Raw genomic sequence first — 131,561 nt, 5'->3', positions numbered from 1 at the left:
GGCTGGTTCCTTCTCTTGTGCAGGGATACACCTGATTAATTTCCTTGGAGACATGAAAAGTTGAAAGGTACTTCTTAGAGTAGTCTGAGACACAAATTAGGATGTGGACATGGAAAATAGTATAAAGGAATTCTCAGTAGGCTGCTAGGCAGTCTCAAGATGCAGATGTCTCTTAGATGAGGAACAGTCCCACAAGGCAACTACCAGGAGCCACAGCACTTAAGCCACATGATATTAGATAAGAGACTTAAGGGAGGCATTTTTTACAGGCAGAAAGGAAAAAACATAATAAAATTCAGTTTTTCCACTCAAGTACATCTAAGGCTGCACATCATTTGTATGCCCTGGGAATTAGTTTCACTTATTTAGAACTCCATACTGGCCAATTACATGACAAAGCCCTTATAAACCCTGTCAAACTGTTTGAGATGCAAGTAAACAGAAAGGCACAGAGGGCCCTAAGATAGACATTGCCAAAATTAAAAAAAATAAATAAATAGGAAAAAAAAAATAAAGCACACACTCTTACTAAAATAAAATACCTGTGTGATGAGAGGAGGTGATGATGGTGAGTAGAGAGGTGTCAGAGCACCTCCTGCTAAATTGTTTATTCTATGTCTAACTGTTAGCGGGTTTTTTTATGTCTTTAATTAATTGTAATCCTGTCCCAGCACAATGACTCTAGAATAACTGACTAAAGAAACATGCCAATAAAGTGTTAATAGACATGAAAAATTAAATCTCATAGCTAGCTTCATTACTCTTGCCTTTGTACAAGGTAAGGACTTGCACTTTGAACTCTGAGAATGACACAAAATAATGTTTTTGAAGTGCTGCAAAAGGAAGTAACTTAATTATGTATTCAGAAAGCAGTGCTCCTGACAATGTGAGGGAAAAAAACAACACATAAAACCAATAAATTAAGAAAAAAAAATAAAGTAAATTGTGAAAGAGAATGGCCCATGTGAATAGTGTAATTTTCCCAACATTTCAGTTTTCCTTATGGCTTATATCAATTCACAGAGTGCAGTTCCATAATTCATGCAATGCACATATGTGCTCACTGTTATTTAGCTTCTACAATTCAATTTCAATTAATAAAATATCTTAAGACCATCCACTATGCCTCCTCAATACAGGATTAATTTCTTCAATACTTTTGCTGATGTCATGTCCAGTCCATTTTGAAATTACATTCTCAGTTGCCTTACAAACCTCCTGTTACAGAGGATTTCCTGGTCTTTCCTATCATCTATGCCTTATTTTCGTATTAATGTTAGTCTTACCTTCAGTAACAGTTCAGAGTAATTAATTTAATCAACTACTTTCACCAACACACAGGCAGTATCTTCTGTTTGAATTGTGTGCATAAATAATCACACAAGAATTTATGATCCTTAGCTTGGGGTTTTATTGGTTGTATTATCTTCTAAGCCATGTTTCATTTCAGGAGCCCAACGCCTTTCTTCCATCTCTCCACCAATGTTACTGTGATAGAAGACAGGTCAATGTTTGAAGCCATTCTTTGTCATAATTCCCGATTATTGTCATCAGTAAGTATTTGCACTGTTGTAGAATGTCGTATGATAAAGTTAATTCTCTATTTCTTATGTTCTGGAAAGTCAATAAAGAACATTTCAGAGCCCAAGTCATGTCTTTGTTGCTTCCTTCATCTTCCACTTTAATCTGATTTCTTTCCTCCTTACTTTTACCTGTAATTGACAAGTAAGGTAAAGGTATTCCAGAGTGGATGACTGGGTTATTTCGGATATATGACAGAGTAATAGAATTACAGAATTATTTGTGTTAGCAGGGATGTCTTGAGTTCCATTTTGGCCGAGTCCTTCCTGAAAGAAGGGCTGAATTCAAAATCAGATTAGGCTGCTCAGAATCACATCCAGCTGAGTTTGAAAGATGGACATTCTGTAATCTCTATTGGCAGCTGGTTCTTGTGTTCAACCACTGGCCGACATATGGAGAATATTTTTCCTTATATATATAACCAGAATTTCCCTCATTGCAAATTTTGAGAACTACCCTTGTCCCTTTGTCTACCTCCTCTCTAATGATCCCACTAGGAAGCTGCAGAGAGCAATTAGGTCCCCTTATTTTCCAGAAACCTGCTCCCTGAGCATAGGAGCTAAAGCATTTATAAGAAGCAGCTGCAAGATGTACAGTTCACACCTTCTCTTCTGAGCTTGGCAGGAGCTGCTGCAACTCACAGGGGAAAGGAGTGACAGAAACATGATAAGTATCATCTTGCCCTCTCTAAGGGGCATTGTCTCCCATCTCTACTGAAAGGTTTAACTTCTAATCTGAAACAGAAAAATGCAGTCTTAATAATACATCACTTATAAATAGTTTCTGATGTAGAATGACAGGGTCTAACTGTTCATTGGTGTAACCCAAAACATACCAAAAACATTAATAGGGTGATGAGCACAGCTGTGTCACCCCTTTGTCTCAAAACCTACTAAAGCACAGCAGCAGCAACCTTACGTCAATAAAAATGCCTTATCGTAGTGCTTCGGAAAGTTCTGTTCTTTACCACTACATTTAACCTTTTGCATTCTTGAACATTTAATGCTGACTGTAGCTTGTGAGCTCTTTCTTCTCCCTGTTGCAAACCTTAATTCTGGACTCTCACAATTTCTGTGCCACCCCTTTGCTTTTTTAAAAAATAACACATTTCTGCTGCTCTTCTACCTTCTTTGCATTTTTTTATTTTGCTGTGTTTTCATTACCCCAAGTGAAACAGTTTGGGCTGAGTGGCAGTGATGCCATATTATTAAAAATCTATCAAACATATTTCTCCATAAAGATTCTTTTGGGTAATTTTTCTTAACAATGAGGTTTTAACATTTTGCTTGACATTGTATCTTGTAAAATTAATTAAAGTTGTAATTATTCTTCTGTAAAAAATTGAATTAAATGGCAAGTGAAAAAACAAAAAAAAAGAAAATTTAGAAAATACCCATTGCTTCTTGCCTATATTCTGTCCTCATTCCTATCGGAGTCAGTCACTTATCACTTCCTACCTTTTCACCAATAATAAGCATTTACCTAAAAAAGATGTTGCTGCACATTAAGAAGGAAGAACATAAAACCCCTCAGATGCCACACTGAGGGGTCTTATACTAAAGAAGACTCTTCAAATAAAAGCAGACAGAGACAAGAAACACAAAACGTATTTTCTTTCCAGATGCAGAAATCTTAAGTATTTCGTAGACATTGCTCCCTCTAATGGGAAGTTGGTGTTAAAGCTGCAGGTAGAGCCTGCCTAATATAATCCATAAATATTTGTGGGTATAGTTCACACCCCTTTGTGGAGGATTTCTGGTTACACTTGGGAAAGAAGTTACCAGAAATTACACAGTGAATGAGAAGATAAATGCCACAGCAGGGGAAAAGAGCTTAGACAAAGCAGCATTGACTGGGCAATGGTAAAGAGAAGAGAAATGTCACAAGTTGCACAAACAGGAGAGATGACTACAAACAGCACCTACAGGTAATGTGAACCTTGTGAAGAGGACACAGAAGATATGGAAGTCCACAGAAGTGACTGCACAGGTTAAAGCTAAGCTGCTGAGAGAGCCAAGAGAGAGAAGATGAATGAAAGAATTGCAACATGCTCAGGCACAATAATGCATCTACTTCTCTTTATATTCTTTTTCAAGTTGCAGATCAGTTGGGAGCCTGACGTATGCGCATGAAGCCCTTGGTTTTTCTTGGACTTCAGGAAAGAACATTAACTGAAGGGATTTTGTTTTGCTTATTCCTCTATATTCTGTTTTTGCTGTGAAAGCTCTTAATGCATCATTGGATCTCACCTCTGATTCATCCTTTCCAACCTGACCTCAGAGGAATCAGGGACTGAGACCCAGCTCAGGAACTATAACTGTGGTCTGAAACTAACAAGAGTTACCACAATTACCATCTGCTTCCCGCAAAACTGGAAAAACAGAACTTCAGTTTTCTTCCATATTGCCTTGGCTGTCTTCCCTTCAACTTCATACATCTTTTTCAGGTTTTGTTGCAGAACCTGACAAGACAAGGTTTGCACTTGGGAACATATTGGCTTCAACACTGGTATTCCATCACTTAAGAAAAGGGTTAAGAAATTAAACCAGTATTGTAATTCACGGAGAAGGCATGTTCCAAAGTCCACTGAAGTAGTGGAATGAATCCCACCAGCGTCACCAAGCACTGGCTTAAAGCCTTAGTAAATACAGTATTTATAAAGGAATCATTGTACACAGTGGGTGCAAAAAAAGATGTCTCAATATTCAGAAACCACAGCTGAGGAAGGAGTAGAGGCAAAGATCAAGGCAATGATTGTTAGAGGTGAGGACTGAACAAACATGGATATTAGACTGAAGTGAGGTAGGGAAGGGAAGTTGAAATACATAAAAGTTAGACTGAAGTTGGTCCAATGTCCCCTAATGCTAGAAGAAGGCAAGCATATTGTCATACTCTGATGTGCCTCTGCAAACTTCTTTAACTGATATTTCCTACTTTTCCTGACAGCAGATGGGCTATAAACAATGTTAAGTTAACACTTTCACATAATCTGACCAAGAGGATTTCCAGTCTTTTCAGTTATTCACAGGTATAGACACATCTAAGCACAATGGGGCCACAGCCCTTCTCTTGTGCAGAGAAACTGCCCATGGAGATATAAGACAGAAGTACTGCAAGTTCTGGGATGTAACACCCTGCACATCTGAGGGCTCCTAGACTCAGTTTAATAGATGTCTCTGTACCTTGTGAAAGCATCTTAGTGCACTGTATCTTCCCATGAGGGGCCAGAGGGTGCTGCTCTCCATCACCTTAAATGAAGCCTGGTCAAGTGGATTGGAACAGAAGTTCAGGATTCAGTCTAATCAAAAGCAGCATTTTAATTTGTTTTGTGCTTAAATTAATGTGCATAAAATGGGTCTGCATGACAGCTTGTCAAGCTAGCTCACCTTTTGTAAATCAGATCTATGATCTTGTTGCAGCCGGAGGTCCTCCCAGTGAAGTCCACCACATGACCTTCAAACATCAATGGACACACTTCAAATGTCATAACTTTATGGTCCAGGTTCATAATTATTGGCAGTGTTCATCACTCATAGAAGAAACACTTCCTCTTTGGCTGCTTCTCTGTGCTAGATGCTTGGTGTAAGATACACAATGAAGACTTCATTTGTTTGCTCGATAATGTGGCTTTTTTACATAGTATGTCAATGGGAACAGCTCTGCATTTGTAGGCACGTAGACATGTTGGATTTCAGCTGAAGTAGAAGCAGCTACCAACTGGTCTCTCATTTCTCTCTTGTGCTGCCAAACCCGGGTAGAGAGGGTGCTCCAGTGCTTGTGGCTGCATTTCCAGCATTGCAGAAGAGCAGCCATGCAGAACAGGAGAAGCAGTACGAGATCTGGCAACACTGCTCTGATGTTGATCGGTGGAGAGTGTGCTCCCTCGGGTGACTTTGTACTTGCCCGAATTTTTAATAGATATTTGCGCTTTTCATCACCTTGTTTTCAGAAGGAAACTATCAGCAGGCTGCAATATACTGAGAGGTTCCAGCAGGGAGCAGCATTTATTCATTTGTGAAGGAGAAGAAGCTCCAGCCTGAAAGGATCAGACAACAGAAGCTGAAAACACAGACTGAGAAATCCCTTGCTTAAGAAAAAAATGTTTTCAGATGTGTGGACAGCCAGCAGTATGAATGGTGTGGGAGGGAGAGCAAGTTAAACAATTGCCATTAAGCCTTCTTATTCTATGCATCGGTGTGATGCCTCTGCAGGCTTGGTATTTGGGGCTAGAGAAGTTGGGTGCTCAGAGGCAGTGCCAAGCAGATGAGCTGGATCAAAAAATTCCCATTGAGGGAGACATTTTCATCCAAAAGTTCACAGTGTTTTACCTGGTCCAGAATTAGTATTTCAGGTACTGGCAATCCAGATTAAACTCCTGTTAATGTTGTATGCATAATAATACCACAACCCTAAAAATATAGCATATTTTTCTCTTACAAGACTTAAAGGGTTCTTCAGCTATCTAGGCTACTGTCTCTTTTGAAGGCATCCCATTCAAAAAAACACCTTTCTAAAGAACTGTCTCTTACCATTAAATTGTAACCATTTCAGCTATACAGTCTCAAAATGTCACATCTTTGAAATCAGCCTTCCACAGGGGCAGAAGTAGTCAGGCTGTGACTGTTCAACAGAGAGTATTTTAGTACTTGGAAACAATAGTAAAAATTCCTCTTTACTATATAAGCAACTTTCTATTAAAGCAATTTTACAAAACCCATACACCTCATAGTTAGCATTTACACTGCTTCCTACCTATGGTTGGGCCAGTCAACCCGCCTGGCTCTGCACAGCAGCCCCTGGTGCTGCCCACTGGGAAGTGGCTGCATCCCAGAGATGGAATCTCAGGGTGGGTGAATCAGTCCGTGCAGAGTTAGGTAATTACTACAGTCTATGTGGACATGATCCAATTGGCCTTAAATCCTCAGGCTAGCTCACAAAAGCAGTGAAGATAAAACCCCATGTGCTTGTGGGATCTCCTACAGGATCCTGGAACTCCTCAGTGTGTGCTTCACAGATAAAGCCTGTGTCACTGACACCTCAGGCCTTTGATCACCAAATTAAGAAGAGGAAACTAAGTTTCATCCCACCTCCAAATGGAATGTTATATAACCTTCTGGTACCTTGGCCTTCCCTGAAGTCAGAAATGTGCATACTCACAAATCAGATTAAACTGACTTGCAGACACATTTTCACCATAATTTTTCTCATCATTTTGGGGCTGAAAGTTTGTTTTAGTGAGATTGTTATGATAATTTAATTGTCTTAAATATGTATTCCCACATCTTCATTTGCCCAGGCTTATTTTCTTTAAGTATAAACTTACTTTTTGTAAACAGAAAGTAAGTTTGCGTATCTTGGATCCATAAAGCTTGATTCTGAGATAATAGCAACATTCCTGTAATATTTTTTACTCCTCAAATTACTATATTCTTTTAAAAGTAACTCCAGATTAATGTAGTTTTGTTTCCTGGCATCTCTTACGTGTTCTTAAATATTTAAAACTGCATACATGTTCTCTGTATGAGCAGCCCAAAGCCAGTACCAACAGTGTGTTCTCACTAGTTTGAAAACTGGCAGACTTAGTATTAAATTCCTTTTAAAATTTCAGCTCAAGGAACAGATCTGTTGGTGCAGACAACACAAAGAATCAGCCAACATGACTCAAATGGCAGTAACTCTGCAACACTGGTATTCATGCAGTGACTGATGCACCTTGGTAAATCTCTCTCTTAATCTGCAAGTGGAAACCAAGTGCACAAACTTGAATTAACTAAGAGGCTTGTGAACAATAAAGCTAGCATGTGGCTTGGAAGTCAGTAGGTGCAAGGGGCACAAACATGACAAATCAGGGAATAAGCATTCTGAGTGGATGGAGATTTTGCAGATTTCTTGGGAACAGCATAGGAGCAGCAGAAGGATCTAGTATTACATGCCCAAGCACTTACATTGCCTCCAGCACATTATAGCTTGAGAACTTTCTCAGGAAAAATCACAGTCTTCGTATCTTCAGCCATTTTTTTCTTCAATAATGGATCCAGCTTCTCCTTGAACTGATGAGAACCACTTTCATATAGTCTTCTGTGGTGAAGAGTCCCACAACACCCCCACATCCAGAGCAATAGGCTGCATCGTCTAAACCCATCACACACCAGCATCATTTGATACCCTCAATTATTGCACCAGGAAAGGTGATTAAATGTATCCACCTAGTCCGATCCACCCCACTTTATAGCTCTCCACCATCTGCCTTGGCGGTCTCCTTGCTGTGCTGAAGACATGTATCTCTTTCTTCACAGGAGTGACTCCCTGCAGTTTCCAGCCACTAAAGAGAAAGATGGCCAAGGACTCTGACTTGACTGAGAGATACCAAAGCCATCAGGGCTACCACCATCAGCAGTGCTTAAGGATCTGCCCCCTGTGCAACACAGAGTCAAGACAACAGCTCTCGAGGAGCCTTCAAGCCCCACTGCCCAAGCTGCATGAAACCCCATGTTTCTTTGTCTGCAGGATATGCTGCAGTGTGGTGTGGTAATAGCTGAACTCAATTTAAATGAACCACAGCACAGCCACAGCAGCATGGAGCTCAGCAGAGGGTAATTTGTTCTGCCTCTTAGCAGGGATCCTTAAAGAGTCATGACAGGTCCAAGTAATCTGTCAGAGAGCAGCCTGGTGAGCCAGCAGTCTCTGGATGCTAATCCCTTACAAACAATAGACTCATTATATGCAAATTAACAGGAGAAGTGGTGATTGGCCACTACATCTACTGAGAAAAGTGCTTCATTTAAAAGGAACTTTAACTACCCAGAAATCTGTAAGTTTAAAACATTGAGTGACCACAGTCTGCATCTTTGTTTAAAAACAACCTGATTTCCTCAGGCAGCCTGTGCACAGATGCTGTGGATGCTGCCGACACGGCAAGCTGGACACAGTGCTCAGTGGCTGGAACACACGGGGGAAATAACAATAACAAATTGATGCAGACACTGAACTGCTTAAACAGCCCTGGTTTTAATTAATTTAAATTCCCAGCTCCTTTATACATTTACTTGTTAAATGTCGGAAAATCTATCTGAATCCAGGGAGGGAGTTGTGTATTTGTGGAGCAGATAGCTGGGCAGTTTTTACATGTTACTCCCGTCTTAGAGAGGAGTCAAAGCTGAACGTGAGGAGCTTGGCAGCAGCTGGACACTGTGTGACAAACTCGAGTGGGTTCTCACCTTGGTTCAAAGTTAAACAACAGCTCTGTAGTCAACTGCTTACTTCTTTTCTCCAGTTGATATTTGATTGTGGGAAGGTTATGAGTTTTCCAATGCCAGTGTGCAAAGCTGATCTTAATTAAAATATTCCATTGAAACAGTTTCATAAGATAGGAATACAAGACTGACGCCAGTCTGTCACAATTCACTAGACCACTTGAAATCTTGAATCAGCCTGGCAGGTCAGGAGCTGCTGTTGCTGTACTGCAGCCAAATGGAGTCCCAGACTGAGGGCTTGGCTTCTAGATGGGTGTTTTTTTCTGTTTTGATTTGGTTCTTTGTTTGTTTGGGTTTGTTGTTTTTCTTTTTTTAAAAGCACACCATGTCAAATATGTTTATGGTGCTTTTAGGTAGATAAGAAGCCTGTAGGGTCTTTATGACCCTGTTTTGCTCATGGTATCAACATGCCGGCTAAGTAAATATTAACTTCCATAGATGCAGCAACAGACACAGCATTTTTAAAAATTAGGCTTATAGGGATAGATCTAGTTATTCACATATACACAACTAATTCTGAAAATCTCAGCCAGAGTTCTACAGCCAGAGTCCCCAACTCACCTCTTCCCTTTATAGCTCAAAATCCCATTCTCAGTTTCAGCTTCAGTTCATTGAGACAATCAATCTGACACATTGGAGCCCACTGAAGCACAGATTATTTCCTGTGCCAGTTGCTGTATAAAGCCCAGGGAGATGAAGCCCGTGTGATGCTGTGGCTGTCACAGTTGCAGTGTGCTTCAGGAGTGATAGGGATCAGTTACTCCTCATTTTAGTCCTCTGTCCCACATCAGATGTTTTCATAATCAGTACCTTTTTATAAAATTTAAACACACCAAAAATTTCACGTTCCTCTTCCATGTGAAACATCTACATAATTGGCAGGCTCAAGGCATCTGCAGTAGATGTATGCATTGGTAAATGTGGGGTTCACCTGTGTTCCTGTTGTGTTCCTGGTTTTGAGGGTTGTTTTTCATAAGGAAGTACTCAGCACACAGGACCTCCAGCACCAGCATCAGTGATGATCATACCATGCAGCACACAGAACAGGATTTTCCTAATTAAGGCTAATACTAAACAGCTATTTCAGCTGTACACATAGGATAGGGGAATGTGACTCAGCCTACATAAAAAAATACTCTGCACTTACATTGTGTTCTCCTTCCAAGGATTTTAATGTGCTTTCCAAAAGAACTCATTTAGCCTCACAGTATCCCTGGGTGCTTATTGAAAGAACAATTTCTCCACACTTCCTGATGGAAACATTGGCAAAGGGGTTGTAGGCCCAATTTTCAGATGTTTTCAATGCAGAAATATGTGTGCACAGTGCAAGCATATTGCTGAAAACAATTCTTAATTTCACTAACTACAGGTGCAGATGATCAGCCAAACATATGAACGGTCACTGAATCCACATCCAGCTGTTGTTTAGCCAAAATAGTAATTTAAAAATGTATGTATATTTGCAACCCCTAAACTCCTGAACTTCAGGCTTTAAGGTCATGGAGGACATCTGTGGGTTTATTTGGTACAGCCTTGCATACAGCTTTGATGATCCTGCTGTTTACTGCCAAAATACCCTTCTTTTTTGACAAAAGCCATGCATTTTCTTGAATCTACTGAACCAAACCTTTAACAGGGACCTTTGGTGATGCTGCTATCAGTGAGTGCAGTGAGGATCTTTGTGATGAGTGGGAAGCATGCACATTGAGAAGTCCCAGACTCTGGTGGAACCACCTCAAATTCGGAGTAAAGTACGAGCTGGAAAGAGATACTTTTATTTTGCAGTTTTGCAGATGAAAATATTTTCCCATAATGCAAAGAGTTCTCCTTTTTTTTTTTTTTCTTTTTTTTTCTTTTTCTTTTTGCCCTGCTAGTTTTTATGCTATTCTGAATAATTTCCCATTTAAAATTCTTTTTCTTCTTTCCACAGGCCACCATCCCCAGAAGTATCATATCCATCCTTCTTCTGACTGAATTTTTGAATGGTTGTTTTGGAGTCTGGTTTTATCTCCCTAGAGTCTCATATCTAGGGATCAGCAAACTGGCTCATATAACTTACAAACTGACCTGAACCATAATTCAGAACTTAGGAAGTGTTTTGAGATTAAAAAAAAACAACTGTGTAATTTTCACATTCATACACCTCTCTGCTTCCACCTCCTAGAATCAGCTGGAATGCCAAATGATGCCAGGTTGTCTGCTGCCTCAGAAGTCTAGGTTCAGTTTTGAAAGCCTCATGGGTTTACAAAGCGTCTGAGTTCTTGAGTCGCTGTATCTACACCAAATTGCCAATTGTTAGTGAGTGTCATGGAAGGGCTTTTTTTCCCTCTGTCTTTCATTCAGTTGTGCAATAACATCTAATTCTTTTTGTGTTTGGGACCGTGTTGGAGGGGGGAGGGGAGGTGGGCGGAGTGGAGCAGAACAGTTAGAAGAAAAATCTAAATAAATGAATGAATAGAACAACTCTGTTCTTGACATCCAAATCCACTCCCACCCAATAACCCACAAACCTCCCAATATTCTTGCAGTGTTCACTGTATCTTTTATGCCAGATGAGAAATTTTGTGTGTGTGTTTTTTTTTTTTTCTCTGTCCCCCTATTTCAAGTATGTAAATGTATGAAGTCAACTACATATTTTACTGAGATAGCACCTATAAGTAATTCTGATCTGAAGTCTTTCTATACCTGTTTTCTGCCTTCACCCTCACATTAGGTGATCCAAGGATCCAAGCTGTTGTGTCTCTACACTTCTGAGGAAACATGGAGGCTCCACAGGATCAACAGCTGGGTTTTGCCACACTGCTGTTTGTTTTGCCTGATTTACCTGGCATCTAATCTACATTGCTCACTTCTTTACAGTAAGACAGTGTAAACACACAGGCTCCTTCTCTAAAGTGAAGAGATTTCATGAAGAATCTGCAGAGTAGCTTTGTGAGGCTTATTTGCTCAGAAAATGCAAGTTGGCTTTTCATTTCTAATAGTTGCTTCAGTTAGAAGACACCACTGGAATTCTCTCCTTACACTATGTGTAAGTCCTTTTCATGATACAGGGTATTGTTTGTTAAACAAAGGACATTTGCAGATACAGTTTCATAAAAACAAACAAACAAACAAACAAAACAAAACAAAAAACCTCAATATTGTAAGTTCCTGGCATAGAACTTATTTCTGCTTTCACTGAAAGGGACAGGAGTTCTGCCATTGATTTTAAGGGAAGAGGTCTCGAGTGGTCAGCTACCACAGCAATTCTAATGTCTGGGTTTTTTTAAAAACAAAGTGCATCTGTTTCTATGTCAGATGCTGTACACCAAGTTACTAAGTCTTATTTGGAATATATAGCTGGGTGGATGTGATATTGTTGAAATAACAGATGTTCCAGTAGTTGAACTAGGCATCCAAAGTGATAAAATCAAATCTCACTTGGCAACTGGAACTCATTTCAAACATGGTATTCTGATAAAACTTTGCACTGCTGCCTGTTTTTCTCCTGCCCTGGCTTTACAATCATATTGAAAAAAAAGAAATAAAAAATCCAGTGTCTACAAATTACTCTTTAAGATATCCCTCCTGCTTTAACTATTCCTCTGACTTAACACACATGCTGTTGTACCCATCAGCTTGATTAAAGTGCGTTCCTTTTCATACCATTTGCCCCTTGAGTAGCTGCACAGAAAAGACACTTAGCAACACTTTGAAATTTACAGACACAGGTCAAAACTATCAGGCATGACCTTGCCAGCAGATATATGACTATACTAAAAGACTGCTCACCTAAAAGGAAGTACTGACACTGGCAACTTTTTTTCAAGGTTTGCAGGTCCAGAATCAGGACCTAGTGAATATTTATTTGATGTGGCAATTTTAACATTTTAGCTTCATCATTTATAAGTGAAGCATATTTTTAATACATTAAAATACACTGTTGCATTTTGGCTTTGATATCTGAGAAAAAAAGAGTGAAGTTCACAGATTTAATAGAACAGTGGTAAGACTGAAGTATTTTTCAGGGGAACTCACCTGCAGATATTCCTACATTTCATCAGTGTTAATTCAATTAGTCTCAAACTAATTCAAATAGAGCACTACGATCCACAATGGTGGAACTTCTGGGATCTTCCTTTGAAAGCATTTTTATCTCCATGAAAATGGAATGCCAAAAGCAAACTGAAATTTTCCTGCAGCGATTTACAGTCTGATCCAATTCCCACTGAAGCTAACAGAGCCGTTTCAATTAACCTTCCAGTAAGAGCGATTTATTATGACAGTGTCTCACTCTTCATTGACCTCTGTTCAATTTATCTTCAGCAATAATTTTCCCACTCCCCATCTCCATGTTAAACTACTACTGAACCAGTTTCCCTCTCTGCACATATGTTTATCTGTTTCATGATTTCTTCTCCTTCAGACCACTTCGTATTGGCCTTTACTGGATCCCATTGATTGATTTCAGTTCATTTTGCCACTGTAATTCTGAAGTTGATTGGATTTTTTGTCCTCCCAGATCTTCTTCACCCTCAAGTTGAAGTCTGTTATTGTGAACAAGGCTAAGATGCTGGCAGGTGAAGTAGAAAAATATATGCAGTCTGGGGTTACTGGAACACTGGGAGCATTTTTTCTTGCATCTTTGCTTTATGGATGGCAGGAATAATATAAGAACTCAGAGCCTCTTAGTCACTGACATCTTGGACAGTTTATTCCTTCAGAAAAGCAACCACTACTGCCAAACTTTTTTATTACTGGTGAGTATCACTGAGAGAATTGCAGGAGGTGCAGGATGTAGGGGAAGAATAGGCTCTCTGTTACTTGACTGACAAATGGTGTCATTCTATTTGCAATTAACTAAGAACTACAAAAGAAAATACATTGGCATGATGATTTAGTAATCACTTAAACACTATTGAATTTGTTGTCACAAATGACACTCAGCATTAACTCAGCTATAAATTGAAGGAGTTTTAGTGGCTAGAAGCCTATTATGACCAGTATTAACAAAGAATTTTAGATTCTCAACATCCTGGGAAAATTATAGATAGACTTAGAGTTGCCCCTAAATCTGTTTCAATATAGTTTCATAGATATCACTATCAGTGTAATGATCTGCTGTGCACAAGTGCTGTGCTTACTTTGAAAACACTGTAAGTTCACACACATAATTAAGGTGTTCCAGCTGAAGACATTTATAGAGGCCACAATGACAGGTCTAACAGTGCTGCTGGTCTCTGTGCAGTGGTGTAAGAAAAGCTCTCAGGAGTCAAACAAAAGATCTGGTGGCCAAACTCCGTCAGCAGTCAGTAACAGAGGCCAAGAGAAGAGTCCAAGGGCAGGTCAGGCATATAGCAATGATTCCCTAGCCTTCTTTTCCAGCCTACAGCAGTCTGTAACTCAGCAACCTCCTTTCCAGAGAAGGATCTATGCATTCAATAGCCCTTGAGGGATTTCTTTCTTTTCCCTTCCCCTAAATTTGGCTACTCAAGTTAGAAGCTACGTAAACATTTTGACATCTACCATTGACCATACAACTCTGTGTTCCACAGCTTCACTAGCAAGGGATGAAAAAATCTCATCTTCTCTTTAATTGAAACTATCACTCAGTCATTTAATTTGATGTTCTCTACTTCTAATGTAGAGAGACAGTGATCAGCCATTTCCTACTTACATTATCTGTTGTTTTATAGACGTATGTCCTATCTAGCCTCATTTATCTCTTTTTCAAGCTGAAGAGTCCTAGGCCATTTATTCCTGATGTTAAAGTTCTTCCTCACATATGATCATCTTTTCTGTCCTCCTCTAAAATTTTATTTTTACTATTATCACATGCCCTTGAGATGGGGCATCTGAAATGCACTAATTCCTCTGTAGACACACCATGCACTTCCACTGCAGAATTTTTTTTTTTTCTTATTCTTCATTTCCTGATATTTTATTTGTTTTTGACAGCACTCAGGCCATGAGTCTCTTGCTTTTAGCTGGAGCCTCGCTATTTTTACATACATCTAGACTGAAAGATGATGCATTTTAAATACTGTTATTAATTTTGACTAGCTGGCATGAAAATAACAGGGAGAATACTGTTTCAGTTCCTACTGATAGCTTGAGTTTGCCCTCTGACTTTCCTGTTGTCTCCAAGTCAAGTCTCTGACCAAATTGCCCTTCATTCATTCTCATTATGAGAATGGTAGCCAAGAGTTTGCGACTCCAAATAAAGAATGTGTGCTTCTCACCATGCATCTTCCACTGAGCTTAAACATTTTTGTTTTCTCACTTCAAAAGCTCACAATAGCTGATGGACCTTTTTAAAATAAAGCATTTTAAACTGACAGGTGAAATGATGTATTAGAGGCACAAAAATGAAAGAACATGCAGTTGACATACTTAATAAACTCATAATTTTGTGCTTCATGATGTAAATTATGTTTTACATCCTCATTATTTTAGCTAGGAAGAACATGAAAAAACCCACCAAAACTCTACAATAGACTATGTTAATCTACTCAGTCTTTGAATAAATTATTCAAACTATTTCAAGGCAGGATTAAATTACAGCGACGTAAGCATTTTAATGTATTCTTGCACACTTTGGTTTCAGCCAAACCATACTCATCTCCCAGATCAAGAACAAATACAAATGTTATGGATCAAAGAGCATGAACATAATGGCCTCTGAATAAGATGTGTTACAATATGAAAACAACATCTGACCACAACTGTGGATTTTGAATGATGCTCAGGTGAGCCTCAGTACAGTTCAAACCTGGGCATCATCTGTAGGTTAAAGACAACACAGCCTAATTGCCTCACTGTGTTTCTCAGCAGCCTGAGCATAAGAAGGAACTGAGGGAACAAAGTGTTGATGCGCAGCAGTGAAGCTTTGAAGCTGACAATTAATTTTACAATAGTAGCATCTGGTCCTCTGGGTGAGGGAAGAATGCAGTGATTCTCTTTCTGCCCGACTCACAGAGAAATGCTGCTTTGGGTTCAAAATAACTGCTGGCAGGCAGAAAGGTGTTTAACCAGCAGCTTTTCTTGATTCCCTCTGTAAGGGGAATTCATGTATTCGGGCTAAAACATTCCTAAGCCTTTGGGATCTTTACACCACTAGCTGAAAATGGAAGCATATCTCACTAAGAAAACTGAACTTAAAAACATTTAAGCCTGAATACAAAGGCTACAGGACATTCAGGGGTAGCACAGGCCCACCTCATATAGAATATCTCACCTTTGTCACCCACAAAGGACTTTGCCAGAGTTCTGAATTTAAAAGCTGTTCACTTCAATTTAAAATTAATACAAATATTCACATCTTCTTTCAAATATTGAAGCATTATAAATAGCATTGGTGAAGAGATGACATGAAAGTAGAACAACCATTTTAAAAAGATAGTTAAAATTAAATATTTTATTCAAAGCCAAAGTCACACTACCACAGCTACCATTTTCTTGTCTGATACCAGGCAGCTAGGAGCAGCTATCAGTCTTGATGGTGGCTATCTGCACTGGTCAACCAAATGACCATTTCAATAAGCTGGAAGCAAAAGCCAACATCTCTCCAGTTCTGCCTGCTCTCTTCTGGCTTAGATCTGGCATTGGTTCTCTGTTTCTCTATTACAAGAATTACAAGAGTGAAATAGAGTGGAAAACATCAGATCACCAAGGTCATGTGATTAATGAGGCTATTAGAGCAATTAGATGAGCAGCTACAGAGTTTTATCTGTTTTGCTTGGTAAAATAAAATTTTAAGTAGCTCATCTATCTCACTATACCTGATTATTCCAGAGGTCTAATGTGCAGAAAACATTTAGAAGAGTAAGAGTATGAAAATTGCTCATATGGGTATCAGATTACTTGCAAACACATTTTAGCTAGCCTATAGAGGAGAAGACTGCAAAACCCTGCAGAAAGGGTAAGCTCTACTGAATGATTAGTTTAGTTTAAGCCAACTCTCCAGGCATATACTGTAACCAAGGAAAAGAGCCAGGCCCCTACAAGAAGACATCATTCCCTCATAAAATGAGGCTCTAAAATAGGTGAGAAGAATTGCTCTCAACAGATTTCTCTCCATCCCTGTTGCCAGTGGAGCAACCACAGATGATAGCTGAAATTATCCCACTCCCAGCAACTGAGCAATGGTGCTTAGCATTTAATCTTGATTCATGTCAAGTGGTTCACACTGGAAGACATAATTGTAATAATATCCAATGAGCTCTGCAGTGACTACACCAACTCTGGAAAGGCTTCGTATCACACAGCTCTAGGAATGCTTTGCTTACAGCTCTTGCAAAGCTCTTGCAGCCAGGAAAGCCAAGCTCACATGGGCTATATTAGCAAAAGCATGGCCATCAGGCTGAAGGAAGTGCCTATTCTCTTTGGTTTGAGAGGAGAAGCTCATCTCAAGTGCTGTGTCCCACCCTGGAATCCTCTGTTCAAGGCACACAAAAAAACTGGAGTAAGAGCAGCAAAGGGCTGTGAAGGTGATCAAGGGGCTAGAGCAAGGCGGGATGTAAAAGAAGAGGCTGAGGGAACTGGAACATGTCTTAGAAAGGCTGTTTACAATTACCTAAAGAAAGGATATAGAGAAGTTGAGCCAAATTCTTCTCAGTGGTGCACAGTGGAAGAATGAGACACAAGGGACATAAATAACAGCAAGGGAAATATAAAATAGTTATAAAGGAAAAAAAAATCTTCCTAATGAGAATGGTCAGACACTGGAACAGGCTGTCTAGAGAGACTGAGGACTATCCATCCTTGGAGGTATTCAAAATTCAGCTGAACCAGGCTCTGAGCAACCTGACCTAAGTTGGCTCTGCTTTTAGAATGTTATGCTAGATGATCTCCAGACATCCCATCTAATCTAAATCTCTATATTAAAAAAAAAAAAAAAAGGTAATTTTTATGTTTTTTAAAGAATGGTGTGGAATGTGATACCGAAAAGATTGGGTGATAGACAAATCCATTATAGTGATTCAGGTTTGGTTGTGTGTGTAAGATCGATCTCACCTAACTTTAGCTGTCCAAAATGTCATTGTGAAGTCTCATAATGGAGACTACACTTCCCTCTGTAATTAAAAGACAGACAGTCAGACAGACCTTGAGAATGGGAATTGTCTGAGCTATTTCAAACCCTCAACTTTCAATGCAGAGATTCTCCCTGGATGTCAGTTTTCCTACCAAGATATCTTACTATACAATATTACTATACAATAACTATAACTATAGTTATTGAGGATAAAAGCCATTCTTGTGTCAAACAACAGAAATATAAATATATTCAAAGAAATACAGACATCAGTTACAAGAGTTATTAGAAGTAATTTTAAGAAATAGGAGCATCAAATTAATAAACACAAAGGGACACAAATATTCTAGGTCCTACAGTGGACTTTCAGCACAATCAAAGAGCAAGATTCAAACTGTTAAAAGATACATTCTCTTCCCACAGTGCATAACACAGGGAAATTCACTGCCAACAGGCACTATCAAGCCAAAGAGGAAAAAGAAATTAAATACTAACAACATATTTTCTGAGATTATATGTTCCTAAAATAATCCCAAACAAAATTGCTTTGGCAACGCTGAAGTTAAGATAAAACCAGCGATGAACAAAATACATATTAATATAATAAACTATCCAAAATTACTTTACCATCCAGCAGCACAAAATAATCAGTTTAAGATAATATGTTTTGGCTGATAAATTAAAATAGAAGAGAACCCAGACTAGGCACAGGAACATACACTCAGCCTCAATAGCCATATCAAATAAAGAGCAGGCTGGCAGTTACATTAAATTAGAAATAAAAAGCAAAAAATCAGCCATCACAGTACAAGTGACTTACTGATATGAGAATTCCTTGCATATTATCCCATGGATGGTCGGCTCTCTGACGTATCTGGTACTGACCAGTCTGCTGCTAAAGCTAAATGCTAAATTAAATAGACTGACATTTACAGGTGTGATATAGTATAACAATAGTTATGTTTCTGTGTCTAAATTAATTTTTAAAAATAACTCAGTAGTTTAATATCTTTCTCTTCACTAAAAATGTCTTTCAGTCATATCCTGGTGGTCTTTAAAAGACACATTGATGTGGTGCTTAGGGACATGGTTTAGTGGTGGACTTGGCAGCGCTAGGTTAATGGTTGGACTTGACGATCTTAACAGTCTTTTCCAGTCAAACTGGACCTATGATTCTACTGCTTTCCAATTAAAGAAAATAATATATTTTTCATATATATATATCGTATTTTGTAAATTGTATAGACAGTTCAAATCAGCTGGGCAAATGTAATAATCTAATCCTTTCACAACACAGAATTCAACATCAATTCTTGCATCTAGTCAAGTGTTGTCCTTGAAAAGGGCTGATCAACATGGACCTACTCTAGTTTGTCAGATTTTTCAGCTGTCATCAAGGGCCACAGGCAGCTCATACTTCACTGCCCAGTGCCTTCTTTTAAAAGATGTGAGGGTTCCTCTTCCATCAAAAGCACATACCTGGCCTGCTAAACAGTGGGGGAATACTGACTTTTTCAGTGACACAGCAGATGAAAGTCCTCCATAAGGTGAGACATGTGAGCAGCCTTCAGCTGTACAGCACACACATCCTCCGCCTGGCTGGAAATATTCTTAGCACAGTGGAGGACACCTGGATTTTGTTTATGGGAGCAGTACCAGCCCTGTCACAAAAGGAAAAGTGGCTCATTTAAATACTTCAAAGCTGGAAATAATTTCGTTTAAATTTGTAGAAACTCTTTCTAGGCTTAAAATTCTCACAATTAATATGAACTTACTACCTGCTTGCACTCTGCTCACTTCAGCTTCCTGCCACTGGATCTGTTCAAGGTCTTCGTTTGCTGCCAGTTTCTACCAACAGGATTATTTTTTAAAAAATCACTTGACTACCCCTGAACTTTCTTTCTTAGTAAGTGAAATATATGCACCACTTTTAGTGATGCAATTGTATTTTTTTTTTTAGCCCAGTGTCTACTTTTCAATTCTTCAAATAATTTCCAGTTTTTCAATGCACTTTCTGAAGTGTGCATGCTGACGCATTACACAGTCTCTGTACTGGTGTGATGGGTTCACCCTGGCTGGACAAGAGGTGCCCACCCAAGCCACTCTGGCACTTGCCTCCTCAGCTGGACAGGGGAGAGAAAATACAATGAAAAGCTCTTGGGACAAGATAAGGACAGGGAGAGATCACCCACAAATTACCATCACGCTCAAAACAGACAACTCAGGGAAACTGATTTTTTTTCTGAAAGTCATGGGAAATAAAACCAAATCTTAAAATCCCACATGATCAGGGCCCTTCATATGTGAACAAAACCAGGTGCAACACAGAGTCCTGCATCAATTATTTCTGCTTGATTTCTATTTTCTTCCAGGCTTTCCTAGGCATTTGGTGTGAAGTTCAGTGTCTCTCAGTGGTGTGTCATACTGCTTTGGAGACTTTCGCTGTAAGAAATTATTTCAAAGTTAGAAAAATCAAACTACATAAAGTTTCAATAGTAAAAACCTGCTGGATAAATCAAGTTTAAGGGAGTGGAAGAAAAATTTACTCTTCACCTTTTCCTATAAACTCTGTAACAAACCCTTCCTGGATATAAGACTCCTCCTTCCAATTTTTTTATGTAATCATAGTGGCAGCCTTCTTATTCATTATAGTCTGGAAGATCCTTTGTAACTCATACTTTCTAGTCAGTTAGGTCCTTCTGTTTTGTCACAAAATTTGAAGAGGCAGCAATGAGTAAGAAATAAACAATGGCCAAAATAATACCAGATCTGACAGGATATTTATTTTAATAAAAAAGGTACTAAATCAAATGTGGTGTCTGCTACACATCAGAGAAGATATGACACTTGTTTATAAAGAACTCAAATAGTCCCTAATTCTAACAGTTGCTGCCATTCACACAAAAGTTTGACTGTGATGTCTTTGGATCCTTTTAAATACATGAATGTTCATGGGGTTTTCTTAAGTCTGTCATGCATGTCACAGTAATTTTGCAAAGCCAAATTGGCAGACTGGAATACTTCTGAATATATTGTATCTGGCAAATCATTCACAAATCCATTAACTAATTTTTCTCTACCTCAGCCAACAGGTATGTAAAAAAATTGTATTTTATAACATATTTTGATTAATAAAGCATGCTTATTCTGTGGAATCCTAGATTACCCCAGAAAAGATTAATTTTTATTCCGTTATTTAATGTCCTACACCAATGCAGGTGCTCGGATGCTGCTGATCCCAACTATAGAAAATGCTGTACAAGAGTATTCTCCACACTCATCATATTTGTCAACTTTTAACCATTTCAAGTAGTATTTTTTTCCTGAGGTTTTGATAGCAGAGTCAATCTTGAACAGATGGGATTATTGTTATCGTTTGTATCCAGTGTTACTCAGAAAACTCGCAGGTGTCTAAGCTAAGTCTGACTTAGGATTCTCCACACATGCAGGTTTATTTGCCTATAGGGTAAAAGTCTCATGGTCTTTGTATCACTGCAGAAGAGTTTATAATTAGATATAATTGCAGTTTCAGAGAACAACAACACAAAATCAGTCAGTAAGACACTGAATATATGAAATGTATTGAAATGTACAAATGTATTGAAACTATTGTTCTGCAATTCCATGCTAGTGCAACATGAGCATAATTTTTCACTGAACCATGTGTAATAGAATTCCTTATGAGAATTATATTCTTAATGTGGAAAAGTGAGAAACTGTCACCAGGGAATTAATATATTTCTCCTGGAAAAGGTCAGCATGTCAAATTATGTGCAGGTAGATCCATTAGTAAAAACATATCCAACCCAAGGTATCTGGGAATACTTTGTGGTCTCTCCTATGACTGACTCTCATGTCTGTGAATGCAAGTGTTCCAAGCTGCAGATGCCACAGCACACTTTCCTACCTGGGATAGGGAAGAACCTTGAGCAGGCAGGTCTGGGTCCATGAGTCCAAAAGGTAAAAGAAGAGATCCAAAAGGCAATAAAATTATGTTTCTAGCAAGTAGAGGGAAACAAACAAATAAACAAACAAACAAAGAAATATCTTTCCGTGACTAGTTGAGAAATTACAAAAAACTGATAGGGCTGGGACAAGGTAGCATCTGTGGGTAGAGAGAACACCCTGGCTAGACCACAAGATCTATCTGGACAAAATGGAGAGGCTTCACCAGATCTGAAACAGAAGAGCAAAATTCAAATTCTGTATTGGCTGACAACCTGACAGGACAAGCAGACTTATGTCCACTAATAGTAAGACTTCAAAAACAAAGCACATGCACATAGACATATTTCTGGCAAGCAAACAAAGAGACCAGCCTTTCAACAGCAGTATCTAGTGGAGGCTGAACCATTTGGGAATATGGTTTTGAATCATTTGTTTACACAAGACAAGATTCTGATCTCATTAGGCTGGTGAAAATCCAAAGTAATTCCAAAACCTTTTAGACTGGGGTTCAAAAACCTTAGCATCAGGGGAAAAAAAAAAAAAGAAAAAAGAAAAAAAGAAAAGAGATCTCCTTTTTCAATAATATTGATGTAAGAATTCTCTTTGATCTTTGTGGGCCTATGCTTCAAACATTGCTTCCTAGGAAACTTTTAAATTTTTTCTGTTGTTTAAAGCACCATCTTAATTCTTCACTTTTGCTATTTCACTATTCAAAGTTATTTGAAGTTTTTTATTTTCTGGCTCCACCCTTGTAAATAGATTTATAACAAAGTTTGCTGTATATGAAGATCAAAGCATTCATCCTTAATCTAACATAATTATCAGACATGAAAAACAATGAAGAAAACACAAATATAAACGTTTCGTAAAAAGTGAGGTGGGTGGGAGAGATGGAGACCAGTTTTGCAGTTTGAAGTAGAACACAGACTGGCAGCTGCCTTTTAGGGAACACCAGTTACATAAAGCACATGCTGTTTTGGAACCTCTGAAGACGTCAGAAACAGTTGCCCAGACTGCCCTCTACCACCCTGAGCCACACCAGCCACCTCCTTCTGTTCCTGCTCTAAATCCCTGAGCTTGTAAACTTTGTGTCTGGAAGTTATTGCATCGACCTCACTGAAATTTTCCATGCATCTGTGGGTGCTCTACAAGGTGTACCTGCAAGGTTGGACTCAACCCCATTTGCTTCAAGCTCCTTGCCTGTGTAAGACATACAAAATGCAGGGTACACCCACAGGAGTCAGGGATCAGAGTGTCTGCAGCCAGACCGTGTGCCCTGAGGCAAGGCGAGGGGGTCCCCAGCCCTGACCAGGCAGCACTGGCCAGCAGCAAGCCCAGCTGCTCCAGCACACTGCACTCCTCCCCAGTTTATCTGCCCAGCCCCAGAAGTGGAGGCCAGCCCATAGGCACCGAGTCCTCTCTGCAGGCAGGAGTCCCGCTTGCATCTCTGACGAGCTACTTGAAAATGAGAAAGCCGTCTCTACAAACTCGTCCTCAATTTCTAATGAATGATTGATTGTTTTTAAACTAGTGCACTTTATATTTTGGGAAAGAATTTATGATTTACCAAAAAATTTCCTGCTGAAATAAAGCCAAATGGAGACTTGTTTGGGCCAAATTGCTCAACATTCATGAACAAGAACATGTTTTTCTTTTTCTTCTTCTCTTGCTTTATGCATGTTTCTGGACTCATTTCATCAGCTGTCAGTAGTTAAATACCATTTCAGAAAAGGGTTTATTATTGTAATTTCCTCCATTATTCTGTTTGCTTCTGCTCTGGTCTCTTAAAAAAAAATCAGTCAGCTAAAGCACTAATAAAATATATTCCCCTGTTGTTCGTTGTGAAGGGCCCAAGCCTTCAAGGTGCTGTATTTCCTGAGCTAGTTTGCACCTTGGAGACCGTGACATTAAATGAATGCTTTTTTGTGCATGCTGCATTACTGCTTTTTGGGAGATGTCACTGACTTTGGTTCACAGTCAGCTCATGTCCCCAAGTCACACTCAATGGCAAGGCCCTCCATGATGACCAGGAAAAGAAGCCTAGGAGAAATAAAATGGTAAGAAAGAGCCCTTTTCATCACATCAACAAAGAAAGCCAGAACAGATATGGTAAGCGATGAAAGCAACTCAGTTTAAATATATAGCTAGATAATGGATTAGCTTAGGCAAATGTAGGTGCTCATCTAACAGTGTGTGTCTTTTGAAATGTGAAATTAACTGTACATTACAATATTTGGGAATTTCTTTTTTTTTAAAGCTATATTCTTTATAGGAGAGAAAAGCAGTTATTTTCCATTAAAGGCTGAGCAGAGCAGAACCTGGCGTCTAGCAGATAGGATGTGCTGAGCACGTAGGGCCTGCTCTGACACCACAGAGGTCAGTGGAAGGCTCTCATTGGACCTTGTGGAGTTTTGGCTGAGGAACCTGGTCATAAATGACAGTGGAACATGACAACATGTGGCCAGATGAAGCAGTCCTGGTGCTCCCTTGCCGCTCACCGCGAGGCAAGACTGGAACACAATATGAGACAAAGGCACAGAATGAGGCAGCCAAAAAATCATGAGCCTCAGATGTTTAGAGTGTGACATCTGCTCCTGGCTCAGGCAATTCTTGTGTTGAATTCAGTTGCCTTTTCTCCAAGACACCCAACAGCAGATAACCTCAGTTTATCGGTTCCCATTTCCAATACAGTTTATCTTAAATACATGCAGAGATTATTTGGCGCACAATGGAAATACAACTGTAAAAATCAAAACTAAGCAAAATATATTTACAGCTTTGTAGTTTCCCTGTGAATCATTAATAGTTAGGCCAATGTTTCCAGTATCAGGCAATCAAAATCTTGAAACAAGCCTTGAAAATGACCATCTGGCTTAAAGAACCCAGAATTTTTAAAAATAATAAAACCTGGAGGCATTCTTACCTCTACAGTCATTAGAACTGGAAATTTACATCTCTTAAAACACAGCTGAGAGTCTCCCTTGTTCACTTGATGCCAGAGGATAGGGCTTTGAAGGACCAAACAACAATTCTGAGTCCCGCAATAAATTCCCAAGACTGGTTTGTGTTTTCACTATTCCACATGGGCAGGTTAAGCAGGTATCAAACTTAGATTCTCATATTAGAAACAGGTTGCACTGAAAGAGCTCAGTGTTTTGGTAATTCAGCATATGAGTTTCACATACATAACTTTGCTGTCATCCAGAGACGGGATAATGAAATGTCTGTTGAAACTATCAGAAATCTGTCAGTGTGTCTTGGGGCTTTGCATCATTTATACCTTCTGCTTCAATTCAATAGCAAAAAATAAATAATAAAAAAATTGTGCTTTACAGCAGAATTTACAGAACATTCGGAAATCAACACCTATCTCTACTCTGCAATGCAGCCCTCCCTTATTTCCTTTGTAGATGACAAATGCACCGAGGCAGGCAAAGCTGTCTATGCCCTTGTGTTTGCACAGTGTCCAGCACGGAGGAGATATGATGGGGCTGTGTTTGGTCCACTGCTTTTAATTTGCTCTCACCTCTGTACTTCAAGGCTTCAGCAGGCAATAAAAGCAAAAGTGCCAAAATACTGCAAGAATGCATGTTCTCACTTTATTTCTAGCCTACCTGGAAGCAGAGGTACCATGGACTTTGTGAACTTATATAAGACTTCCAACAGCACTGAGCCACCCAGATTAGATAAGCTGCAGATAAACATCCGAACGCTGTGAAGTTTATCTACATGAAATCAAACCTTTTGAAGTTCATTTATCCCTTTCTCTAACTACTATTATCTGTTGCTTTGAGATCCTGCATCCAAGCCTATCACAGTTATGTAAGCTCCCCATGATGCTCATGAACAGTCCCTCTATCATTTGTAAAAATGCAGTCTCTTTGTAAATGCATTTATGACTTCTGCACTTGATACATACAGTATTATATTGGCTTTTTTTTCAGAAATATACATTCATTTTATCATCTGATACTTAAAATAACTACTGCAAATAAATAAAGAAAAAATGTGTGTAGCACAGAAAAAAAAAACCAACCCAAACATACAAAAGCTTTAGCTATGCCAAGATTGCTTAATTCTGATTAGCAATGACCATTAGGCAATCATTTATGGATTTACTTTGAGTGTTCATAGATACTAATGGGTTTTAGAATTCCTTGGGAATCCTCAAAGGTCAAAGGAAGAAAATGAACTATGAAGTGATAAAAAATGTATTAGGTGACTAATGGACAGGTTGTATATAGAGCGGTTCCAGCAAAAAACACTGAATTTTACTGCTCAGATTTAAGCAAAAGTAAATCTTGGAAACAGTGGCCCTTCCCCACTGAAGTAACTAATGAAGGGAAAATTAAACTGCTTCATGGGGAGGTGCTATGCAGTGTGCTTTCCCTGTCACTAATACCCACGATATGGCAAGGTCACTGATATTAAGTTAAAACGTATTAGATTTTTCTTTAGAGAAATAGCTTCTTGCTCCATACTTAGGTTCAAGTTTTTAGCCATACATTTACACATTTTGCATTTTTGCACTGTTGCATTCTGTGCAACTCAAGACTCAAAGTTCTTCCCAGTTTACTGGATGTATCTTTATACCACTTCGATTAACATGTTGGATGCCGCAGGAGGAAAGGGAGTAGGAAAAGCTGGAAGGAGTTTGCATGCCTCACTGTAGGCATGATCTCCAGATCTAAACCCAGGCTTGTGCATCTGCCCCAGCCCCAACCCTGCCTTGCGCACCATGGGGCAGCCTCTCACCTCCGTGGCAAACACAGCTCCCAAGGCCCTCCGATGCGACTGAAACTATTGAGGGCACACGAGTCCAAGTGTTCAACCAACACAAAATCATTTTGCATGGTCAGACATGTTAAAAAATTTCTATCAGGGTGAATTTGTCTCAGCAGGCCTCAGGCCAGATCAGATACCACGTGCTGGGACAGCTGGGAGCTGGTGCCAGCTCCAGCCCCGCTTTGTCTTCCCATGACTGGCGGAAAGCCAGGATCCGGCACACAGCCTGCCTAAACACTACAGCCTGGCTCTGGCTAATTTGACAGAAATGCAGGCCTGGTCCACAGCAGATTTATACGGGTGGGTGAGTCAGCCATGCACAGATATGTTATTAATGACTGTGCGTGCGGAGCTAACATCCAGCTTGCGAGTGGCCCACAGAGTTTGCTCAGCTCTCCTCCTGGCTGAAGTCACCTCAACCATGAAGTATTCTTCCCGGTACCATCACTCAAAGAGTGATGACAAATCCAAAGGGTGTTTTTGGAGGCAATTTTAGTGTGTTTTTGCATAGGGAATAGCAGTTTCACTGTGCAGGGAAACAGATTTGGATTCTTGCTAGAAATACTTGTATTCAGAGCAGAAGAAAGCAATCAGAAGTAAATACAACCTGCAATGTGATATATGCCTGTTACCCACATGAATACTGAGGATTGATACCACACTACATACCTTAAAAGTTATGTTATTAAAATGAAGTAATTCCACTCCAGTTTTTCAAGAACTGATTCAATCAGGTGGATAAATACTGGCCTAAGTTTTAACTTGTCAGCAAAGTTATTAATCTAAATAAGATTGTCCACATATTAGGACAATTAATATTTTTCTGTTTATAATTCTCTGCAAAAACTTTGCTTTGTTTGGTCTGAGTAGTTTTTAAATTTAAAGTACATACACGTATACATATACATGTACATAGACGGAAAGCAAGGGGAAGTGAGAAGGGGAAGGGGAAAAGGAGAGGGGAAGGGGAAAGGAAACGGAAAGAAGAAGGGAAAGAGGAAGGGGTGACAGGAGAGGGGAGAGGAGGGGAAAAGAAAGGAGATAGGAGCTGTTGCCATCAACTTTTCCAAATGAGCTATGCTGATTTCAGAGGCTGAATGCATAGGAGCAGAGGAAGTGTGCAGTGCTACAAGTTTCCCCCTTCCCCCTGCTTGTTCTCTCTAGCCCAGTAGTTAATAACATGCATATGGATCATGAGAGACCCAAGATCCTGTCCTCCGGCTGCCTGATTCAGCACAGGAGGTTGATGCAAGGTTTCCTACTCTCCACGTGGGTGTCCTACCTGCTAGACTAGGATGGACACAGAGGAGGAGCTCCTCTTCTCAACCTTTTCCACTCTAAACTGCTTACACATTGCTTGAATGATCCCTGTGGTAGATACGGACTGTGGAGAAGGGAGCTGAGACAGTCAACATACTGAACAACTACAAAAATGCTGAATTATGTATGCAAAGGACAATATCTTCATTAGAAGGAGTAAGACAACCAGCCCATGAAATCTTATGGTGCACTATCATTCTAGTCCTAGAAAACAGAGGAAAGACTTTAGCTAAGTACTGTAAATATTGAGCCATACATGGGAAGAATATTACCTCTCTCTAGCTTTATGAATGCAGTCTTTTGAGTTTATTGGGTGTGCCTAAGAATTACTTGAAAGTATCTACTTAGTGAGTAAAATTAACCGTTTCAATACTGTGAAAAAAAATGGATTAATATTGAGTTATTTGATTTTTTTTTATTTGATTTTTTTTTTTTTACAATTACAATTTATATAAGGAAGGAGGAAAAGGAAGGAAAAACTGGCAGAGTTGAGTGGATCCAACAGATCAAAGCAACTGCAGATTTACCATGGATAATATTATAGGTATAAATACTTCTTTTGCAGGAGAAAGATCATGCTGAGGAGCCAGTTGTTAGGCTTTAGCATATGCAAGGTAGAGGAAATCTTTGACCTATTATTTGAAAAAAATAGGTGTTTATTTTCTTTAATTTCAGTCAATAGCAATTAATAAAGTATGACTGAAAATAGCCCACAGAGTCAGTGTACTACTGGGTGCTCGTATATGGAGGGAGAATGGAGTGTAACTGATCAATGGTCATCTCCATCAAGATGTTTTTAGCTGGGAATTTTCCCTTCCAAAACGTCGTGTCTGAAGCTAGTAAAAGTTGAAAGGAGAATGGATATCTTCAAGGATAATCTCTAAGGTGTGTGTACTGTTTTCACAGCTATTAGATCAAAGCCCTTTACTGAACTATTTTATTATCAGACTTATAAATCAGCCTCAGTTCATTTTACAAACATTAGTACTGCCATCAATTACATGCATTTAAGACTAATGGTTTTACAGGAATGTTAATAGTACAACATTATTTCCTGAAAACCAGTGCTGAAGGCTAATAAAAGCCTATTAATTGCTATATGTAGCATGCAGAATTATTTGTTAAAAATTATTTTTAAACAATCAGTGAATTGGCATATAAGTACATTACGAACCAGTTAAACTTCATAGATATCAAATTCAGTAAAAGCAAAACCATCTATAATCTATCCTTGTCCAGCTTTCACAGAATCACAGAAACACAGAATTGTGAGAGTTGGAAGGGACCTCCAGAGATCATCTAGTCTTACCCCTGGCTAAAGCAGAATCCCCTAGAGCACATTACTCAGGACTGCATCCAGGTGGGTTTTGAGTATCTCTAGAGAAGGGGACTCCACAACCTCCTTGGGCAGCCTGTCCCAGTGCTCTGGCACACTAACTGTGAAAAAGTTTTTTTCCTCATTTTCAGCTGGAGCTTCCTGTGATGCAGATTGCCCATTGCCCCTTGTCCTGTTGCTGAGTACTACTGAAAAAAAGCCTGACTTCATCCTCCTTACACTTGCCCTTTAGGTATTTATAGACATTAATAAGGTCTCCCCTCAGCCTTCTCCTCTCCAGTCGAAAGCGTCTCAGCTCTCTCAGCCTTTTGTCATAAGAGAGATGCTCCAGTCCCCCAATCAACTTTGTTTCCCTCCACTGGACTCTCTCCAGTAGTTCCCTGTCTCTCTTGAATTGAGGAGCCCAGAATTGAACACAGTATTCCAGATGTGGCCTCACCAGGGCGGAGTAGAGGGGGAGGATGACCTCCCTCTACCTACTGGCCACACTCTTCCTAATGCATCCCAAGATTCCATTGGCCTTCTTGGCCACAAGGGCACATTGTTGGCTCATTGTTAACTGATTCTCCACCAGGACTCCAAGATCCTTCTCCTCAGAGCTGCTTTCCAGCAGGCCAGCCCCGAACCTATGCTGATGCATGGCGTTTTTCTGCCGTAGGTGCAGTACCTTACATTTGCTCTTGTAAATCTCATTAAGTTCCTCTCTGCCCAGTTCTCCCTCCTGTCCAGGCATAGGCATAGTCTGAATAGACCTCTGACTATGCCTTCTTAGGCATGGGCTGAGTAGACCACAGTCATTGCTGCTGCTGCCCTTTAAAGCCCCTACAGTCTTGTTACAGCACTCCCAGACAGTGCAACTGTCCCTGCAGGGTGGTAGTCGGGGCAAAAACTGTCCCCAGGTGAAAGGGGAGAAGTGTTTGCTTTCAGTCTGTCAGTGCAGGTAGCAGTGCTGAGATCTGATCAAAACACAAATAGCACAAGCAGATGCTTGAGGAATGAGGGGTTCACAGGAGATACTTTCCTGTGTTGGCTGTGGCTCATCTCATACCTCAGAAAATATGAAGCACCTCATGTATATAGACAGATACCTCCCATATCACTACCCAGCCTCCTGCTGATGCAGTAGAACTCCTCTCCAGATGCACAGATTTAGCTCCAGGAGCACATCATACAAATTTCTAAACAAGATGTTCTTCCATGTGCGTTGCAACCAACTGCCTATCCTATCCAGACCTGCCCTTAGCCCATAAGTGCTGCAGTTCTGTTTCTGATATATGGAATAATAAACCAACTAAGACTCAAGATGTGAATGTTAGATGAGTTCGTCTTATCTCCTTTCTCTTTCTAACTGTGTTGTGAACCTAAAATCTCTGTTCATTATTTTAAGAGGCTATTTAAACACAAGAGGAGGAAGGGAAGACAGATCCTTTGAAGTATGTGGAACTGTAACAATTTCCACCAGCTGAAGAGACAGTCCCAGGAAAGCTGTCAGGCAGTCTTTAATGAACTACTATATGGAGTGCAAAGCAAACTCCAGATCTCAAAGACTGAGCAGTATTCAGCTTCCTTTTTGCCAGATATTTATGATTACCTCACAGGTTTGCAAAGTCAGAATTGAAAATTTCCAAGAAAAATCATAATTACCTTTTATAACCCACTCCTGGGATACAGCCTCTAGCCTCATCATGCAATGTATATACACTGCTTAAATCACAGCTTAGTAAACCATTCTGCCTAAAGGAATTTCAGTAAGTTATAGGTACCATTTTACAGCTGAACCTTTATGTCAATCCTTCTTTCCAGAGTGGTTCAACATTGCAGTGACCTTCAGATCCCCTTTCAGATTGCATCTGTTACCCTCAGTGAGTATAACAGCTATAAAGAAGCACCTGATCATAAAATCCACTTGGAATGCTTTCTTAAACCTCCACCAATTATCCATTAAAAATTTTGCTTTTTACAGGCTTATTCTTCTAATGAAAACCAAATAATAGTATATTTTTTACAAACTTTTTCTAGTTGTCTGGAGAAAAGTCTTGACAACTTGAAATAATCGTTGATTGATGTGACTAAATAAAATCATATGGATAATTAGAGGCATTAACTGTTGCTGTATAAGCAAGGATCTGATGTAAATGAAAAGACATGGATGACCTGACAATCACCTCCTTAGATCAGTCACCAATCAGCCTTGGAATAAAAATACAAGTTATATGATATTGATAGTATAGAAAAAATTGATTTACTTCAGAGAAGACTGAGATGCATCAGCATTAGGACTTCAGTGGGCAGCCTTTTAATTTGCAAGGAGCTCTTACACTGTAAGGGAAAACACACCACAAGTAGCTGCAGCAGAGTTTCCAGTGAGTCACTCTGCAAAAGCTTAGGGTAACCAGGAGCTTCAAGGCTTTGGCAGGCTTAAACCAGCCCAAGGCAGGAAGCTGGACCGTGAGGACAAAACAGCAGCTTAGGGGGGAGATTTTAATGCAGCCTTCCTTTAAAATAGATAAAATATGGGCATTTCTTTTACTGTCATTTTCACATGCTTCTGTCTCCTCAAAATAAAGCAAGAGCTAATCACTCTGCTCTGAAGAGCAGCCCTTTAACATCCCTTGATTCTGCAGTTACCACCATTTCCTTCAAGGGAGCACGAGCAGCTCTGTTTGCAGTCACCATCTGGAGCTTTTTTCCTATTTTGTTGTAAACAGCTTTAAGTGCAGCATCTGCCCTTGCTGCCCCCAACACCAGGCTTGCAGCTGTCTGTAATGACCCGTCTCTGACCTTACCCTCTTGACACATCATCTTCAACTTATCTGAAACTCTCACACAGCTCACCATGACCCTTTTCTCATAATGTTGTCCTCTTCTACACATCACTTTGGTATAAATTCTAACACCATGCAGAGAGAAAACCTCCATGGCAACTTCCTTTCCTGCTGCCTGCTCCCAGGTGAGGGAGCACTGTAGAGCATGATCTCCTGTCTAACGTTAAGTCTTCACTCCTTGTTCATACCTCACCTGTGGAGCTTCTTCTCAAAGTTTGCCTCTGAGTATCTTCAAACAGGCAAGAAAAGAACTCATTACTAACTAAATGTATGAGGAGTGACAAGATAAATCACACAGCCCTTGGCTGCAACCTTTTCCCTGGTCCTTTCACACAATTAGCTGTTACTTAATGCATTACTGAATCCGTTAGGTTATCTACTAATAATTTAATCTGTGTCATGGAATTTCATGTCATGTTTTATAAAGGAGATCACAGTGTGAGAATGACATCATTTTGTAGTATGTACAGGCCTTTACACTTCACCCTTTGCAGTTAACAAAAGGGCAACCATCATGTAAATCATCTCTATTATTGCAGGCATAATGTCACACTCACATTTCATGGCATACGAAGATCCTGCAGATTGGGAAAACCTGAGAATCACTTAGGGCTACTAGTTTCAGAAAAGAAGAAACAAGAAAAGACAACCTGAGAAGTTCAAAGTAATCTTAAAGAGAGTAGCACCACACAAAGACGACAAATTCTGCGTCGATCCCAGGCTAAACACCCAAGACCAAAGCTGAAATTCAGCTACTACATGTCCCATGAGACACTGACATGTTATAAGTGCTCCAGTTTTCACACAGCTAAAGGTTTCCTGAGGGGTGGCTGTACAGTCCTGCTGGGGTGCAGGGAGGCCCGTTGCACATCCCAGAGTGCACCAGGACCTGCAGACCGGGACAGACCATGCCTGTAGCCTGCCTGCCAGCCTCACCCTGTTTATTTCATTGTCTTGTTCCACCACTAAGAGAAAGCGCTCCCTCTGTCAGAATGTAGGACAGCAGAGCTCAACTCCTCACTTTAAACATTAACTGGAACCAGTGAAAGAAACAGTCATCTTTTGAAAGAAGGGAATGGCCACACACTGCTTTCCAAATGGCTTGCTGGCACTGAGTTTCAGAGAAGAGTTGATGGTCCAATGCAGGAGACAGATTAGTCTTCGTACTGGAGGTCGAAGCAAGTGATCTGGGACATTTCCTTGACCTGAGTTTATTTCGCTCACAGGGAGAGGGGTCTGCTCAAGGCAACGTTGTCAGCTTCATAGATGCCTGTCCTCATCCCATGCTTTGGAGGAGAACCTAGGGATTTGATTTGGAGATATTATTATGATTTGGAGATACTGTTATAGTCCTGTGGCTGTGGAGTCTTTAGGCGAGATTAGAGCAAAAATAATTAAATTCAAAAGGATTACAGAATCCATCCAGAGCCAAATACCTTCCTTATCCAGGGGCATCCAAACTGTACTTCAGGCTTGCTTGTCCAAGTCACTATTACAGCTAACAAAAATTGATATATTTTTGGTCTAGGAGCTTTAAAAGGAAAGTCAACAGCTGAGAGACAAAATATATTAATTCTGAGACTAGTTTTTGGCAGGACTGGGAAGACTACTGAGATTGCCTGAAAAGTCTCTGGAAGTTTGGCGCTGTCCTAGCAACTGTGAGAATGACATTAAAGAGAGCAGATACAGACCCTGTCCAGACCACAAACCCCACATGTACTGATCCCCAGGTCCACTGGGCTCTTTTAAAACAGCTGGCATTATTTTACAGCTTTTAAAATTATCCCAGCTTTTCTGAGCTGACATAAATCTAGACAGTGAGCTAAGCCTGGAGACAGGAGAAACATATCCAGCTCTTCAATTCCCTGCTGAATGCTGTGATGGGACTTGAACTGGCAAGAGGTTTGAAGGGAATCTGCTCCAGACTTTATGTGAAGCCAGCATACCAGAAGACCTCCAATCCCTAAAGCATTTTTTATTACAGAACAAAATAACGAACCAAACATTCAAGTCAGTAAATATGAGAAAACTCAGAATGTCTGGATGAGGCTAATGGAGTAAAAGGCTTTAAAGCAAAGCTCCTTGGTGTCCTTATATGATGGGGCATGCCCTCCAGCCCTGCTTCTTGGAGGTTTCCTGAGCCATGCTAGCTCATGTCATCCCCACTGATGATCACAGCTCCTTTTGTTCAGGAGCCTCTGGGACAAGATTTCATAAGTGTGAAAGAATTAGATGTGCTCAGACAGTGCCTGAGCAGGCAACAGGGAAATACAGAGGAGAAAGAAAATGCCCAGTTTGGGATATGAGAGGTGTCATGCAGCCTGACACAGCACATACCTGGTGCAAAACATCAGACACCTACTAGATACTGCTGACAGCATGAATTCAAACAGCTCCCAAAGGTAAATTTTGGCCTTTGGGTCCAAATCAGCCACTGTAGACTGTACTCTAGCTATAGCTAGAGTCTGTCTCCAGCTGTAGCTCCAGTTCATCTCAGAAGGGTTTCTGTGAAAAGGCTCACAAGAGAAAACAACCCCCTGTCAGGCCAGCTGAGTGCCAGTGGAGGCTTACATCCCAGACCTGAAATTACCGCTCTCTGCTCCGCTGTCAGACAGCAATGGCTGAGGAAGAAAAATACAATGTCTGTTTTTCCTCTGGCCTCCAACTGCATGTGTGCTGCATTGAGCAACCTTGGTTCAGTTCCTGAGAGCTTTTCAGTACAGACTGCAAAAGCCAGACTTGAATTAAATCCACTGTAACAAGTAAAAACACTTTAAGAATTTGGTCTGGTGATGTTAATGAGTAGCTGAAGAGTATGTGTCTTGGAAGACATCTCAGGATTACCTGAAGGAGGATTAGTTCATTCCACAGCTCACGCATATCAATCATTTAGCTCCTCGTGTATCCCTTAGCAAAGTAATTTTCATGACCCTTGATTTCTACTTTCTGTATGAATTTATCCTCAAAACAGAATATTTAATTAATTCCAGGCATTATCTACAGTAATCCCTTAAAACAGATATTCATATATTTGCATCTTTTCAGCATTTTGAAGATGATCGAAAGTTTTGCATTGTTTTTAAATATAAAAGGTTCAGGAAAAATACACAGCAAGTATTCACCACATAATTTGTTCTGTCACTTGTCAGTTTGGTACATCAATCAGATCTGTTCGAGACCACCATTCTTCCTAACATTTGAAAAGAAAGGAGACCTTGCTTCTTCACAGGGAAACTCAGCATTGACTAAGAAATTCAATGTCATTCAGAGAAAGGAAACTTTTATGTATCGTCACAGCAAAGAGACCTCAGATCCGTTTCATCCTTACCTCTTACTATTTCTTCATCAAAATCAGCTGGGTTTGCACATAACTCAATGGACTTCCATCTACTAACAAAGAAGGACTGGTTGGGGATGTGAAGTTTGGGGGCAGCCTTGACTGCAGTGACCATGACATGATGGAGTTCAGGATCCTGCATGGAAGAAGCAGAGCAATAAGCAGGATTGCAACCCTGGATGTCAGGAGAGCTAATTTTGGCTTCTTCAAAGATCTACTAGGACCTTTGGGTTGGGGCAACAGAAAGTAGGGGGGGTCCAAGAGAGCTGGTCAATATTCAGGCACTACTTCCTGTAAACTTGAGATTTGTACATCCCTATGAGTAAAAAAATCAAGCGTGGCCAAGAATGCCAATGGGCTGCATAAAGAAGAGTGTGGCCAGCATGTCAAGGGAGGTTATCCTCCTCATCTACTCTGCCCAACTGAGGCCACATCTGGAGTATTGTGTACAGTTCTGGGGTTCCCAGTTCAAGAAAGACAACGAGCTACTAGAAAGAGTCCAGCTGAGGGCTACAAAGATGATTAAGGGACAGGAGCATCTCTCTTATGAGGAAAGGCTGAGAGAATTGGGTCTGTTTAGCCTGGAGAAGGCTGAGAGGGGATCTTATAAATGCTTATAAATATGTAAAGGGTGGGTGTCAAGACGATGGGGCAAGACTTTTCTCAGTGGTGTCCAGCAACATGACCAGGGGAAATGGGCACAAAATAGAACACAGGAAGTTCTATCTGAACACGAGGAAAAACTTCTTTACTTGGAGGGTTTCAGAGCACTGGAATAGGCTGCCCAGAGGGGCTGTGAAGTCTCCTTCTTTGGAGATATTCAAAACCCACCTGAACACCAGCCTGTGCAACCTGATCTAGGTGAATCTGCTTTAGTAGGGGGGTTGGACAAGGTGATCTTTAGAGGTCCTTTCCAACTCCTACCATTCTACAATTCTAGGAGCCTGTGACTTATTCCTGAAGTCTGTAGATGGGACCACAATCAACCTCTTCAGTTCCCAGGGCTGCATGAATTTCTTCTTTAGGGAGGCTTGGTTCTAGATCTAATGATGACAGTGGGAGAGTCTAGCTTATTGACTACAGATTCGTCAGCAGGATTACATATGCCATGGCCTAAATTTTGTACAAATACATAGGCACTTTTTACACCAGGATAGAGAGCAGAAGCTGAATAACGGATTTTGTTTCTGTCTTCTCCTTGGGAATGTTGATATTGTACAAATAAGGATATTAATTTAAATGTTTGCAGCTTATGCATTGCTAGCACACTGCCATTACTGTCACATCAAAGCTATAACTTTGCTAAAATGAAGTGCTGCTATGAATTAATTAACTTCTGCTATGTGAAGAACTGGGGATCACATCTGTGCAGGATGTTTATGATACAACGAAAGACTTGAGGAGTTTGGGACCAATTACCACAACCTAATAATGACATTTCTGAGAGACACAACTGTGTCATTTTCCACAGGCTCAGCTCTGTGCTTCTTTCTTGCACCTGCACAGGGCACTGAGCAGGTACCACAAGGAACGGGAGCAGCAGAGGCAGACGTGAAAGAGTGAGAGCTAATGGAGCTTCAACTTAGCATCCTCAAAGCTTCAACAAATGGAGCTAAGACAGCAGGAGCAGGTAATACACAGAACCAGAAAAATAGGTGGTGGCAACCTTGTTTCTCCCTCTGGGAGTAATAGGGAGCAGAAACTGAATTGTGATTTTCATTGGCAATTTGATCTTTGCTATGTTCCCAAGGTAGTGAGACTATGCCCTGCCCCTCACCTTAGTGTGGATTGCAAAGTCGGTGCTAAAGGAGATAACCAGCTGTAGGTCTTTCAGAGAGCCTGAATTTAATCCCCCCAGTGAGAGCATTCCGTTATGTATTTAGAAAGGAAAAAGGTTTCTACATGGTATAAATCCTTGCTTGATAATCCCAAAGCTAATGGGGAAGGCATTCAGTAGTAAACTACAGTCCTTGGACAAAGACATCTGTAACCAGACCGGAGCTCTATGATTAAACTCAAATTCACAGATTGGTTACATGCAGCTAATTTTATTCACTGAGAATACGTGACCCCCCTAAGCGGATGTTTAAATTAAATAAGAATATTGATGACAAATGTTCAAAATGTAAGACAGATGCCTGCAACTTTTGGCATGAAATTTGGAACTGCCAAGAGGTTTGGGAATACTACTCTGGGGTCATTAGGAATTTGGATATCCAAAATGTTCCCCAGCTGCTGATTGCTTCAGAGGCTGCTATACTTGGTCCTGGAAAAATATAAAATCAGTGCAGTAAGTGATGCCATGTACATTGCTGGGATGGTAGAATGCATAAGCAATTGAAGAAACTTTCCCTCTTTTCTAGGAAAAATGCAGTAAAGAGAAGGCTGCTGATCTGAGACTGGGTTTAAAACAACAGTGTAATTTAAAAAACAAAACAAAACAAAACAAAACAAAAATAACCCAAACAAAAAAATTACCTGATTCTTCAACAAATTGATGTTTGCATTGTCTGGATCTGGTCCTTCTCACTCTTTCTGAGCCCAGGTGTGACCCCTGAGAGTTCAGTTGTGTGTTGTGTTGTTGTTTCCCATGAGTGCATACAGACCTTGCCATTTACAGTCAATGTCACCACTGTATCACTGCCACCTGCCCCTCGCTGCTCAGTTGGTATCACAGAAGGCTCCTTCTGAGGTAAATGGACAGAATGAAAAGTGTAAGAGAAAAGGATGAAGATTTTGTGTTTACCCCACACCAGACATGAGGTAGAAATCCCCAGGGTGTGTGTGTGGATCTGATCTGATGCCCAGAAGTTAAGGGAAATAATTATTTTAATGAGATTCACACTAGATTCATTATTGCAATGCTATAAATAAAATAGAGACACTTTGCATGGATCAGACATCAGACCAAAATTGGGAATAGACTGTGTTTCCCAGCTCTACTCCTAAGCACCCGACAAAACAGATTTTCCAGTGCTGAGTCCCATAGCTCCTTCACTTAGGGATTTGATGGGAGCTCCAGATTTTGCTTAACCATGCCAAGCTGCCATAGGTGGGGCCTTCAGTTGCAACCCAACATGTGCCATTGCTTGCTTAACTGACCTGGGAAAATCTGCTTCAATTTATGGAGTTATGTGATCCAGCTACACTAGAGCTAGGAACTCTAGAAGAACATTGAGGTGTTTGATGTCTCATTTTCCTGCCAACAGCAAGAACAATTTATCCACTCATAACTGTTTCATAGCTAGACTGATAAGTGGGAACAAAAAAGGTGTGTGTTACGAATACTATGTTTTTCCTAGAGTTGTATGAATACAGCCCAGAATTACAAAATTTAATTAAAATTAAATTTTAACTTAATTTGGGAGAAAAAAAAAAGAGGGGGGTGAGGGGAGGTGGGGGAAGTCTCTTCTCTAAACTACTAGGAAGTTTAGTTTTCCACAATGGCCACTGGCAGCTTTCTCAATAATTCATTTTAATAGTGCACACTTTCTGGCAATAAAAAGGAGATTGCAACTAATATAATTAAGTCTGCAAAACAATCTCTAAACTGAAATGTGTCTCCCAACAGCACAAGCTTAGGATTATTCATTACAGTGCTCTCCAGGAATAACAAAAACAATTCCCAAAAATGCATTATTAATGGACATTCCCAGAATTAATGATAAAACAAACCAGATGTTCTCTTACATTTCTCTCATAAATACAAAGTCAATATGCCAAACCAAAAACCCATCTTTGGAAAGCTACAGGCTATTTATGAATGCACTTTAGCTGTGTTTCCCCTTATTACAACAGACAGAATCCTTGTCTATAGTCTACAACAACCTAGTTACGATTTTATATCTTTTAATTAAAAAAAAGCTCCTGGTGAAGTGAAAATGCAGGTGAAATGTATTTTACATAGCCTGCATTTACTATGGACTTGCCCATTTCAAATTAGACACATTTTTTTTTAAACAGAAAACCTCAATATTCTGACACGAAGAACACTTCATCCAGAGTCACAACTCCCTAGTAGAACAAATCTCTTAAAAAGTATGTCTTAAAACTAAAAAAAAAAACCCTTCACAAAATAAGTTTTAGCTGTATTAGTAGGTATTACTTTTATATTTACCCTTTCCAGTATGATTATTTACTTGGAATGGATATTTTTCCCCTGAGTAAAGGTTGCAAAAGTGCTCTGAATTTGACAGAAAGCAAATATGACTGATAAGAGAAGTACAAAGCAAATTATACATATGCTAATACCTTAATGCAATAATATCAAACATGGTGGGCCATCTGGTGTAAATCATCATTGCTCTGATGAAGTCAATGGACCTGGAGTAATTTGCATCAGTTGAGGATTTGGATTGGTGTACAATCCAAGAGGTTTGTTTGTTTGTTTCTTTCGTTGTTGCTTTCTTTTATGAAAACCACTATTAAAAAAAACATCTCTGAAAAGTTACAAGTATTTGTAAGGAGTAGAGAGTGAACTGTAATCACGCACATGGGTTGATAGCAGAAATTTAAATTCTTTAGTTAGTAAATAGTAGAACATAAAAGGTTTTCAACCAAACATTACATTCCTATTTTATATAAATACTTGAGCCTAACTGCTGTTATTTTTAATTATTGAACATTTTCATTACCAACACTTTCAGCTGCCAAAGGACATACAGAAGGAAATGGCAGCATTTATGCTGAAGGATGCTGTAATGAAAGGCTCCACTGCAGTACTGTGTGGAGAGACACGCAGAGCCAAAGCCACTGAGGAAAAAGAAGAGGTAATTTTTCACTTTGTGAACTTCATTAACATGACATAGGTTGTTGGGCTGTTTTTCAGCACCATCATTCTAACCTCTGTAATGATCACTAGATATTGCCAAGATCTTGTCGAAAGATTAAGAGACTTTTAAAATCCTTTGGGCCTCTTGCCAAGCAGCAATGCTGTGAGGTGTCATCTGCCTTGCTGCTTCCCTTGGCTGGGGCACTCTGGGGCACTCCAAGCCTAAGCATCACTGCAAATTCTACTTATCTTTATTGCTTCTCAGCTTTTCTGGTTCATGAGATGAACAGCTAGCTCAAGCCTTTCATCAGTACTAGCTAACAACCGTAGGAGAGGTGAACAGTCTTCCTGACCTTGGAGGACCAGATATGAGCATCTCTGTAAGGTCCACTTTGCAGGTCATGGAGCACTGAACAGTTCTCATCTCCAGGACAACTCAAACACATGATTTTTACTGAGGACTGAACACTGCACTGCCCACTTGGGGGTCTCAGTGCAAGGAAGGTTCAGATACACTGTATCACCTCACCAGCCCATAACCAGCTTTCTTTCCAGCAGAGTGGGTGCAAGAAATGCACAGGTACATGCATAGGTCTTAACCTGATAAGGGGCCGACAGGCTGCTAGAATGCATGTCTGGACCTAGACATGGAGGTACCCTATGTTATCTCCCACATAAGCATGAGGTGTCTGCAAAGCAGAGTCCTGCCAGCAGAGGCTGGGGTAGGCTGCAGAACAAATGGAGACTTCAGGAACAGCAGATCCTACTGACTGACCTGTCTCCAAACCTGGGGCTGGGGTTCACTGTCAGCCTGTTTGTTGTGAGATGCAGCTGGGACAGAGTGCCATGGGTAGGAGCGCTCTGCTGTGTTCACCTCTCCAGAACTCCACAGAATGCTGTAGATACTCAGAACAAATACACACATGGTCTTTATTCACAAGTGGGAACAATGATGGGAAGATACCTGTCTGGAGCATGTTAGTCCATATGTCTCCAACAGAAGCTCAAAAACCGAAGTGATAAAGATGGGAAAAAAGCTGCTAAGCAGAGCAGAGCTACTAAAAGTGTGTCCCACCTTGGATTGTATGCTTACGATCAATCAGGAAAAACAGAAAGCAGAGGTGGATGAAGTTAGTGGATATGTATATACACACTAAATGAAAATATTAAATATAATATAAAAGCAATTTAACTTAAAGAAATAATGAAGTTCTGTTTCTCCATTTCACAGCTACTGGTTACTGTTTAGTCATAACAAAGGTTGGAAGGACCTGTAACAGTTACTTTATCCAAACTCTACTCAAAATGATTATGCAATTGGAAATTTCCTTCATGGCTATGGAGGATGGATATTTAAAGCAGATTAAGAAAATGATAAAATAATATTAGGAGAGTGCATTTTCAGTTCTACAGAAGGTCATTGGAAAATCATTTGGTATTGGTTTTGCAGACTAGTTCATTTAACCTCTATTAATCGCCTGTTTTCTAGTGATTTTAGATTCCACTTTTCATCATTAGCAAATTTGCTAGGGAAATCATGCAAAATACATTAAGATAGCATTTGGAGAAGGCTTTTCACAGAAAACATTAAAGCAATTAGCTTTGACTGGCCTAACTGGCCAAATTAGCAGAAAGCACATTTCTAAATCAAATGGAAGACTACAGCTGGAAAAAAAAAAATTAAATGATGATGCTTAACGAAGTGTTGGCAACTAAGCCTTCAAATTTGATAGTCAGTGATAACAAAGTGACACAAAACTCAAGTATTCAAGAGCTATCCACAACAGTCACAAAGAAATTGAGTAATTAATACATGCAAAGATAAAGAATGACTATAGATAAAGTGAGACATAAGCGTAAAATATTTGCCAACCATTAGATCTAATATACTACAGTCCTAAACCAAGCCCAGGTGTTGCAGGCTATTTACACAAATTTGCTAAAATCCATTTAGCAAGACTTTTCACAATTTGAGTAGCACAATGCCAAGAGTATAATTATCTTGAGATTACTTTTAAGCTGATGCTACTGGATTTGTCTCTCTTGCTGCACATCTCGAGTACCAATTTTGAAAAGCTCTTATCCTTACTTTCAAGATACTACAATTCAGAGAGGTTAAAAAATATTTTTTCTGGTATTTTCTAGTGGCATCAAGAGCTTTGCAACTGACTGTATTAAGTAGGTCACACACATACCTGATACATGAACTAATCACAGACAAGTAAAAACCCTCCTTTCTTTTTATACCATCTCCTTTTTTTAAAAGGCAGTTCTGGAAACAGCTTGGCGTCACTGACTTTTAAATGGGTGACAGTATCATCCATAATAAAAATGAATTTATGAGTACAATGCCTACAGGACTATTTGCAATATTTCAGTTTACTGATATACATGGTATCTGACCTTAGGGGATCTTGTGTGAGTAAGGGATAACCCAGAAATGAAGAAGGATCTGCATGTACCCACAGGCAGGACACAGATCATTAGGCCCACCATGCGCAGTCTACCAGGATGACAGGTGCAGCAGAAGAATAAACTTGTATATATTCATGTATTTTTTTCCTCCCGTAATGGCCTAATTCTCATTTCCTTGGTTGCATCCTATGTAAAATCTCTCTCTGATCCTTTCTCTCACATGCTGACATTATTTCGATGTTTTTACATTAATCCACTGGGCCTAGAGATAATTAAGATAATTATTCGGCAGAAGCCCAAATTCTGTTAGTAAATTTTTTAAAATTTATCAATTTTTCTTTATTAAAAAACATTCAGTCAAAACACTTTGGAGCAACTACATTCATTGTTCTCCTCAAAAACCTTTGTGAAATATTCACCCCCAAATACCATCAAAAAGGGGCTCATCGAAGCCTTCCGCTAATCCTTCAACAAGAAAGAAGACCTCTTCCTGAGAAAATGAGGAGCAGCAGACAAGCTTCAGAGTAGAAAATTCTGTCACAGCAGCAGCAGTGGCTGCTCCCAGATCCTGCCCTGATCCGCAGCCTGCCTCACCCCTCTGTGTCAGCAGGACCGTGCGGGGCATAGCCTGACACATATGATGAATGAGCTTCTGTGCACAGCCGCACATTTGCCTCAGATATCTACTCAGCATCTATTAATTTTAAGATAAAGGAACACATGTAATACTTTCTTTTAATGTGTCATTGCCATCTGTAATTTAGAGGCACAGGGAATTACTTGGCTAAGCAACAAGTTGCAACTTGTGCTACAACCGCTCTGAAAGGCCTGGTTGGGGCTGCCCTCCCGCGCATCTGCCGTCCCAGGCCCCATGCCACGACCACCATCGCTGCCCACACCCTGAGGAGCAGGGCCTGGGCTCACTGCAAGCACCCACCCTCTGCGGGCAGCTCAGCACAGCACCTCCCCTACCCCCCTCGCCCCACACACCCCGTGTCCCACACACCATCTCACACACCCTGTGCCCCACACACTGCCCCACACACTCAGTACCCACACACCACCCCGCCTGTGTCCTGAATGGGCAGAGATGGCAGATGAGATGTATATGCACAGATCAAGATTTCTTGCATACAACACTAGGCTCTTAACTCCTTAAAGTAGAAGGCACAAGCACAGTCATATTGTAGGGGGACTGGGAGACTGGAACAGGAGCCAAGATTACAATGCAAAAGGTATCTTAACAATAACATTTACTACTTAAATCAAACAATAAAGGTTAACCATTAAAACGTTGGCAACTTACTTATTACCAAGTTATATACTAGGCTGAGAATATAACTCAATTTTAAAGGATTCTATAAACTTAAATCTTAATAATGAAAATTACGTAACATTAAGTTTGCTAATAAAGACAACAGAGCAGTTAATGTCTCTCACCCTTGCCTGGAAACAGCCGAGTGTCCCTGGGTGGATCTTAATTCTCAAGAATTAATCTTTCTGGCAGGCGTCCCCACTGGAGAGGAGAAGGTCCAGCAACCTCCTGGGAAAGTGCCTGGGAAGTCCCTCTGATCATAGATGGGACCAGGCTTTTATAGAATAAACTGGATTGGCTGCTGTCATTTAACTTTTTAGCTGTACCACCAAGATCTCTCATTGGAGAATAAAAGGAAAACAGTAGGAAAAAACACGTAGGGCTTTTTCTCACCGAGCAAACTTTTCTTTATCTGTTCGTTCTTACTTTATCTCTGTTTCAGGCCTAGTTGTGGCTGGGCTGGGCTCCATGTTCTTCAGCACCAGAGAGGAGCTGGTGTTATAAACAGTAACTTGGCCTCTGTACTTTCAAGGTTGCTACCAGCTCAGAGCTTGCTAGGCCTTTTCCTTTCTCATGGGAATCTTTCCACTCCAGGCCTGGGCGTACAAAGCTGAGAGATAAAAAGCAGCTGAGTCACGGAGAGAAACTGAGGCAGGCATATGGAGACATGGAGTGTCCTGCTACAGCCTGCCCCTTCACGGAGCGGCTGAGGCAGACGGGGCCGCTGCAGCTCCCCTGGGCCCAGCTCCCACTCACGCAGGGCCACCCAGAGCTGGCTGCCCAGCCCCACCAGCCCCGGGCTGCCCTGGGGGCACAGCTGGGTGCGGGTATGAACCCTCACTGGTGACATGTGCTGTGGTGTTTTGGGTCACTGTCTGGCAACCAGAGAAATGACAGGCATCAGTTTGCATCTGGCTGGTTTTGTGGCTAAGGTTTCATGACCAGAATTAAAATTTTCTGATTGCTGTCTGCTGGCTTATTTTTAATAAATATGAAAGTTGGAAACATTTTGGTTCTGAGGTTAACTGTTGCTGTTCTCTGTAGTGTTCAAAGTAGAGGTGCCATGTTTTTCATGTGCAACCTCATGGTGTTTTTCTTGCCTTTGGCAAAGCTGGAGGCCTTTCCCCTCTTTTAAATAGAGACTACAAGCACATGATTTTTGAATTCCCTATACAGATTTCCGTATTTTGTCACTGCTGCACATATCTAAATATAAGTCTCCAGCATATCATTTATACTGTCTTGCATATGAGATTTCTTCCTCTCTGAAGTGTCAGAGACAATTCCTCAGTCTCCAGAGTACAAACATATTATACAGCCCTGGACTTTTCAGCTTGATAAAAACAATCTCCATTCCTACCGAAATATTTTAGAGCTCTGTCAGCAAACTGAGAGTAAATCTTCACAGCATCCAGCCCCAAGGTATTAACCAAAGCTACATCTGCACCTACAGTGGCAGAGCATTAGGATCAATGTACTTTGGGGGCTTTCCCTGGATCTCACTCCAGCTGTTTGCAAACTTCCACCTGGTTGGCTGTCCCCATGGCTGGGACAGGGTAAGGGTTAAACTTACATGACGCTTTAGTGGCTGGAGATACTATTTACAACTTTGAAGTAAAAAATTATTATTTTAGCCATCCTAAAGTGAGGATTAAATGATGCAGAACTCCACAGCAGAAAGCAATTACTTGCAATATGCTAAGGAAGAATTTTGGAGTATCTGTAATTAAGGAGAGTCACAGCATACTAAATACTGGCTAACTAACCATTGGCAGGGAAGTCTGCTCCTGGAACCTGGGGGACCCAGTGATGATCCATTTCCTACACGCTTTTAAAACAATAATAGAAAGGTTATAACTTTTGCAGATTCTTGTAATGAAATCTCACACTACAAAAATGCTTCTTGCAGCACACCCTGCACTAACAAAGATTTGTCAGTGCTTTGGAATGGGAATTAACACCAGAGTGACCAGAAGAAAAACATTTGAATATACAAAAAACCCCTGTATTTGAATTAACAACCAAAGACTGACCTAAATGCTCTCTCCTAGAAGCAAAAAGAAGTGCATTGTAAGGCTTCATCGAACATGCTTCACAGCAAGGTGGCTTTTGCTGTGCTATTAATTCATGCAGATGAGATTCAATTCTCATTATTCGAGCTGTAGCTTAATTTGACTCGTCCTGGCATTCAGCAGGTTGTGTGTGCAGTGACCTGTTACCCAGTGGGCAGACACCACAACTCCTTCTGCAATGGGAGGGTGAGCTGGAATAAATCAGCATTGGTTTTGGTCTTAAAACTGGAAGAGAAACCCTAATTCACTTGGTGGATGATAAATGTGCTCCTTGCGCTGAGGCAAGCAGTGGATAAAATTCTGAGGTATAAACATCAGGTTTGATGCTTTTGCTGTCTGTGAAGACTGTATGTGATGTGATGGCTAAGGATGTAGATGTGCCTGGGTGTGCTCCCTGGCACTGTGGCACTGTGCTCCCTTCCCATGAGGGAAGAATTAAGGCACTGGAATAGGTTGTGTTGATGCCCCCTCCCTGGAGGTGTTTAAGGACAGGGTGGATGAGGCTTTGTGCAGCCTGGTCTAGCGTGAGGTGTCCCTGCTCATAGAAACCTGATGCTCTTAAAGGTCCCTTCCACGCTTACCCATTCTATGATTCTATGATTTGCAGGCAATGGTGGTGTGCACATGGGCACTCAGTGCTGAGCAGCCAAACCATCCTTGCTCACTTGTCAGCTCCCATGCAGATGTACCCAGGGTCAGGGTAAATGAAGGCAGAACTTAAAGCATCATCACATCAGGACACAGCATCATACCCAGCCTGGGTGCCTGCATGCTCTGCTTAAGCCAATGACTGAAATATGACTAAGGGGTGTAAAGTATCATTTCAAAACATATGTCAGAAAACACAGGGCTGGCCAAGGAGCAGGAGAGGGGAGGTGCATCACCACCATTGCTTTCTCCTAGCTCTGAGCTCTGTCTTTGGTGGGACATGATTCAGCAACATTCACTATATGCTATAGTTATATAGGAAATCAGTCAGGAGCCAGATGTTTACAGCAAAGGCTGGATTACTCACATGTCCATTGCTCGCTAAAAAAGCCCTCTACAAGATGCCTTCAGCTGGGCTTTCTTAGTTTTGTGGTGCTGGCATGAGCTACATTTTTTACAAGAAATGGTTTAAAAAAAAAACAAAACAGCAATGACCCTGTCCTAATTAGCCATTTTACACTTATTAAAGCCACTTTCTGAATAAATTGCATTTTAAGCATGATAAAATGTCAGACTTCATGGGGGAAAAGGTTTAAATTTTGCAAATAGCTTGCAAACCTCAGTGATTGCTTTTATGACTCTTTGGGAATGAAAAGGACTAAATCCTTTTTTACCCCTGTTATAAACCAAAGTTCAAAAATTAGAGCAAGGTCACTTTTAAACAGAGACATTCCACCTGATCATCATTTAGGTGAAACAAAACGTGAAAGTCACTGCAGATTTATGCAGTACCCACCAATGAAATTCTATTTGATATAAATCAATGAAATTGGATCTTTTCAGATTGATGGGGATAGGGGTCAGGGGCGCATGCCCATTCCTCAGCAGTCAAAGTGACAGATTGTATAGGTTTTCCACAAATCTGACGTGGTTTCCTAATTAGAAACATACAGGAAGCGGATATACAAATCCCACTGGTATCCGGTGGAAATGAGAGGAGAATGCCAAATGATAAACCAATATTTATAGGGGATTGTTTCCAAGAATTTATTACATTGTTTTTCCATTTAGTTACCTTGAACGGGTCCTATAGAAATACCATAAAGAATATAAATGTGCTCTTCTTTTACCAAAATAGCAAATTCCTGTTTAAAATGAGCTAATTATTCTTACTAAATACATTTGAGATCTGCTGTGAAATCCCAAGGCTTAGTCTGCTTACAGCATAATCACCTTCGCTGACATCTCTCAGTGGGAAATTCTAACCTTTATGGGGCACTGAGAAAGACGATCTCATATATTATTCTAACATTTACAAATCTCTAAGGCAGCTGGATCCATTTTTAGAAGAAAATCATACATATTGTATGATTTGTGGTTCACTATTTGCATTGAAGAAATTAATTGTATGTTTGTAAAAGAAGAAGCAAGCAGCAAGAAAACTGCCACAAAACTGTCCTTGACATTTTAAAATTTCTTTATAGGTAACTTTTTCTAAAATAAATTTTTGGGGAAAGACTGAATTTATGTTTATTAATTTTTTATAGCAGGGTTCAGAATTAAACAGGGGCAAATATGTACCATTTCCTCTAAGTTATATCCTTGAACCAGATTCTGTTTTGATTTTAACTTTAAAAAAGCCATCTTGGGAAACTGCTGGAATCAACACCTACTTTGAAATGAGAAATAGTAGCCAGCTACTACTTCAGACCAATGAATGTAATAGCCACGTGAAAACAGACAAACACTGTGAGGCAGCAGAAGATAGGGTATATTTCCTGCAGAAAGAAGTAGCATCAGGCATTTTTCCAAGCACTATTATTTTGAAAATACATTTCTTATTACAATAACACACAAGAGTTTCATTCCTAGATCAGTCTCATTTCTTCCCTCCCAGAAGAATTTAAACCCAAATTCACAGAAATATTGAGCTTGATGTGTCCTCTTAAAATTCATAGGTGTCACAAGCTTAAATATATTTGCAAACCTCAGCTTTTCAATCAAATTTAAAATGAAATACAATGCAGAGATACAGATTAGCATGACAGCAGAAATTATCATGAGCTTAATATTTTTCTAGTTTCCCACAGGCAGCAGGTAAAATGACAGTCTGTGTACAGCTCCAAGAAGTGGGGACATGGATGGAGGTCTTGCCCACACTGCAGGACAGCGAGGGAGAGAGCTTGGCAGTTTCTGTCAAAATTACCAAGTGGGCAATGGAAGCTGGAGTCAGTCCTTTATACTGAATGATGGGCAGGATGAAGATAAAGTTTTGAAAGTTTTTAAGAACTGAGATAAAGGAGCATATTTTTTAAATGATAAAGAGTGAACCAAGGAAGAATTACAAAGAGAAATGTCACAGTCAAAGCAACCAGGCAGAAAGATGAACCCATGCAGCAATATGAAGAAGCAAAGGGCAAGGCTGCATTTATCAAAACTAGAAAAAGTGTGTAGAGAAATCAAGATATGACCTGATGAAAGCTACAGGATAAGCTTTAGATGTGCAGTTATATAGGAAAGGCCATATCTTAAAGATACTAGGCTGACTTCAACCCTTTTTTTTTCCTCTTTCCAGCTGGGAAAACTTTGAGAGATGTGGAAAAGTGATCTGTTGGTTAGGTGGAGTGACAGACACATGGTGCTATCTGCAGGAATGGTGATGGAAGATTAGAGGCCACTTGCTAGTATAAAGGGAACAAGATATCTCAGCTACATAACAACTCTTAGTGAACAGAACTGTATTCCAACCAGAAAACAAATTCCCCCCCCCCGCCTCCCTTCAAAAGATGCACTTACCTGTTGCATTTTTACTACATGAGAAGTGCCAGACTCTTTTCTGGCTTTGCACAGCTCGTGTCCATGCAGCTGTACTCTCCCTCTCTCTCCACAGAGAGGGTGCTCTCATCCATGGCTGGCTCTTGAAACAGTCCCTTAGCCATCCTCTTCCCCATACTATTGGGGATGCCTTTTCCATGGGCATCCTTCCATGGAGAAATGACTGTTGTCACAGCCCAAACCATGCTAGAAAGTGTGCTACCAGTTATGCCTTATGACTGACTGCACAGCAGACCTGTGTCTTCTTTAGTTTACTAGGAGTTGTAAAAACTAATTTAGTTTACCAGACTAGTGTTACTTTACTGGAGCCAACCTGAAAGTGTCCCTGGGGACACAAGAAAATGCGTAGTGGGGAGAATTTGGAAAAGAAACCTCCTGAACAAATCCCAAGGTTAACTAACTCATATAATGTCAAGAAACAACATTACTAAAAGGCTCCCCTACTGCATATTTACTACTAGGAAAAATTCTGCAAGGGGTAATTTCCTGCATTAAGCCATGGGCCTGCCTTTCTGTCCATGGCAGGCTGCAGGGCTGATCAGATCCCTTTTACCTGTTATATAGCACTTCATACACATTAATCAATCACCCTAGCACTAGGGACACACAAGCAAGCCCACTGCCCATTTTACCAGGAAAATGAGGGCCAGATTGTTTCTCAACAATGTATGTTCGTTGCAAAAGTCACACCTTAAAGCTCTCCTGATGATTAGTATTTATTATCTGCCCCACAGCACAGCCTCTGCACGCTGAGCCTCAGTGTATGAGGTGCTGTATATAAAACCAGAAAAAAAAAAGATGTACCTGTGCTCCTATGAGCTTTTTCTGATCTAGCTGCTTGGCAATATCAAAATGTTTTGTTGAAAATTAAAATTGAATAAACTGACAAGGCATGTGGCATGGACTCAAATACTTTTTAATGAAAATTTCTTACCCAGATGACCCTTGAAAGGTAGAAGTGTGCAGGGGCAGGATCTGACACGCTTTCAATGCACTTGCATCAAAAGTAAAAGAGACCTCAGGTGTAAGCCTTAAGGAATACTGCTCAAATACTGGAAGAAACCAAAAAGTTTGCATTTTTTGATAATTTAAACTCACCTATGGTGCTTCGGGGTATTTTCCTTTAGAATAAATACTCTGTTTTGTATGGTGCTGACTGGTAAAGCAGAGGGTACCATTTTTGAGAAAGAAAATAAGCCTCATGACACAAATCCTGCTCAGTGCTCTTAAGTAAACATTCTTGATAGTGAATCCAATAGGGCAACTTATGAAAAGTGGAGAAGAGAATTTGCTCCATTATGTGGCTATCAGATTTAAATTACACCAATAACTGAGATGCATGGAGTATCAGTGACAGGAATACTGGACCCGGAGTGTATGATTACTCAATTACTCCAATGTCTGTTGGATGCTTAAAGGCTAAAACAATTTTGGGTTCCTTCCAGTCAGTGCATATCACTGTCAGCTCTTCAGATAGTTTACCTTTCCCAAGAAGCTTTTGCTTACCTTATCACCTTCCCAGATCTGCTGCCTGCATTCTCCAATTACTGCACTTAACTGCAAGCCACGTTTCATATACTTTACACTTCATCTTTATCTGTTCCATTTTGGTGATGTGATATTAGGCAAACATCTTAAACTTACAGCATTGGGCTTTAAGTCACTGACATCTTAGATTTATTTTCCTCAAAGCTTTCAGTTTTAGCAGGAGCTCAAATGGAGCACTAAGAAAGCAGAGCAGGGAGCCAAAGGCACAAGTGTGGAGGCAATTTGGCAAATGAAAGTATTCTTAAACTGCAAGGCAAAAAGGGGCAAAAATCTGCAATACTCTGTAGCTCTGATGCATGAAGGAGGTCACAAAATTGGAAGTTGAAAAGAAAGCTGTAAGAGAAGATAATCTAAATAAAAAAGGAGAAACGTGAAGAAAGAGGTCTAATTAACCTAAGTTAAAATAAATCTATAAAATATAATACATTAGCTGGAAATATGTCTTAGCAGTGCTGTTATTTCTTGTTGTTAAAAAATCTTAAAGGAGAACAGCTATTCACAGAGCCAGAAATATCCATTTCCTTCATTAAACAGTTTTATCTGATTTAGGTTTACTCTGCAGTACCACTATTTGAAATGTAATGCATCATTCAGGGAAATAACAGCCAACCTGTAGATTGCTCATAAAAGGAAGGTGATTAATACTTAATATCCAAAATCGTACTTGTTTGTTCATTCTAATTTGTCACATGGATCTTAAACTTGCTTCAGTGTGCTGCTAAAAGAAATCCATAACCAAGCGGCTTCTGCTTCCATCAATTACACATTTTGAGCACCAGTCATCACTTCTTGCAAATACTAATCTTTTCCTTGGTTTGCTGTTTCTCCAAACACTTTTCTGCTCCAAAACTTAAGGAATAGTCTTGTAATGCAAATAAAAAATTTCATCAAAGACAAGTGAGACGATTTATCACAGCCAATGTATGCAGAAAGCTCATATACCCGTAAAGGGAAATAGTTAGAAAATCAGCAACGACTACAAAATAAAGAAGCTGTTTTTCCAGTATTTTAAACATTAAAATACAGATGCAATATGAGATAATAACGGACACATTGAAAATGCTGTCTAAATAGAACAGGGCATTACATAACTTCAGACTATTCCTAATACCTATGCTTGCAGGGTAAAGGCTCAGGTCAGGTTGTAAAACCATCTTTGGGTTACTGAGATGTTCTACAAGGAAGCACCTAAGCATTCACTTGACTGTAGGCACATGCTTGAACACAGCTGACTAAAAAAAACATGGTTTCTTGAGAGGCTACCATCAACACTACTGGTTGCTTAGCAGCTCTGTAAATCATTTTTCTGAAGATCACCCTATTTAAAATTAAAGGCATGAGATTTTAAAATATCAAGTCCAAGTCACACACACATACCCCACCCATCTGTACATAAAACTAAATCATATAAATTCATGCAGTGCCTTGCCCAATAAGGCCCATTATTCATGATTGAAGAAAAAAACATGCTCTAGATAGTTATATTAATCATTGATTGGAACTTTGCAGACTTCAGAGCTAGTAACCCAAAACCTGTCTCAAGTTAGAAAAAACGGATGTGGTAGTAGTTAACGTTAAAGTGGAATACTTCGGATTGAGAAGAATTAATCTGGTAGTGTTTCAGGTAATTAAACTGAGCTCTGAGTAATATGAAAGGGTATAGCTATGGTCAGTTTTTATCTTTTAGCACTGCAGGGCTGTTGGGACTTGAAAATTATATGCAGACAGGTTTGGAATAGGTCCAAGGTAGACCACACCAGACTAAGTAACATCTGGTGTATAGGGCTTAGATTTTTTAAAAGTGTGTCTGGACAACTGTAAAACAGCAATGACATACATCTCTGACTAAGGGCTGTACATAAAGTTGGCAGCAGGTTAATTGTATGTTATTTGGAAAGGTACTGTTCTGGGTACAACCATCCAGGAATACGTGCAAAGACATTCCAGTTACACTCTGAAGAATGAATGAGAAATATTTGTAAAACCTTCATTTTTGACAAACATTTCTTCTGTCTCTCTTTCATGTTTAACAAGTTGGAAAAAAACAACCCAAAAACATTCCTTAGACCATGCTCTGGCCCCAGGATGTTACTCACACAGATGATATATAGATGACATGCAATGAAGTGCTCATATGTATCAGTCTAGTGCTGAATTTAAAGTTACATTTTTTAATCTAAATTTTCAGATACAAAAGACTCATCTGTAAATTATAATGTACAGGCAACATCTGCCATATGTTGTCTCCATACTTCTCTCCATACCAGTCTTTAAACATGACAGGGCTTTTTTCTATTAATCCATAAAATAGTTTTCCCATGGATTAGAGCAAAAGCCAGGGAAAAAGAGATGCTCATCCAACCGCTGTCTTGAGCATATACTTTACAGGAGAGGATGGCTGTCAATGGTGGAAGGAAGGTAGTGGAGACTAGAGTTTATCACTGTTTCTGGCCAAATCCAGTGCCAAAATGCGTATGTGAGTATTTCCTAAAATTAAAGCAAACTAGCTAATCAGTGATTATAATCACTCTTGGAAGCAAGGACCGATGCCCACTTGTGTGTTTATCATCGTCAACCTGCTCTTCTTCCCTCCCTCCAAAAGTTTGTACATTTCCCTGTTGCTTGCTGTCTTAAACAGAAATGCCCCTGGGGCAGGTCACGTAGCACAACGTATGTTCACAGAGCACCTTTTCAACCCAGTGCCTCTGTCTTTACTGCAATGACACTAGGCAGGAAAGAGCCTCTGACCTGGCATAGGGAAAAAAGGTTTCTCCATTGGAAAGAGGTGGAGCGAAGAAAAGATGTATCTAAAAAATCTGAGAAGTAATTTATTTGACCACAAGTCAGAACTTTTTAGAAAAAAAAAACTCTACATGACATTTTCATTATTTCTATAAAAACTTTGACAATAATTTTCTGTTGTTTGAAATGAAAATTTCTGGTGAGAGAAAAAAAATGTTTGGGCAGAAATAAGTGTGTCTTGAAAAAAAAAACCCTACCTTATTTTAAAAAAACAAACGAAAAAAAAGCGCCAATCAAAATCCCAAACATATCTTTAAAAGAAAATTACTCGGGTCACTTCACATGTGTGCATGGTCAGCTTTACCATTCCTCAAGCAGAGTCAGTTGTTCCTAGGAGTGATTAGAAGAAGTAGGCAGTGGTAAGGGACAGTCTAGACCTCAGCTTTCCAAGATAGCTTCCACCTTGCAGCTCAGAGCACACGGCCGAGTGGTAGGTTCTGGGGTTTCTAATATAAATGTCTATCAATCAAATTAAAATCAATTTTGCCTTGTCTGTACCAAGACAGAGTGACAGGAAAACCATCAGTGGTTTCAGATGGAGAAGCTCTCCCTCCACGGAATTTCTGTGTTCTAGGATTTTCAGGGCAGCTCCCACTGAGGGCTCTGCCTCTTCATTTGGAGAGAGAAGGAAAGGAAAGGAGGAGAGAATTTCCTCTTAATTAGAAACACCATAAAATAAGGATGCTTTTTCTTTTAATGAAAATCATGGCTGACCTAAATGCATGCCTGAGACAGTAACAATATTGTGCTATATTGTGTTATAAATAAATAAATAAATTAAAAATGTCTGGGGCAGTAGGAACTTTTTTATTTTTAAGTCCTACGATATGTAAAACATTCTCTCTTACTCATCAGCTGAGAGGCCCACAGGCTGCTGCTGAAAGCAAACCCCTCCCAGCTAACCACTGGTTTGGGTGCCCAGCTAAGTTCCAGTTGTGGTAATGAAGTCCAATCAATACTTCGGTTAAGATCAGGCTACACACATGCGATGTACAAAGTCATTTATCCTTGAGACTACAAGAGCTGAATCCTTTTTCTTCTGCTTTGTATGAACTACAACACAGTTTTTTCCAAAGGAATCACTGCAGGCTGTCACCTGCTGCAGCCACTCACCCAGCAAGGCAAAACGCTGGGCTGGGCAGGCTGGTGGCACCTGGGGGTGCAGCCATACACATGCACACCAGAAACCACGGGTGCTCCTGGCTGGCTGGAAGCTGCTTTATGAAGGTTTGTGACCTCTTGCTTTCACAAATAGTCATATTGTAACACTCCCAGAGACACCCCAAGACAAAGCACCTGCAAAACACGCTTACTCCAGAAATATTTTTTTCATTTAACAGCATCTGAAACCATTAAGTCAGCAAATAATAGTTTTCCTGAAAATGGAAAAAAATAAGCCAAACCATTTTCCTTCCAAAGCCTGAAATATAATTCCTAGGCTGCAAACACTGCCAGTTTTTATCCCGCAATTACATTTTTGCTGGTTTTAAACCTAAATCTATTGCAAACTGCGACTGAAATTTTACAGCGTATCAACTCCATATGTAACACTTAGTCACTAATTCCAATACAGCAGATTTCTTACAATATGTAAAATGGACTTTAAACAGAAATTATTTATATTTTAAAAAGGCTTAAAAAGGGTTAATGAACTCCTTACAAAAGGAATGCTCATTGCAAAGGTAAAGCAGGAAGAACTTAAAATGCAGGAGTTAGAAATAGCATGATTTTGTATTAATAGCAGATGATTGCCGATGGAAATATGCCACTGCCCAGCAAATATTTTCAAGTGGCCATGGTAAAGGATGAGCAAAAATGTCACTATCAAGAAATGAGGCTTGGTAGATTTCCAGCAGATGCTGAAATGACAGCCAAGCATCACTATCTTATACCCATTGCCTGTCTCAGAGATAAAAAAATGCAGAGAGGTGAAGGACTGAAAAGGTGAAAGACTAGGCACACAAAACTCTCAGCATCAGTGTCACTGCAGGTTTTCTCTTCAAACTTTGCCTTGGTGACTTGAAGCAATGGCTCTGCTTTTTGAAATGGTTGCAGCCATTTTGGTGTAGGAGATACTACGAACACAGCCACGTAGCAGTATGCAGCCACAGATTTTTTGCTAACATTATGCACTTGCTTCACCATCTTGCACTGTGCACTTATGCTGGATACTCTAAACTCAGTCTCAGATAAAAATCTTCCTTAAGCAAAGTCAGCTACATCCACTGCACCTCAGAGCTGTGTGTCTGCCTGTTTCTGCAGTGCCAGTGCCATAAGGTGCTTCCCTCCAAGCCTCCTCTGCAGTGACATCTTGCCAGGGTGTGGAAATTTATCCCTCCTTTGAGCTCCCCTTACACATCATGTAAAAGAAGATCACGTTTTCAAATACTAGCAGCTTATTATTTAACTACTTCCACTTTTACGTGGAAAATACAGTTACTTGCGAAGTATTCACAGATTTTCTTCTCAAACTGAAAATATTCTTCCTGATTTGAGGTGTAGGGAGCACGGAACAGGTCCAGCTACCACCTGAAATTCAGACCAGCTCCTAAGCAACCCCACAGCCAGGGGTGGCTTCCCACTGACTTGTAATCCAAGAAAAGCTCGATCAATTTTCATAAGGCCTACATACCTAGAAGGTTAAGACAAGGGCAAACATACTTTCTATAATAAATTATGGAAGGAGTAAAAATAATGACATAAAACCACATCCTGGGGTGACCTGTAAGTGGATTCACCCAGGAGCTGTAAGCTGCAGCTGTAGGATACTGGAGGGAAAAATGCAAAGCCCATTTCTACAGAACTATGTCCAAAGCATGGCTGAACCCACTCATGAACCAGACCTTGCCTCACATCCACACTGCATGAACCCATGCAAGCTCTTCCTCAAAGATAGCGGCATCTCTTTCTTGTGGCTGGATATCAGGAGTGCAAGCCCCAGCTCCCAGAGGCGTGGGTCAATACATACACCAGTGTGTACGTGCTGCACGCAGACACAAGAGTTACAAACTGGCAGTGATTGTGTCCTTCCAGGATCCCTTCATTTGCTGTCCATGGTTGGATGTGTTTTAGGTCACATCTCTAACCTGTTTGCATAGAGTAAGGGTTTCCATGTCTTTTCTGGCTACCTTCCCAACAATGCTTCACATCCCAGTGCTGTCCTTGCTCTGCCTGGCCACACCTGTGCTCCTCTCACCATCCAGCAGAGGAGAAGGCCAAACCCATCCCTCCTGGCTGTTCACCTGGACAGAGCAGTACATGACTACAAAGCTGTCCCTTTCCAAAGGACAGGAATGGCTTTTGCTACTCCCTACAGGAAGGATTAGAACTTTCACCTATAAAAAGTTACACCCACATGTAACAACTCATAGCTGAACCACAGCTACTGCTTCAGTGCACACCTCCAGCCACACCACACATTTAGCCAAAGCCTGTTTCAAGCAGTGGTGGTTTGGCCCTAACGGACAGCAAAGAACCACGTGCCTGCTCACTCACTCCTCCCCTTCCCCATTGTGGGATGGGGAGGACAAAAGACAACTAGAAGCAGCTCATAGGTTGAGACATAGAAACTCCTGGGTTGAGACAAAGGCAAGGAAGGTTCAATCACCAGTTGTGGTCACATGCAAAGCAGGCTCAACTTTCAGAAAAAAAATCAATCTAATGTATCACTATTCAAATGCAAACAAGACAAAGACAAAACAAAAACAGAGCTTAAATACTCTACCCCACCCCTCTCCTCTTCCTGGGTCCAAATTACTTTGTTCCCAATTTCTCTACCTCCTCCCCCCAGAGGCACAAGGGATGGGGTTTAGAGTGCATTCATAGTCTGTTGTTTCCTGCCACTCCTTCCTCCTCAGGGAGAAGGATTCCTCACAGTCCTCCCATGCCTCCCCATGAGGTCCCTTCCTATGGGAGAGAGTCCTTCACAAACCCCTCCAACATGTGTCCCTCCCATGAGGTACAGTCCCTCAGGAGCAGACTGCTCCAGTGTGGGCTTCCCACAGAGTCATGGGCTGCTTTGGGAACAGACGTCTCCCCTAGCATAGGGTCCTGTACAGCTGCAGGTCCAAGTCCATGGGCTGCAGGTCCACATCTGCTCCGCCATGCTCCTTCAGGGCATGCTCCGCTGTGCTCCTTCATGGGTTGCAAGGGCATGGCAGCCCATCTCACCATGGGCTCAGCTCACCTTTAGCCTAAAAAGTGTTAGGCCTGCGCTCCACTCCCAATGCACCCTCACAGTTCCCAGTGAATCCTGAGATACCACAGGCAGACACAGAGGAACAACTCCAGCCCAGTGTGCAGTGTACAGGCCATCATGCATTCCACTTACTCCAGTGGGGCATGTTCCTTGTTTGGTTTGCTTTTGAATGTAGCAGAAGGCTAGTATTCAAGGGCACTCTCAAAATGAACAAGCACAGCCAGTTTGGATATACTATACCTCATCCAGTAGATGGTTTATGAGGACTTAAACCTCACTATACCTCATAAACATGTCCTTTCAAAGGGCCCCTCATAAACTGGAAACAACACATCCTGCAAAGGGGAAAGTGTGGCCTACAGTTAACTTATTTATTCCTATCTAACATGCTACAGACGTCCTGATTTTTACAGCATTACACGTTTTGAACCTTTTCAGTAAAGTGGAGGTTTCTCATTTCAGCCTAACTGCTGTTAATCTGTTCCAAATGTTAACATTGCAAATAAGGTCTGGTTACCATCTCTGCCCCAAGTCGATAATAGGAACAGAGCTGATCAGCATCTGGTTTAGTTCAGAGTACAACTTGCTGCTTAATACTGCAGAATTTCGGTTGGAAGATGGTTGCATTTCATGAACACCACAGAAAAAAATTAAACTAACAACACTCCCATACAGTCATGTGTCATTATTTATTGCTCTATAGGCTTGCTAAAGATGGAATATTGCATTACTAATTTTGGCAAATTCCAGCACACATAAACAGGCCAAAACCTCTTAACATAAATTATACTGGAGCTGCCTAAAGATAATTTAAAAACTTTAGTCGCTTACTTTCCAGACTTGTGATGGAAAAATAGTTTAAAAATAAGAGAAATTTTGTAATCAGTTTCTTATTTTGTCTTGCATGTCAGTTGTTACATGTCTGATTCATTGTAAGGTAGTTGGCCATACTGGATTTTCAATATATATAAAGCTATGGTTATAAATGAAAATGGTCTGAAATAGATTTATAAATTACAGATAAATATTTAACAGAATATAATAATTTACTTTAAACTCACAATACTAAGTTCACATTTAGATCAAAATAAAACCTCTTGCTGACTTAAATCAGAGCTGAATCCTACTCTCAGTACACAGAATAATCCATCTCAGGATTAGCTGCATTCTTTCTAACATTCAGAAATGCTTTTCCTTTTTTCCTTCAAGGACTTTTTATACTTTATTCCAAATTCCTTTACCACGTATTCTATCATTTTGAAGTAGTTCATCCAAAAATTCTGCATGCAACGTATTTAAATTACATTACTTTTCCTAATTTAGATGGTAGATTATAAATGCAATGAAGACTACAGGATCAAAATCTCTTGAAATGTATAGAAAATAGACCACAAACAATTAATATTCATAATATTAAAGTTCACCTCAAATATTAGAAGACCAGTTTTTTAAATGAATGTGCAGAATGCTTAAAACATCTGGAGCCTGTATAAAATGTACATGAATTCTGCCAAATTTACCCTACACTTTCCTGTCACCTGAAGCACTGACTGGGGTGATCCACATAACATAAATTTCTTGTGAACTGTGAGAAATTACTGGACACAGACATTACTTCTTTCTTCAGACAGATGTAGCTGGTTGATCAGCCAAAGAGTAATACAGTATTTATTAAGTTAAGCAGGATAAAACTGATAAGTGCTGTATTAAATTTCATGGTGACACCTATGAGCAGTGATTTTTTGAGCACAATAGATTCCATTGATCTGATTTTACATTTGAGAAATCTGCAGTGGAAAAAGCCTAAATTAGTGAATTGCATCATGTTGCAGAGCTAAATCAATAGCAAAACTCACAAAGCGGCAAGCTGCTTCATGCTAGTTGCAAAATGATACCATTGCCCACATTTTAGCCAGATTTCTCCCAGTGTAACTAATTGAGTCACTCCCCTGCCACTCCAAAAGGGGAAAAAGAATTAATGGAAAATAATTTCCAGCAGTTACCTATTTTCTGCATACCTATTTAATCAGAGAGGTTTTAAACCACTTAAAGGGGGGGAAAAAGCAATAAACCCACAGGCTGAATGACTTGGGAATCAAGACACATTACTAATAACAAAGATGAGCATAATAAGGAAAACTCAGCCCAGGTAGAATCACATACAAACCCCTAAATACACCAAATTTAAGCAGATAAGAAAAGTAAACATGTTATGGTTGTTGTGAAATGGCACGTATCTTCCTTACCAGCAAAAGCTACATATTTTGCCCTCTGAGCCAAGTGGCATTACTAGAAGCAAGGTGCTAAGCTAACTGTAAAGAAGTGAAGATGCATCCACATGCCTGAAAAATAATTGAGTTTATTCAAGCTGAGTTATCACTTCAGTATTGTGCTGATATGTGAAGTTCTCCATGAAAGAAAGGCAAAGTTTCTAAGCAATGTTTCTTATCCTTTCAAACTGCCAACAAAGACTTCCTAGGCTGCCCCATGTCTCCAGCTCCTGCTGACTCTCTTCTCACTTTTCTCTTCCTTTATTGTCCTTACAAGTAATTTTCCAAATATTATTTACACAATAAAAAATTCAAATTATAAGAAGCAGCAGAATAATTTCTTTAATATCTTTTCTCTGTGTTTCTCCTTGAAAAGAAACCTCTGCCAGGCCAAAGTATTTCCTGCCTTGTCCCTTTTTTCATGGCCATTTCCTGAGCTGCAGCCTACCCCTGCAAACGTCCACAAGTGCAGCAACTTTTTTGGGTTACATCAGTGAATAAAGCTAGGAACCAGGCTCTGCAGAGACAGCAAGGATTTCAGAAGTTTCTTCACCTGCTTTATCTGCACTTGAGCAGCCTGGGCTGAACTTGGTCAGGTAGCTCAGTCACACAGGTAGCTCAGTCCATACTGCCTTCTCTCAGATTTTCAGCTGGGTCTCTCACCTTTGCTTGCTCTTTAGGACAGGACCAGCTGAACACTAGCATCTTCTGACCAGCCACCACTCCCTCCTGCCTCCACCTTGACTCTACTCTGAAAAAAGAAGTGATGCTTCCCCTCATGCCTTCTCACAGGAGCAACCACAACCTAGGAGGTATTTATTCTTACAGGGAGGAAAACAAGATGGCCAGGATGAGCAGCTGGGCGCTGCTTTCATAGTGAGCTAGAAAGGAGAAGGGGGAAGCCTACAAGAAACACAGCTGCCAAAATCCATGCACAAATCCTGACCCTTCCCTCGCTAGATACTGTCGGAACAGAAAAATGCTCACAGAGAAGGCAAACAGGCTGCTCAGAGTAAAACAGCCCGCCTTCACCTTTGCAGACATGGGCAAAGCTCCATAAAATTGCCTGTTCTGTGCAGCTGCCTGCGTTGCCTGCCGTCCTGGGCTGCCTCAAGGCTCAGAGAAACCATTCATATCCATACAACACAAAGTGTGCTAGCAAGCAAAGCAAGCACCAAGAGAAATTTGTGTTTTCCCTTCCCTGTAAAGTTCTAGATTTGTTACCTGAAAATGTTGCAAGTTACTTGATTATTTTAAATGCCTCTGAGCCACTGTTGGTTAAATAAATGGTAAAACCCATGTCCTGGTTGTGACAGATCACAGTTAATACTGTTATCATTAGGACCCATAAAAGCCAGATGCTTCCCACAGAAAAGCATTTGTTTCACTTGAGCTTTCTGAGGGTTGGATTTATTTTAGGGAATTTTAGTGAAAGAGAAACCCAACCTATCAAAGCTAATTGGCCAGTCTCCCCTACTGAGTTTTCCCATTTTTCCAACCGTTTGTGGGCCAAAGACTGACTCAGCAACATGATGGTTAGGTCACTTGCCGGGAATACGAGCAACTCAAGTTTAAAGTCTCTCTCTTAATCAGGTAGACAACATAAACTTCCATTTCCTACAACCCAGGGAAATGACTCAGTCATTAGGTTACTGGTAATTCAGTGTGTATTCAACCTTGTGGGTATGGCTGTTTCAGCAGTGAAAAAGTTTGATTTTTTTCTAATCCGGAACAAAACCAGAAGTTGAACTTCAATTTTATTGTAAAACAAAATTCATGCATTCAGGAAGTGCTCATTCATATGCCTTCCCATTGAAATAGTCTGCTTCATTCAGGGCATTTGAAGCAGAAGCATCTGCTCCCCTGCCACCATGGTGGCACTGAATTGTTGGTTCCACAGCTTTCTTCAGATCACTGACTCAGGCAGGCATCCTCCTGCCACCTTAAATTCCCCTCTTCCATCTACCTGAAGTGATCAGAAGTAAGTGAACATGGCCAGTATCTGGCAGCCATCTGGGTGTTTGTTGCTCACTACCAAAGAAGACGCTCGCAGCTCTCACACACCACTTAAAAAGAAACAGAATAATGGAAAAGACACCACCCTGCTGTGACAGATGTCATCCCTCAGTTCTCATGTGTGTCATGGTTGGCCACAGCATATGGACAGAAACCCTGCCCCAGAGAACCACCATGAAAGATGTAACTGGTGGGAGGTAACAGGTAAGAGGCTGCAGGAATGGACGAAGCATGACAAAAAAAAGACCATGTGCATCCAGCAAAGCACAGGCTGCCTTACATCTCTATTTAAAGTAGACATTTTACCACACTAAATTCTGCCATTTCTAGTCTCTGCCACCTTTATTTCATTCTTTTGATTTAAAATGTTCTTACTGCATTAGTCAGCAGCCACTTTTTTTCCTTTCCTCCTATGACTTTACACATAGGTGGCTATCTATGAAAAGGCACTTTTCAGTTGCTTCTGCACACACAGCCTGTGCAACTTAGACAACCACCTATCCTGCTTCCACTTAGGAGTCTGGCAAAAAGAGGACATAAAAGAAAAGTTGGTGCCTAAATTTAAGAATCAAATCCATGTCTAAGCACTTAAGCACTTAAATATGTGGTCTGATTTTTTAAAAAATGTGGAATCCAAAAAGTGCCAGCAAGGCCAAATGGAAACCAATGTCTCGGAGAATTCCATCCCTTATTTTGTTGCATGAAGAGAAATCCAGGAATAGGGCCCAGGAGTTCATTTTAGGAAAACTATTTGTATGTATGCTGGCTACTGCTGGAGGGAAAGAATTGGATCATTGACCCCTTCTGAACTGGCAAATAATTGGATTTTTTTTTTAAAAGCACTATTCATATTAAAAAGGCTTTCAGAAGATTGAATATGACAGTTGGGCATTGAAAGGATATGAGAAAGGTGGTTGTTCTTCTGAAGAGAGGTGTTAGAGCTGGGTATCAGGCCCTACCACTTTGGCACAGAAGGCCTGGGTGCTCTACACCTCAAACCCATGTAAGACACTGCTCCTTGCACTGACCTCAGCCACCCACCAGCCTGTCAGACGCCTACCCCTGAGCATTCTCTTTCTGTTACCTAGTTAGACAGCTGAAACGCAGATACTAGCCAACCTAATTGAACTTTCTTCACCGAGGGCTTTTTCTTCAGCAAACTTTACATTAAAAAAAAAAAAGGAAAAAAAAAGGGCCTAGGGAAAACCAGGCAAATCTCTTGCTAGGCTTCTTCATCCAATTCCCTCCCAAAGTGAGGGTATCTCCTATCGATTTGCTCTCAACGTTTGCTCCTAAATGGCTGCATCTACATCTCTGCTCTACTGAGAGGATGGTTTGGACATGGAAAAGCCTCGACGTTCCTTGAAACTACTTGGATAATAGGTGTAGCTGTATCTTTCATATGGCTAATCAAGCTGAAAATTACCTGAATATGGGAGCTTCCCAAGAGGAGTAAATTACTTGTATTAGCGAAGGCTTCGTTCTCAGTCTGGGCAGTGCCTACATGTAACTAAATCAAAGTTTACTTAAAAGCTTATTAGAGCTTTTGGCTCCATACAGGCATCACATTTCTGGGAAGTTTTGATCAAAATGCTTGGCATCACTACAATTACAATATTGTTACAAGTCAATAAATGTTACCGATATGTTTAAAACAGAAATTCCGTGTTCATTTTATATGTAATTTGTCTCAATGGCAGTCAGCAAGACCAAGGCATTTTTAAGTTTTTCAGAATTTTCATCCTCACTTTGAATCTTTCAAATGTATTTCCAATTTACAATAAAGCCTGCTAATAATAGCCAAGCAGTCCACACAATAACAGTTCAATAAAGTAAAAAAGAAAAAGTGAAGGAATAACAATGTTGATTACAGAATTAAAATGATGCAGCAGCTATTGACTTTTAAAGACCTATTAATTTTGCATTAGTTTTATTCCTGATTCCAAGTTAAACAAAACAAACTACAGCAGCTGTCCAGGGAAAGAAATACTGGCTTACTGGGTAGTTTTGTTACACTGCTGCCCACATGGTGATCTACCCACATTTACATGGTTTCCAGTCTAAACTGAAACAAATACTCTCATATGGCCAATGACAGCTCTGTATTTAATGGAATAAAAAACACAAACCAACTTGTCAGACACACCACTGTGTCAAGCTCAATTACCTAAATAAACAGCAGTAATGGTTAATTTTACTTGCTGCTTACTTCTTTGAAACTGCTTCAGTATTGATTTCTACAGTCTCTTCCCAGGAGGATTGCATCTGCCTGGTTTAAAGATTGACTTTCAAATATCATGTCCAAAACCTAAAAACTTGCTACAGAAAAACTGTACAAATTTGGGAACCTTCATCCTTTCTGGAAAATTAGTCTTGACCCTAAGAGGAATCTTATTTAAGCAAGTCCCATCTGTGGGACAAGTAGTGTTTCTATTGCTGATGTAAATAGGTCACAACCTGCCAAAATGGAAGCCCATCAGGAACTTTTCCCTTGTGAGTGGTCACTCTAAATATGTCTTTCTCCACTGGTAGCCCCAAGGCAGATGATTATGTGCTAGCCCAACAGCAAGGGTCACATTGAAAGCAATGAAAATACACATGGATGGGAAGAAAATAATTTTTGCACTATAATTCTGGATATTTTTTTTTTAAGTGCAGCCTTACACTTGTCATTATTTACACAATGCAAAATGCAGCATGTTTTCATCCTCTACACAGAAGAGAACTACTGAATCTACAGTGGTTGAAGTAGAAAAGGTGGCTCTTCCTCCCTCCAGCCACCCCTTGGACCTTGGATAAAGGGCCTCCCATCTGCAAGTGTTTCCCCTAAGTTATTCACTCCATGCTTTTTCACGCACCCACAAAAAACTCCACCACTCAGTGACTGTGAGAACTAAACTGCAGTCACCATGACACCATGACTAGTAAATCTTTCTATATGTTTGCAAGTCATTCAGCATGGATAAAAAGCCACCCTCTGACATTCTTTGTCAAGCACCCACAACCCAGCTAAGCACACTGCAGCTGCTTAACAGTACAGGTCTGTTGCCTGATGTCTTTAGGTGTGCACTGGTGACCAAGTGCACTGTCTCCCACAGGATCCTCCTTCAGAAACTTGTGGCGCTGGGCTTGGATAAATGTGCTGTGCGCTGGATAAAAAACTGCCTGGATGGCCGGGCCCAAAGGGTGGTAGGTAACAGAGTTAAATCTGTCTCGCGTCCGGTTGCAAGAGGTGTTCCCCAGGGGTCAGTAATGGGGCCTGTTCTCTTTAATATCTTTATTAATAATCTGGATGAGGAGATTGAATGCTCCCTCAGTAAGTTTGCAGACAATACTGAGCTAGGTGGGTGTGTTGATCTGCTGGAGGGTAGGGAAGCTCTACAGCGGGACCTACACAGGTTAGCTCAGTGGACCAAGGTTAATTGTACGGGGTTCAACAAGGCCAAGTGCCGGGTCCTGCACTTGGGTCTTAATAACCCCATGGTAAGCTACAGACTTGGTGATGTGTGGCTGGGAAGCAGCAGGTTGGAAAAGGACCTGGGGGTATTGACTGACAGTCAACTAGATATGAGCCAGCAGTGCATTCAGGTGGCTGAGAAGGCCAATGGCATCCTGGCTTGCATTAGGAACACTGTGGCCAGCAGGAACAGGGAGGTGATCACCCCCCTGTACTTGGCACTGGTGAGGACACCTTCAACATTGTGTTGAGTTCCAGGCTCCTCGCTATAAGGAAGACATGGAAGTGCTGCATTTTGTTCAGAAAAGGGCAAAGAGGCTTGTGAAGGGCCTAGAGCATAAGCCCTGTGAGGAGCAGCTGAGAGAGCTGAGGTTGTTTAGTCTGGAGGAGGCTGAAGGCAGATCTCATTGCTCTTTACAACTACCTGAAAGGCAGTTGGAGTGATGAGGGGAACAGCCTCTTCTCCCTGGTGATGTATAATAGGACCAGAGGGAGTGGATGCAAGCTGCACCAGGGGAGGTTTAGGTTAGATATTAGGAAGCATTTATTCACTGAAAGGGTTGTTAGGTGTTGGAATAGACTGCCCAGGGAAGTGGTGGAGTCACCATCTCTGGATGCATTTAAAAAGCATGTAGGCCTGGTGCTTAGGGACACAGTCTTAGTGGAGAGCTTTTGATGTTAGGTCTAGGGCTGGACTGGACAATCTTGGAGGTCTCTGCCAGCCAGGGACATCCTGTGATTCTGTGAAACTTGACTGTGCAAAACCTTCAGAGATCCAGGATCAAGCCAGCAAACTGGTTCATCCATACACTCACCTCTGCACCTAGCCCCAGTGAAACTCTAAGGGTACCACAAAGGCACGAATTTGTAAGATTCCTGCTGTGCACAGGGCAAGGGCAGAAAATTGAGGAGACAGTTCCTAACAGGCAGGCTCATGCTGACGTGCAACCAACAGCAGGGTGGACTCACGTGCTGTGCTGGGTCTCTCAGCACACATCCCTGCACATCAGCCCTGTAGGTTCTGGACTGTGCTGGTCCCTTTTGCCATGGTGCCTGCAGAACAGGAATGCTCACCTGTGGGATCCTAAGTGCAGATGAACTGCATTTGCTTTGCAAGTTGCCACAGGGAGTCCTACTATGGCATACAGGTTGAACAGGCCTTCCTACTAATCTCCAGCCTTTCTTCCTCCTAGAGGGACATTAAGAGGATAACTCTGCTTAATACAGGGGATTTCCTCATCACAGAACAAAATACATTCACTGACCAAATACACTGGTAAAGGTTTTTGATTTCACATTCTGCTACTGAAAAACAACTTTCTCTACCAGGTTTTTGTGGGTTTGGGGTTTTTTTAGTTGGTTTTTTTTTGTTGGGGTTTTTTTTTTTGTTAGTTTTTTTTAAGAGGCAGGCAGATTAATGACCATTTATTTCTGAAAACTAGTCTCTGGATTGAGTCCAACTTTGACCTGGTGCCTGTCAAGGGGATAGAGCTCTGTGAGGGTGCAGCACCAATCCAGATAAGACTACAGACTGATTTCCAATACTTCATCCTCTATGTAGACTCAAGTATCTGTAGTTAAGCAATAGTTAGTCCTAAAATTCTAGTAAAACACTGAAAAGTGTAACAAGCAGCGTTTTGAGATGTATTAGTTTTCTGGACAAAACCACATTCAAGAATTGCTTTAACACTCCTCCACTCTGATACCAGCTTGAGGGAGGGTGGGAGAACTGTCCCCTCCCTGCATACCGGGGTATGTGCAGATTGCATAGCCCTGTTACACTGGAATGTATGGTTTAGATTTTAATGGAGTGTTGGTTTTACAGCTGAATATATGGAAGCTCTCAAGTTACAAGAAGAGTAATTATTATTGCAAACCTGACTACAGCTATAGTCAGTGTTCTTGGAAGATGAGGGTGCAACTAATAAGAAGCTAACAAGTTCATGCCAGTAAGTCAAGTTTAATTTGCTTTCCTTTTCCCCTCCCTTCTAAAGCTGGCTGAAATACAAGTTCCACTGTAAATGCAGCGACTAGCAAACATGGATGCCATCACAAATACAGTGCTGCCAGGAGGAAGTCCTCCGTTGACTCATAACAGAGTTTCCCATGGTAACTGCAAGATATTCTGGGCACTGAGCTGAAGAGATTTAGGGATATATTCTAAACAAGATGTGCTTTTTGCAGCTACAGAAAATGAATAGTATAACATTTAAACAAAAGGTTTTTAAGAAGTCACCAGTAACTTCTATGACAAACAGAGATTCGGAGGTTTTCCCAGCTCTTCAAGCCTTTACTTCAACTAAGCGCTCCCTACCAAGCCTGTTATCAAAGGATGGCTGCACAAAATAAAGACACAAGTCATCCCTACACAGTTCAGTGTTGCAAAGGCTTCAGGTTTTCACTGTCAACTGAAACAATATGCAAACACAGCCTTTTATTTTGGAAAGACGAGACTGCATGTTAGATAATAACATTTTTGCATAGCATTTGTGACTGTCAGAGCACAATACAGAATATAACAAAGTTCATTTGTTACCTAAGTACCCCATTCTTTGAAAACTATTCTTTAATGCAATACAGTATCAATGACATAAAACAATTTACTAGAACTGGAAAATTACTTTTCTAAGCATCACACTATACCAGAGCTTCTCCTCCGTACCTTTTGTTTGCTCAGAGTGCAAGGCATTTCATACAGTTACTTCCTCTGCAGACATAGGATTATTTTTTCTTCATTTGAATACAGAAAAAAGACTGAATTTCCTTTACTGCCATTAAAGTTTATCAAAGATTGTCTGCGCATTTTCATAGGAGTAATTTATTTTATCTTTGAAGCAAATACAAATTTGTCAGAAATAGTTGCTAGGTCAATTTGTATGCTCTACTATGCCAAAACAGAAGCACAAATCAGAGTGCTAAATAGTAATTTCAAAAAGATGCTAACCAGGAGTGAAAACTAGAAGGTTCTGGGCAACAAATAAGATTAAATCTGTCATCAAATCACTAAAGCAATAAACAGAACAAACTTCCTTACAGAGAAACTGATACACTGCAAGTCCAAGTCTGACCTTGTTACATTGAAAGTTGCCTCTGAATAAATTATATACAATGCTTTCCAGCAGCACAGATGCCTGTAGCACAAGAATATTGCACTACTGTTTTTTAATACCTTAGAGGTAAGATGTTATGCACTGTTAAGTAAATTTAGTCCACAGTACTGCTTCCCACTGCTTTTAATTTTAGAATCAACCAAGTTATTTGAGAAGCAGGTAAAATAAAAAAAGACTAACGAGGGTTTAAAACTCTAGATGGCACACTCATACAGTAAAAGACTGTAAATCTGAACAAAAATACATAGGTTCTCCTATGAGATTTTCTTGCTGTACACCTGAAACATACATAATCTATCTGCAAATGCTGTTCTGAAGCCAGTTTGTGACATACTATTATAAAAAGGTCTGCCCTATTTCCTCCACTTAGAACTGGGTGATTTAATATAATACTATGAAGTATTTGCAGTTTTATAATTCAACAGTACTCAATTAAGTTAGTTTAGGATTCCACATACAATTACTTCTCATGGCACAGCACTCATTCAAGTTAGTTTAGGATTCCACATACAATTACTTCTCATGGCACAGCACTCATTCAGTCACACTATCATAATCCAGCCTACTTCATGGATAATAGGAATGACATCTGGTATGTTTCTTACAGGCAGAGTGTCATGCAATAACCGGTTCAGTTACACACTTTTTCAAGCTTTGAACTCACAGCAGAAGTTGTTGTTGCTGCTTTGTTTTTTAAGCAGGAGCTCAGCTTTATTTTATTACATCATGTTCTAAGTCATAAAAAGGAGATTTTAATACATAGCCTTTAACCTACCCATCTATATAGAGTAGGCAGTATAAAATCTGAAACTCAAATCAGCTTGGATGGTGGTAACAGTCGTAAAAATGACACTCCAGTATTTTTATTAGAATTTGTCAAGGGTATGTTGCTGCTGTTATCCAGTCTTGCTGAAGCTGTAATAAAGGAAACAATAGCTGTGCAAAAGAATTGCCATAGTACACTTCTGAACATTTAAAATTATCAGAAGTACAAAATTAATGAATTAAGGTTTGACTAATTGTCTGAGTAAATAAACAAGTGCCTAAAGACAAATAAAACATAGATTTACAATGTGATAGATGCTTCATGCTAATGGTGTAGAAACACTTCTATCTTCCACTAAGTACAAGCTATCTCATCCTTTAACACTTGGCTCCTGTGGGGAAGCTAATAGACCATAGCTTACACCACAGTGAAGGGGTTCCCATACCCTAGGTACAAACTTAGTACAGACCAGCAGGCAGCCCTGCCTTGAGATGGTTTTGAAATTCATGATGTGGAACATATGTACAACAAAGGACACAGAGAAGAAACAGAAAAAGTGCATATGCATATACTGCTTGGAGAACGGACATGGAGGCATTTGCCCATGAAGCCACAGAGAAGAATTTCTTTGGCCTTAAGCCAGAACAAGAACTCCTCTGAAGCAAAGTACACAAATACATTTTCTCCATTTCTACAGTACTGGATGTCAACTAATTAAAAAAACCCAAACATGGACATCAGTGTTTTTCTCTAATAAAGTATATTCATAATCACTGCCTGCTGTATAGTAAATATTTACCAAAGAGTGTACAGCTGTAGCATGCTTTTACTCTCAATTATGCAAATGAGATAAAAATTTCTAACATACATTATTTGTCTACATATATAAATTCATTATTCCATTTGCAAGGCAAATGTGTTTTTAAAAATCATTTAACAAGTTTATTTCTACAAATTATGGCTTAAAAGCAGCTACTGTAGATACAAAAATCTAAAGAGGCTGATGTGCAGCACATAATTTCTTTATGTTGTCTTCATGGATAAGTTATTTCAGTGGGTATTCATCACACTTCTCATAGCAGCAATAAATAGGCATTTTACTTTTCAAAAACATTATTCGAGATAGCATGTTAATCAATAAAAAATTAACTTTTAACAGCACTAGATTATTGTAACCCACACGTCATTACAGGTGGATCATGGAATTGGAGTTTGACATTGGATCTCTATGCCAACCTAAGACTGAGTTATTTGCAGGGTCTCCAACATGTCTTCCACTGCCTTCAGAGAGTATTTCGTTTCTTTCTTACTGCGACCTGCAAACTAAACAACAACAAAGGACTGTTATTTTTTTTTCATATATCAGAAATCCTGTGCAGATATCCTGTACAAATAACAGTTCTAAACAAACTACCAAAAATTTGCTCTAATTACTAAAAACCTAAAAGCACAGCCTCTTTATTGCTTCATTAAAACTTTGCAATTTTACTACAATACAAGCTATATTACCTTTCCTCTGATAAGTAATGAAAATTACAACAGAATTCCTTCATTCCACACATTTTTTTCTCAATTTGAATTCAGCACTAGCAAGTATTCCACTCTGAAATTGAACATTTAACTGAAAAGAGATCTTCAAGATGTTTTGTTTACTCTATTTTAATTTCAGACTTAAATTTTTATGCAATCCAAATTAGATTAATTATATTCATAATTTAAATGGTAGCAAGACTTGGACCTGTTATTTACACTGATCTATTTTCTGGTTTTGTTATAATGAGACAGAGAAAATCTACTATAAAATAATCCAGTCATCATATAATTATATTTCATTATTTTAAGTAACTGTGAGTAATGACCTGGTATTTGATTGTAATCTACTATTACAACAGCAATTTCAGAGAGCATTTGAAATAAAGTCTGTCTGGATAACAAAGAAAGTTACAGTTTAATAAATATCACTTCTGTCTTTAGACTCCCTAACACACATGCAGCCAAGTTTGGGAAAGGAAGGAGTAGAAGGGTAGGACATGTTCATCACCCCATGCTGACCTCAGATGGGTTTTTCTAACTGTACTGATGATTCCCTCACTCATAAGCCATATCTAACACTGTGGATTTATTGACTAGGTTGGTTTTCAGTCAAATAAAACTCTCAACCATTTTTAATACACCTGCAATAAAAAGTTTTTCATTTGGGGTTGGGATGGGTGGTAAAGAAATTACAGAAGCAGTAACTATAGTTTGCTGCTAGTAAAATAGCCTATTCTCTACCTAAATGTTAACATCTAAACACTCAATAAATATTCAATTTAATGTTTTTGTATTTCAAATACCACTGCTGTCTTGCATAGTTAGTCCTTGATTTATAATGTGTTGCTTCTCTCTTGTAATCAACTTAATTTAGCAAACTTTTCATGAACAGTTAGGAAAGATTAAGTCATCAAAACCAGGTAATATCACACCAGCAACAAGCTGCAGGACTTGTTAACCTGCTTTTGACCCCTGGGCTACAATCTGACATTGGGATTCCCAATCAGTACCAAGTTATTTAAAAACTAGTTTTGGCACAGTAAACAAAAAGCTATTTCAAATTAAACAGCTAAAATAATGAAATGTTGTTATTGTGACAACACTCTATAGTTAAGACACATACTGAAAACATGGTATTTTCATACTTCATATTCCCAGACAATGAATTGATGTGCTGTGTTTTGATGTGTGTATGAACCCATTATTCAGGTTGTGCAGTTTCTATAGTGGCCTGCAACCATCAACTAAGGAGCAAAGTAAAGGATTTCTTAATACTTTCCGAGCTGAGAGAAGTAACTTTTGCTTGGATCTGACTTAACACAATATCCTCTTTTTGTTCACGCTAAACAGCAATAGTCCCAAGCAGATACTTGGGGCACCAAAATCCCTTCATAAAAACAAGCAAGTGAAAAAACAGAACTCAAAATCCTCAACTGAAAAATTGTTGACATTCAAAGCATCCAAAGTTTCAATAAAAAGCACAGAAGCCTGAATATATTGTGGTCAAAAAGCGAGTTTGGCAAGACACACAGAAAGCACACAGAGGAAAACATCAAAATAAGTATATTTTAGCTTATTTTACTTCTCTTCAGGGACACTAAAAGCAAAACTGACATAAGACATTAGTTTAAAAAATGTTACTTGCTAATTTCAAGAGTGGCTGCCTTCATGATACTGACATGTACTTTAAGCTGAACAAATAAAACCAAACTCTGCGTCATAACAAACAGAATTATACTTGGAAATTTAATCACTTCAAATTTGCCCTGACGAACAATTATTTTGTCTATTCTGCCATTACACAGCAATTTGACTGATTGAGCCGGAATCCATTTCTTAAAATCATGATTTAATTTTCTGTTTCCCAAATGGTTTGTAACAAAATCACCTCTCCAACCATAAACAACATGTGGATCGCTCACCCAGAAGAGTTTAGCAATATACCCAAGAAGCATGTATCTGGAAAACTACTGCGAGTAGGATCACACTAAAGATTTTTGTGAGCATTAATCAAACTTGCCTGCCTCTGCTGAAACGTTTCTACCAGAGGACATGCTAAACCAATTACCTAATTGAAGAGCATTAGGTAGCCACATTTGGTTTGGATGTTAAAGTAACTGTGACTCACATCCTCAGTCAGAACAGACACACGTTCTTCACAGGGTCCACAGATTATTCTCCACAGAGAATAATCCAGTTTCCCAGTGATAAGGCAAAACTAAGCTTCTAATAAACTTAGAATGATTCTTTGAATAATGAGAACTTCTCTAACATCTGAAATAAAAGATTAAAATTAAATTTTCTTTGTTTGTTGTTTTTTTTCACCTGGTCAATTAAAAATAAGTGGCCTGGAGAATAATGACCTTTTTTTTCAGAGGCTGTGTTAGTAGCCAGGAATTCCAGCTCCATGCAGCAGCCCTTGTTACAGAACCTTTCTGTCTGCCTTTGGAAGTTTACATTTCTCCTAGATTAGGCACAGATGAGAAGTACTAATCAGCACAGAGTGTAAAATATTTAACATGAAAACAAGTATATTAACCAGATGGAACATCAAATACCTGTACTTTTCAGTAAATTATTTAATTCAACTATCCTTTATCAGTATATTTTCCTGTAGAGAAACTGCTGTATGGTCTAACCAACACCGGTGAAAGCAGTAATTTATTTCTACACCCAAAGTTTGTTTTTTTTAGAAGACAACAAACTAAAAAGTTTCTCTGATTTCATACAAGAATGCACAGGAAAAGCAAAAATAAAGTGCCAAAGCAAACTCCCTGAACGAGAGAAGAAATGAAAAGAAGGGGACCAGTAAAAATATTTCAATAAAACTGCATATAAAATCATCTCTTTTAAAAAGGCAGTTTTCCAGAATTACTGAGCAAACTGTTGGTAATTCAAGTGGAAATCCAGACTGAAAATGTAAGACAATTACTCAAAAGTAACTTTTTTAATTAATAGCTTCATAAATTCAAGTCACAAATTCATGTATTTTGTCTAAGCACCCATGTCAGGACTCAAAATGCCTCTGACTCTCTAGGAAATGACTACAAGAAATTGCATTTAACAGCATAAGAAGGTCCAACTAATAAAATAAGTCAATTCCAAATTCAACAAGATCTTAAGGCTCTTATTACACTTTACAAAGCACTTTGGATAATGCAAGGAAAGTGCGAAGGATTTATAGAGATAAGTATCTAGCTTAAAACCTGGCTAGACATCCCTCCTCTAATGCAAGAATGCTGTAAAGGCTTCCACTGGCACAAGTGACCAAGATTTCACCCTCAGGGCCAAAAGATGACAATTTCCAACTGCTCAACATGCTAAAGGAGCAACAAATCAATACTGACTCATAGGGAAAACTGCCACCTACTACATCACCAAACACCACCTGCTGTAGCACCAGTCTCTGACATGCACACTAGAGGGACCAAAACCTGCTGCAGTCATGTAACAACTCAGTAGGGTTGGGCTGGGGCAGTCCTGTTCAGCTGTAGCCACTAGAGATTATTGCAGTGCTTCTGTGAAGAGGAAGGGGGTGTTCACACAATTTGCTCACCAAATCCCAGCTTGAGCACTTAGGGGGAATTTAGTTATACAGAAAATCTGTGATTCCTGTCAGATACGGCATTCGTCGCTTTATGTCTCAAACAACTAAAAAGAGCTGCTGAAATATGAAATGAATCACAAAAGCATGAAGTCACAAAGAACTTATTACATGTGTTTTAAATATATGTTGGTGTTAAGGTGGTCTGTTCTGGTAAGCATCAACCAAAAATGCTTAACATAGGATCCAAAAGAGCTTCACAGAAACAAGTGGAATTGCACTTTCCAGTAAGAACGATACAAAATCCCAAAGCATTACCACATACCCGGAAACCTTCCCAACACTAACCATCACTCCCAATGCAAGTCATATTTGATTAGATACATGTAATGTTACCAGAAAATCATGTGGAGACAAAAATAAAATAAAATAAAATAAAATAAAATAAATAATAAAAAAAATAAAAATCAAGGTTTTCTGGCTCTGATTAAAGTAACTACAGACTGTGATAAAGAAACTGTCATAATATTTAGAACCAAGACATGCCTATTTCTAGGTCTTAATCTTGGTATGCCATCATTCCATAGCTAACATTGGTTTTACATTTCCATCTTGAGTGATACTGTGTCCCAGAAGTGCAAACAGGTCTCTACTGGTGCTTTGAAATGAAAACTTCACTCATAGAACCATAGAATAACAGAATGTCTTGAGTTGAAGGGACCTCTAAAGGTTATCTAGTCCAACTCCACTCCAATAAGCAGGGACATCTCCAACTAGAATACATTGCTCAGAGCCTCATCAAGCCTGACCTTGAATGTCTCCAGGGATGTCCCTACCACCTCTCTAGGCAATCGGTTTCAACAATATATAAAGTCTTTGCATTAATAAAAAAAAATCCTGCTCAGAAGTTCTGGGGAGGACAGTATGATGTTGATGTTCAGAGTTACTTATACATCAACTTTGATTGGCAGATCATTCAGAAAAGCTGTAAGGCAGTCAATCAGACATAGTACGTTTGGGATACACGGACAGCATAACCTATGGGCTAAAACTTGTTTTCATTCATATCTATAGAAAAATAAGAGTCTTGTAATGCAAAAGCAAATGTAGACGTTTATGTTTAACTTTTCAAATAGCTGAAAAGACTCCTAATGACTTCAGTAAACTTTGATTGTGGCCTACAAAGTCTGCACTTTCATAATTCCACAGGCATTTTTCTAAAAAAATACACATAACCAACTTCAATCACAATGACTGAGATAATTATTAGGAAGGCCACTAAATATGATTTTGAAAAGAAAAAAAAAATCTAGGTTTTGAATTTGTTTTCTAGTAAAATAGATGACCAAGGCACTCTAAGAATTAAGACATACAATGTTTTACTAAAATATTTAGCTGTAGAACTGAGTCTTGGAGGTCAACATGATACTAGTGTACATTCAGTTAATGTTAATAGAAAAAAAAAACTGTTTAAAACTAATAAGTAATAGTAATCAATACCTGTAAAATACCAACCTCATATTAATTAAGGAAATCAAACAGAAGAAGAATGCAAAAAATCCAAGCGAATTATGCTGATTTACATGTCATATCCAACCTCTTGAACAGCAGCTTACAGAAGTGCAGTAAAGAATTGCAGAACATATTAAAAGTATCATAAAGCAATGATGTACTAACCTGGTACGCTCTATTTATTTGATTAGCTGCCCAGCTGGCATATTTCATATTATCTTTTTTCATTTTTGCACTTGCTTTTGGATTGGAAGCAATATGGCTGGCAGACTAGGAATAAAAAAAAAACCCAACAGTATAAAATTTATGTGCATGAAATAAACAGAGAGCATTCAGCACCTTTGCATTCAGAGCCACACGCACAGTAATAGCAGAAAAAGAGAAAAACTTAAAACAGTTACTGGTAAACAACATCAAATTAAGAATTAGCTAAGCTTTTTAATCAATTGCTTGTTCTAATTAAAGCTAAACTAGGCTTCAGTTCAGTTGTGTTCCAAGTTAGGAACTGAACCTGGACATGAGCAGTTAATCCAATTTGCTTTGCCTGAAGTGAGAGAATTAAGTTTTCCCTATTCAATTTGTTACCAGAGATGATGGACACTTGTGTGTCCAAACTGCAATTAAAAACACGACATTTTTCAATGTGGCATCAGAAAACACATTTTAAAAGCAGGTAAGATTCCATACATAACCTATGCCCATTTTCATCTGAAAAAAAAAAAAAATTACTTAAGAACCAAACTAATTTCAAAGACTTTTCCACTTACATAAATAAATCCACTTTGCAAGGAATCCTTGCTACTACCTCCCAGAACATCTTTCTGAGTGCAGAAGTACTTGAATGCAAAGAACCACAGGACCCACCAATGAAGAAACTCCAGAGAAGATTTTAAGAGGAGTATGGAAGCAAATTTCTACACAAATACTACATTTTAAACTCAAAAAACATTCCCTTTACAGCTCTTTTCCTGAAACTACTTCCAGAAACGGGAGAGGACTAGGTCTGCAAAAGAAGCAGCCTCAAACTCAGGAACACATCCTCTGAAGCTATGCCTGGATGCATTGAATTTGTGATCTAGTAACAGGGCCAGGGTTCTAAGATGAGGCATCATCTCTCGTTTTCTGAATTTAATGAAGTACTGACCAGTTTCCTCAGCAGATATAGCTGAAAGCCTTTGTGGAGAATTTACCACGGTTACAGACATTCATTCAGGACTACAAATGCTGTAGAGCATGTCTGTCAAGTACAAAAGCAGCAGGCACAGCAAAACTAGATGGATCCTAATAGATCCTAATGCCTGGAAACAGCATTTCAAAGAAATCAGGAGCCAAAGGGTTAATACAGAAGCAGCAATGGCAAGCTGTGCTTGCAAAACCTACCTTGTGAAATGTGACCGCAGCCAGCCCAGCAAAACTGAAGAACTGAAACAAAGCTTCCATGCATTGTTTGCAGTAATGAACTTGCATTAGGCAAATCAGGGTTTATGTGTATGATTTTCAGGCACTGCCAGAACAAAAAGTTTCTCAAATGCATGGGTCATATTAGCTCAAGGCTGCCAACCAGTTCATCATAGATACCAGGCTCTGCATCTACTTTATAGCCTGGAAATAACAGGAAGGATGTAAGATCTGACAGAAGACTAGCCAAGATAGTCATAAACAGCCCACAGGCCTGTTCTAGAATCAGTGAATTGGACTGTAGGTATAATACACATCTTAAAAATCAGTTCAGGCAAATAAACAGATTTGCTACAAAACTTACTCCTGAAAAGTTAAATGACCTAAGGATGAACAAAGAACCAGCCTTTTCTCCATCTTGAACATACAATCACCAACCCAAGGATATGCAGATGGACTGAGAAGATTAGGTCCAAGTCTCTTTGAGATTTAAATGTGATGCCTAACAAGTCCTTGAAAGGAAGCTCCTATTGCCTGGTATTAAGCCTCTAAGTTATCTTCCTAATGTGTCTCCCTAAACTGTCGCCCTCCGAAATGACAAAAGTTTGGTCTAGAATTTTTATTTTTTTAAGATCTATGGAAACTTTCTAGTTTTGTCCCTAAAAAAGATATTTTAACATATCTAAGATCTAAAGGAAGATCTGCAATAGAGGCCTCAGCATCTTGAAAGAAACTGAAGAATTGGTGCCAGTACATGCCACCCATATTTACTGTAGCCCTAGTCACACTCAAGCCAACAATGCTGTGCAAGCTAAAGACTTACTTTGAAACTGAAAGCTGAAAGTTGTATACAGAAATCAGCATAAGAAAAAATAAAGAAAGGAAAAAAAAAGAAGGAAAAAATGCAGCCATCATGTTGTGCTGGCTCTTTTCAGCAGGTCACCATCCGGTAGAAAGGAGTATGACTTTAAATCCTTTTTCAAGAAGCTACCCTCATGTGCCAATAATTATAATTCTTTGAAAAACATCGGTAAGACTTAAAGGTTAAGAGTACTTTTTAAGTAAAGAATATGTACTGGCATGCAATTGTCCATATTCAGTATTTAAAAACAGTGTTAACAATCTGAGCCATTAAATTAAAAAAAAAGAAAAAAAAACAACCCAGCAAATAGTAAGGGATAATATACATGCATAAAAACGTATTAAAAACGAGAACATGGAAAATATATAAACATCCTTACCATGTAAAGTCCAAACAAAGCTCTCATATTTCTGTTGTTAAGCTTCAGTGCTTGTGCAAAATACTTTCTTGATAGTTCAAGGTTTTCAAGCCCCCCCTGAGTGTATTTAACCTGTAAAAATTATAAGCTCCTGAAACTTGAACATAATCCATACCTCGAGCATTCACTCTTGAAGCAAAGATATTATGAAACTTCACTTCAGGATTGTTTCACATGATATTTCAAATCAGATGAGTCCTACCAAGGCCAAATCCGAGCTCTTTTCAATAGAGAAATTCTAAAATACTTACCTATATGAGAAAAAAAGCCTCCATTAACTCAATTCCTTATTGCTACAAGATTAAAACGTTATTTTTTTGCACCTATACATACTTAGAACCTTGGCGTGGTCTCTTATGAAAAGTAACACAATCTTTAAATCTAAAGCTGGATTCTGGCTGCTATAAAACCATACTACCTCTATATTCCTTCAGCATAGCATTACACCAGTGCACAAAACAACATAATGCTTTTCATTATCTATTCAACTGCAAAATAGCACACAAAGTTTAGAAGATTACTCCAGTGTTTTTCTATTAATTTTGCCTGTTCTGAGATCAACGAAAAAAAAAGCTAAATACTAGAAGACATGATTCACAGCCTTTTTACCAGAAAGCTATTTAAGTAAGACTTTAAAGTTTCAATGTTAACTCAATTATATCCACATTAACAAAGAGCTAAAACTTCTAAGGGCCCTCTCCCCCCCAGTACTCTTTCAGGCAAAATTTCCTATGTGGAGTTCAAATTCAGGCTCCACAATAACAAGCAATGTATCATAACCTCCTAGGCAGCAGGGCTGTGGAAAAATTTAACTTCTCTTGCACTTAATTTGAAAAGTACATGAACACTTCAACAAGAATAGCTCATTTTAAATTACTTTTTATCTTTAATAATTCCTGCCCTTACTCTTATACTTAGCTAGTCACACTGAGTAAGAAAACATAGTCTTCTTAAAGTTCTATGAAATGTTAACATTCTCTGTGCATGCTCTTAAATCTCCTAGGGAAAAATTAAAGAAATAATTTTTATTCCATTTTCACCACTTCAGTAACATAAAAACAGAATATGTATTCAAACATGATTCATTTTTCTGAAAATACTTACTTCAGCATACTGCTGACAGTATAAGTGGTTGTGTGGATTAGTCATCATAAGCTCCTCTAAGCAGAAGGCTGCCTTTGCATAGCTGAGGAATATAAAAAACAGTGACAAAATGAAACAGGGAAGTTCTCTGCAGCACAATAAAAGGTCTTAACTTTCTCCCTGTAACTTCATGTGATTCACATTTAAGAAAGATGCTTTATTTTAAAACTATGCTTGAAAGCTCAAGTTACTATTTTTACATCACAGACAGTGAAAAATATAGGAAATGGAATAATCTTGGTATACATGGAACAGTTTGTGGAAAGCATTTAATATACTCATTTCTTATTAAGAAATGGCATTTCTGATCCACAAGACTCATGTGTAGGAACAGAAATTATGTACTGTAAGACACTGAACTCAAGACTACAAAATAGTTCATCTTTCTTCTACAAGAAAATTCAGCAACCTGTGTATTCACAAACAAAGCTACAGAGCAGAGCACTTACAACTTCGCCTCCGCACAACCACAAAAGTGAGACTGAAAAACCATACTAAGAACAGTTCTAAAAATCAAGCAGTCAAAATCTATGTATGAAAATAGTGTCATACCAGCCCAAAATCACTGCAAAAGAAAAGGCCAGCACTTGTTCTTTAAATGAAAACTTTCTTAAAGAATTAAGCAAAGTTCAAAATATATTTATTTAATTATAAAAATCTTCGCTTCATAATCTTTCATCTAATATTTTCCCTCAGAATTTTTATCTTCTACAGGTATGTGACAGCACAGTCGCAAAGAGTCTACATGACAGGATTCCAAATTTCAGAGATACAATGTTTATAATGACAGCGTGGGTAGATATTTAATATCAGACTAAAAGCAATTTACCTATTATGAGACAATACTAACCCACATAATCTGTAAAATCTTATTTCTTAAAATGAATACATTGTGTGTTTTTCCTGTGCACATTTTGATAGTGGCATGTGTATTTCAAATATTAATTTGGAAATAAAAGGATAGCCACCTAATTCCCCAAAACCAGAAGCCACAGTACTCATAACTCAGGCTACCACTGAGGACGATATAAACCTTGTAAGTCTAAGTGTGTTCATGAAAAATGACAGGAGCATGGTGATTTCAGGAGAGAGACTAAATTTGTGCCACTGACAAGCCAATGAATTGTTTCCTTATTTTAAAGTTAATTTTTAGTTGCTTTTTAGCCAAGATTCCAATTTTACTCCTTATAATAATGTTCATAAAAGAGCAGGTCCATTTTTTCAATGAACTGGAGAAAGTACTACATAGTATTTTTATTGGAATTACAAACTAAGACAAATACAAGCAAAAGCAATTTCTTTCTCAGGTTTTATTACACAATTTTGTAGTAATGATTAGAGCAAAAAACCACCCCAAAACAACAAAACAAAACCAATGATGGAATTTATATGTTTGCATCACTCTGTTATTCACTTTTGTACTGACAGATTTGACAAGCTTAAATATCAAACGTTGCTTTTTAAATAGCTATTTTCTTTGAAAAGTGGCTGGTGAATTTCCCAAAACAAATGGGTATCTGGATATCAAAATTCTAGATTATTCCTTAAGTCAGCATTTGAAAGAGTCAAGTTATTATTTTGAGAATGAGGTAGAAGCAGAGGAGATGGGGAAACAATTTTTTCATCACACTGAGAATGGCTGTTTCTCCTTTGAGAATCTGATTCTTTTAGTACTTTCTAGAAAGGAAGGAAACAATATGATATAATTCAGGCTGGGCTGAAGACCTAAAGGGGGGGCAGAGATACGCCTTTGGGTGGAGGTTAGAATTAATGCTGAGATATTAGAAAACTTGAACTAAGGCTTTGAGCTAATCCTCTCACACTGGGATTTCCTCCTGTCACAACAGCAATAAAAAAAGCTAACAAAACCATTAAATATCCAATAAGCAAGTTCCTAAAACATTCAACATTCTTGATTGAATTGGAGTTTGTACCCAGGCGACCAGATGCCTCCAACTCTGGATCCATGGGGCTTTTTTTGTCTTGTGTTTGTTTTGTTTTTTTTTAAAGGTTACCAAAAGTTCTTGCAGAGGTAGGCTAAAAGATATCAGTTACTGTGATCAATAGAGTTTAGAATTTAAAATCTGTAACTAGTAAGAAAATCACAGGAAATAAGTGCTGCTTCCTATTACACTCAAAACTTTTATTATAAAATACTGGGTTTAAAGAAATGACTGAAACACACAGGTAATGAAGTAAACTGCTTCTGTTTTAAAATCAAATATCTTAAAGCATTTCGTAGTCAAATAAGGTTGACAATCACTTCCTATTGATGCTTCTTACATTGGAAATGAGAGAACACACTTTCTAACAGTAGTCCTTCAAAAACAAATCACTGAGGTTTTGACTTACACAGAGTAGATTTCAATTTAACAGTTTTTATGTGGACTTAGCAAACAACTTACTCATGTTCATTGATGTAAAGTTCTGCAAGTTCATGCCAAGCTTCTTGGTCTCCAACAAATCTGTACAAAGAAAACAAAAGAGGAAAAAAGGAAAAAGAATTTGCAAGGGATTCTGTAAATGACCTGCATGGAAGTAAAAGCGTAAATCACATGCAAATTCCATTTTAATTAAAAAGATTTATCAGAATAGCAAAACACAATCCTTATTCTTTTAAGACACTCACTGTTCCAGATACTCATTCAGCTCTCGGATGGCCTCAAGATTTTTCCCCTGGGCTTTTCGAATGGCAATCTTACGCTTTCTTGCTGCCTATGGGTTGACATCAATAAAGGATTAGGGTCTCATAATTCCCTGGGATTTTGTAAAGAAAGCAATTTGACTGTGCAAATTATTATCTCAATACCAGTGAAATTCCACTGCAGAGAAACTGCTAGGTTCAAGTTTACAAACATACCCTATGACATCCCACTGAGAGACTGAAAACCTCTTCTTACAATCACATTATGTATGCTTTTCTTTGGAGGCACAAACTGTATGCATTTTTTCATTTAAAAAAATGACTGTGCAGATTCTGATAATTACAAAACAGCAGGGGATGCTAATCTTCAGTCATTCCAAAGACTCCCACCTTGTCATTCACAAGATCTATGACCACAGAAGAGATAAGGTGGCTGAATCTTAAGAGAATCCCACTGATGCATCCTGGTTGCCACTGTATAAATCTGGCTTTCAGCCATTTTTTAAGGTTCTTGCAGGAGTGCTGAATGTCATTTTTAATTAATGTTGAATACACACCAATTTAATAAACAAGTTTCTTATCATTCTTGAAGCACAAAGTGGGGTCTTCAATGTAAATGGAATATGAAATAGCCATTACAATGGCAAAACTAAGCAATACTTTGATACGTGGGTGGAAAGTACATTTCAACATAAGCAATAGATAAACGAGCTGTAAAAATTATAATGTATTTAAATTTTGAACTCCGTAAAAGTTGTTGCAGACTACCAGGAGAAAAGATATACAGAATTTTAACAGTATGTTAAAATCCAATTTGAGTTTCTGATGTATGTTGGTTACACTTCTCTAAAAACAGTTTTCAGACCTTTAGGAACTGTGAATCAAGATACACTTGAGGTGTAATTCAAAACAACAGATATTTTCCAAGCAGTATGACAGAGTTTGGAGTAAACAGCACTACACCTCAGCCAGTCTGAAAGTCATCAGATCAGGAATCTGACAGAATGAAAGTAAAATCAAATTCCAGCATAACATGCCTCAAGAACAAACACCATCAGCCTCCTGCCTTGCCTATAACTCTTGTTCTCTTGGGGGAACACAACCACTGCAGTCAGACACGAGAAGACAGATGGTCTGGTGTGTGTGATGTGTCCGAGTGTACACACACATTTACGTGCCACTTCTCCATGAGATAATACTAATGAAAAAAACAACAACAAAAACAACCTCACATCAAAAACCAAAACCCAAACCTAAACAAAAAAACCCCAAACCAACAACAAAAAAGGAGCACACTTTTACAGCAATGAAGTCTCACTGCTTATTCCCCTCATAGCTCTCATTCCATTTAATATCTTATAAAGGGATTACTCAGTCAGGTGTCCCTACAGAAGCCTTGACAGCACAGCAATGGACAATGCTTCAACAAAACTTTAAACTATTTTAATAATTGAATTTAAGGTAGTACTGAAATTAGTTTCTTCATTATGTACCTTCCTAAGATCAGTCATGTATACCCTGAAAAATTTCTTGTATTTTTACTGTATTTTCAACTAACATTTCTCTTAAACAGTATCTCTTCCCTTGATCATTTGAACAAATTGATTGTGTCTGGAAGAAGAGGAGAGTATAAGTTTAAGTAAACTAGTTCAAGCTAGTAAAACAGTGTATCTAGAAAGGCTTTTAACACTAACTGTAGGTTTATTCTTTCCTTGGAGTACATCCTGTTCACCTTCTGCACAAACACATAATTGATGAAAATTCAGTGAAAATAACTCAAGTGAGGGAAAAAAAAACAACTTCACTCTCTTGCTTAAATGCAAGGCACAGACAAGAAAGAAAACGCATCAGAACGATCAAGAGACAAATCAGGACACAGGCAGCACTGTGGGTCTACGCACAGTCATTTTGTTTCCCACTGCTTCTTTGTCAAACTGCAACCTGTGAAGTTACATTCATCATTCCACTTTTGCTGGGAGACATTTGGCTAAAAGCCAAAACTGACTCTGGAAATTTTAACTGCTGACCACATTTATCACTATAACAATAATACACACTGTTCGAGTTTTTAAAACAAAGCTAGCGGTGTAATTAATCCCTTTTTAATATAATAAGCTAACATGCTGCACCAAATCTCACATTTTTTCTTCAAAATTACACTTTTTGTTTCTTATTTGGGAAAAGCAAATTTAAAACTTCCTTTTTTATCCACCTTCCTTATCACCAAAAATAAAGCAGCATCTGGGCTTGATATCTGCATTCTCTTCAGACTCAAATAAACCTTCAAAAATGCCAGGATAAGTCAGTTTATTTACACAGAACTCTTAGTTTAAAAAAAAAAAAAAAAAAAAAGAGGCTCAGACACTCGAAACAGTGCTGACATTCTAGGCATGAACAAAATGTTGTATAGTGGCATTGAATTTTTGAAAGCCTCCTTAAAACTGCTAGAAGTTAATGAGGATGCAGAGGTTTCTTAACCAGTTAATGACACTTTTCAATCACATAAATAAAAGTATAACACACATTCTAAATGCATTGACAAGAGACATACACATAGGTGTTCAGTAGATCTGAAGTATTCAGATCCGTCATTCCTAGGAGTGATCAAACAGACTAAATAAAGAAATCAAAATAACCCCCTCTTACTTTTATCTGTACTGAGACTACTCTCCCATCTGACTGTATAGCTTTTCTCTGGATCATCAAACTATCAGTTAGGGGTTGGTTTGGTGGGTTTTTTTTAAATAAACACTGAAACTCTATGACTCCAGTAGTCAATACTGTAAGAAAAAAAAAGCCCAGCGCTAAAACCAGGACATGGGCCACTTCATGTGCTGTAAACTGTTTATTCTGATTGACATTGTCCGTGAGCTGCTATGAGCTCCCTGTACGTATCAGCTCCCTCCTCGCTGGGCTGGGGCTGCTGCTCAGTGCTCAGTAAACTCACTCAGCACCCTGGGGAATGTGCCACAATGGCATAACTAACAATCATTTACACCCATAATATCAATTTTTCTTCGTTTCCATAGTATTAAACAAAGCGTTTCACTGCACAGAACCAGTGCCAACACTAACAATCACAGTACCAGACAAAAACTAGTTATTTTATAAAGAAAGGCAGACTCCCATCAATTCTACAGAAGCTTTACCTAGCATTTATTTCATACATTCAATTTATTACCTGCCTTAGTATCAACTGATATAAGAAAACCAGACCACTTCATATGTTTTATTATGTTTCAGGGCTTTCTTTAGTAAAAATCTCACGTTTCAAAATAGAAACTCCTTTTTAAAGGGACCTACTACAAGATATTTTTTAAAAGTGCAGCACGCAGAGTATAAATCTGTTTAATTATTTATTTCAAGTCAGAAGAAGCCTGTTTTTAACTACAGGATTTGAGATTATTTTTAAATCTAAGAAGCATACTAAAATAGTTCTAATAATTATATACACAAAAATAGAAAAGTAATGTTCAAGAGTTAAATTTTAGCTCTTCATATCACAACAGATTTTTTCTTAAGAAAAAGCCTGATGTAAAAGTAAACTAGATCTCCTTTCTCCTTCCACTAGGAAAAGCCAAAAATGTCAGTGCTGCAACAAAATCTGCAGTGTTTGACCATGCAGCACCTATGACATTGAATTCCCCCTATCCAAATTCCAGAGTTTAAAACCAAACACTGGAGTGGTTATTGGCAGATCCTGTAAATCCAGCAATCTTAATGGGAAGATATATGCCATCTTAAAGAAACACTTGCACCATAATCAGTATCATATGGACCAAGGTACTTCAGTACGTCACGTATTTATTAAAGAGTGAACCTTTCCAAGTTATTTCTTTTAAAGACTAATAATCCCCAGTCTGGTGCAAGAACTAATCCTGGATCTACCATGATTCTTTTACATTAGCATTAAGCAGACTTGAAAATTTGAACATTTATCAACTTCTGCACTTGATTCATAAAAGAAGATTGTTCTAAATGTCATGGTTGCAAAGAAAGCGTTGAAAGAATAATTTTCAGAGACTGACACATCTAAGAAAGGAACAATTTTGCCTCTGTGTAATTGTTGCAGCATTAAACAAATTGCATTTTGCATCTTAAAGGGAAATTATTATATTTTTAAAATTTATTTTTAATCAAGAACTTAATATTTTACAAAATGTGGATCTGATCTAAGAGTTTGACACATCAAAGTAATTTCTTTCAAACAGCAATATGCAAATCACAATACAAGTGTAAAGAACTACAACCAAGATAAAGTGAAGGAATTACACAGACACCAAAAAATACCACATCAATTGAATACAACCAAAATGATGAATGTACTCTTACAGTTTTTTCAGAGTTAACCATGGCTGACAGTTAAATCAGGCCAAATCCTGCAAATTCATCTATACAGGCACAGAGCTGTGGAGAGAATCTGCTCTTTTAGGGATAATGTCAGAGCAAAAGAAGCAATGGTGAACATATCTTTTTACAGGGCCCTAGGGGGAACCCAATAAACAACAGCCCGTGAAGTCTAACACCAGCACACAGCAAACTAGTAGAAGCTATAAAGGCAAAAAGCTAAAGCCTGGCATCGGAAAACGAAAAATGCTATAAACCAAAGTAAGAGCAGTTTGCACAAGAGGAAATTAAGGCCTCCCAGATCTATTGGAGTTCTTTGAACAAGTCACTAAGTGTGGATAAATAAAGATCCAATGAAAAGTCAACTTCAACTTAAAAAATAATTTCAACAAGATCTCTCACTCTGAAGCCAAAATCTCTAAAGGGAACTAAACTGCAGCAGGGTAAGAGAGGAAGGTCTTCACATGGATAAAGAAATTATCCAAAAGAGAGGAGAGAAGGGTTCCTGTCTCCCACAGAGTTCTCTGCACCAAGAATACCTGTACTAAAAACTACTGCACAGCATCTTCATAACTGATCTAACAAGGGAATTAATAGTGATGTGCTAAAGTTAACTGATGATCATTAATTAAGTATAAAGAACAAAGTCAACTACAACCAATAGCATTCACAACACCGAATGCCAGTATGGTAAAACAGCCTCTGAAAGTTAATCTAGATAAAAGGTTTCATATAGGGTAAAACAAAATTAAGTTCTCTGAATTTGCACATTTAGGAAGGAGAGTCTGGAGTTGCAATAAATGGTTATCTAAAATGTCAGTTTAATGTTCAGAAGAAATCTTAAAAACCAAACCAAAACAGGTAACTGTAATGCTGGACTTATCACAAAAGAATACAGAACAGAACACATCAGTGACATCATTTTGCCTTTGTGTAATTCCATAATACTCTTGTATTTTTGATACTGACTGTAGTTCTGTCCTCTTCTTCCTCATCCAAATATATATATAAAAAAACAAAACAGCAAAGACATTCAGAACAGCAGCTGGGTTTCAGGGCACAAAATGGCAACATGTCTGCTAGACAGATTAGGAGCTCTCAGTTTAGACAGACGAAAAATGCAAAAGATCCCTAGAATCATGAGTAAGAACAAAGTGAACAGAAAACAACTGTTGACTGTAACAGATAAATCTAAGGTATCACATAAAAACTGTTAGGTTGAAACCTTGGAAAAAAAACAAAAGGTAAGTGATTTGCCCAATCCATGAATAAATGATGAAATTTCATTTCTAAAAGATACTGTAGACATACAAAGCCAAATCTATACAGGTTCAAAAAGCAGTTTAAAGTAACACCACAGTGCAGAAATTTCATTAAGAGCTATTAAAAAGTTACCACTTCTGGCACAGGAAAACTGTAACACGAAGGTGAGTATGAATAGAAACTGGCAGAAGAGACCAGAGCCCACTGTATTATTCCTTTGCTCATATACACTTCTGTTATCTGCTATTGGTCACTGTGAAAAACAGGACAACCAAAATGGACATCTGGCATACATACATACTGGTGTTCGTATGTTCTCAAATACTTAATTTCAAGGGACAGTATCTCCCTCAACATTTAAAAGCATTACACTCACAAAAGTAAGACATGGGAAAAATGCTGGAATGCACTCTGCTCTCTCACTTCACCTATCATGATTTAACAAGATGCAAAATCAACCTAGCAAAGGTAAATTATGCTCTGTCAAAAGAAGAAAACATTTTTAGGATGCAAGGTAGTGCATTCCCAGCTTAACCATTCATCCTCCTTGGGAACTATCTGAAGCAGCAGTTGCAGCTCTTTGCTCCTCTCACCAACTCCATCCTGTATCTAACACAGTGCCAAGCTATCTTTTTTGATTCACTTTAAAACTCCCACCATAAAAACTTCAGTTTAAGACTAGTTGTGTCTTTCCTGGCAGTGCTAACAACATATTTAATGAAACATAGATACATAATCTCAGAAAAAGCCCTCTGTTAGTAGATAGTACATTTGGTGAGCAATTTTCCTTTTTGAAACTTAAGGCAGATAAATACAGATAAATACACATATCTGCAAGAAGTCACGGGGAGGGCTCTTTTTAGTTCAAAATGAATGCACAGCTACCGTGTGAGTTTTGAAGAATTATCAGTGTTCAGATAACAGATATCCAGTGCTCAGACCTAGTGCTCATTATTCTCATCTTATTTGATAGAGACAAGCAGCTGGGGAAAAAAAAATAAATTACCGATACAGTCAAGATGGTAGGAATGCACAATGACAAACATGCTAGGAAGAATGAATTTGGGCATTCATGACACATAATTGCTACCCATTCGCATGATACTAAGTATTACGATTTTGCTATGAATCTTTCTAGTCTCTGGATTCCCATGTGTCTTCAACCACCTCCTGTGCCTTTTCTGAAACACATCCAACTTGGCTAGAAAAAGAATCTCAAAATAGTGCAGGAAAGTGTAACTTCATATGACCTTACATATGATCCTGCCCATTCCCATAAACAACAGGGTCGTTAGTAAGTATTTTACAAACGCTGAAAGACAACAGCTTCACCCAGAACATCATGTTGTTCTGAAAACTCTATTTTTACTAGACCCGTGAAGTTAATGAGATTATCCACATGCTTGTGGTATTAAAAGCTTAGTTGAAAATGTGGCAAGAAAAACAGCAGAAGAATTATCCCAATAAAGACATCAGATTTTCTGTGGATTAGAATTAAGGCAAAACTTTATGCCTTCTTTCACTTTCCCCTGGTGCTAACCAGGCGCTCTGTAATCTCGAGCTGAAAAATCAGGAGAAACTGCAGATGCACAAGGATGATAGAGGAACAGGTTAAATACCAAACTAAGTATTGAACACATCAACTTGATTTCCTTTCTCATCTCAATATTTTTCATGCTCCTGAACAGGCCACCTTGAGAGGGCCTGACTCACAAAAATATTTACCTATCTAATTAAAATAGATGGGTCTACATTCAAATTGCTTCCCAAAAGCAGGATCTTTGGAGGGCAAAAGAATACAAAAGGGTATTCAACTTAATCTGATATAGACTCATAGTTTAAAAATTCCTCATTAATACTCATTATAGAATTGAAATCAACAGCAAATCAGTGAGCTCCCTGCCTGCTTAGGAATTGAGTCCTAAATAATTTTGAAGAACTGGGCTTTCATCTGCTCTCCATACATAAAATGTCAGTACTGTTTCTTCTGTGGGACAAATGAGATAAAAAAGCCATTCAAGCTACTACTTCCATTTGTAAAGCTCTTTTTTAAAGAGCCCCATTCCCAGAAAAGAGGACTTCCCTATCAAATAAAAAATACAGATACATCAATTCCATGCAAATTTCCTACTGAATATTACACAAGTAATCCAACCAAAACATGAATTCTAATGTAGTAGTATCCAGACTATTAATATAGATGTTGAGGACACTGTGAAGATCATTTTGCTATTTAAAAATGCCTAGGGTTTGAGTGTGGCATTACATTTCCTATTACAAAATGATATCAAAGTTTAGCTGTTGTATTATCTGAATTTACAAAGGATACTGCCAAACAACAACTACTTACTACAAACTACCAGTCATTTTAAGAGTAGGCAGATTCTGGCATTTTAAGTAGCATGCTTGAAGCATTCAGCCTTATCTCCAAAAGGTATGAACTGTACCTGGGTACAGGTTCTTTAGCAAAAGAACATACATTTCCATTTGCAGAACAGCACAGGTTTGGTTACTTGCAACTTTCAAATGGTATATGCTTTCACTATTAGAGCTAAGACAGTAACTGAAAGGAATAGTGCATGCCAGGTACTACAGGGAATAACAGACATTTCACCACTAGATCTCAAAGCTGACAGCAGGAAAAAAAATTCCTCAAGGCAAAACCTGATTTTTAAATTTTTTTTCTAAGAGGGAAAAAAAATGTGCCCCAGACTGAAATGTTACTACAAATCCCTTTGCTCTGATCTTCCACCCACCCTTCAAGATATCTGCTCCTCTACATCCTATCTGATCCCTCCTGTTACCTAGCCACCTAACCTTCCATTATCTGTCCTTCTCTTTTGGTCCTCATAGTTCTGCTTCCCTGTCTTTTCACTCAATTCCTTCGGGGTGTTTTTTCCCTTCTGCCCATCACCTGGATGCAACTCAGAAAAGAAAGAAGTCTCCCTGTTTTCTGCCCCTTTCCCATAGCCCTACAGCCATAAGGAGCAACCCAAAGGAAGTCCTTAGCCTCTGTAGCCTGGGATAGATCATGCTTGATACAACGGGTTTTAAAGATGTATTTAATAAAAATTCCAGCAGTCTCAGCTGAAAATATGAAGTGAAGATATTCAAGTGCCTGTAACTTAGCCAGTTTGGGCGTTTTTCTCATAGTATAATAAAAGCTGCATTCTATCAAGAGCTCTCTTCCTGTTAGTATCCAAGACTCTCCTCAAAAGCAAAGCCGGATTTCTCAATGAAACATTAAGAGCAAAAACAAACAAAAAACCCTGCTAAGAAAAAAATGCCCTTCTTGTTTTACTCTGAGAAAGACTAAGCATTTTATCCTACGATCTACAAATAACTCTGCCACTGCCAAACATCAATATAAAGATTTTCAACTGGATACTAGATTAAACATAAAATTAATAAAAAAGGTTCTACAATGGAATTTTTTTTGTAGCCTTAACAGAGTTATCAGCCAGCTACACATCTAGAAAACCTTCATTTCAACCAAAAAGGTTCCCATTCTTATCCTATTAAAATGCACACAATTCAGACTTCACAGCGAGTCACATTTCATTAATTAATGTTAAAATCTTTAGAGAAGCAACAGACTCTTACTCAGTATCTACTGGGTTTGAAAATGAAATATGATCTCTGAAGTGACAACATTAACATTGCTCCATTCTCAAACGAGTTATCTTTTTCAGCAAGCAAGCTCAAAATAAGATAGAACACTGAGATGGTATCTTTTGAAGACACAGACAACTTTGAATTCTATCCAAAGAAATGAAATAAAATAATTACTGTTATCATAATTTCATTGGTTTGCATGCAACAAAATATAATCCAAAAGTGTAAATGTCCATTACATAACTGGGAGTTCATAGTTCACTTTCCATAATGGAAAAGTCTGCTAGGTGTCTAAAATAAATAATTTTCTGAAAAACCTTTTTCCATGCTCCTATTTGAAACTGTCAGTCGATGCAAAGCATGATTTTTTGACATTTGTTCACACAAATCGTGTATGTTTCACTTACAGCACTTGCCAAAATGTTTAATATATATAAGCAACTCCATGTGTCAGCAGACCAGTAGACACTGCTGTAAGGTAAGGTAAGTGCCAAGACAAACTCAGTGACAGTTTCCTTTTTAAAATCTTGAAATACTTATTTTTCTATAGCAGCCACATGAGTGCATGGAAATAATTAACAGGTAAAAGACAGAACAAAATCTGCACGTGACAATTTATCAAAACTATCCATATAACTTTTACTCTTCACATGCCAGGTTTAGCCAACCTATTCTAGTTACATACCAAAGCACCTTTGCTTTGCATTTAATGCTCTCCACTTCTATCCTCAGAATCTCAGATCTTAACAAATTCAATAGATCATGCAGCTGTTCTAATATTTACATCTTGTGCTTCTAAATATTACTACTTTGTGGATCTTTATGGTTTTGTTAAGGAAGAAATACAAATTAGGTAATAGTAATGCATAGTGCTTATTTAAATAGATCATTCTGCTTTATAAAACCATCCAACAAACCACTCTTCTGACATTAGCCATGTTGAGACAGCTGAGTAAAAGTGCCAAAAATGCACATTTCAAAGATCAGTGGTCCAAAAAAGTCATTGTAATATGGTGCTCCATCTTCCATTGGCTTCAGTTGTGGAGTCTCCTTCACTGGAGACATTCAAAACCCACCTGAATGCGTTCCTATGTGATGTACTCTAGGTGACCCTGCTCTGGCAGGGGGGGTTGGACTAGATGATCTTTCGAGGTCCCTTCCAACCCCTAGGATTCTATGATTCTATGAAAAGGTCAGAAAATGTGCACCTGGGTGACCTATTCTTGTGGCTTCACTGTAGATGGGCTCCATCTCTTTTTAACGACTGAAACTCTCTGGGCCATACACTGATAAAGCTACCAACATTTACTGCAGACAATCATGCACCTTATGCTCAAACGTCTACTCAAAAACACTACAGACCTTCAAAGGACAATTGCAGATCACCCACATCTAACTCACAGAACACAGGTCAAGCAGTACTGCTCGAGGGAGAGCAAAAAATAAGAGTAAAGAATTTAAATAGTTTCTTTTACCCTTGGACAAAAAATATCAGTTCTCTCACTGCTACAAGAGACAGACTTTAATCTACCACTGCCTCCTGAGTGCTTAACATTTCCAGATGTGTTGCCTCGAAAATATTTTTCTGGTTTGTTGGTATTGGGTGGTTTTTTTGTTGTTGCTTTTTTGTTTTTTACTTAGTTTTAAGTGATGGCACTTCATCTGCATCCACCTCTGGCATACCTTAGTTAGCTCCAGTTACCTGTATTTCTGTTTGTTTTCCTCTCCTTAATAACAGACCACATCAAATAAGCTGACTGAAGAAAGGCAGAGGTTCAAAATGCACCAAGAAAGGTTTACATGAGATTGCAAAAATATCCCAATAGCCCAAGTATTATATTTACATAGAAGTTTACCCAATAAAGAGGACCAGTTCCTCAAAATCAAGTAATATATACAAACATATACACTCAAACAGACAATTTTTAGTAACAATTAACTGACTTCACAACATGTGATATAAAACTTGAAACTACATAGTTTCTTCCTATTTCTAGTTTTATGCTAGTGGAAAAAAAATGCATGAAAGTATATTGCTACAAATTTCCCCAGTCTTTCATCTGGGCATCTAACAGCTCAAGGTGGTTTACACAATCAGGATTAAAAAATGTTTAAAAGAAGAGTACTGTATGTCTCAGATTCTGTTTTATACAATTGGCAAAATTTACAGCATTTTAATTCAAAAGCTAGTAAAGTGTCCCAGACAATAATTCAAAATAACTGCTCTTCAGGCACTACCTGAGTGTTTCATACTTAACCTTTAAGTAAGATTAAGCATTAGGAAGCCAGAAGATGCACTGCAGACTGTATAGGTCCTTCAAATAATGAATATTCAGGTGAAATGGAAAAGCTGAGAGGCCTAATCTAAGCCCTACTAAGACAGCTGGTAAGATTGCTAGTTATAATCCTGTCTTCTGAATTCAGTGTTTAAGTGGAGATTACACCATGCCTTCTCATCAGGAAATAGATTTTGTTTGTTCTAATGAAGCTAAAAAATTATTATACTAGGTGTCCTGGTTTGAGAGAACCAGTTAAAAAATTTCCTATAGCTGTATTAACCTGAGATCCTCTGAAAACTAAAGGAAAAAAATACAGTAATGTAGACACACGTTTTTCCACAGTGAAAGCCACTAAATGTAATTACAATTTCAAAGAAAAACCCACTGCCATTCAGAAAAAAAAACTTACGGTGTTAGTTGAATCTTCTTGTAAAATTCTATCATATAACTGGATAGCATCATCATACCTGTTCAAAGAAATAATTAGCATTTATTTCTGCTAAGACTTTTTGACTGTCCTTGCAACAGTTAATAACCTCCCACATTTTTTTCTGAACATATTTAAGCAAGCTAAATTAATAAAAAATTCTCTTGAGTGAACACTAAATACAAACATCAGTATTTTATGTCACCAAGTCAAAAAAATACACAGTAACTGTTTCATAGAACACTGTTTCAGCAGCAAATTATGTATTTTACACCCATCTGCTTAGTATCCTGTCCTTTTTCGGTACCCAATAGGTCTAATCACCACATCCAAACTTTCCCTTTCACCTCTTCCAAGAAAAAGAAACCTCAAAATTTGAAAGGTTATAAAAAATAATGACTTTTCACTTCATTTAAGTTTCATCCATTATGATTATATGAAGTGTAAGCAGTGGCATAGAGTAAACTGGGGGGATTCACGTGAGAGTCCACCCCTCAACTACATCATAAATCTTGAAAATCATGTTTTCCACCATCGCTCCATAGGTTTTATTAATTATTTCTGCTATTCGGAGTATGCTCAAAACAGTTTACTGTAGCTGCTATAAATGCTTTAAACCTCCTGAGAAACAGATCTGTGTGTTCAGCCAGCTGTGCACCTGACTCAAACTGGACAAATTAAATCAATTCAAAACACATTTGACCACACGGCTGTCGTGCTGTCGTCACGTAACTACAGCATACTTCCTTTCTTCTTCATGTATAGTGTGACAAGTAGTTATTCAGAGGTACTGCTGATTGATGTTGATGCTACACATCCCCTTCTCACCTCAAGACACCCATTTATGTATGTCACTGTTCCCTAAGCACTGCTGACATTAGCATAGCTCAGCTGTCCAGTCCATTTCCCATAAGGCATGAGAACACGTGAAAGGAAGCACAGAAGCAGAAATGGATAGAGACTGCTAAAGACTTGAGGAGATGTACTGTAAAATGCTGTACTCGTGCTATCTGTTAATTGCTACTCTATCAAATCTATTTTACAAGACTGAACATGATGGCTATAATCCCAGCTTTACATGGTGAAGTTCCAGAATACTATTATTTTGATTAGCAAGTGTCTACAGGGATGTCTTAATCTGCAGAGATGTTCCTCATGTTCTTCAAACCCAGCAGGTTTACTCTTCCTGCTGGGGAAGGCAGGATCCTTCCCAGATCCGAAAAGTCACTCAGAATTTAACAAGAACCTCACTTCTTGAACTTAAATTGTGATGCCTCCAGTCTAAACCTCCTTGGGTTTCATTTATAGTCAGTGGAGAGAGACTGGCTTCTCCAGGGCATCGCTTACAGGCCCTGCAGATGGGATTGTGACAACCCAGAGTGCAGCCTCTTTCTTCTGTGACTTCTGGAGAAAATCAGAAGATGAAATCTCAGCTTTCATTAATACCTCTGCTCCCCTGATAATCCAATCTCAAGGATCTAACCTGACAGAGACATTTTGTCAAGAAGTTTTATGAGCACTTTCAGAAAACTGTGGCTCAACAGCACTTCATTGCTGAAACAATATATAACGTTTGTGCAGCAGTCATCTCTCCCAAAGATCTGCTACCATAACATAAGATCTTTGATGTAGCCCTACAAGCCTGAACAGAACAATGTGATTTTGCACTTCTGAATAGGTTTTGGGAAGAAGGGAAATGTGCTGCCATTCTCTGTCTTCCTACCCTATATAAAAAAAATAAAGAAACAGAGCGAAGTTTAATGAAAATTCCTCATGAATGTGTAAATGATATAAAGTGAGTGTGAGACATGGACTATCTAGTTGCCTTGAGACTGCTCCTGTGGTTGTGGAACCCAGTTAACCACTCTTTTTGATCCAAGCAATGGGCATTCATGGGTGGCTCATAATGAATAACATTTTCAAAATTAATTTTGCAGTAATGTAATGGATGAAGAACATCTGCTGAATAAAAAAACCAAACCAAAATAAAAACCAAAACAATCAGATAACCCAAAACAAACAAAAAAACCCCAACAAAACAAAGCCAAACAAAAAAACCCCAAACATAAAACAAACAAAAAAACCACACCCAAAAAACCCCACAAACAAACAAACCCAAAAATATTTAGGGTACTCCTAAATTCTAATTTCTTTCTATCATGATGGCCCAAAGGCTCCAAATTTCACACACACTGTTTGCAAAATGTATCATTGAACAGATTTGCTAGCATTCAAAGGCACCAGAAGCTGCAATTCCTTCTCAACGCTGAAGACAAGTGCTTTAGAACAGAAAGTTGGTATCAAAGATGTATTGAAGAAGAAAGATGGACAATAAAGGTCAACCTCAAGCCTTGAGGTCAGTCATCCTGGAAAGCTGTAATATTTAAAGCTGTTCATTATTTTAATAATTACTGTTAAGCTTAGTATGTTATAACCCTTCTATAGGATATTTCAGAAAAGTAGGTCTGATTTTTAGGTTCTGCAATTCTATTCTGTATGGTTTTTTGAGTTGTTTCTGTAACAAACTCTGTAGATTTACCCTTATTAAATTGAACTGGATTTATCACACTCAGAAAACTAAGGAAAAGAGCTACACCTTGCAGTAATTAGGAACACAAGAGAACAATGAAGGCAAAAAACCACTGGTGCTGATTTTCATAAGCCGCTCTAGCTCTGTGAGATGAAACATACGCCTCATAGATTTCACCAAAAAACTGCCTAGTGTTTTACTGTATAATGACTTATGCTGTCGAGTAAGAGATCTTTTTAATCTATGACGTCTGATGGGAAGACTGCAAAAAAGTAACACTGCATAGTGTATGCAAAAATGTAATTAAAACATCTAAACATTATAGTATGATCACGCGCACCACTATTTTCTGTAAAGAAACTGCCCAGCATTGCTACACCATGTTTTTATAGTGCCTGAATGCCTTTTTAAGAAATAATAAACACTTTTCCAGATAGGAAGTACATTTTTTTTAAATACAGGTTTTACCTTTCCATAGCTTCGAACCGCATTCCAGTTAATCGTTTAACTCTGTGGCTCCCGGGAAACTGCCGCCTTAGTTCCTGAAGACAAAACTATACAAATAAAGCCAAAAATACTATTGTGAATATAATTATATACACAGAAGTTGGAAAAAAAGAAATAAAAGCCAAAAAAAGTCACAGAAGCACAGAATGGTCAGAGCTGGAAGGGACCTCTAGAGACCACCTAGTTTAACCCCCCTGCTTAAGATGGATGGCCCAGAGCACATTACTTGGGACTGCATCCAGGCGAGTCTTAAGTATCTCCAGAGAAGGACATTCCATAACCTCTATAGGCAGCCTGTTCCAGTGCACTTCATATTAAAGAAGTTTTTTCTTATATTTAAATGGAACTTCCTGTGTCCCAGCTTGCGCCTCTTGTCCCTTGTCTTTTCACTGGGAACTACTGAAAAAGAGTCTGCCTGCACCCTCTTTGGCTGTTCATTCAAAAACCTGAAATAGGAATTCTGAAATAGCAAAGGGAAATTTTTGAAATAAATAATAAAATATTTTGATAAAGAGAAGCTCAAGAACTGAAACTTTGTCTTTTGGAAGACTAATTCTGAGAAGTATCCTTCATACAGATCATCAGACTGTCTTGGAAATATTTGTCTAGAAAACGAAACTCACCTACTAAAACAGTTGTGGTATTATTAAACTTGAAGTCTACTTAGTTGCCTCATAATAACACAAGACAGTAAAAAATCGAAATAAAGACCATAAGAGATAATGTGATACTTCTTTAATAAACTGGTATCTCACAATGAAATGAACTATGCTAATACTCTGCTCTGTGTTTATTTTAAAATGACATTTTGAAGTCCAAAGAAAATGCTTGCCACTGGCTTGGCAGAATAGGCACAGCTTCTAACTCCTGAAATCAGTAAGACACCTGGGCTGGATAAAAGGAATTAATCACAGGCAGATTCCTCCAAATTAGTAAAAAAGGATGCTTGGTAGAGGGATTGAGTCACAACTTTCACAGAGCAAACTAACTCCAGCCAGATCATGAATGTGGCTGGATAGCTTCGCAAAGTTTGTAGCTGACTTGTTATGGTGGGAGGCAGGACAGTCCCCAGGCTCTCAAAAGACCAGTGGTTTGAATCACACTAAATGCTTTGCACAGAACCCTCCTTTTCCAGCCATCTATCTATATAATTTGTCTTACAAACTTGTACTTCAGACCTAAAACTCTAGCAGAGGTCTGTCTATACAGTCTGTTTCATCTCATCGTATCCACTGGTCAAAGGAAAAACACAGAATCAGGAAAAATCAGTAGGTTCCATCTGTTTCTGTAGATGAACAGGTTGCTAACGCACAGCAAAGAGAAACATTCACATCTCTCCCAGATGCAAAAAAAACAAAGAAGAGAAAAGAAACGGTAATCAAAGAAGCAATGCTTGCCTCAAGTAAGCACAAACTATTTTCATCATGGTCATCTTAGTTTCCAATGAATCAAGAGTTAACAATGCCATTTTGCATAGCTCAGGTTTAGTACAGGGGCAGTTACTGACACTGAATGATGTCTAGGTAAACTGCTGCTGCTCTGGACAACAAGTTGCCATGAAAAACTACATGTACCCAACAGCATGTTACGTGACATTTGAAATAACCTGTGAACATTGTTAAAAGAGAGGAAAACCTACATCAAAGACCAGAAAAGTGATTTCACTCCAGCTTTTACATCGCAACCTTCTAAAGTTTAGAAGGAACTTCTGTGTGGCCCCCATGTTCTGCGAATCCTGAAGAACAGTGATTTTCAGTATAAAAGCATTCACTGCTTTTCTCCAATAAAATTTTGAAATGTCAAAAATTTTAACATTTGCTATAATACTAAACTTGACAATATGCAATCTGCAGATGGACTTTTACATCCAGGAAAACCCCATCAACAACATTTAAAAAGCTGGTGAAGTAGCACTCAAGTGAAGGAATACTACAAGATCAGAACTGTTCATCTTTAATCTGACTATATAATCATTTTTAATGAAATACAGAAGCCACAAGGACAAAATAAACTTCTGTAGATTTAAGATATCAGACACAATAAAGTGACACAAAAAGTTCTGAGACAGTCACTGTAACACTTTCAAAAACTGAAGTACATGATAAACTACACTACCTGTATCTTCAAAATGTTCTGGACTCAGAAGTATCAAATGTCTTTTTTTAGCTTTAACTTGTAATCCTCATAATAATTTCACAGAATCATAGAATGTCTTGGGTTGGAAGGGAGCCGTAATGGTTATCTAGTCCAACCCCCTACAATAAGCAGGGATATCTCACACTAGAAGAGATTGCTCAGAGCCCCATCAAGCATGATCTTGAATGTCTCCAGGGATGGGGTCCCAACATCCTCTCTAGGCAACCTGTTCCGGTGATCCACCACCCTTATATTAAAGAACTTCTTCCTAATGTCCAAACAAAATCTGACCTTCTCTAGCTTGAAACCACCATTACCCCTTGTCCTATTGTTACATGTCCTAGTGAACAGGTCTTCCTCAGCTTTCTCTACAGGCTCATTTCAGGTACTGGAAGGTCACTAACACGGTCCTCCCATAGTTTTCTATTCTTTAGGCTGAACAACACCAATTCCCTCAGCCTGTCTTCACGTCTTCATAAGAGAGGTGCTCCAGCCCTCTGATCAGTATTAAGAACTGGTTCTGCACTATGTCAATAATCTACTTTCGAGATTCTCCCAGAAACTCAGCAGTTACAATGGCAAATCTCATTTGTATGTGAAACGTGAATTTGCAGTTAATTTACTGGGGTTTTTTTAATCACACTCAGTTTTTCTTTTAAAGGTCTGACAATGGCAAAGTGCAAGTGTCTGCCAACAGTAGGTGACCGCACCAAATCATGTGTGTAAAAGAACTGGCTGATCGCAGCAGAGTCATACACTATGAAGAGACATTTTGTGCAGGGCAGAGAGGATGACTGTAATAAAAAGAGGGAAGAAAAAGTAAAAATGGAAGTCAGATCAATGACTGAAAACCATCTCAGTCTCCTCATTTGAAGCAGAAGAGACCTATCCCCATAAGCAAAACATGCCACAGCTGTCACAAGCTTACTGCTAAAAAAGAAGTTCCAAAAGAAGTTCCAAAGCTGTTTGTCTGTTTTGGGGCTACAGCTGTAGCAAAACACCACATGAAGTTGATTTGTTCAAATTAACTACTTCTTTATTACAAATCAATAAAATAACACAAAACAAACCCCCAAAAAAACCCTAGAAAAACAACAAAGTTTCCCTCTAAGCTTTTAAACTCCTTTCTGAGCTGCATATAAAATGTCATACTCCCTCATCTCAAGCAATATTCCTTAGAGGGCACAGAAACTGAAATTTAAAATCCCTGCCAGGGTTAGTAAAAACAAAGTGTTTCACAACTGATCTTTCAACACTGGCTCAACAATTTTGTGAAAGTCTTCCTGAAAAGATCCCTTAAATAAAGACCCAAACTGTTTCAGATATAAATCAGAACACAGAAATATATTTATTTAAACAGTAAGTCTATTTGTTTTCTTTAAATGGACAGCTATACTGCAACAGTATTTTCTTCTGAGGAACAAAAGAAAGGGAATTTCAGTGGGTTCACAACAAGTTCAGAGTGTTGTGCTGCATTTTCCAGTGTACTCCATTCTACCATATACATATGGGATGCAAGATAAACTTGTCTAGTTCTGCCTATTCTGAAATTGCTCTTCTCCCACCTACATCCTCTAGTCTGACCCCTTGTATATCACAGACCATTAAGTTTCACCCAAATGACATCACATGAAGCTCAAAGATTTTATGAGGCATTTCGCCATCTGACAGAGAAAAAGGCACTGGAAGAGCAATCCCTATGAAAGACCTGGTCTCCTGAAAATATATTTCATTTTACTTAGAAGAAGCTCAAGCTTTCTGGCTTTCAGGGCACAAGATAACTCATGGGTTTTTCTCCCAGCATTTTGTGAGGGAGGGATGAAAAGATCATTAAATTTGCCTGCAAAACACACTTTTGCTTTTTCACTTGCTACCTTTAAGGGATTAGCTAAACTTAGTTGGAGTTTTTTGTTTGTTTTGATGGAGTTTTTTTAGCTTTTAATCTAGTGGACAAGTGTCACAGTTCTACATACTCATTTAACCTATACTGTTATTTCTATAATTCAAATAGATTTGTATACAAAAATTGACTAAATCCAAATATCCACTAACAATATTTTTATCAAGAATGACTGAATAATTTGGATTGCAAGGGACCTTTGGGGGTTACCTGCTCTAAATCACCACTTAAAACACAGTCAGCTTCCAAGTGAGTGCTGGCTCATATCCTAATCCATTTCTGAGCATCTCCTAAGGAGATTCCACAGCTTCTCTGTGCCATTTGTCTCAAAGTGTTCCCTATCCCCATTGTTAAAAACTTTTTCCTAATATGTAATTGGAACTTCCTTTCTTGTAGCTTACAGCTCTCGCACTTGTCTTTTGCTGCACATCTAAAAAAGTCTGTCTCCATCTTCTTTATACCTTTCCATTAGTATAAATTCAAAGATAGCAACAAAATCCACTCTTAGCTTTTTCAAAACTTAATAAACTCAGAATTCTCAGTCTTTCCTTATGCATTATGCAGTCCAACTCCTTATTCATCTTGAAGATTTGCTCCAGTATGTCAATGACTTTCTTTGATGATAGCCAACATGACATATAATATGATATGCATGACAGGACATTCTACCTCAGAACATTCAAAAAACCAATATAATTTGAGAAGTTTTCAATAAACAAACACTGTCTGTACAAAATGGCAACTTCAATATTATTTTTGACATTTAGCCCATACCAGAGTAGCTGTAAATATTTTCGTGGCTATTGGAAGAGACATGATCTGTCTAAACAAAAGTTACACAGTAGAGAAGGTGGGTGGTGGCAGTTTCTTCCCAGCACTGTATTTCCTGATAGATGCTCTACAAGTCCAAGCTATGGAACTCAGAATATCCTGCAACTGTCCAAAGAACTATCTGGAAGAAATATCCAGAAGAAAACTTAAGGTTTGAGGAAAAAAACAACTTTAAAACTTACCAATGCCAAATCATCCCGACTGCAGTCCAGGGCAGCAATCATCACCTGTTCATATATTATCCAAACTGGACACAAAAGAGACATTAAATGCAGATAATTCATTTTTTAAGGTAATGGCAAACACCTACAATGTAAATTAGATTAATTAATTCTGTCTATATATTTTTCCCCTTCTATTGCCACGGATCACTACTGAAACAGGAAGAGCTTAAGAAACTGCTGGAATTAATTAAAAACACATTTAATCAATTTTATTGCTTTTAGAAACAAAGTACCTTTCGACATCTTGAAAGGTGAAAAAGTTCTAATTCTCTACTTTTCCTAACATTATGGCTGTAGTCTTCTAAACAGATCCCCATTAGGATTTGCTCTCTGATCAGACCTGGAGAATGGCCATTTGGACTAAAATGAAAACAAACTTCCCATAACTGTTTCATGGCTGAAAGTCCTACATATGTTGCCTTCTTCCTGGAGTTGAGTAACTCCTCTAAATCAGTAACAGATCACGTAACTTCTGTTTGACGCCTGCTGGGTTCTTGAATGTAAAGAACTTAACAGCGTAGCTACACAAGCTGCAGAAAAGAGAGGTTATGGTAGAGGGAAAAAAGTAATGTGAGTCTTTGGAAGAATGATGTGTTTTGAACTCACGTAAATCCAATCAGGTGCACTCAATATTTCACAGAACTGAAACAAATATCTTCCAAAATAAAAACATAAAGTAACAAAGGCCCTCACATTTTTTAAATTTAGTTTCTACATTATGAATTTCCACTATTTTTTTAAGAAAATACTATTTCTTGCTAAGTGTACAAAAGAAAAGAAATAGGCATTAATTTGCCTGTAGCCCCTCTTCTCCATTGGAACTATTTGTAAGACATATATTCTATTTATTTTATATATTATGTACATTTTTTCCATGGATGTAAAAATATGTAATACAGACAAAACAGAGATAACATGTATCCATGATACAAATGACATCTTATGCTTGTTTTTTAAAAAATTCTAAACACAAGAAAAATATACTTCTACATTTTATGAAATGGCTGTCCCCATCGAATCAAACCTCTACTTAGATAACCTAATGCTAGCAGAGCTTAGTGTCAGATATTGGGCAAAACACAAAAGAATGCTTGTGACAGAACCAAATAAGCAGTCCAGAGGGATGTGTCTTCTTATCTGTACTAGGGCTTTCTTGTTCAAATTTAAAAAGAAAATAAACATAAAAGAAGCCGAAGCCAAAGGTCTTATTCCTCTACTTTGAAGTTGCAATCTATAACTTTGGACTGATAGTCTAATTGTCCATTCAATGATCCTGTCAAGTAGAAAAGCTGTTTTCATGAAAATATTATATGGATACTAGTATCCCCGTCCCTTAGACTAAATATTCAGAAAAATATTTTTATGTTAAAAACTCTAATAATTATAATCTTTTTCCCCCCCAGTTACACTGGATATCTTCTGCCTAAGGAGATAAGTTAGAGAGACACACAAAAAATCTGCCCCATTGCATTCATTATTTTCCTTTTAATACACATTCTGAAGTTAGCCATTGTAACATTCAAATATTTTCTGGAAATATATGAAACAACAAGATGAACATCCATCATATACAACTCACTGTACTTCTGTGGCTACCCAAGAAAGAATTCTAGGCCTACTACAGGTGTTTGGGGTGGGGATTTGTTGTTGTTTTTTGTTTGTTTTTAAAATAATATACAGTTGTCATTATTATACTACTTTAAAAAAATAAATTAAAGAATGCAAATATATGAATAAATTTCAGATACTTTTATGCATTTGGTAAGAATATCAGGAACAGTGAAGCTGATTTATCTAATAAATCCTGAATGTCAAGTTTACAAAATAATGAAATAGATATATTTTGAAAACAAGGACAAACTCAACCCTGACAAAGAAAGAATGACTCAGACTATATTATTGAGAACAGTGTTTCAGAACAGCATCAGTATGACCTGAACGGAGTATCAAGCTCCTCAACAATTTCTTAATGAAATACAACTCTCATAATTTACTAGCAACGTGGTAAGAAGAAAGTAGAATCAAGGTTAGTTCTTAAAGTTCTTCTAAAGTAGAAGGAACCTGACAAGTCTTTTGCAGGAGGGTGTATTAAGCCTTCCCCCATGCTGTCTAAAACAAAGAATGTTCCTCAGTTACAGGGCCAGACCCTCACAATGCAGCAACTTCTTCAGAAACTGAATGCCCAAGCACACTTCATGACTCACTGCTATGCATGAAGGTGTCTTCAATACATGGAACTTTTGCTATATTATCCATGTATTTATATCCAAAAAAGTACAACATTTGGAGTGCCAAGCTCATTCCAATGGAAATAAGTCCAGAACAGAATTACAGCTTGGAAAGTGGCAAGACAAAACCAGAGCAAAGAACTGATAGGAAACAAATCCTACCTGCAGAACTTCAAACCCAATCCTAACAACATTCCTAACCTGACAAGAAAAGGAGGAAAAGTGTCTTTCTGAAAAGACTATGTGGGTTTTAATCACCGGAACACTGTACAAAGTTAGGTATTTGAAACCAAAGTTAACTTACTAAACTGACTGAAAAAGTTAACTCAACAAAGTTAATCATATTGAATACTGTAACTTTTATTAGTAGATACAATGCACTACTGTGGCTGCTAAAATCCACATGTGACTTTGTAAAGGCAGTTAATAAAGTGAAAGAATTATAAAAGAAATTTATTAAATAAAGTCTTTATTAAATTACCTGAACGATATAAAAGGGAAAAAGGAATATAAATGAGAATTAAAATCTGTGAGATTAATACGCAAACCTATACAATCTTGACAGTTCTTTGTTATACTTTATTTTATGCTTACAGTAAAGAGTGGTATTGTATTCTGACATGTTTCTAAGTAATTCTTTTTTACAATGAAATGTTACATCCAAGCTTCTGTCCACTGAAGTTAGCATAAGGTAGTTAAAATTCCCTAAAAATAACAATTTAATGAACAATGGACATTTAAGACTTACCTTCAGCTGTAACACCACAAATGTAATGTTATAATAAGAACAGCCTTAATATGAATTCCTGAAGAATCTATGACTTAAGGAATAGCTTTCTCTGTTACAAAAAGATACTCTTCCGTTTTGGCAGTGCTGAAGAACAGAAAACCAGTCAAATGACCACTAAATCACAGTTTCTCTCTAAGTTTTCATGTAACAGTCTAACGACTAATATTGCAAACAAACAGTTCAAGTAGATAATTTTTCCATCTATTTTCAGTGCAGCCCGTATTTGAGAAATAACATGTAGGAATTCTGGCAGACCTTTAGGCTAAGAAAGCAATATATATTTCATCAACATCAGCAGATATGGAAAAGCAACACAGAAGTACAAAACAGAAGCTGAAAAGAGAAAACAAAATCAGACAAGGGAAGTTTTAAGAACAACATTTTTTTTACTTACTGTCATCTCCAAGTTTAGATGCATATTCATTAATTAACTCTTCTCCAACATCCACTATCTGTTCACTGTTACGGTAGTTTTCTTCCCTCCATTTCCTCATTTTATCACGCATGTCTGGGGGGTAAAGGAGAGAAAAAATAAAAACAAAATACTGAGATTTCCAGATAGAAATGGAATTTTAATTTTATTTCTGGTAAATATGCATACGAAGATTGGGATTGGAAAGCAACAGATCTAAAAAAGTGACTTCCACTAATATTAGAAAACTACTAGAGAACAGATAGGTGCAGGCCCCTGAAACAGGGTCACACAAACTGTGCTCATGCTCCAATATAATAAATTCACCTTCTAAGTTTGCAGTTTCTCAGATTGGTAACATATGCGGCAAAAAAACCCTTATACCTAGTTATGCAGGAACTAACATACAGTACTAAAACTGCATTTCTGCTCCAGGGAAATAAATTTTCAGTTGAAGGATGAGAAAAACTACAACTCCATCACTGTTCACATTTATCAATGTAAGCAAAATACTGTGAAATTCCACTCTAAAAAGCATCTACATGTTCCTACAAAAAGGAGCCTCAAGAAAGGCAGCCGTGGAGGTGAAGGCTTTCTACACCAGGGAAGTGCCCAAAAGCACAAAAATTATCACTGTTTATCTAGGTATGATAGAAAAGAGTTTATTTTAGTATCAGCATTTTTGTTTCAAGAGTACATTTACTATGAATCAGATCTCCAAAAGAGCCAGCATCCTCATGAAGTCAGCTAGACAGCACTGCCTAGCCTAGATTTTATTTATCCTCTGGATTAGGAAATTGCAAAGAATGTGATTTTATATACACATGTACATTCATATACATGTAGATGTTCCACATACAAGAACAAATTTTGAGGAAACTTCAGGAAAACAGTTTTAATTACTAGATAGTGGCTTTACTACTATGAAGGTACCAAAACAGCTGCCATTTTTTTTAAGTTTACAACTACTAGAAAAACAAACACAACAATAGATCTAAACACTGTCAGTTTTTCTTGCATAGTCAACATAACTGACAGTTAAAAATTAAGCACTCAACTTTCTTCCATATACCTGAAGTGATCTTGGATCACTCATAAAGCTGTTACTGTGCTACATTTTGCATTTTGAAATTCAACCAAAACCACCACAGGGTTACATTTCATATGCATGGATAAAGTATATGGTTCTAGACAAATGATGGTCCCTGGAAATTCAAAGTTAGACAGCAAGAATGTGAGAGAACACAAACATTCACAAAAGCTGACAAGCTAAATGCATGAAAATAAATAAGCTGTCTGATTTCTACCCACTCAGTTACTTGGAAATTATCAATGCCTCCATCCCAGTGTAATTCCAAATTGAACACTGTCTGAATTATGTACTAACAGAACGCATATCTACCATTCATCACCCAAGTACAATATTTACAGAGATGAAAAAAAAATCTGTGGGACCTAGAATAGAGTATCAGCCGATGAATGGAAAACTAAGAAGGAAAAAAAAAAAAGTTTTCAATAATGTGAATCTGTTGAGAGGTTTGTTAGTTTTAGAAACACTGAGTTTAAAGTAAAAGGCAGAAGAAATGAAATGCTAAAAACTGCAGTAAAACTTATGCAAGGTTTTCACAATGTTGTCAAGCTTAACGGATTTTTTACTGAGAAAGTTATGAAGAGTCAGCAACTAACAATTTAAGTCTTGGACACAAATTTAAATACAGCAAGTAATACAAGGTTGGGCAGTAAATTCTGGTCTTTTAGAAAAAAAATGTTAAAGAAACACCTAGTTTTAAAATTACGGTTACTCCTGTCACATATATGGGCAGGTCCTGAGTAACTGATCCATTTGTTTTAGTCTTAGGTTCTCTGAAATTAACAAGCTTTGCACATGTAAATCAAAACAGGACAAGTTCAAAGGAGCAGATGCACTTGCCACAATGTTTGCTGCTCCCTAAAAACACGCAGGCAGTTTACAGCAAGCCAAAAGCAATAATCTGTGTTTTATTTTTGTGTCTGTTAAGGTGTTGGTCAATTTGGCCTGAGCAGCCAGATATTAAATAATCCTCTTACAGTTACTTGCACTTAGACTGTTCAACTGGATCAGTTTTCAAGCCCTTGATACCTAAAAGCACCTGATGAAATGAAGTTACCCCTATTAGTAGAGACATACATTGCATCCTCTAAACTGTTACCTTGATATGCAACAACTGCCATGGCAGACAGTCACTCAGGGACCCCAGAAACCACACATTTCTAGAGCTCATTAGTATACTGTGCTTCTGTTATGGACACCAAATCTTCCACCACACCTCAGCTCCACCCACTCTCATTTTACAGAACGCAAGCCAAACAAAAAAACTCCGAAATCCACCAATTCAACAAGCTTACCCCGACATAGAGGATGTGCAATGGCCTGGCGACTGCTCTCTGTGAGCTTCCAGACCTTGTCCTTACCCAGACAAGTCAGTGTTACTTTGCAGGTGCAGGCAGCGGCAAAAGCAGCTCAGCTGGGCACTGCAGTTGCTGTCACTAGCCACAACAATTAAACCTTCAAGGTGGCTTCAACTAAAATTCCATCATGTCACCACTGACTGTTGTAATACCCTAATTTTGTATAGAAAATCCAGAATAAACTAATCTGTCCCCTTGAATACAACTGAAAATCAAGAATACCTCAAAACAAGCAAATACAGCATAGAACACAACAAAAACACCTCACCAACACTCGATCGCACATAGATTATGATAGAGACAAAAATGTCAAGACTTCCTAGAGTCTTTCAATACTAACTAAACGTGAATTCAGTATCTGAGTCAAAGGAAGAAAGCAATTTTGTCATCTAAAGTGAACTCCAAGGACTAGAGATGTTAAAGACAGAAGTGTTCCGTTTTTAAATTTGTTTGGGATTTTCTCTTTGTTATAGATCATGCTCCTTGATACACACCTTTGAAAAAAACACTCTTGCATATACAGACTGTTAAATTCCATCTTATGAAGCATTTTATGGTATTTTCAAAAATTACAATTAATTCCTTGAAAAAGTCTCACATAAACACGTAATAAAAATTCTTTATGTGCCACTACTTAAGCCATGCAATTTTTAATACAGCAAACAGTAACACGAATGTAACAATCCAGAAAGCTTAAGTAACTTAAGCAACAATCACCATGAACTATTAATAATCTTCTAAAATACTAATATTACTTTTTTTCAATTTATATTAAGGGAAATTTAGCTTAGAGAATATGCCAACCTTTTATCTTTTTGGTTTTCACACCAGGTGAAGAGTTACTGACTGAAACGCAATGCTGTGACAGCATACAAATATCCCCAGAAAGCCCATCTGTCACTAGCCAAAAGTCACTGCTCCATTTTAGCTGGGTCAGAGATGTTATCTCTATTATGTTTCTGTGCAAGGTAAAGAAAGAAAAACTGGTTTGTTTTGTCCTGGTTCGTTTTTTGAGGAAAAGTTCTTTAAGCAAGCTGGTTTAGAACAAGCTCTGGGAAGGCCTAACACCAGCCACAATGCTCCAGACAACTTCCCTTTCCTTAATGACTTGCCTGCTCTCTATCCAATCACTGTACCTTCTCACAAGAAATATCAAAGAACCAGCAACCAAGCTTATCCCCGAGTGTTAAATGAATCTAATGACATCACAGTGATGCAACCATGTATCAGAACAAAACTACGTAAAATCTGACCACCAGAGATGCTGGCAAGAAAGACCTCTTCTTCATCCATAATCATTCAGTTAAAGCCCAATTTTCTTCAATATGAAATAAAGTATTTTCTGCGATTAATACAATTCGAACTGACAACCGAGTATTTTTAATTCCATTTTGCCTCAGAGTCCTACAGAAAAAGGTGCAGGAAAGACAGTATGGACACTACTTGTGATGAGCAAGTTACTGGCATCTGCTAAAATACATCCAATGCAATGTGCCTCCTCTTAGTCTCATACTACAAAACCAAACTAACCAATAATCTGTGCTCAGGGAATTATTCTACTGCTCAGTTACTCCTTTACAGATGAGAATAAATAAAACCCCTCCCTGTGCAGCTTCTCTCTGCATTATCCTCTCTACTGTGTGTCTGTAATGTATGGAAACACTCTAGCCAAAGGCTCCCCATTTATAACTGAAATTATGAAGAACCAGTAATTTCTTTCAGGAAATTACTGCAACGGGCTAGAATGCTGTATGAACTCACATCTGAACACACACTGCTTCCGAGAGAAGAACCACTGAGAGTGTCAGGTAAAGCTCAAAAAGTACTGCCACACCAAAAATAAACATTACGGGCAAACAGATATGAAAGCTACAAAGACTTGGGGAGGAGGAGTTTTTAAAAAACTTTTGTATCATTTAAAGAACTTCTGGCAGTTCCTCCAAAAACTGCCGAGTTTTTGGAAAACATCAAGTAATCTTCAGGCACTCCGAAAGCTGAACTATGACACAAGCTACTGAACCAATCCAGGGGCTATTTTTTGTTGTAAGCGCAGAGTGAGGGGCTGGGTGGGGAAGCGCGGCTGGAAGAAAGGCCCCGCCGCCCTCCACGGGGGACACGGGGGTCGGTCCCCACAGAGCGGGGGCTGCGGCTGGAGGGCCCCGCCCGCACCGGCGCGGGGGAGCGCCCCCCGGCAGGGAAGTGACCCCATCGCGCTGGGGACAGGCACGGGGGGCCCCTTCTCCTCTCCGGGCGACGGGCGCGCTACCAGCCGGCGGACCCGTGCTCACCGCGGGGCTGAGCACAGGTCGCCGACTCCGCTCTCCCGGCAAGGCTGCCCCGCCGGTGCCGGCCGGCCGGCCACAGCCCGAGGAGCCCGGCAGCTGCCAGAACCGCCAGCCCTCTCGCCCAAACCTCCTGTGCCGCTCCCAGCCCCGCCCGGCGGCCGCCACTGCGCGGCAACGGCTGCCGGGGCACAGGCGCCGGCCTGGCCAGGGCCCGCCGCGCCCCGGGACGCCGGGGGCACCGTGCAGCTGCGGGCACCGTGCAGCTGCGGGCACAGCCGCCCCGCTCTGCGCCCGGGGGTGGGTGCGTCGGTCAGTCCGGGCCCGGGCCCGGCGGGCAGGCCGGCGGCTGGGCGCGATGTTACCTTCCCAAGTCACGTCGTACATCTCCGAAACCTTCGCCATCTTGGCGGCCGCCCGCGTGACGCGCGGCCGTGACGGCCCGGCCCTCATTGGCGGGAGGGCGGGCGGGGGCGGCCCGGGGCGCGGGTCCCCCTGAGCCTGAGCCCGGCCCTGAGCCCGAGCCCGGCCCTGAGCCCGAGCCCGGCCCTGTGCCCGCCTGAGCCTGAGCCCGGCCCTGAGCCTGAGCCCGGCCCTGAGCCCGGCCCTGAGCCCGCCTGAGCCTGAGCCCGGCCCTGAGCCCGGCCCTGAGCCCGCCTGAGCCTGAGCCCGGCCCTGAGCCCGGCCCTGAGACTGAGCCCGGCCCTGTGCCCGGTCCGCCTGAGCCCGGCCCTGAGCCCGAGCCCGGCCCTGTGCCCGCCTGAGCCTGAGCCCGGCCCTGAGCCCGGCCCTGAGCCCGCCTGAGCCTGAGCCCAGCCCTGAGCCCGCCTGAGCCCGGCCCTGAGACTGAGCCCGGCCCTGTGCCCGGTCCTCCTGAGCCCGGCCCTGAGCCTGAGCCCGGCCCTGTGCCCGCCTGAGCCCGGCCCGCCGGGGCCCGCAGCCTCCTCCATCACAGGCTAAGCTGGCAGGAGACGGCCCAAGTTCGCCGGACGCGGGTGTCCGAGGAGCCGCAGCTGGCAGGGAGGGAGGATTAAAAAGCTGGCGCTTGTCCCGTCGTGGCGGCTTTGGGGGTTTGTTTAGTCTGTGTTTGCTTCAAGAACGCAGTGACCAGAGGAGACTTCTGGGTGATCGTCTTTTCCAGGGCACTGTGTACATGTCCTGCCCGTGGCCTGGCTTAGCTGAGTAAAACATGAAGAGCCTAAACCGGAGACAGCGCTAAGGGCTGAAGATTTAATTTCCCCTATTTTATAATCCACATAAACTTTCCACATCCGGATCGCATACTGAAAGGGTTTACACCTTGAGGATACACCACATGAAGAGGTAGCTGCTTTAGTTCGGTTTCAGCTTGAGAACTGACAGTGTTTGTCATGCCTCTGGGTTTTTGGGGACTGGGATGAACTATCAAGGATGAGCTATCTGTTGCTCCAGCCACCCGACATGCAGTGAACAAATCCCTGATGTTGAGTTAGAGAAGCCCTGAGGGGCCTGCAGCTGGGAACAGGGCGAGGGGCCGGCCCACCAGGCCCACCTTGGTCTCTCCACCATTAATTTTCTGACATGGTACTTCTGGTGGTCAGCAGTCATTGCTATGAAGGGCTTCTTGGTAAAGAAGGCTCCCATTTTCAACACTGTGTAGTTGTTAAGAAGTACATGTACCTCTGCTTAAAACATTCAAAAAAAGGTAATGGATTTTTAACTTCATGTATACTAAAGGAATTGTTTTTCAGAAAACACCACCAGAAACTTGAGTGACGCTCAACTCTGACAAGATCTCTTCTGAAAATTGCCTCAGACTCCATACTCAAAATTAATCCTCTGCCTTCATGAGTGAATGCCTAGTATCAGGAAAACTTCCTGTATTTATTGTCTTGCTTCCTCTGAACTAGAATAAACTACTAATTCTTAATACAATCTACAGTGTAAATACATGTAATTACTTTGACAGCTAAAAGGCCTCAAGTGTAATTCAAATGCTGGTGTAGAAGACTGTATGTCTAATTTTATTTCCCTCAAAAGTGATTTTTGATGTTCTAAGTCACTTAATAGTTTAGACCTTGTATAGCACATCTGTACTTCCAGTTAATTTTACAATACCAGCATCCATATTAGCTCAACACTTCCAAAAAACATTGATGTATTTATTCTCATAGTATTCCTCTGAGTAGGGAGCAATTACTCCAGTTTGACAAGTAAAGGAATAAATACAGAATGGTTACATGCCAGATCTGTAAAGTGTTTAGCACACACCTGCTCTGCACATTACAGGGTAATGCTGAAAAGCTGAGGTAAAACAAGAAACTAGTTTGCAGAGTTTGGTGCTGCTGAATTGCTGAGCTAGCAGTAATACCTGATGTGGGATGCAGACAGAATTTTTAAGCAAGTAATTTGAAAATTGTAATCCTTTTAAAAGCCCTGTCAGCTGCCACCTAATGCTGCAGGAACTGAAATTAGAGAAGTGTGAGTTTGAAGTGTTTGGGAGGAGTCTGGACTTTCAGTCTCCTGGACATCTAGCTCTGTGCTTCTGCACCTGCCCACAACTTTCTGTCTTGGCAGGAGATGGGAGACAGTACCTCACAGGCGCTCTGTTTAGTTACTGTACTTATTGACAACTCTGATGTCTCTCCTAGGTAGATTTAGACAGCTCCCCAGTTGTTCTCGGTTGTTCCCTAAACGTGCAGCGCTCCACCTGCACTGTAAGAACCCTGAAGTTATGCACTGTAAGTGTTGCCTGTTGCCTTTTTTGGATGTAGTCTTGAACGACTTGCCTAAAATCACATACACTGTGTTCTGCTGAGCTCAAAACTGACCCTTCTACTGCATTCCACTGCTCTCATTGTGGAGGAGAAAACCATCCACACTCACCAAGAGACAGAATTATTGTTACAATATCCCATTATGCCAGATACTGTTACAGTTGGAAGGAGAAATGTTTTTGGTATTAAGCTTCTTCTTCTTGGAAACTAAAGCAGTGGTTTTAAAAGCTCTTTTGAATGCCAAGGAGCTCCATCACTTGCTTCAAAGTTTAAAATGTTTTGCTAATAAAGCTTAAAATACTCTAGAAGGGAATAGTAATTTGAAATCTCTTTTCTTAATCTGTCATGTTCGGCTCTTGTGCCACTTTTGCAATAACCAACTGGAAAGGTAGAGATCCAAATCTCTCACAGTAATGGTAAATGCAAGGTGTTTTGAGGGTACTATTTAAAAGTGTAGAAAACTTATTGTAAGCTTTGTTGCAAGTAGCACAGCTAATTCTACATACTACCAAAGTAAATGAAAACAAACAAACAAATAACCTGTTTTTTTTCTTTGCTCAGTTTCCAATTGAAAAGCCTTTATCTTTTTCTATGAAACTCGTCAGTTCAGTAATAATTCAATCAGAATTATGGTTCACAGAAGTGCTAGCTACCACAGAAAAAGAACACAGTAATTTAATTTACATCTTACTAGTATAGCAAAGCATGGAAATCTGAGTTCTATGGATGAGATATGGGGCATATAGAGATATTTGGGCTCATCACCTAATAGGATCTAGACCATACGGGGGAGGCAGTCGATGAGAAGCTGGATATGAGCCATCAGTGTGTGGTGGAGCCCAGAGAGCCAGTTGTGTCCAGGGCTGCATCAAAAGAAGTGTGGCCAGCAGGGTCAGGAAGGGGATTCTGCCCCTCTACTCTGCTCTGGTCAGACCCCACCTGGAATACTGTGTACAATTCTGGTGCCCTCAGCACAAGAAAGATATAGACCTGTTGGAGAGGGTCCAGAAAAGGGCTACCAAGATGATCAAAGGGCTGGAGCACTTCTGCTAAGAAGACAGGCTGAGAGAGTTGGGGCTGTTCAGCCTGGAGAAGAGGAGGCTCCGGGGAGACCTTATAGCACCTTCCAGTACTTGAAAGGGGCTACAGGAAAGCTGGGGAGGGGCTTTTCATGAGAGAAGATAGTGATAGGACAAGGGGTAATGGTTTTAAACTGAGAGAGGGGAGATTTAGGTTAGACATCAGGAATAAATTCTTCACTAAGGGTGGTGAGGAGCTGGAATGGGTTGCCCAGGGAGGTTGTTGATGCCCCATCCCTGGAGGTTTTTAAAGCCAGGTTGGACGAGGTTTTGTGCAACCTGGCCTAGTGGTAGGGTTCCCTGCTCATGGCAGGGGAGTTGGAACTTGGTGATCTTTAAGGTCCCTTCCAACCTTAATGATTCTATGATTCTATATTTTAGTTCAGTAATGTTGCAGGGTTAGTTTAGTAATGTAGCAATGGTAGCATCCTTCAACTATGTAGGAGAGAGGAGAAAACAAATTCGGGACAGTCTTGGCACATGTAAGAATGTACATGTGCAGGATCCATGAATAAAGTAATCATTTTGTCTCCTGTGTGAATCAAATGATTCATTTTCTTGTTAAGATGCACTTTTCTCCTGTGCAAGAGTATGAACAAACTTCATTTTGTTGATGGAACATTTACAAATACTATTAGCTTGTGTAGTGATTGTAAAGATGAGTCCCAGAAGATAAATTAGTGGATGAAAAATACAGGAAATTCAAGAAATTTGAATCATACAACTTAAGGACTTTGCTTTAATGTAGGTGCCTTTGAGCCTACTCCTACTCAGCATTCATTTGTTAACATAAGAACTTCAGATATTTTCTTACATCAAGTTTAAAATTTCCCAACATGAAAGAAAAATAGGTATGAAATAAATTAATAAATTTTATTTAAGGGAATTACTATGACGGATAACATGAGAGGAGAGGAGAATATTTTAATATGCTTTTGAGTTTTATTACAGCATCACCACAAATAAGAAATGCCAAATAAAAATTTTGTAAGTCACCCTGAAAATTTTGAAGGTTTTTTCCTTATTTTTTATGAGCACAAACTACTATGTATTGGAAAATATATATCATAGCAAAACAGTAACATTTTGAATTTTTAATTCAGCATTAGTCAACTTAAAAATAATTCCCACTTTCTGACTCCTAAACTGGAGGACAAGAGGAGACTATAGCAGGAGGAGATTTTTATCCCTAAACTATAAATCTTCCAGGCTATTGACACTCACAAATGGAGGACACTGCCAGAATTACATCATCCAGCGTGCCATGAAAAAAGTCAAAGAGGAGACACTTTTGGAAAGCTGGGGAAAACAAGAAATATAAATCAACTTGATGAATTGACAATGTTAACAACCCTTAAACTAAGTGAAACACCACTTCCTCTAGGGCTTGATACTCTAAACTGTATCCTAGGAGCCTCCTGAGATTGATTTGAAAATGGCAGTGAGGTGAACAAACACCACAGATCCAAGTTTCTGAGTTCATATGGTAAGGTAGTATGTGCTTCAATTGTAGCTTTTACCAGTTGAGTGTATATGAGGTTCAAGCAGCTGCTCCAAGACATCTCTCTGCGTGCTTAATTATGAATTTTGGTAGTCTTAACTAGATCCTGTGGGCATTAATTAAATGTAAGAATAGATTAATAGTAATATGTTGCAGAGGCTTGAATTTGGTGCTGGAAGCTGTTATTTCCTGTAGCTAAAGTGAACAAATTTTCAGCAAGGGGCAGCCTTTGTCCAGAGCAGGTGGGGTGTGGAGGAGGGGACGTCAAGCTGGGATGAAGCCTGGGACTGATGCAGATGTCCCTTGGGCCTGACTTCTGTTCTCTCCTGGTGGATGCCAAGAATGGGGCCAACCCTGCTGGGAGATGGGCAGTCAGGCCCTGCTGCCCCAGTCCTCAGCAGCGGTGTGGGAGTCCAGTGTGCAAATTACTGACTCACTTAATGCCACAGTTTCATCTTATTTCTGCTCCCCAGGCAGCATGAGTGCACTGCTCTTCTTTATCAGGCCTGCAGGACTCAGGAGCCTTGTGCTTGCTTGCAGCAAGCAGCAATCCCCCCTCCAAGGGTGGAGCAGAAGAATAAATGTCTTGCCCAGATGCCTGCTGTGATGAGTACTTCTCTCCTGCACACGAAACAAGGACGAGAAGCAGCAGGACCAGAGAGAGCCTCCCTGCCAGGGTAGCAAACATTCCAGTGCTCCCGAGCTATCAGCTGCAGGGGAAGTGGATGAAGAAGAGTCAGAAGGAGGGCTTGGGGCCAGGGTCTGCAGCTGAGCAGGTCCCACAGGCTCCCTGAAGGGTGGTGGTGGAAACTGCAGGCAGCTGTCTGCCTGTAGGCCTGCGGCAAGAGGGATAGGGCGTTCCCTGCTGTGCTCACCTCTCCAGCTCCCAGCCAGGTTACTTGTCTCCTTATAGCTGCAGTCTTGTGTGGTATATATTTGGGGTCTCGTTTGACTGACTTGAAATAAATTGTACTGAAGTTAAGGGAATTACAGTGCTCTCTGCATGCTGAAGTCTGCTCTCAGAATGTTTTTTTAATGCCCTCCTGGCATCCTGAGCATTTAAAAATCTCATTTCTGAACCATGGATCTGTCTCACAACTAATTCTACTGTGTTTTCCCCCAATTTTTATTTACTAATTTTGTTCCTTTTTCCAAATTCTCTCCTTGTGTTCAGCTATGTCTCATTATTTTTGCAATGTTTCTGAGATTATTTTGATAGGACAACCACTGGACTTGGAGGAGAAATTATCTCTTTGTAAGGCAGCATGTTTTATTTGTGGATACGGTGGTTTGTGCTTCTACATTTAAAAAGAAAAGTAAACCATAGTGGAAACAGGGACTGTTTATCATACCTGCCAAGGCAAAATTATGGTAGCAGCTTGTTGGTGGTAGCTAATCCATTCTCACTTCAGCAGAGGCAGACATTACTTCCATGTTGCTCCTTGAGCAAGGTGCCTCCTCACCCTGAAGGAAATAATAAGTCTTTGTATACACATTTCTCATCTCTAATATAGAAGTCAAATACAGATTTGATAAAAATCAAAATACAGGGAGCTGATACAACTTACCTAAACTCCTAAAGCAAAACGAGGGACTTACGCCCCATTCATGCACAATCAAATTGGCCAATTTGATATTCCTTATTCCTGGTTTTAACCATATTGCTGTTTGCTATTCACACACAATTGTTTTATGTGCTGCTCACAATGTATGATGCCAGGTCCTGCCAGGGTACATTTGTGAAGTGTCAAGCATTAATTTTTCTAGGTATTCCAGCCTTTCACCTGCCTTGACTTCTTAGAAGCTTAGTGCCAATGAATACCTTGTTATTTGTAATTTAACCCCTTATTTTCCTTATAAACTGTTCCAGGCTGCTTGTCTGACCTTTATGAATTTCCACAGTGCCAGCTAGCTGCTGTTTTACAAGTCTAACCTATTGTTCTCACATTCTGTGTCACTGATTAGAAAGGTAGAATCTGTATCCAAAGGACGGGTCTTGTCTGGAGGAGCCACAGTGAACACCACCACTGCAGTTTAACATACATAAGTATTGGCAGCAGCCTCCTCAGCTGCCTTTTTACTCTACCAGAGCCCTGACCACACCAAACGTACAAAACAGCTCAACTGGGAATCAAAATAAATTCGTGAGAGGGCCAAGAATGCCTTAACTACATATCCTGATACAAAAACCTGAATTAGATAATTGCTGATTCTCTGAATGCTAATCTACTGTTTGCTTTTTCCACTTCTTCTGGGCCTTATTTTTGGAGACAGAAGCAGGCTTAGAAGTGCAGCAGCAGAACATGGGCACTGCAATAGCAGGTTCCCTCAGCAAGCACAGTGTGTGTGCTCTGAACCTGCACTATGAGATGGCCTGGGGAATTTCTCTGCAGCTGCCTTTGGCAGTGCAGCCTCACCTGCATCCCAACCTACCAGGTAGTCTCAATTTCTGCCTTCTTTCCTTGATTTTGGAAGAAAAATGTCAAAGAAGGGAGGAAGTTTTCTCATTAATTGATAATGAAAACTGTGATAAGGAGGATTCTGACTTCCCTAGGGTGTCACTAGCTTTGATTTGGGATAGTAACTTTAGTGGATGATATACACATTTCCTCTGCCTTGCCACATCCTTAGCAGTATGGCTGCCAAATGAGAGAAATAACATTTTAAAAGCACAAGCCAAAGAGAAAATGCCTCATAATAATGTAAACTGTGATTCTAATTACCCTGACATTGTTACACACTGGAGCTGTTACATAAGATTTAAAAATAATATATGATACATCATTACAATCTGCATGAGTGAGTGTTAATGGACTGCAGCTTCAGAAAAAAAAATAATAATATCAAAACAAGGCTGTGATTTTGCCTGCAAATAATATGACCCTTCCTTGGAAACTGTTCATGTTAAAAGTCAGCAGCAGAAGGATTCATCTCACTTCACAGGAAGTGCATGCAGTCTTGATGTCTATATACAAGCTATTTATCTCAAGTTCAATTTGCAGTCAGTGGAGCAAATTATGCATTTGTGGGGTGCATTGTCCGAGGCATAAGCTAAATCACAACCTAAAAGCAACTCTTTCTTTCCATTAACTATAAAGGGATTCAAGAGGTCTAGCTCATCTGCAGATGTCTTCATTGACAATGTCCATGTTTAGTTAGATGAATTCTCCCTAAAAGGGTATCTCCTGTCCCTGCTTGAGTCTTGCTACAGCCACTGAAAATGGGAAAGAGGAAAAAAAATGCTTTTAGCACATCTCTGTCTCTTAGGGAGTGAGTCATTAATGTTGTCAACAAAAAGCTCCTGAGAGTCTTCTTTCTTCAATCCAGTGATGTTCTTCCTTTCTCTCCCTATTGTAATAAGCGACATTTGCAAGTTTTTATACATCTACTAATTGGTAAGTTAAGGAAATACTCATGCCCACTTTGTTCATGTATATATTTTGCAGTCACCAGACTTTTATAAAAGAGTGTCTTGTAAGAAAGTTCTTCCCTGGTGTGAAGCGCCAGTGTGCTTTTCCAGCCAGGAACCTGTGGAATATTTGTGTTCCTAACAAGATGATCAGCTTGAAAAGAGCAATGGAGCCCTGAGTAGTGAGAGACATCTTCTGTGACAGCCGTAACTGTGTCCTGATTACAGAAAAATTGCCGTGCACCAAGACAGGATATCAGGGGAAAAAAATTGTGAAGATAATTAAGTGTTTTGTAAATGACTACTTGGGCAAATTATGGAGCCTTTGTTTCTGAAGGATATTAAGAACAAACAAAACAGGAACTATTGCATTAGGGGATGGATTTCTTGTTTCTGTGACTTCCTATCCTTCTGATATGACTGCAGTTGCTTTGCCTTCCAGTTTTCACCTCTGAATTACCTGTCTTGGATATGTGTTGTCATGATAAAACCATAAAATGCAAACTAGCTTTGGAATACTCAAAACACAATACAAGAGTAAGGGAGGAGAAACTGTATGTCCTTCATTTAAAACAAAACACTGAATTAACTATTTTTATTTCACACTGAAAGCAGATGGAGTTCTGTGGGGTGAGCTGCCTGCTGATCAACATGAATATGGCACTGCTGCTGCAGATGGCCAGAGGATTAACCCTGATGGTCATTCCATGGGTGCTGAAGCAGCTCAGCAACTGAAAGGGCAAGGCTGTCCCCTCTTCTTTCACACTTGTTCATGGGAGAAAAGATGAGAAGGGAAAATAGAAAGCAAAGGGAAAAGATGGCAGAGGGCATCACTTTAGGGAGATCATACTTAGGTCATGTATGAAATTAGGCTGCAAAGCTGGTGTAAAGACTTGCTTCTCTTATCCAGACCTATTGTCTCATCCCTGAGAACACAGTGTGTCCTCAGTTGTGCTGTTACAACTGTTTCCTGGTGCTCAATCAGTAAACATAGGCATGTAAAAACTAACCCAAAAAGAGATTTGAAATAGGAGAATCATTTTCTCCAGCTCAGGGCCAGGGATCTAGTCTCTCAGTTAAGTTAACCATATTGAAGCAGCAATGCACTGTGGCCAAGGATAGGAAAAAAATAGCAAAGGATTTCCTTACACATGGAATAATGAATACCTTCTGTAGTGGAACTGCAGCTGGATGGTGTGACTATTCGTCTCTTGAACTTTAATTTTATACACACTTTAGTTTTGGAATTACTCTGCATTTTAGTTTTGCTGAGCCTCATTTGCACATTATTTTAGCATTTAAAAGAAAACACTTGTTTGCTTTTGGCACAGCTGACTGTGGGCTTGTTTAGCTTTCTTTATCACATATTTTGCCAGTTTAATAAAATTCAGTGTTTGTTGAACAATTTATTGCTGTAAATGCAATTGCAATGAAACAGAAAGCCTGAAGACATTACTGAAATATTACAAACCACCAAGCAATCTGTACAAGCCTCAGAAACAGAGTCCCATGATCTCAAAATTGCAGGCAGAAAAAGCTCCAATTAAATAAATACTTAATTCAGCAGAAAAATCAATGTTTTATGCACTACCAGACTTAGAATTTATCAGGGATAACATCTGCCCTACAGATCAGCATCTTATTCAATGCAGTATTACAACAGTAGGAGCACTTCCAGTCTGCAGAATAGCACATGAGTTAGCAGGTGACTTCTTGAAAGGATAACTATGTGTGGCATGAATGTGAACACGTACATACCTGGGGTGCCATATGGGCTATATTTATTTGGTGTATATATGCAGAGGAGAAAGAAGTATATGTGTTACATTTTGTATATTAAAACAGGTGTTGTTGCTTTTTGTAAAATACTTTTTGTCCTTCTCATGCTTTTCTGTGAAGGCAGAAAAAGTAAGCAGGAAAAAAAAAAGTGAAGAATTTCAATAACAAAAGGTGCTATAAAAATGCTATTGACCATAAAGTGATCCTGAAAAATCTGTAATTATTATACACTAAAGTTCCAGTGTGACCTTCCTAATTTCCCTAGTCTCTTCAACTGGGACCTGCATTGCCTCTGGGAGCCCTTTCCAGATTTTCAGATCAGCTAATGAGTTCATCAGTATCCAGACATTATTCCAGTAATAATAAAAAAACCCTCCAGTTGCCCATATGTTGCAAATAGGTAAAGCAGGTCATCATCATATGTATAGTATTTGTAATATTGGCATTCAAGTGACTCTGGAAACCATGCCTTCTTGCCTCCAGCCTTTCCAGTTAATAATCCACCACCATTCTGCAACCATTATAGGCTGTAATAGTATGCACTGGGTGGATGCACTTTGTGTATATTTGGCTTCTTAAGTCCTGGCAGGAGAAGCTAGATGGAATTCCTCAAAATAACAGAAGGCACCTGCACCCTATTGAGATTGTTATTAGTGGGAGAGAATAAAGATCTCATCTTGTCCAAGAGTCTGTGTGTCTTATCTGCTCCAAACACAGATGTTGTATATCTTGCCAATGCCTCCCATGCTGGTGCTCATAAGCTTCCTCCATGGTTGTCAGGGCTCGTAAAGAACGTTGTGGTTTACTCAATCACTTGCTTCTTTGGTGAAAGGGCAAATAATTAGTATATTTGTACCATCTATGACCTTACTGCAGCTTGTAAGCCCTATTCTCTGAACAATATTTATCACTCAGAGGTTAACAACTTTTAAAACAGCATCACAAATCTGTACTAATCCATGCAAAGGTTTCTCAAGAAGAGATGCTAATCTTGATTGGCTTTCAGATCATGATCTGGTGCTAGCATAAGCCCTCTAATTTGTGTGCTTCAATAGTAGAGTGATGGGTAGACTTTGTAGGTTGCCTGAGGGATAGGAGATCATTTGAGGCAATGGGTTTTCCAGATCTCTCACATTTTGTCCCTGCTGTCCAGATCTTCTAGCCTTGAACATCTTGGAAAATTTGCTAAATTCCTTCAGCTTCTCTCTGTCCATTTGCCTGCCTCACAACCATTTGGTCTGCATTCTAAGAAACTCTTCTGATGGATCTGTTGTTTCTTCATGCCACACCACTAGTTTTTGCCCTTGAAACTTCTGTGAATGTTTTCTTTAAGATGATACAGTAATTTCACATCTATTGCAATAGGGACCTTGCCATGGCACTCCCAAAGTGAAGAATGGTTGCAGACTTTTTCTAGTCCCACAAGGATTCTTTTGCCTGCTGGCCTACACTTCTGAGCCTTGAAACTAACAATACACTCATCTTTCAGTTCTACCCATCTGCTTGCTCTCTTCCATTGCACATCTTTAACAAGGGCTCCTCTGTAAGGCAGACCTGCCTTTTCTTAGTGTGGATTTTAAGTTCTCCCAGCTTTCTGAATATCATTCTGCCTTTTGTTCTTTCTGATTATCTCCTAAATATCATCATGATTTCTACTTATGCTGTGACCACTGACTGCCTCCACCGTATTTCTTCTCTACATCTTGACACAGAATCTCTTTTCTCCTCCATCTTTTGTTTCTCCTCTTCATTCTACAGTGAAGGAAATAGCCTAATAATTTTTTTTTTTTCTATGTTGTCCTCCAGGTCATATGATGAGTTACTGTTACCACTCATAGATCAGTGTTTCAGGTCTTCTCATCAATATATATCTGCAAATTGTGTTTTTCCTCTCCTCTTTTCCATTATGTGCCACTCTGGACCTCACTGTGGACTCCAGACACATTTCTGAGTCTTCTCTTCCCTGGGGCATATCAGATTACCTGATATGACACAAACTCAAAGGTAACATTGAACCTGTAACTGTTGTGAGCAGATAATCCTCATTATCTGCAGTTTTCCAGATCTCTTCCACTTCTCTAGCAGCCACTGTCTTCTCTGTCTTACCAGTAAAAAACCCACCACTACAACCACATAACACCTAGAATCCCCTCCATCCTTTTTCTCCTTCTATTGTCTGTCTGCTGTTGTCCTTAGGTAGAGGACTCGGGTATTGACAAATTAAGTTTTAACTTTTCTTGATTCAGAATGAATGTTTCACTTTGGAAGTAAAACATTTGACAATGGCAAATCTAAAAGAGCAGATCTTTTCTTTCCAGAAAAAGCATTAACAGTGAGAACCGTACTGGTTAAGGATGAAAATAAACCACTGATGGTTATAGAGCAGATCATCTCGAGTGCTGTTATGCAGCATGTGCAGGATAACCAGGTGATCAGGCCCAGTCAACATTGATTTATGAAAGGCAGGTCCTGTTTGACAAACCTGATCTCTTTTTATGACAGGGCGACCTGCTTATTGGATGAGGGAAAGGCTCTGGATGTTGTCTGTCTTGACTTTAGTAAGGCATGTGGCACCATTTCCCACAGAATTCTCCTGGAGAAATTGGCTGCTCATGGCTTGGATGGGCATATGCTGCACTGGCTTAAAAACTTCTACCTGTTCTATGGTGAGGCCCTCCTAGTGCAATAGCGAGTGTGTCTGCATTAAATCCTGAGGGCAGTTGATTAATCCTCTGTGCATCTATGGAGGTGATCCTGTATACTTCCCAAATATGGCCTTATTAGCTTCTGCATTGCTTATCAAGTGTGCAGAGCCAGAAATCAGAGGGGTCTCTGCCCTCTGCACTTCACACCATGCTTAAGCAGCCCAGCTTCATAACAGCTCGGTCACAATAATAACAAATTGTATGAGGTGCTGATATAATGCACTTCAGTATATGAAGCTGCTGAACAAACAGATGTGTATTGTTTAATTTTCCATATAGAGGCTGATAACCATGAGGAAGTATATCCTAAATTCTAACAAGCTTTTTTTTTTATGCTGAAATATATCTGCAGGCATTCCTTTGTTCTTTTGACACATCTTGCTAGTTTTGGTAAAGGCCAATAGCACAAAGTTGAAGTGAATATTATGTCTTTCCAAAACTGTATAAGCTTACATCCAACTTTATTGGAAATTAAAGGACATAGTCTCTGACCAGATAATTTCACACATTTGCTATTTTTGTTTTGTGCTCTAAGTAATAAAAAAGTAGTTACATTAATACCATTATGAGAACATCAAGCAACTACAAACCCAAGACCTACCTAGGTTTTAATGAGATTGTGCTGGAAGTACAAGTCAAAAAGGCATTATTTTTCCTTTAAATTAGATGATGTATTCTATTGTCTCTTTTAAACTAAATATTTACTCTGCATTTCTTTTTTTATTTCTCATTTGCTCTTTCATTTAAGTGCAATCTTTGGGTAAGGCAGCAGTAAGTGTAGAAATGCATGATATGTACTTAGAGATGGGTAAATAGAATGCTCGTGTAGAATCTGTAAAAATTAACATATTTGAAGGACACCAAAATTAACTGCATATGGTAATTTTTTAAATTTCTGCTTCACTCATCTCCAGGTCTTAAACCTTAATATCTCAAGATGATCGTGAGTGCCTATGCATCCAGACTTACCAAGGAAGCCAAACACTTCTATAGCCACATGAAATAATCAACTGCCTTTTGTCTAACTACTTTTCTCAAAGGGACCAAAGTATAAGGGAGGTTATAATCTCAAGCTGCACTCCAGACCTGTCTCAAACACAGCTTTGACGTCAACAGCCCTTCCTTTCAGTACGACTGCATGTCTTCCAGCTTCTGAAAGTAAGCCCCAGATGGAAACTTTGACCAGGGAGGAGCACAGTTTATATGCTGAAATTGTTTCTTTTGGAAATCCAGAGACTGTGCATATGTCTTTCAACTAGTTCCATAGGCAAGAGGAAAAAAAATGGTGAATATCCACATTTTAACAGCCCCTCTCAGGCATACGAAACTATACTGTGTTGTCATTTACACTCAACATCTCTGGAAGAGCTGGTATGATAGAAGCAGAAGTGAGAGCTGATGGCTAAATCACCCCTAACTATAAGTAACAACCATCTGGAGGTTAGGAGAGAAAAATGTCCATGATGTTCCTACAATGGAGTTGCCTCTAGTGAATGAATCACAGGGCCTGAATTCAAAGCCAGATACCAGGGTGTGAGAGCTTTCTGACTGAAAGACCCCTTGAAGTGAGAATGAAGAGGATTATTGAAACTTTTTTGGTAATATAAAAAAAGCTCATGCTTGGGGGCAGTGCTGTTCAGGCTGTCATATTCTGTCTCCTGGAAATCTTCATGGAAGAACTGCATTTACCATGGGTGAGGTCTCAGAGGCTGTGGTTGATGTGGTCCTCACTGGCTACACCTATGCAAGTAAATCCCTGTGCGCAGGGCCATTCTTTGGTGCGGAAGCAAAATGGTGTTGAATGGTCTGTGTCTCTACTGTTCAGCTCCCTTGCCCTCCAAAACATGATGGCTGCATCCAATCTGCAATGGCCTCTGGCCTGTGCCTCTTCCTGAATTGCACCCAGGAAATACCTAGGAGATTTCTAGCTGGCCTTGGACACTGCCATCCCAGGTATTATTATGGCAATTTAATAGTGGACAAAGTTGATTTGCTGCTCCTGGGAACACTGATTAACTACCCTAGATATAGTCATTGGGCACCATTTAAAACAGTGACTGAGCCACTGGCACATGTAAGTTGAGAGATGTGGCGGAGATCAAAGGAATGGCAGTTACTGAGCTCAGATATTGGCTGGTGAGTGGCAGTGGATTTGTGAAATCCTTGCTTTTAGATTGTAATATGTATTGTCACCATATTATTTTAATTATTTTAAGCTTTCATAGCTTTTATATTTTTTCTGCCTGTACAAGCATGTTCTAAATCTAGGGGAAAATTTTTCACTTTCCTGAAATATTTTTATCTCTGTGACAGATCCTACAAATATTATTTTGAAGGTATGTTCATACTTAATGGGCAGAAAAGTAGAAAAACATGTCCTTCAGTGTTTGGAGGAATTAGTTGGTTATGCTCACACTCTCAGTTCTCTTAGATGCATCACGGAGAGCTTTGATTTGAAAAGACAAGCAGAATCTGGACCAGCACATGTGTAACAAATTATGTAGTCATCAGCACTTTTCTTGGCAAATAGATGGCTGCTAAAAATGATAGTTGTTACTGTCTTCCCCTCAATTTCACAGTAGTTCTACAATGAGTACCAGAGATGCATTAGTAAAGCAGTTGAAAGTTTCAACCACAACATTCTTCTCAAAGGTATCACTGCTAGAAACCCCAAGGTCGTTAAGTGAAAAGAACAAGAACTTATTCCACTACATGAACCACAAACTGTCTCTGAACTAAAAATGTACAAAAGTTGTCAAAAATTTAGCTACTGTGAACCTCACCATACATGACCTGTCGTCACAGGATCATTTCTCAGCTGAGTAGTTCAGGCTGTTGCTCAAAAACTATTTTACTTCTGAAAGTCAAACTGAAAGAAAATATCTCCACTGATGAAGAGAACTTATCCTTAGCTTCAGCATCATCTTTCTTTTACTCAGTATTTAGTTTTATTATGAAGAGAGCATGTTATATTACCAGTACAGTTTCTTAGGACGTTCTATGGGTCACACTTTGTTCTGCTGTGATCCTGATGCATCAAGTACAGTTTATGTACTAAAAAAATGGAGGAATGGTGTATTTAGGCATTTGGAGGGGGTTCATATAAAATGGTCTAACTCATAATAAAGTGAGCAATTTTTAGATAGAATGTGCATTACTGTATTGATACTTCCTCCTAGTAAACAAGAAAACTAACATTTTTGTAACTGTAAAAATCAAGAAATGTCTAAATTCTTTAGGAATTACCGTTTAGGGTGATAGAGATGGTATGAGAGCTGTTTGGAACTCTTAGTTTGTAATTTGTGTAGATTTACTGCTTATATTTTTACATACAGTTAATGCTCTGAGTTCTTAGCAAATCTAACTGAAACTTTAATAATCTAGGTCAAACTCAGTATGCATTGATATTCTACCAGTGCCTTTTTACTGTTCTCATTTTCCATATTTATTCAATAATACAAAAGCCTTTTGTTTCTGTAGGAGAGGATCTGCCCAAAATCCTTTGGAGAACCAAAAACAGTACTGATGTGCTGTTGATGCCAAAAGAAGTTGTACCTAAATGTCTGTAATAATTCTAAGCAAAGATGGTGGGATTTGTTCCATACTTTTATTTTACATTCCTATCTTCAGACTATCAAAATGTCTTTGTTTTTTCCTTCCTTGGCTGAGAAACATCACCTTTTATTTTTCTGGAGGTGAAAAAATCATGTTGAGGTAATTTTAAGCAGAGAAAAAGAGATCTTTTGTCCTGTTAGGAATTTCTAACTGAACTTCTTTAGTCACAGCTATGAGAAAACTTGGCTGAAGTTTGAAAACTGAGATGCCACTGCTAAATTGACTAGACAGCTATAACTGTTGCATTTGACTGAAAAATCACTTCTGAAAATACTCACTGGACATCTGTCAAGAAGCACCTTCTCACTCATGATCTCACATAGGAAATGGGAAGGGCATACATTATTTATCTGCTGAGTTTGATAAAGCTGAGTCTGAAAAAGCAATTGTATAAAGAATACTGCTATATTCAGAACAAATTTTTCCCTCAAATTTTTGCCTTCTCCTGAGGGAGAGGGTGGAAAATCCTTCAGGAGCTAAATTAAGTTAGTCAGATGCTGGACTATACAGTGAACATTTTCAAAGGTCAGGATGCACAAGCAGCAGTGTGGTTACAATATCACCTTGGCCTTGGTCTGCCTGTGTATTCTGTGAGCAATGTGTGCAGAACACAAGGGAACTAACATGTACCACAAAATCCGTGCTGCAGTAGAGGGGAGGAGTGGTAATGCCTTGTTTTCAGTAGCAGTTGCTCCATGCTTACAATGCACTTTTGCAATATTTCATTTGCAGGGAACAGATTTACTTGATTTGTGTGTGTGTGTGTGATTTTTTTGTTATTTTAAACTCTACAGGCCATTAATTTGCTACAGTAATTCAGTATCATCTTAATTTAATAGTCCCAGTTCCCAAAATTAACTGGCCTATGAAGCAAGCAGCAAGCCCAGCCCAAGAAACTACTGTCACAGATACAGTAACATTGGATGACTTTGCCTCAGCTTTAGATGCCTAGGTTTGAAAATCTTCAACAGCTGTACCACTCTGTTTTATAATTAATAGTTTGTAAAAACCTTTGGCCCATGAAAGGGTTTCATACACATTTTATTTTCATTGGAAATGGTTAGGAAATTGTGACTGCCCTGTACTTGATGTGTATGTACTTGGCTGAACACTGCAGCCTATCAAAGGGAAAGAGACCACTGCAGACAACAGCAGCTTCCACCGTCTTCTGGAAGGAGGCAAAGCTCAGCCGTGGGGAAACCGCCAAGGTAATCCTCCCGGCGTTCCACTGCTGCGGCTCTGAAGGAAATGAGTACATCTTGTGGGTACTATGAATTACAAAGATAAACTTGGACAACCACAAAAAAGCATTCAAAATTAAATGCAGCCTGACTCCTGTTTCATTTTCTTTTTTGGAGGTACACAGCTCATTGTCTGTGTCGGTGTTACCCAACCACAAATACTTCTCATCTCCTGCAAGCCACATTGCTGTCGAACGACAGTGACGACTCAGCCAGTCTGTCTAAAAATGTCAGGGGAAGAGAAAAAACAGACTACAAGTGACACAACGAATGCTCCTTTCCTGTTACAAATTCCACATTGAATCTAAGTAATTACTTGGCTGCAGTGATACTCAGTCTACAGGACAATGCATTTACAGGCATTTAGGAACAGCAGTTTACAATAAGGCTTGCATATGGGTTTGATATCTTGTGTTGTTAAAACAAATCAGCAAGTCTAGACTGTAATTTGCTGAAGCAGTTTATGGTTACTTCATGACTTTTTTCTCTGTAGTAGAGGTGAATACACTTGACTGTCCTAAAAGGAAGGATAGAAGTGCACAGTCTTTTCATCTTAACTGTAAGACTGACCTGAAACCAGAGCACTGACATCCTGATTTTCATACTACATAAAAACTGCCCTAAACTGTGAAGTGCTTTATTGCACTATCATGCTCTTATACTTCACAAACTGCTGATTAATCATGAAAAAACACTGCAAGATGGTCAACACTGCTGCAGTCATTGCTTCACAGATTAGTAAATTGAGATCATCAATACAGTAAGTCAGTAGCACAGCAGGGAGCAAGGACCCAGCTGGGAAACCCTCAGCTGCCTTGTATTGTTATTGAAGTCACCAAAGCCTAACAGCTGACAGTAGCTGAGGGATCCCCTTAGCTCTTTGCTCCTGGACTCCTGCTCCAGAAGTTAGGCAAAACAAACGTTTTTTGTATTTCTGGAAACACTGCTTTATGACAGGCTTGCCAATACTTGTCTTCTAGGTGAGCAAACACTTGCAGGTAATTTTCTCACCCTATTTTCCCATCTTATTGGAAGTCTCACACAGCATCAAAATCTGCATAGCGCAAGAAGTCACTACACTTGTTCTGCTTATATGTGCTTGTGTCTCTGAAGAATGTAACATGATACACAGCTAAATAAGCAAAAAACCAACCCTGCTTTCCAGAGCAAAGAAATACCTTTCAAGTGAGGGTTTGAGTTCCTTGTACCATTCAGTCTAGAAAATGAGTCCCCAGCCCCACACGACTGGTGCCTGGCTCCCTACTGTGGCACACCCCCATGCCAAGACCCCACATGGATTAAACTGTTTCCAGACCAAAGACCCAAAGGGGCTCTGAGATTTGCAGTGAATCTTCACAGAAACATTTCTCACTTTGAAGCTACCTGTCCTCCAAAAGGTAGCCTGCTTGAGCAATGTGGACTATAGCTTCAGGGCGCTCACCAGCGAATGAGTACACTTGACACTGTCAGAACAGAAAATGGTTTTAGTCATTATCTGACTACTAATCAGAAGAAAAAAATAGGCCATGCCTTACTCTAAAAGTTTTGTAAAAAAAAAAGCAGCAACTTAACCAACAGAGACCTTTTCATTTCATGGACTGCAGTGCTTTCCAAAGCTAGTAAGTTACTGTAATGAAGATCCTCATGGACTTGATGAAGCCTTGCACTTTCTTTTTTTCTCTTTTTTTTTTTTTTTTAATGCTCATGTAGTACATTCTAAGAATGTACTGGTTTAGACACACCTTTTGTGTTCTGTGATTGTTATACTACTGATAGAAAGACTTTGAAGAACCGGAGGCATTCATTTTTCCTAGAAATAATCAGATTTTGAATTCACAAGGAAGTATGTCTTTTTATTAAGAAGATAGAGTGGCCATTATCTTCTGTAGGTATACGTGGCATAACTCCACTAATGTTAATGATCTATGACACTACCTTGTTTTCATTGAAAAATTGAGGTATGTTACAAAAGACAATTATATAATCATTGCTCATTAACCTTAACTAATATCCAGCCTCCTAGATGTCCATTTCACCTTTGCCATTGGTTCCTAGTTTCTAGGTTTCAGACAAGCATTAATACATAACTTTGTGCTAGGAAATGGAAGAGTTGCTGTTTTTCAAAGCACTACATGAGAATCACAGCATTGTAACTAATCAAGGCTTTCAACCTTCCATGACTTGGAAGAAAGAAGTTGGCTTGGACTTCTGTTTCAAATAGGCTGCAGTTTGTAACAAGCCGCCTTCTTTAAAATTATTGCTCTTCTGATATTATTACACTTTGGGCTGTGTTCGGTTTTACTTACTTGGTGCTGCCCATATGGACAGAAGTTTTTCTGTAACTTAATCCTTAGAAGATCAGTTCTAAGAAAGAATCTTCTTCATGTAAAAGAGATGTGTACAGTTATCAAGGTTATCAAGAATCAGACTTGAGCTTCTAAGGCTGGCACTTAGAATTCTCTAAATGGGTAAAAAAGTCTGTTTTGATGATTGAAAAGGCTGCAGACAGGCATGAAACTGTGTGATTGTATTGGGTAATTGACAAGTAACGGTGAATATTTGTCCCTAATTGTTCAGAGAGA

General features: G+C 39.2%; 1 protein-coding gene across 4 annotated transcripts; it reads right to left on the bottom strand.

Annotated features, from left to right (window-relative positions):
* Positions 1 to 68,164: 68,164 nt before the first annotated feature.
* EMC2 (ER membrane protein complex subunit 2) lies at positions 68,165 to 111,361 on the bottom strand. 4 transcript variants are annotated; one of them, XM_051610540.1, is made up of 12 exons: positions 111,260 to 111,361; positions 106,147 to 106,260; positions 102,693 to 102,757; positions 97,605 to 97,690; positions 94,589 to 94,646; positions 82,661 to 82,746; positions 82,437 to 82,496; positions 79,993 to 80,074; positions 78,850 to 78,960; positions 76,376 to 76,480; positions 70,858 to 70,944; positions 68,165 to 69,770 (listed from the first exon to the last, which is right to left on the bottom strand). In XM_051610540.1, exons 1-11 carry the CDS (start codon positions 111,345 to 111,347, stop codon positions 70,858 to 70,860), a joined length of 942 nt encoding a protein of 313 aa, XP_051466500.1. In that variant the 5' UTR covers positions 111,348 to 111,361; the 3' UTR covers positions 68,165 to 69,770. The 4 variants fall into 4 exon arrangements, with proteins under 4 accessions (XP_051466500.1, XP_051466501.1, XP_051466502.1 ...); XM_051610541.1 differs by lacking the exon at positions 111,260 to 111,361 and adding an exon at positions 109,417 to 109,498 and having other exon boundaries at positions 68,165 to 70,944; XM_051610542.1 differs by lacking the exon at positions 76,376 to 76,480 and having other exon boundaries at positions 68,165 to 70,944.
* Between the last annotated feature and the right edge of the window lie 20,200 nt (positions 111,362 to 131,561).

The sequence above is a fragment of the Apus apus genome, chromosome 2, assembly GCF_020740795.1.
Source record: "Apus apus isolate bApuApu2 chromosome 2, bApuApu2.pri.cur, whole genome shotgun sequence".
In the NCBI taxonomy this organism is placed as follows: domain Eukaryota; kingdom Metazoa; phylum Chordata; class Aves; order Apodiformes; family Apodidae; genus Apus; species Apus apus.
The sequence above is the reverse complement of the archived record's forward strand: the minus strand, read 5'-3'. Positions and strand labels throughout refer to the sequence as shown.

Bases quoted from the DNA above. Each gene is read 5' to 3' on its own strand.
- EMC2 (XM_051610540.1), bottom strand. From the start codon at position 111,347: ATGAGGGCCGGGCCGTCACGGCCGCGCGTCACGCGGGCGGCCGCCAAG. The intron at 102,758-106,146 runs GTAAGTAAAAAA...TTTTGTGTCCAG, and splicing joins ATCTAAACTTGGAGATGACA to TTTGGATAATATATGAACAG. The intron at 82,747-94,588 runs GTAAGTTTTTTT...GTCAACCCATAG, and splicing joins AAGAAGATTCAACTAACACC to GCAGCAAGAAAGCGTAAGAT.